A 144,179-nucleotide genomic window follows, 5' to 3' on the forward strand; every position below is an offset into this window, starting at 1 on the left:
TTGGGAAAAACATGTATGTATACTCAACTCCATGCATCTGTACATATAATAAACCCCCCAAACCTCTGGTATCTCCAGTTCCAATCTGACATCACAGGAATTCATTCTAGCCTTTCCCAACTTTTTTTTTTTTTTTTTTTTTTTTTTTTTTTTTTTTGGTAGTGCTGGGGATTGAACCCACTGAGCTATACCCCAAGCCCTTTTAATTTTTTATTTTTAGTCAGGGTCTTGTTAAGTTGCTGAGGCTGGCCTTAAATTTGATTCTCCAGTCCCAGATTCCCAAGTCACTGGGATTACAAATGTGTAACACCATGCCTGATTCAAACATTTCTTATTTGCAATTCTTCTTCATAACATTTTTGCTCAATCTTGGTATACACTGAAGGCAGTTTTAGATCTGTTAATGTATGACCTTTTACCAGAGTACAACTATTTGTGTTTAGTTCATTTTGTCTTCAGGCTTATATCATATAGTAGTTATACCATTTTTCCAGAGTTATGCATGTTGGTTTTCTTCCCTACCCTCTTCAGTGTGGTAATATTCCTTATTTGTAATATAGATTCATGAGTTACTTTGAATTTCATTTTGAGTTCCTGCACATCAAGATTAATTTTCATTTCATTCGGGGGTATGGAAAAAATGGTCATAGTTTGGTGTCACCTCCCCTTATCCCAACTACCCCATTCCCAATTTTTTCTTTCCACTGTACCTATCCTCTCTCTGTAGCTTCTGGCTTATTGGTTTTTTTGCACAGATGGAGTATCTACATGTTTATTTGCTTAAACTGTCTTATGAAGGATGGTAAACTGTAAATGATCTTGCACCTGGCTTTTCTCACTTAACAATAATATATCCTGGAAATCAAGACATCAGTTCATAGAGATCTTCCTCCTTTTTTTTTTTTTTTTTTTTTTTTGGTACCCAGTTTTGAACTCAGGGGCACTTAACCACTGTGCCACATCCCCAGACCTTTTTTTGTATTTTATTTAGAGACAGGGTCTCACTGAGTTGCTTAGTGCCTTGCTAAGTTGCTGAGGCTGGCTTTGAACTCATGATCCTCCTGCCTCAGCCTTCTAAGCTGCTGGGATTATAGGCATGCACCACCATACCTGGTGTCCTAAAACTTTTTTTTTTTTTTTTTTTTTAACAGTGTGCATAACTTCGTTGTGTGGATATATCTTGTTTGTCCAATCTCCTATGTTCAGACTTCTAGACAATTTTCAATATTTTACAATTACAACTAATGCTGCCAAAGAGTATCTTTGTGCAAGTGAGCTTCACACTGTGTAATGTCATCAGGGTAGAGTCCTAGAATTGCTGGGTCAGCAGTCAGTGTACATGTAATTTCATTAAATACTGCCGAATTCCCTTTCTGAAGGGTAGTTCCAATTTGCACTTCCAACAACACACAAGGGTGCCTCGCCAACAGAATGTAGCAATGTCACACTTTTACATTTCATCCAGTCTCACAGGTGAGGAATGACATCTCAGTTTAAATCTGCATTTTTCTTAATTATGTTTGAATTTCTAAAAAAAAAACCAATTATATTGTGTATATCTAACATGTAGAATATACTGCTATGGGATACATGTAGAGTAAAAAGGTTAGTATACTGAAGACAATTTAAATCCATGAGTTCACATTTTGTTTGAATTTTAAAAATCCATTTTAGGGACATTTTATCTCTTTTGTGCATGTCTGCTTATTTTTTCCATTTTCCTATCATATTTTTGATCCTTTGTCCTGCAATATTTAAGAGCAAGTCTTGTGATTTTGTAAAACAAATTGGCTCAGGGCTAGGATGTAGATCATTGACAGTGCACACTTAGTATGCTCAAGGCCCATGGTTTGCTCCTTAGCACTCTAAGAATAAATAAACAAGCCTGATTAATATTAATACATACACTGGCACTTTAAAGTTTCCTATCATCATTTCAACCAATGGCATATTAGATGATCTAATATAGGGCTGGGCTGTACATTAATTTGAAAACCGAAGCACATCTAAATTCTAAGAAACACAGATGTTACTTTATCTGTATAGCCAATTCTTTATTAGGAAACAGGGCTCTCTCTCTCTATATATATATATACACACACACACACACACACATATGTATATATATATTTTAAATATATATATTTAAATATATATATTGAATTCCACACTGTTAACCTCAGAAGTAAACTGACACAGCTTCACTATGAGGGAATAACTGAGTTCCACAGCCAGAAATAAATCATTTTTTTGAGTGATCAGACACATTTTGATACCTTTTATCTCCTTACCCTTTGACCCTTAGCAGATAAACAGGAACTGTTTTCCTATTAACAGGCTATTTTATTTGTGGTATTGGGGACTGAACCCAGGGTCTCATGTATGCTAGGAAAGCACTCTACCAAGAAGCTACATTTCTAGATCATTTTATTTTTTATTATAAGACAGGGTCTCACTAAATTGCCCAGGCTGGTCCTGAACTTGTGATCCTCCTGCCTCAGCCTGCTGAGTAGCTGGGATTACAGGCATGCACTAACAGGCTATCTTAGACTATTTTTAAAAACAAACTTAACTATGAAAGATTCAGTTCAGTTCCCACATGTCTCAAATTATGTATCAAATTATATGCCGTTCTTTCAAAAAATGGCTCTCCATTCAGCTTAAATTTAGAAGACACATGGTAACAATGTCTTTATGAAGATTGTAATTTTGAAATGTTACACAGTAAGATATTAAGTTATATTTAATTTTTCTGTGACTGATTTTCTAGCTGTATGTCCATATATGCTATAAAATTGATCACTGATCAATTAAAAAGCCAATTATAGTATGAAAAATAAAATTGCAGGTACCAATTGCAGGTACATTATTTGTGACTGGGGTAATAAAATGAGGAAGATTATTTTGAAGATTTTTTTTTTTTTTTTTGAGGTGCTGGGGATCGAACCCAGGGCCTTGTGCTTGCAAAGCAAGCACTCTACCGACTGAACTACCTCCCCATCCCATAAAATGAGGAAGAAATGGAAATAAGACAGTAACATTTCTTTGTCAATTAACATATAGGATTCACAACATATCCTTAGTAGAAGATGAGCTCTGTAGAGAAAGCAGTAATAAGCTATATAGAAAGCAGTCTATTAGTTGTCCCCACTGTCCCAGACCACGGCACATATGGTTGCTGTGACAGGAGTTGTATTTGAGGGCTTCATCTTTTCTTAAGGCATTCAAACACATGTGCTGGTTTGTTGTTGTTTAACAATTAATTTCTCTTATTACACTTGGCTTAGAAAAGAATTAGGGAGACAGTAAAACAAAACAAAGCAAACCTCCTGGAAAAGTTAATATTCACTGTTTTTTTGGTATGGAGCAGAACATGGCCTTTTCTTAACATTTTCTATTTATCACTAAAGAGTGATTAGTGAGTTCAGTGACTTTGTTATGACCACGTTGAGGGGGAAAAAAGTTCATAACAAAAATACTCATGAAACAAGATTTCATCTCACCCTGCTTTCAGCCCTCCAGGAGTGTGATAAAACAAAACTATGAAAGTGTTGGTGATTTCCCACAAGAGCAATGTCAAAGTTTTGACACAGTGTTGCTGAATCTTCAGGAAAGACCTGCAGAAGTGGAAGTCAGTGAGTAAATTGAAAATGGTTGTGACTTGCACACTTACAATCTCTTTGTGCCTTTTTACAGGCATAAATATTCTTTCATGCTAATTGAGTAAAGTACTAGCTTACATCATCAACAAAGATTTCAATAGAGTGAGAGAGTATTATCACACTGCAGTAAAATTTTTAAATAGGGTGGTAAACAGTCTGACCCTTTTTAAAAACATGCTTAAATACATGTACCAAATGGACCAAAAAAATACACTAAAAAAAAAAAAAAAAAAAAAAGATGTGGTCATAATAAAAAAAAGGAACACTTTTATACATAGGATTTTATTTTGCACTGCTATAACAATTTCATTATAGACCAAGGGAGAAAAAGAAAAAAAGGATAAAACCACCACACTGAGTAAATTACTAAAGCTTTTCTACTTTTAACAGGATTTTCCATCTGGTAGATTTATTGTCATATCCCCTTCAAAACAGACAAGATGCTTACCATATTTTAAAGATTACAGGTTGCCACTGAAAGAAAAATTTTACACAGTCACTGTACATCAAGGTTGAAAAACTGTCCTGCATGAAAAATATACTTAGAAATCATGTGAATAAAAGAAAAAGAAAACATTATTGTGTTTAAGGAAAGATTAAAGTCCTCATAATGTGCCATCTAAATGTGGATACTCATTCTTCTTGGAGTCAGATGTAGGGATTTCGTGCTTCTGCCCTTTCCACTCATTATATTGTGTTTTTAACCAACAGTATTCATTAAGGCAAACAAATCCTTTTCTGAAGAGGTCTTAAGGAAATTGTGGACAAATAGCAAACTTTTGGCATTAAAACAGGTTAACACATACATAGCCTTTAGTAATATACATTAAGCATATTTTTCTTGGACTAGTGACAAGAAAAGATGAACATGCTTGTTAACAATGTCAAAAAGTTTAAAATTCAGTGTCCAAGCAATTCCTAACAATGCTTCTGTAGCTTTAAGCTCTAAACAGTATAGAATTTATGCAAATGCATTAAAGAATTCAAGCTTGGCAAATTACACCCAAGCAAGTTATTAAACTATATATACAGAAAGTAAATGATAAATACAGAATTAAAAGAGTCCTTCTGTTTTTCCTTATAGTCTTGAAAATTGACAAACTTTCTGAGGACAGTTCTATAATATTAAACATTAGGTAACCACAGGTGTTGGGAAACCTAACTACACAAACCAATTTAAAATACTCAAGATGACTTTGTAGTGTTTAATACAATTCAGTTTGTAGTTAAGGGCACAAGACAACATTTAACAAAAATAATCACATCAATTGACCTAGAAATCAAATGCAAATAGATATGAATACAATCTCCAAAATCTGTCTTTTTAAGTGAACATGAACCATTTATTCAAAGTTATACAAGAATTTGAAGGATTAAAGTCTTCTGTGACACAAAGCCATTTCAAATAGTTTCATGTCTCAGCTGAGCAGGAGGAGAGAGGGTGAAAAGAGTGAGTAGCCCCATTTGGGCAGCTAGACAGTAAAAACAGACTCAACAGCAGCCTCCCCCGGCCTGCTGTCCTCCCTGATTGCCTGCGTGTGTTGCGTTAGTAGCAGCATGCTGAGGGCCAATTTTAATGCCATTTGCCTGAAATAAAAGAGAACAGAATAATAAATGCAAGCAGATCCAATCAGACAGTAGAGTTTTAGCTTTTTAAAAATTCGTTTAACTCTTAATGATACCATTTACCAAACAACTCTGAAAAAGCAGATTTTAGGGGCTGGGGAGATAGCTCAGTTGGTAGAGTGCTTGCCTCATAAGCACAAGGCCCTGGGTTCGATCCCCAGCACCCAAAAAAAAAAAAAAAAAAAAAAAAAAAAAAAAAAAAAGCAGGTTTTAGCAACAACTAAAATAGTATCTCTCAGGAGATGTTCCAATTTTTTAAAAAAAGATAACACTGGGAAAATATTTATGAAAATAATTATCATACTAGGTGCTGGGTATACAGAAATCAGATAATGCTGCTTTTCAGGGAATTCTCATAATGGAGAAATTGTTTAAAATAATTATTGCAAGGAATCTTTAAAAAACAAAAATATCCAAAGCCCCTGCTGTTCTAACACGACGTAAAATCTTTTCTCTAGACAGCATTTCTGTTCCATGTTGAATCAGCTGTACAGGCTAAGGGCATATGAGTGTTCTGTGTCATCAATAATTTCTATGATCCCCAAAGACATGGCAGGTTGCCAAGAACCCACACACAGAGTAGTTCTTTCATTCATCAAACTCACACTTATGTCTTAACCCTCACTCCCTCAAGTGGATTTTACCTAAAAATACAACACTCTGAGAAAAGTAATACAGTAGCTTCAGAAATTAAGCTCTTAAGGAAACTTTACGTCACAGTAAATCTCAGATTTATAGTGCTTGGCAGTTGTTCTGCAACAGTAGTAGCCTTGGGGTTTCTGGCACTAGCTCAGTATTGACAGCAGCTGATGTGGTTTCTTTTCGCTCTTTTGACTCCTCTTTAATAAAAAGCATGCCCTATGGCTCATTGGTTTTGCCCCCTCTGGGCTGGTAGCAACTTCTTGAGGAATCAAGGAGTCAGACTTGGCGTTAGGCCAAATAAATAGCACGGCCTGTTGGCTTCTGACAGCACATTACAATCAAAGCTGCATAAGGCACAGTAAAGCAGTCAGCTACTATATGAAATCAGACAGAAACAATGAACATGCCCTTTTAAATAGAGGCCCAATTACTGTTCAATTTATAGGGCATTAGTCTGTGAATGGTGTCACCTTTAAATTAGCTCAAGAAGTACTGCCATACAGGTTTAGAAGATAAGATTTAGAAACTCTATTATTCCCAATAAAAAGGAAAGAGAAATCAAGTCCTTTTCAGAAACCTTAGGCAAACTGCTGTTTTAGCAGAGGCTACTGAGGCAAATAATAAATTGTATCATTCATGTACAGACCAAGAGACACATATGAAATGGCTTCCTAAAATGCTTTTCTAACTGCAACTGGGGGAAGAACTGGGATTTTCCTCTTGGAAGCCAGAAGTCTTAGTATAGACAGGCATAAATATTTATGTAAATGTAAATAACATGCCCTATTCACATGAACACTTAAAAATAAGTAAGAATAAGCACAGGGTGCAGATTTAAGTCAAAATGATTATCAGTGAATGTTCTGAATTACATGCTTCAAAGCTTTAAGTTTCATCCTAATCACATTGATCAAAATGGGCTCAAAATTTTATAAATTACAAAAAAACCCCACTGATAATTGTCACATATATATTAATTTAGTCTTCTGAAAACATACTCTACTATACTGTAATTTCCAAATTGAAAATAATTTCCTTCTTTTATACCAGAAAAGAGAGAGCATCTTACATTAGGAGCACAGTACATGCATTTACACACCAGAATATTATTCCCCAAAGCAGATGACACCATATGGACATGTGGATAAAACTGGATTTTCTTTGCTGTTTGGGGGATTTATATTATTTTGCATTGCTTGCAATAAGTGGATAGGGCCACTTACTTTAATCCATTTACATAGATAAAGTGATGTTCTCTCTAGTAGAACATAAACACTGAACTATTGTACTACATATACCAGGTATTCATTTAGATGCTAGCTATTTATCATTGATTCATTTTAGGAATTAAAACGAATATAAGGGTTGGGTTGGGGTTGTGGCTCAGTGGTAGAACGCTTGCCTAGCATGTGTGAAGCACTGGGTTCGATTCTCAGCACCACATATAAATTAAAAATAAATAAATATCCATTGACAACTAAAAAATATTTAAAAACAAAACAAAACAGAACAATTATAAAACCATGAATCCAAATACTAAGTAAAAGTCAAAAAATTCTAAATTAATTTTAACCAGCAATATTTATATATATGTACCTCATTATTAATGTCAAAGACGCCTTCTTGGATTTTTTCATAAATTTCTTTTGCTGTATTAATAAATGCCTGAAATATAAAGATATTGGTTCATATTATTAAAAATCACAAAAGTAAAATAACATTATATAAAAAATCTAGAGAATACCACAACATTAGATTCATGAAAATCAACTGAGAAAATAAAGGACAAAAAAAAAAAAAAAAAAATCACATGGATCATCTCAATACATGCAGAAAAAGCATCTGACAAAATCCAACAACCTTTCATGATAAAAACATTCAACAAATTAGGAATAGTAGGGAACTTCCTCCACCCAATCAACACCACCCAAGAAAACCGACAGCTAATACACTCAATGGTGAAGAATGAAAGTTGGTCTCTTAAGATCAAGAGCAGAGCAAGGGTGTAGGCAAATCTGCCTCCATCAATGAATAAAAACAAAAATGCAGGCTACTGATATAATGGAACAGTACTGGCCATAAAAGGGAAAGAAGTAATGATTCATGTTACAAGGTGGATGAATCTTGAAAACATGAAAAGTGAAAGAAGGCAGACAAAATGCCACATATAATACAACTCTATTTATGTGAAACATCCAAAAACAGGCAAATCTACACAGTCTGAAAGCAGATTATTGGTTACCAGGGGCTAGGAAGTGGGAGAAGTGGAGAGTGACTGGTAATGAGTATGTGGTTTCTTTTTGGGGTGATGAAAATGTTCTAGAATTAGATTGTGGTAGATAGCACGATTTTGGGAGTAAACTAAAACCCACACTTTAAAAGTGTTAATTTTATGATGTATGAATTAGATCTCAAAAGAAAAAACCATGACCATGGGTGGCAGGGAGAATATCATAATTTGCAAAGAGTGCACATGAGAACAACGTATGTCAACTATGCAGGTAACCTGCATAATTCTCCTGTTGAAACTAGCTTACTTTTGGAGGATACTGTTCCACATAGGGCCCTTTTGGCCGTATATTACTTAATATATAGTTTAGGAGAGAAAGAATCAGGATACTTATGATAAAGAGAGATAAGGCAGTCAAAATCCTATACCATGTTGAATACAGTTTTGCCCTTTTCCCATGTAGTGTACTAAACTGACAGAAAATTAGAATACTGCAGAACAAATTAAGTCCATGAAATCAAATTTATCCATAAGCACTCTATATTTATGTAAAAATTAAGGTATTTTATTCAAATATTACCAATGCTACAAAAGATACATACAAATTTTGATAGATTCTAAAATATAAGATTTGAGACACAACAGACAATAGTACTAATCAATATTATAAATAAGGTCTTCTTCAATTAGCATTACATGAAAATTCATAAAACAAAGTCATTTTCCTGTACCACTGTCATGAACCTAATTCAAAATTTTAAAAGTAAACAAAGTTCATGGAGAGGAACAAATCCTATGTTTCATCTTTTCTACACTGGAAACATTTAACTGCTGAACTTGGGATCAGAGCTTTTGTTTTCTAATTAACAGGACTGATATGTTTTCACCTTTAAAGGCTTTACAGCTCCCCAGAGTAATCAATCTACTGCAGCTCAATTACTGCACCAAGCACACACCAGTCAGTGAAGGAGACTCGGAAGACTGCGGCAGGAGCACAGAGATATGAATATGCATAAACTCTATGTGGCAGATCGAATCATCACAGAGGGTCATGAGAATTTGCAGGAAAATAATGAGAAGAATTAATCACTGCAGATTCACAAGGCACTGAGGACGTGGTACGCTTTTCATGTGTGTGCTGGAGTTAAAGTGAAGGAGAAATTGGCTTTCAGCCAACTATGAATTGATTCACATTCTTCAAAATTGAAGTTCTTCCTATAAATAAGGAAAAATTTAACTTTATTTCCAAGAACACGTCAATTACTGTGCTGCCTTTAGAAAGTGGTCTAACTAAATACTGAAGTCAACAAATACATAAATTCACAGGATTGGAATTCCTTAGAGGGGTATCTACATATGTACATTTCACTGTGTCACTAAACAGAACTACAAGGTCCCATAAATGAGTTATAATGTTGAATAAATAAGCAATTTAATATTACAAAAGTCATGAGATGCCAATTTATGTAAATAAACTGCCTTTTGCCCATCTGTTGATGAATCACTTAAAATACTGGCTTAAGAAAGTTATGCCATATAAAATTTCCTAAGTCACTAATAATTTTATTGACTAAGTAGCATTTAATACTTTATTAAACACTTTTAAAGCAAAATTGTACCACATGGACTTAAGATGTATTAATTTCTTTAAACTGAACTATAACAAATGATTATATTTTTTTCACAATAATTTCTGTTATCAATAGAATAGTCTTTGGAAGCTACATTTATTCTGTCATTCAACTCTCTGATTATACATTAAAGACACTAAAATATTTTTTACACTCTTGGGTGTATCACAGAGAATACCATACAAATGGACTGCTTTATATACTATATGACAAAAAGTTAACATTTAATGTATTAACTGATTAATGACTAATTTTAGTGAGTCCTTAAGAGTGTGAAGCTCAACATGATAAATGTAGATTTTAGTACACCTGTTTTTAAAGTGTGTGGCTATGGACTGAAATCGCCGTTTCCAAACACAATGAGCAGTAATCAAATACTATATTAAGGCTTATTACAGATAAAACAAAAACTTCTAGAATAACAGCCTTGGTTAATTCAGATAAAATCTACCCATTGTAAAACATTTCAGTAAAGGTGAAAAATATACATCTATATAATGATAAAATGGCTGGTATTAAAAAATGATCATTTTACTCTATTCAGTATCAATCCTCATATTTTTCAAAGCACAGATGTTTTTAATCCATCCTTAGACCAATGTATTCTTTATGGACATATATAGTACATTTTAAGTATTGATTGGCAAAATAATTTAGGGCAGTACTAACTTTCTTCACACAATTAGTTTAATTTGAATGGCTGGGCTGTTCCCTTAAAATCACTTTATCTGTAGATATTTAGCATAATGTATTTTTGAATCTCTAGCATAATGCTCAAAATTAAAGTGGGTACTTAAAAGACCTTTGTTAAACTCAATTATCTTCAGCAAGGAAGTATCCACAGAGCAGAGTGGGCTTCCATAAAATGCTGGTTTCTTTTTCCTTATGCACACATGTGTAGGGGGAAAGTTCTTTTAAGACTTTACTAAAGAGCAAGCAATAGGCAAAACAAACAGGTTTTAGTACAGCAAAAAAATTTGCCAAGAAAATGATGTTAAATGACTACTACATTATTAGCACCATGAAATAGGTAATGTCTAGGCAGAGCCACAATTATGAAGTATAAAAAGATTTTCTTGTAGCCAACTGAAGTTAGAGATTATCTTGCTTCCCAGGCTGTGAGTGTGCCATCTCAGGATCTGAGGTCTGCCTCTCTCTTCATTTTACTACTCCTTCACCACACTTTGATTAATTGCCAGACAGTCCTTTACCATCATTCTCTTCATTAGTCATTAATTTTCTTGCCTTCTACTTCAGACACTAATCTTTCGACTCTTGGCCACAGTTATCTGAATGATACTGATGATACCTAAACTTGAGGCAAATTTTTAGGGACGTTAATCTAAACAAATATAACCACAAAACTCTAAATGTGCTATAATTCAAATATACAGCTAGCTAATGCACCTATTGATGTGTGTCTTAGGTCTCAATGATACTTACTGAAGGGTACCTATTAAGTTGTTACCACATATTCAGAACTTTGTTAGGTACTAAGGAATGTAGTTCTTCCTGTTGGTGAACTAAAATCAGTTAGAGGGGAGAATCCAGGCACAATGGCTCAAATCTCAGTTCAAGATAGAGGAAAAAGTTGGGTGAAGAGGCACATATCTGTAATTTTAGCAATTTAGGAGACTGAGGCAAAAGGATCGCAAGTTCGAGGCCAGCCTCGGCAACTTAGTGAGACCTGTCTCAAAATGAAAAATGAAAAGGGGCTGGGGATGTATCTCACTGGTTAAGCACCACTGGGTTCAATACAAGTACCCCCCCCCACAAAAAAAAAAAAAAAAAGGAAAAAGAAACTTTCTGCATTAACTAATAGAGGAATAATGTAGGACAGGGCTGAGGTATATTTCACTGTACACCACATAAGGCTTGTTGAGTGGGCTTTCAGTACTGACTAAAGAAAACAGAGGAAAGGGAAACACAACACTATTTTTAATAAGGTTTAACCAGTTTTTAAGGAAATACACAGAAAATAAATTTTAAGTTCCACTTATTTCCTTTATGCAACATGCTGCCATCTGGTGGCAAGATAAAAATTACAACATCTGTTAGGTAAGACTTCAAAATCACAAGTCAGAAAATTACCTTGGACAATTTTATTTAAATATTTTAAACACATGATTGAGAGAAGGTACCTTATAAAATAAGTTACTTTTTAGTTTTTAAATCAGGAAACATGATGCAACTGAAATGCTGTTTAATTTTTCTCAACTGCTAAAATAAATTAAAGGTGTCCATTTACCTAAACTAAAACTAACCACTATTTACCAGGTATTTATTAGGAGTTAGTCACCATACTAAGTGTTTTACATACCTTTTAATTATTTTGTAAAATAAATTCAAATTAGGTATGTAAGTACTGGAAAGTAATTTTTCTTTCAGGAAAATCTGTGGTTGTGGAATGAAATTATGCCTATAAAATCAGCAGAATGGCTAAGGGTGGGGCTCTGGAAAAGGTTCTCCAGAGTCAACTCCAGTGTCACTTCTTTTGAATTGCTTGGTACCTACTACTTCACTTTTCTATAAAATGAGGATGCTAAGAGTGCTACTTCATAGAACTGTTGGATTAATGTAAAGTACTGAAAACAGTGCTTGAAATGCAGTAAGTACTCAATGTATGTCAGTTCTCATCATGAATGTTTGGGTGATACAACATATGGGAGCAACATAAAAAAGGGTACAGGTGCTAAAAATGAATATGCCCCTAAAACAATGCACAGTAAAGGAGATAAAATTGATCAATGCTTTTTAGTCAAGTCAAATGTCTTGATTAAGTAAAACTAAGCATTAAAGAAGTGAACTACCAAAACATCATGTGTACAGTGAGCCCTAACAAAAAAGGTATATTGTGAAAAGACGTAAATATTATGTAAAGAATGGAAAGTCTGTGAAGACCAGCAAAGAATTATTATTAGGGAGCTTGGAGTACTTCAAGTTCTATGACTTTAAAATGTTCCGATTCTACTTGCTTTAGCTTCAGAGGAAGAGAAATCTTTCACCATTCAATACAATGGCTTTCATTCATTCATTCATTCATTCATTCTTTTTTTTTTTTTTAAATTTGGGTACCGTGGATTGAACTCAGGGGAACTCAACCACTGGGCCAATCCCGAGCCCTATTTTGTATTTTATTTGGTCTCACTAAGTGCTATGCTTAGCACCTTGCCATTCTGAGGCTGGCTTTGAACTTGCCATCCTCCTGCCTCTGTCTCCCAAGCTACTGGGATTATAGGCGTGTACCACAGCACCCTGTTCAATACAATGGCTTTCAAATCATATTTCAAACTGATTTTACTGGGACTACCCTTTGGGGATAAGGTAGGGAGGAGGGATAGCCCAGCAGAAGGAGAAGCTCTTCCTTCTTTCTCCCTTATTCTCCACAGTATCCCCAATTCCAATGTATAGCTGTTTTGTTTTTGTTTATTTCATATAGTTTCCTTGTGTTTCACTGAAAGAGGGCCACAAACATACTGAACTATAATAACTCTCATTTAATAAATGACTGAACTGCAGAAAAAGAAGTAAAATGCCTGAGATCACTTACAATTATAGCAGAAGCAGGATTAGAATCTAATAATCTTTTTATCACATTTATCCTTCCTTTATTAGGATCAATTATCATTAATACAAGACAAAGGAATTTTCATTTATGTCATAGCTTAAACTGAGCATAAAAAGCACATACATTCCACGTCCTTCAAAAACCTAGCTGGAAATTCTTTTGAATTTCTAGGATTATTTTTGGAAGTATAAACAATTTGTTATTATTTATGTTTCTACCTTCTTCCTTCCTTTTACAAAAATTAACATCACTGCTGACTACTTATTAGAAAAGAAAAGGAGGTGGCCTAAACAAATTTTGATCAACTTTAGCACGGGGCAGAGAGGTAGCTAAGTGGTACAGTGTGTGTTATTAGCACATGCAAGGCCCAAGGTTCAATCCACAGCAACCTCCACCTCCCCCAAAAAATCTTAGCAGAGGAATAAAGGGGTGGGGGGGAAGAATATGGAATTAAGATTCAAAAGGACTGGGGATTATAGTATTTAAGAATTTTCTGTTCCTATTTTCTGTCACAGATAACGTAAAGATATGTTTAATTCCTTAGTAACTGAGTTCTTCCATTCAGTAAACATTTGCCCAGTTTTTTATTTAAACCAGGCACTGGGGTAATCAGATAAATATGTGTATTTATTCAGGTAAATATGTGCACTATTAAAAGGGTGTGACAGAACAGGATATATGCCAATCTAAAATTGGAACACAGCAAGAAAACCTCCATTTGCTTAGAGAAGTAAAGAAGCATGACCATTCTGAGAAGGAAAGCCCTATGAGTGAAGACCTACAGGATAAGCAAGCTACTACTCACTTATTAGGAAAACTGAGAAGAGGAAAAATTGAGATTTTTAAGTTTAATTCTGTTAGAAGGTGGGGACAGGCTGGCATGTGAGCTGACTTTAGAGGTGGCCTTAAAAGTACTAAGGAATTCTGAAAAGATAAAAAGCAGGTGAGGGACAGAAACAGGATAGTTTGGAGGATGAACTGTAAGGGGACAAGACTAGCAATATGGAGACCAATGAGGAGTCTAGAACAAATATCAAGTAAGAAACAAAGCTTGATGAACTAAGATGGTGGTCACATAAATTGAAAGCAAGGATCAAATTTAGTATCTACTTTGAAGAAATATACAGGACTCAGTAAATGATAGGATAAAAATGGCAAGGTGCTTATGACTCCATTTTTGATTTAAGGGATTAAGACAGAAGGGTATACTATGAATTGAGGTATATTAAAAAGGAAGAAAATTAGGCTTTGAGGAGGAAACAAAAAATTTTAGATGAAATTTAATGCTTATGTCATCTACATGTGGGAAAGTGCTCATAGCTGGCAATCTATGTAATTGCATGCTTACATATGAATACACAATATAGGTATATGTGAAAAATAAGTATACAATATGCATGTCAGCTATCTTGGTTTAGAAGTATAGAAAGTGATCCACCTTTCAAAAGTTAGTGTTTGGATTATCTAAAAAGTTCCCAAGGGTGGGGGCCAGTTTAGAGGATGGGAAGCTGATGCATATGTGGAAGAAAGTAGTAAATTATCCTCAAGGGATGGTGGAAGCCTGATAAAACCAGGTCAGATTTCTGGTGTGAGGTCCTGTATGCCTTTGACAATAAGAACAGGGTTAGGGGGACAATAAAGCCTTCAATTTATAATCACATCCCAGCTATCTAAAAATACCTACTTCACCCCCTACAACAAAGCCCCAAACAGGCAAGACGACCTCTCAATGCATATTAAGTTTGAAGATTTCCAAGTGCTAGTACAGAACACAAGCACAAGCAAGGAACCTTGAAATTAGTCTTCTAGTTAGTAATGTCTCATTAAGTCATGTGTTCTCTCCAGACAAAGAAATTCATCTATCCTGTCAGTTTAGGTAGCTTGGCAGGTTAGTGCCATCTGTCTTAGGGTTAGCAGGCTATATTTTCAGCCATCGCTTTTCAGGATGTTTGAGCAGCTAAGCCAGCAATGTCCAGCCCTGACTTTTCAATAATTTATTTTTATTTATTCATTTTAAATTTCTATTACAATGAACTTTAAAGCTACTTGAGTTTTTAAAATTTAAATTACTTTAACTGATAAATAAAATGTAAAAATTATACATATTTATGGAGTACCATGTGATGTTTTGATAATCTTTACACTATATAACATTTAAATCAGGTTAAACATATCTATCTCCTCAAACATTTATCATATCTTTATGGGGAAAACATTCAAAATCATTTCTGATTTTCTTAACTATACAGTACATTAGTGTTATCTCTAGTTACTCTAATGTGTAATAGCACACAAGAACTTCTTACTCATATCTAAATGTAACTTCTCCCCCTGTTCCCATCATTACTACTCTCCTCAGCCTCTGTTTACTACCACCATTCTATTCTCAACTTTTATGAGATCAACTTTCTCATATTCCAGATGAGTAAGATCATGTCTGGCTTACTTCACTTAACATAATGATCTCTAGTTCCATCCATGTTGTTGCAAATGGTAGGACTTCAAGCTTTTTAATGACTAAATAGTATTTACACTGTGTATATGTACCACATTTTCTTTATCTATTCATTAGATGATGGACACTTAGGCTGCTTCCGTTATCTTAGTTACTGTGAATAGTGAACAATAAACATTAGAGTGAAGATTGTCTTCAATATACTGACTTCATTTCCTTTGTATTCATATCCAGTAAAGGGCTTGTCAAATTATATGGTAGTTTTAATTTTTTGAGGAACCTTCATGCTCCCAATTTTTTTTTTTTTTTTTGTACCAGTGATTGTACTTAGTGGCACTTTACCACTCTAAGCTTTAAGTTTCTCAACAGAAGGCTCTCAGAAATTAATATATTATTGTGAATTCCAGTTCTCTAGAAGAGGGGCAGAATTCTGTTTCTCCCAGATTCATTTGCCCATGGAATCCTATGCAAAAGTGGTCATTTTAATGAAAGCTACTCAGGAAGTATTAAATAATCTTCATTACTGTTATTTTCTACTATGTGGCATAATAAAAAGGGGAATGGATGTGAAACTGCAACATCTGGGTTTGTGTTCCTTGTGAAAACTGGGATAATACATATGAAAAAAATATTGAAAAGTACCCTACAAATAAATGAATGCCTTATTATTGTTAAGCATGTATAACATCCAAATACTATGTTTAAAAAAATCAGTAACAGGTACTGAAAATGTAAATAATGAATTCCAGTTTCCTGTCCTATAGGAATATGATATAAACAAGAAAATTCTGGTTGAAATTGGCTTTTTTATTTTGCTGATAATTAGGAGATGAACTCTATGAGGTACATTTACTATTACATTTATAGGTTCATTTCCTTGGTGAATAATCAAAAAGATAAATGATAATAGCATGTTTGGAGTCATCCCAAGTTGTATAGATCTGATTCAAATCCATTTCACAGGAGCAATGAACTCCATTATTATAACATGTAACTTGAAAATTATAACCTATAATTTGGAAATAAATATACTTACACCTAATACTTGAAACTATAGTAGTTTGCAAAAAGAATTTTCACAAGGGGACAAGTTTTCCATGTCTGTGTGTATATAATAAATCATTAAATGTGTGTGCACACACACACATATATTACTGTAACATATGATCCTCCTCCTTTCTTTTTTCTGTATGTGTATGTGTGTGTGTATGTGTGTGTGTGTATAGTGCTAAGAAATTCTTACCTTTATATCAAGGCAGACTAGGGTATCGTTTTGTTTTTATGCTCTTAGAAGGTAGCCTGAAAGTATTATCTTGGGTGCCATTTTAGAGTTAAGATCCTATTTCAAGATAGGTGGCACTCATTTAGGTAAGAGCTAAAACAGCTGGCACACCAAGGAGGCTATAGTTAAAAAAGAAAATATAAACAAGTCAATACTGCTGGTGGGTGCCTAAATTGGAAAGGAGAAGGTTAACAGTAGGGGCCAGAAAGAAAATGAACTTGGATCTAGGTATCAATATCACCAGTGCAGATACTTAAACAGTCCAGGGTACCCATTTTTCGATTCAGAAGTCATAGTCAGCCTACAGGGATGTCACTCTACAATAGGATGACTCAGGCTTTCTCCTACCCTTAGGTCATCACTGAAATGAAACATTTTTAATATCAAAATCATAGCATTATTCCTCCTATTGCTCAGTAAACAAAAAGAATTCTTATATATGCTATTTTACTTCCTTATATTTAATTGTATTTTATTATTCTAACTTAGTACTTTTCAAGCTCAATACTATTGATATTTTGGATCAGAAAATTCTCTACTGTGGAAACCAGTCTGCATGTCTCTCTAATACCATTTGGCTCCTTCTTCCCTTTGACAGACCCCTCATGAATGAAATCATTAAGCTGATTAATAGTAAACAGTGAGTCTATATAGAATAATTGTAAACCCATTTCCAGCAACAACAAATTTAATGCCAAAACAATGGTGTTGTCTTATACTGCAAATAAGCTAATCTCTTACACGGAAATTAAACTTCATGGTTTATACTTGTACTGCAGTAACTGAATCTTGATTAAAAATATTTACTACAGCATAATGTCAAAATGAAACAGGTCCAGGTCTAAACCATATCAATGTGCCATTTAGATTTAAACCTCAATTGGAAAAATCACATATCCTTAAAATTCTAAAATGAACACATAATCAGAGGGTTTGTTAATTAGAATACTATCTAACACCATTATCTTTAAATGACTTAATTTTTAAAAAAGGATTCTGAGATAATACATACATGGGGTTTACACGTCCCCTGTTCCCCTTTTAACATGGTGACAGGGATTGACTTAAAACAGTAGCTTCAACTTCACTGTAAGCCTGCTAAAATGCTTTAATACAGGGGATATAGAAAAATGTGCTAATGAGTAAGAACATATTGTCATAAAAATGTCCTTTAACTTACTGATGTACTTAACTGTGCTTAAAATCTGACAAGAAGATTAACTCTCTTATTTGTTAGGCATATGATAAACACTTATCTTCTGGCATGAAGGGACCTGGCTGTATAAATACTTGCTTTGTGCAGAAATGTGACATAGAGACTAGTGAAACAGTGATACCTAACAAAAATAATTTGAAAAATAAATTCTGTACTCTTTACAAATTCACAAATATATAATTTGATCTTTATAACCATTTTATATTTCCACATTAATATTTTATTGTGGTTGTGTTGATGCTTCTTCATTCTGAAATTTTATATTTTAAAATTTTAAATGGTTATTTCAAAGATTTCATTTAATTAAATCTGAATGTTTATTTTTTGACTACATTTTTATTTTGAGGTAAATGTAGGTTCATACATGGATATATGAAGTAATACAGAGATTTTGTGTGAACTCTATCTAATTATCCCCAAAGGTGAGGACTTAGAAAACTATAGTACATTGTGTTAAAACCAAATTTTTTTAAAAAAATTATTTTTTTGTTTTTAATTTTTATTTTTACAGACTGCATTTTGATTCATGGTACACAAACAGGTTACAACTTTTCATTTCTATGATTGTACATGATGGAGATTCACACCATTCATGTAATCATACATGTACATAGGGTAATGATGTCTGTCTCATTCCACTGTCTTTCCTTCCCTGCCCCCTAAAAACAAATTTCTAACAAAGTATACAAATCAATCCTATTGCCACAAGAATCTCTCATGTTGTCTTTTTATAACTCATCCACATCCCTCCCACTTAACACCCTCCTTAAACCTGGCAGTGACTAATCAGTTCTCCATATCTCTAATTTTATCATTTGAAGAAAATTATTTAGATGGAATCATACAGTATGTAATGTTGGGGAAATGACTTTAGTGAGTTTAGTTCTTTGGAGAGTCATCCAGGTTGTTGCATATATCAATAGTTTTTCATTTTATGTTGAGTAATGTTATTTCATGGTGTGGATGTGTCACCCTCTATCCAATCATTTAGTCACTGAAATGTTCTTCAAACTCAATATCTCTAGGTTGTTCCTAGTTTGGGGTTTTTATAATTAAAACTGCTATGAACATCCATGTAAGGGTTTTGTGTAAACCTAAGTCTTCATTACTCTAGAATGAGCGCCCAGGGTTGCAAATGCTAGGTCATATGGCAGCTGCATGTTTAGTATTTCAAGACACTTTCAAATTGTTTTCCAGAGTGGATGTATATTTTACATTCCCACTAGTGGTGTATGAGTGATCTAGTTTCTCCACAACCTCAGTAGCATTTGGTGCTTTTTGTTTTTTAAATATAAACTTGTTTTGATAGACATGTAGTGTTATCTTACTGAATTTTTTTCCTTCTTTTTTTTTTTTCCAATGCTGGGGATCAAACTTAGGGCCTCACCTGTGTTAGACAAGTGCACCATCACTAAGTTACACATCCAGCCCTCACTGAAGTTTTAATTTGCATTTTCTTTAATAGTGATGCTGAATATCTTTCAAGTGCTTATCTCCAATTGTATATGTTCTTTGATTAAATGTCTGCCCATGAATGGCAATTATCAAGAATACAAGTAACAATAAACATTGGTGAGAATGTGGGGAAAAGGTACACTTGCCCGCTGTTGGTGGGACCACTCTGGAAAGCAGTATGTAGATTCCTCAGAAAACTTGGAAAGGAATCACCATTTAACCCAGTTATCCCACTCCTTGGCATATACCCAAAGGACTTAAAATCAGCATACTACAGAGATACAGCCACATCAATGCTCATAGCACCTCAATTCACAACAGCTAAGCTATGGAACCAACCTAGGTGCACTTCAACAGATGAATGGATAAAGAAAATGTGATATATATATACCCAGTGGAATATTATTCAGCCATAAAGAAGAATGAAATTATGGCATTTGCCATAACTGGAAGACTATCATGCTGAGTGAAATAAGCCAATCCCAAAAAACCAAAGGCCAAATGTTCTCTCTGATATGCAGATACTGACTCACAATAGGTAGGGAGTTGGGGGAGGGAGAAGTGGAAGTTCACTGGATTGGACAGGGGAATGGGAATGGGAAATACAGTAGATTGAATTGGATATAACTTTCCCACATTCATATATGAATACAAGACCAGTGTAACTGCACATCATGTACAACCACAAGAATGGGAAGTTATACTCCATCTATGTATGATATGTCAAAATACATTCTACTATCAGGTATAACCAAAAAGAACAAACAAAAAAAGAGAAATGTCTGCCTACGTCTCTTGCTCCTTTCTAGTTGGATTGTTTGGTTTTCACTATTGCTTTTTTAAGAGTTTATTTTACTTTGAGATGGGGTTTCATTACGTTGCCTAGGTTGGCCCTGAACTGCTAGGCTCAAGTGATGCTCCCACCTCAGCTTCTGGAGTAGGAGGATTACAGGCATGTGCACCACACCCAGCTGAGGATTTTTATATTCTACACACTGCTCATTAGTTGGATATGTGACTCTCAAACGTTTTCTCCCCGTCTGTAGATTTGTCTTTTATCTACACAGTCTTTCACAGAGCACAAAATTTTGAAGGCCAATTTATTCAAGTTTTCCTTTTGTGAATCGTTCTTTTGGTAAAATGTTTACCTAGGTCCAGGTCCCAAAGATTTTCTATTTCTCCTCCCTAAAAGATAGTTTAATGTCTTTTGTTTTGTTTTTTGAGTGTAAAAGGGTAGTACTTATTCAAGTTGGGGAAAAAAACAAAAACAAAAACAAACTCTCCCAAGATAAGACAGGTTGCCCTGAAGTTTACATTGAACTTCATGATCCATTTTGAGTTAGTTTTTGTATAAGCTGAGAGAATTGGCTTGAGGCTTTCCTTTTTTTGGGGGGGTGGTTTGCAAATGGACATCTAATTGTTAGAGCACCATTTATTAAAAAGGCTACGCTCTTCCACTGAATTGCTTTTGTACCTTTGTTAAAATTATTTGTGTGTATCTATGAATGGATTTCTGGGCTATTTACTCTGTTCCATCGATATATGTCTATCTCTTCACCGATATCACATAGTACTGGTGACTATAGCTATGTAAAACTTATATAGAATTACTCATCTCATTTAATTCTTCTTTTTATAGGTTGTTTTAGTTATTCTAATCCTTCTGCCTTTCCAGACATTTTGTTATAATAGTGCCTACATCTACAAAATACATTACTGAGATTTTGACAGAATAATGTTAAATCTTTCTATCAGTTTGTTAAGAAGTGGCAGCTCTATAAGGTTGAGTATTCTAAACAATGAGCACACTACAGTGTATGTACTTAGCTCTTCTTTTACTTCCTTCATCAGTGTTTTGTAGTTTCCAGCATATATAACCTATAAATATCACTTTCAGATTTAGGTCTAAATATTTAATTACATTTTTGTTCAACTATAAATGGTGTTTTGATGTCTATGTTTTCACTGCTAGCATACAGAAATACAATTGATTTTTACCCATGTATCTTGTATCCTGCAGCCTTATTGAACTGCCTTATTAGTTCTAGGAGTTTTTTTTCCTTGTGAGTTCCTTGAGATTTTCTTCTGAGACAATCACATCATCCACAAGTATAGTTTTGTTTTTCCCTTTCTAAGCCTTTCGTTTCCTTTTTTTTTCATTACTGCACTAGTTCAAGTTTTCATCAACATGCTGAATAACAGTAAGAGCAGACACCCCTGCCTTGTTCCTGATTTAAATGGGCAAATTATACAGCCTTAAATAAGTAGAACATTAGTTCTAGATTTTGTGTGTGTGTGTGTGCTTTGTAACAAGTTCAGGAAGTCCTCCTTGATTTTAATTTTTGAGAGAGTTTTAAAATGTATGGGTGTTGAATTTATCAAATGCTTTTTCTGTATCAATTACTCATCTATGGCCACACCACCCTGAACCCACTGGATCTCACCTCAATCAACTGCTATGACCACTTGGTTTTTCTCCTTTTACCCTATTAAATGGTGAACTATCCTGATTAATTTTTGGACTATGCAAGCCTTACATGATGTATTTTCACTTTCATTCAGTTCAAAGTGTTTTTCTATTTTCTCTGAGACCTTCTCTTTGACTATAGATCAGAAGTGTATTTAGTTTCCGAGCATTTGTAGACTTTTCAGGTATCTGTTATTGATTTCTTTTTTAATTCCATTGTGATTGGAGAATACACTTTCTCTGACTTCAATACTTTTAAATACTGAGGTTTATTTTATGGCCCAGGGTGTGGTCTACTTTTGTACATGTTCTATGGAGGCACCTAAAAGAGTGAAGTTGCCCACCATAATTGTGGTTGTCTATTTCTCTCAATTCTATCAGGTTTTGCTTTCTAGATCTTATAGTTAGTGTCTGGTACATACATTTAGGATTTTTATGTCTTCCTGGTGAACTGGCTTATCATTATGCAGCATCCTACTCAGTCTCTGGTAATTTTCCTTTTCCTCTAAAATATGCTTTTTCTTTGGAAAAAAATATATAATACTTTTTCTGATAGTAATATAGTTGCTCCTTTTTTTTTAAAGATTGTTTTATTTATTTATTTTTATGTGGTACTAGGATGGAACCCAGTGCCTCACACAAGCTAGGTAAGTGCTCTGCCACTGAGTCACAGCTCCAGCTCCTGCTTTCTTTCTTTTGATCAATATTTGTACATCTTTTCCATCATTTTATTTTTAACCTATCTGTACTTTTGTATTTGAAGTAAGTTTCTTATAGATACCTTAGCTGAGTCTTGTTATTTAATCCTCTCTCAATCTGTTTTTGATTAGTAGATTTAGATCATTTACATCACATTTAATTAGAGATACATTTAGGCCACTTTCTTTCTTTCTTTTCCCTGTTTTCTTGTGGGTCAAATATTTATTAGAGTTCCAAGCTGATTTATCTTTTGTTTTTCAGTGTATAACTTTGGATAACTTCTAGAGTAGTAGCTCCTGGTAGCTACTGCCCTAGATACATACTTTACTAAAAAGTTTACCGGTATCATTTTACCAAATCAAATGAAATATAGAAATCTTACAAAGGATCCTTTGCATCCTTTGACCTCTATGATTTATAATATTCCCATCTATACTGTAACCAATTGGACAGCATTATAATTTTTGCTTCAACCATCAAATGTAATTTATAAGACTCAAACGAAGAAAAAAGTCTATTACGCTTGTCTATATTTTTGTTTACTGTGTCCTATCTTTCATTACAGTGTTCTAAGATATCTTTCTTTCATCATTTCATTTCCATTAGATAACTTTCCTGTAGCTATTCTTTTATGGTAGAACTGCTATTAAAAAATGTTTAGTTTTCCCTTTATGTGACAAGGACTTGATTTCTTTTTCATTCTGAAAGATTTTTTACAGTAGGCTTTCAAGGATTTTTTCTTTGTCTTTCACTTTCAGGATTGGACCATATAAAGGTTTGTCTGGTGTAGATTTATCTGGGTTCATCCTGTTTGAGGTTGACTTAGCTCCTTCAATCTGTAGGTGTCCAATTCTTTTTGCTAAAATTTAGAAGTTTCCAGCCATTATTTCAGAGAAATTTTTGAGTCATTCTTTCTCCTATTCTTCCAAGCCTCATGACACATCACATAAAAGCATGTTATAATTCCCAAAGTCCCTGAGACACTGTTCCCTGTCTTCCCTCCCCCAGTCTATTTTGTCTTTGAAGTTTAGGATCTTTGTTTACTTATTCTTTATTTTTTTGTGGTGCTGGGGATCACATCCAGGTTGCACATGCTAGGCCAGCACTCAGGACAGCACTGAGCCACACCTCCAGCCTGTCTCTGCTGTTCAGACTGGGTAGATTCTAATGTTTTATCATCCAGTTGCTACTACTTTCCTCTGCCACTGGGTTCAATCACTGAGCCAACTTTCTTTTTCTCTTTAAACTTTAATCATATATTTTTTAGTTCTAAAATTTCTATTTGATTCTTTTTATCATTATTTCCTGAGGAGGTTAGGTGATCTTGCCTTAGGTTTATTTGTACAAACAACACAGGAGGAGGACTCCAGCTCCATGTAGTTAATACCCTAAAGTCTCACTGGTATTTTTGTTCTTAAACTGGCCTTTACTATGAGGTTTTTGTGGGAGCCTGAGCACCACTGGTAGTCTAGGCCAGAGCTGAAACAGATCCCTGGCAATGCATGCAAGAATATTTTTCCCAGCCTTGGGGTGGGTGAAATAGGCAAGTTGATTAAGCTTGTAGGTGACAGCTTTTGGGACCCCAGAATTAACCTCCTTGAACTTTATGAAGGCCTTGCCAGCTTCAGCATGTGCATTTGTGGTCTTGTTGTTTGCTTACATCTTCTTCAGGTCTTTCTTTTGTGCTTCTTGGAAAAATGCATGTTTCTCAGGAACTTCGGGTCTGCCTCCTTAAGACATACGCATCTTTGTGATCAGGGTTTCTTAATGCTATTTCTGTGCCATTTTCCAGACTGGTTTTGTATGCAGTTCTCAAATTTGGCCATGTCTGCACCATAAACTGCTTCTTACATTTCTTTGGCTGAAACTTTCTATTTGTTGGCTGAAACTACTTTTCATTTGTCCCAGTATGTTCCTAATTGTTTGCTGAGGCATATTCATGATGGTTGCTTTAAAAATCATTAGATAATTTTGACATCTTTGTCATCTATTAGCATCTCTTTTTTCCCCTTTTTTCTTCATTTGAGATCTTCCTGACTCTGGTTATTTTCTAAAAGTTCTCTACTTTAACAAAATTCTGCTTTTCTGATCCTTTGGTCATAGTAAGGCTTTTTCTGACCTGTCGTCATTGGTTATTCCAGCTTGTCAGTCTTTCTAGCACCTATTTCTGAAGTATGAGATAAAAATAAAATCAATGCTGTGTGATTCCTCAAGTACCAGGTTCTATAGCAAGCCTGAATTTTCCACTTGTCTTTTAGAATCTTCCTGTATTTGTTTTATGTATGATGTCCAGGGTTTTAAATACACGCACTTAACAGGAGAAATAAGGAGAAATAAATCTACTCCATTTTCTCAGAAGCAGATGTCTTTTGGCTATTATTTTCATCTTTAATCAATTCCTAAATCATATTAAGAAATTTAAGGTTGATTCTACCCTATTTTAGAACTGTCCTCCATCTTCTTAAAATACTTTTTTAGATAAAACTGCATGAATGATAACATTCTGTAATGCTTATTTATGAACCCTTTAAAAATAAAATCATGACAGATTATTTCTTAAAATCATTGCTTTTGAGAGGCAAATTAATTTTTCACTCTAAATAAAATGATGTTCACTGATGAGTAAGACAAATTCCTGCCCATTAAACATGTATTTTATTTATTTATTTGTATTTTATTCAAAGACAGAATTGTTGTTGTAAGTGCTGACAAAATAGGCATGCAATATATTTCATTTAAATGTTCAGCCAAAGGGACAACAGTAATTTACCGATTACAAATAAAAATGTACTTTTACTTGTTAAATAAATGAATACAAAGGCATTAGAGACAGAATTAGAAATCTAGGATTATTTCCCATTAGTTGACGCCTTGTTATCTGACTTCATAGTGTGTTTTTTTTTTTTGGTTGTTAAAATGCAGGCAATTTTGTATTTATGGTTGTTAAAAATCAATAAGATGGGTGGGCATGGTGACACACACCTGTAATCCCAGCTGAGGTAGGAGGAGCACAAGTTCAATGCCAGCCTCAGCAAATTAGCGAGATCCTATCTCTAAATAAAATATAAAAAAGGGCTAGAGATGTGTCTTAGTGGTTAAGTGACTCTGGGTTCAATCCCTGGTACCAAAAAAGAAGAAGAAGAAGAAGAAGAAGCAGAAGAAGAAGAAGAAGAAATCAGTAAAAAAAGAAGAAAAAAAATCAGTAAGATGTATATTGTTAATAATCAATAAATTAAGGTATGTTTCAGATATACTGAACTCCTCTTCTCCTTCTGGTTCCTTTATGGTTTCAAATGTAACACATCTAACACATCAGAGCACCTCTCTGAAACAGGTAATTTTATGTCTGTTTGAAGTTGGACAAGAGTGGAATGGACTTTTCACTGGGTGTGCCATATGAAGTGAAACGTTACTCTTATGTGTTATCAAGTTGTAATTATTGTCAATAACAGAGGAACCTCATCAAATATACGTAAGTATAATATTTTATCAAAGAATTCTTCAGTGTATATACTAGTGTTATAGAATTACTATACTTAATTTCTGGGAGGCTGGGGATGTTGCTCAGTGGTGAAGCACTTGCCTAGCAAGCATAAGGCACTAGGTTCTATTCTAAGCACCACAAATAAATCAATAAATCTGGCTCCAATAAATCTGGCTCCAAGTATCACTGTAAATAAATATCCACTGACCGCTTACTATGTTGAAGACACATTGCTAGCTGTTGCTTAGGACCCTGTCCTCTGCTATCCTTAGAATGGTAAGATTCTTCTTTCAATTGTTGTCTACTTTTTGCAGCTGTTTCTATACACTGTTATCCAGGAGGAAATTAAGCATTATTTTGAGTAAATTACTCATTTTCTTAGCCTCTTTTCTTCTTTTAATAAGACTCAAGGATATAATTTAAGAGTTTGATGGAAGATGAATGTTAGAAGGCACTTTGAAAAGAAGAAATTTTTCTACTTTATTTAAGAACTATCAGAGACTAATAAACTGATAGAATAAACACCAAGAAATAAATGTTACCGTATATGAAACATTTCTATTAAGTGAAAAGATGATGAACACTTAAAAGGGCCTTTTATTTACCTCTTCTACATTGGAAGCAGTCTTAGCAGAAGTTTCCATGAAGATAAGTCCATGTTCTCGTGCAAAGGCTTCACCTTCTTCTTTTTTTACTTCTCTTCTAGATTCTAAATCACTAAACATGGGAGGAAAAGGGTCATGTTATTAAACAACATGGTACAAGGAGAGGCACCTGTGCCGAGTACACAGATGAGTTGCCATAAATGTGATGAAAATATATTATCTACCCAATTTCCTGAAGCTTTAGTAAAATCCAAAGTCATAAGGAAACATTAATTAGATTATTAACCTCAGTAGGTTTAATTCTCAGTTTTTTCTAAAAGCAAAAACACAGTGGGAAGGCTAAGAACAGACAGATAAAGTCTAAGCCAGAAATTCTAGATGAAATTTACATTACTCACTTTTATCATACTGAAATTGTATTGGGCAGGGGGGGAAATTAGCCCTTGTCTTGTGAGTATATTCTGTTGTAAAAGAACTTTACTATAATACAATATTTATTACTACTTTAGGATATAACACCCATGAAATTCCATATAGCCTTGACACACTCTTCTGTTGGATTTACTTCAGATTTTAAGATATAAAACCAATAAATACAGATGAATCATCTTGCATGTGCCTGTGCATCCCTGGAATCATCGTCTTCCTTTTTACTTAAAAGGTAACCACTGTTCTGAATTTGATGTCTTCATTCTCATGTATGTTTTATATTTATATTCATGTTTATAATCATAAATAGAAAATATTTTTTGCCTGTTTACAAAAATCCAGATGTAGCTACTATTCTACAACTTAATTCTTATTAGCATTATGTTTCTCAGATTTATACATTCAATACAGGTAGATCTAGTTTTCAAATTTTTTACAGTTGTACTATATTCTACTAAATGAACAAAACATTTTTATTTCCAGGAGACAATTTTAAATTGTTCATTATTACAATGAACACGTATACACACACACGTATAGAAAAATTGTGTGTATGTATGTGTACATGTACATGTGCCAAAGCCTTTCCAGGGTAATATTTTTCAAATAGTGTTATGACTCACTGAATTGTAAAATCACTTTAGTAGGTCATAGACAGAATTCCTTAAAAAGAAAAAAAAAATAAGAAAGAAAGAAACATAATAGAAAATATCAATGTATATAACCCATCGTTTCATGGAATTTTTGTTAAACATGTTAATTGCATACTAAATTTATATAGTAGATCATGATTTAAATGTATTTTCTTAAAGGAAAAAACAGAAACAAAAACAAAAATAAACCAAAAGTCATTGTACTTGAACATTATATAGTACCAAGCTGCTTTCTAAGACAATGGTCATATCCTCAGTTGCCCAGGCATAAAATCATATTGCTGTCTTTGACTTTGCATTCCCTATAACTCTCACATAAGTAGTTGTTTCCACTACTTATGTATCTACCTAAGTCATTTTTTAAGTTTTATGCCCTTTCTGTTTAGTGTTTATATTTATGATCCTTTTATTATAAAAAACTTTAATCTTTTAAAACTATTTTCTATTTCTTGTATAACCAATTTATAATGCCACAGTTAGAAAATTTGTGTCATCTGTCACTCTGACTAGGTCACTGCCCTTCTCAAATCCCTTCATTGGCTCCCTATTGCTTAATGCATTTACTTTAAAAAATGCTTATTCCTTGTTTTGATGTCTAGCCCACTTCACTCCATCCAATAATAATCACCTCATTTATTTCTCTGTTCTTTCTCATTCATTATACTATCACCTAAAGAAGGATCACTCATCTACAATCATCAGAAACATTTCTTGTATGTATACTATGTTGTTCCTTCACTATAAGCTCCTTGTGGTCATCAACCAAATTAAAGCCACCAGTAAGTTGCCACCTATCATATTTCGAGGCACAAGGAAAAAACTGGCAAGATTGAGGTATGAATAATCTTTTATTCTCCAAATATTCTCTTATTATTTCATATACTGAGTTTTGACACATGTACCTGTAAAACCACCAGCCCAAGTTTCTTATACTCCACTGTCATCAATCCCTTCTTTCCCCGGTCCCTCAGGCAACTAATGATCTGCTGCTACCGATAAGCCTGCATTTTCTAGGATTTTCTATAGTGTAGTCCTGCAGTATTTCTTTGTCTGTTTTTCACTGAGCATAATTATTTTGACATTTATCCATTCTGCTGCACATATCAATAGTTCATTCCTCTTTATTGCTGAGTTGTAGTCCATTGTAATGCTATAACACAATTTATTTATACAGCTGTTGATTCACATTCAGGTGTTTTCTAGTTTTTGGTCACTACAAGTAAAACTACTACAAATATATGTACAATTCCTTATGCAGACATGTGAAAATAAATTTATGTTGGGTAAACATCTAGGAGTACAGTGGCTAGGTATTATGTTGGATATATGTTTAATTACTTTTTTTAACTTTTTCTTTCTCTCTTTTTTCTTTTGTGATACTGGGGACTGAATACCACCCACTGAGCTATGTACCCAGCCTTTTAAATTTTATTTTGAAATAGGGCCTCACTAGGCTACCTAGGCTGGTCCCAAGCTTGTAATCTTCCAGTCTCAGCCTCCCAAGCAGCTGGAATTATATGTATGCACCACCATGCCTGGCTTTATGTTTAATTTCTAAAGAAACTATGAAGTTTTTGTATCTATTTTAGATTCCCATCAGCAGTAACTACTTTTATTTTTTCCATATTTTTATTGGTGTATTACAATTATATATAGTAGTGGGATTTATTGTTACATATGAGTACATGCACATAATGTAACAATATAATTTGGTCAATACCCTTCCTCAGTATTTCCCCTTTCTCTCTTCTCTTCCTCCACTTCGTCCCTTTCCTCTACTGATCTTCCTTTGATTTTCAAGAGACCACAATCTCTCTTTTTAAATTTTTCCTCTCTAGCTTCCACATGAGAAAAAGCACATTACTCTTGACTCTGAGTTTGGTCTATTACACGTAATAAACGTAACATAATGCTCTCAAGTTCTGTCCATTTTCCTGCTAATGATGTAATTTCATTTCTCGTTATTGTAGAATAAAACTACATTGTGTACACATACCAGATTTTCTGAGGGACATCTAGGCTGGTCCAATATTTGGCTATTGTGAATTATGCTGCTATAGACATGGGTATGTATGCATCACTACAGTATGATAACTTTAATTCTTCAGGATAAATACTGAGGAGTGGTATAGATGGGTCATGTGGTGGTTTCATTTCTATTCTTCTGAGTAATGTCTTGACTGAATTCCATATTGGTTGTACTAATTTATAATCCTACCTACAGTATAAAAAGTGTTCCTTTCCCTCATATCCTATCCAGCATTTATTACTGTTTGTATTCTTTAATTATTTAATTTTTTTGGTACCAACAATTGAACCCAGGAACACCAAACCGCTGAGACACATCCCTAGTCCTTTTTAATATTTTATTTAAAGACAGAGCCTTGCTGAGTTGCTCAGGCCCCCTCTAAGCTGCTAAAGCTGGCTTTGAACTTGTGATCCCTCCTGCCTCAGCTCCTGAGTCAGCCACGCTATTTGTATTCTTGATGGCTGCCATTCTAACTGGAGTAAGATGAAATCCCAGTGTAGTTTTGATTTGCATTTCCCTAATTGCTAAGTATGTTGAGTATTTTTTCATATATTTGTTGGCCATTTGTATTTCTTCATTTGAGAAGTGTCTGTTTACTTCATGTGCCCATTTGTTAATTGGGTTATTTGGCTTTTTTGCTTTTTTAATAACTTTATTTAATTTTGTATATGGTGCTAAGGATCAAACCCAGTGCCTCATGCATGCTAGGCAAGCACTCTACCACTGAGCCACAATGCCAGTCCTTATTTATTTTTTTGATGGCAAATTTTTTGAGTTCTTTATATATTCTGGATAATAATCCTGTCAGAAAAGTAGTTAGAAAAGATTTTATCTCGTTTTGTAGGTTTGTTCTCTAGTCCTAAATGTTTGCTTTGCCATGCAGAAGCTTTTTAAATAGATGCCATCCCATTTATGAATTCTTGGTATTATTTCCTGAGTTTTAGGAGGAAGTCAATGACTATGCCTATATGGTAAGTGTTGGCCCTATGTTTTCTTCTAGGATGTGTAAACTCTCTGGTCTAATTCCTAGGTCTCTGATTCATTTTCAGTTGACTATGTTCAGGCTGAGAGATAGAGATCTAGTCTCATTCTTCTACATAACCAGTTTTCCCAGTAGCATTTATTAATAAAGCAGTCTTTTCTCCAATGTTTCTGGCATCTCTGTCAAGGACCAGATGACTGTAGGTGGGTTTGCCGCTGTGTCTTCTGTTTCACTGGTCTATGTGTCTGTTTCTGTGACAGTATTATGCAGTTTTTGTTACTATAACTCTAGTATAATTTGAAACTGGGTATTGTGATTCCCTCAGCACTTTTTCTTTTGACTTAGTATTGCTTTGGTTATTCTGTATCTTTTATTCTTCTAAGTGAATTTTTTTAGAACTATCTTCTCTAGTTCTGTGAAGAATGTCATTGGTATTTTGATGGGAATTGCACTGACTCTGTATATTGCTTTTGATGAATGGCCATTTTAAGAATGTTAATTCTGCCTATCCACAAATATAGGAGGTTCCTGTATCTTCTAGTATTTTCTTCAATTGCTTTCATCAGCGTTCTATAGTTTTCATGGTAGAGGTCTTTCACCTAGTTGGCTGGACTTAATCCTAGTATATATTATTTTTTTCTTTTGAGGCTATGGTGAATGGGATTATTTTCCTGATTTCTTTCTCAGCAGATTCATTACTGGTATATAGGAAAACTACTGATTTTTCTACACTGGTTCTGTAACATGCTACTTTGCTGAGTTAGTCTATTAGTTCTTACAGTATCCTAGTAGAGCTTTCTGGATCTTCTAAGTATAGGACCATAACTGCAAACAGATGATCTGTCTTCTTCCTTTCCTATTTTTATCCCTTTTATTTCTTTCTCTTGCCTAATTGCTCTGGCTAGAATTTTTAGTATTACATTGAATAGGAGTGATGAGACATCTTGTATTGTTTCAAATTTTAAAGAAAATACTTTCATTTTTACTCTATTCATTATGATATCAGTTTTGGGTTTGGTGTATATAGCCTTTATGATGTTGAGGTAAGTTCTTTTTAGCCCTAGTTTTTTCAGTGTTTTTATCATGAATGGGTGGTGAATTATGTTGAAGGCTTTCTCTGCATCTGTTGAGATGACTGTGATTTGTTAATTAGCAGTATATCTTTACTTAAATGCCAATTCAAATCTTTTGCTTATTTAAAAAAACTGGATTATCTTATTAGTGAACTGTGAGAATATTCTAGATGAAAATATTCTGGGGCTGGGGTTGGGGCTCAGGAGTAGAGGGCCTGCCTAGCACATGTGAGGCACTGGGTTTGATCCTCAGCACCACATAAAAATAAAGGTATTTTGTTCATCTACAAGTAAAAAAATTTTAAAAATACTTTGTCAGATACATGTTTTGCAAATACTTTCTTTCAGTCTATAGTCTGCCTTTTCCTTTCTGTAACTTTTTTTTTTTTTTTTTTTTTTTTTTGAGTTATAGGGGATGGAACCCAGCGGGTGCTCTAACACTGAGCTATATTCCCAGCCCTTTTGATTTTGAGACAAGGTCCCACTAAATTGCCAGGGCTGGCCTTGAACTTGTGATCTTTCTGTCTCAGTCTCCCAAATAGCTGGGATTACACAAAGTGTGCCAGTACACTCAGTTTCATTTTTGTAACTATCTTAGAAAGCAAATGTTTAATTTTGAAGTGTAATTTATTTCTTATTTTTGCTTTTATAGTTCATGCTTTTTTTGGTCCCATTAAGAAATGTTTGCCAAAACTAGCTAATGTCATTAAGATTTTATGTTTTCTTTCAGAAATTTTAAAATAGTTTTAGCTCTTACACTTAGAACTGTAATTGAATTAAGTCTTGTATATGGTATAAGGAGAGGGTTGGGTTCAATTTTTTTTTTGCAATTAACCTGTTTGAGCACCCTTTAATGAAAGATTACCCTTTCCCTTTTTAAAAAACTAAAAATTTTTAAGATAAAGATTCTTCTCAAATTTATCTAAAGATGGACTGTAATTCTGGTCCATCCTGCACACTTTTAAGATAAATTAAATTAGCACTTTTGTCAAAAAATTAAATTTACCATATATGTATGGATTTATTCTTTAGAACTTCTTACACTGTTCTACTGTTCTATTCTATCTATTGTGTTATATTTTGGATTTTTTTTTTTTTTTTTTTAGTTGTAGATGCAATTGCTTTTTTCAAAATTTTTTTTTTTTTGATGTTGGGGATTGAACCCAGGACATTGTGCATACAAGGCAAGCACAAGCACTCTTCCAACTGAGCTATATCCCCAATCCTGTTTTTCTTTAATTTTTATGTGGTGCTGAGAACTGAACCCAGTGATTTACACATGTCAGGTAAGTGTTCTACCATGAGCTACAACCCCAGTCCCATATATTTTGGATCTTAAATGTCCCCCAAAAGCTTATGTGTTGATTGCCTGGTAGCCAGCTGATGGTGCTATTAGGAGGTGGTAGAATTTTTAGGAGGTGGGGCATAGTTGGAAGTTTAGACAAGTCATTGGGGGTGTGCCCTTGAAGGAGATACTAGGACCCCAGTCTCTACTTTCTTGTTTCCCAGCTTCCATGAGTTCTCCTGCCATGTGCTTCTACCATGATATATGGACTTGACCAAAGCCCAAAAGCAATGAAGGCAAGTGACCACGGACTGAAACCTCTGAAACCGTAAGTCAAAATAAATACCACTTTTCCTCCTTTTATTTTACTTTTCTTAGGAAAGCTAACTTAACCCATAATGCCATTACCAGACTAAAGTGATTATAGTAGCTTCATAATAAATCTTGAAATCAGTATTGGTGAAACTGGTAATTCCTCCAATGTTGTTCCTCTTTCTCAACGCTGTTTTGGCTAGCTTATGGCTTTTGCAGTTTTGCATAAATTTGAAAATTAGCTTGTCAATATCCAGTTCCCCTCAAAAAGGTGTGAGGGATGGACCAGAATTACAGTCCATCTTTAGATAAATTTGAGAAGAATCTTTATCTTAAAAATTTTTAGTTTTTTAAGCTGGGCCTGGTGGCACATGACTGTAATATAAATAGCAGCAACCTGGGAAGCTGAGGCAGGAGGATCACCAAGTTTAAAGCCTGCCTCAGCAACTTACCTAGGTCCTAAGCAATTTGGTGAGACCTTCTCTCAGAATAAAAAATAAAAAGGGCTCTGGTGATATTGCTCATGGGTAAAGTGCCCATAGGTTCAATCCTCAGTACCAAAAAAAGAAAAAAGAAAAAAAGAAAAAGGAAATTTAATTTTCTAATCTATGGATGATACACTATTCCATTTACTTAAGTCTGTTCACAATAGCACTATATTATCTTTTCCTTTTAGAACCTGAAAGACTAGAGAGATGTCACCCTTTCATTCCTAATACTGGTGATGTATATCTTTTTTCCTGATCGTTATCTATTTTATTTATTATCTTAAGAACTAGCTTTTAGTTTCACTGGTTTTCTTTTTAGCATTCCTTTCTTTGCTTACCTTGAGTTTAATTGTTCTTATCTCTCTAGTTTCTTAAGGTAGAAGTTTAGATTGTTGATTGATACTTTTTCCTCTCATATGAATTCAGTGTTATAATCTTCCTCTAATTACTGTATTAACTGTATCACACACATTTTAAAAGATTGTAGAGTTAACTTGTGGAAAACAGGTAACAATAAAAATAATCACTATCCAGAGAAATGTAGACTGTGCCCTGTGGAATACAATTATCACTTTGTAAGTAAGTTTCTTTCCTCACATTTTTGTATTCATCTTTAAATAAATTTCAGCATTCCTTATTTGACTATAAATGTGTGGTATTTAAAGAGTTCTCTCTTGAACCAGTTATAAATTCTTATTAGTTTCTTCATTAACCAATGAGATTACAAACTTTGATATGTGTTCATTATCATGAGTCATGATTCTATCTTTCTAAACACAGAATCTTTTAACAATATGTATTTTATAAACCAAAGGAATTCATGAATTGTGTCTAGCATTCTAAAAACATTAATTTTGTTACCACTATAAATATGTACTAAAATTAGTAAAAATTTACCATACTCTTGGAAATTTTATGGAAACTGAGGCCAAGCAACTATGTTTTCTCATCTACAATCATTTTAAGCCTAACATGTAAGCATGTTTACTGCAGATAATGCTCTAAGTAAAATAAGATTTTAAAAAATTAGGATGATACTAATATAGGGTTAAGGAGGTAAGCTTAAAAAGTACTAATGTAACATTTTCTTATTAAGACGTTTTAGAACTTTAGAAAGATACCCGATTAATTGTATTGTATTAATTCTATAATGCACATTAAGTCATGAAAAGGAAATATTTTTCCGAGTTAGAACAATTTGGATAATACTTAATAGTCACCCATTCCCTCCAAAAAAACCAATGGATTTTATTTAAATTAGAAACCAGATAAAACTCCTTCAGATTAATGATAATTTTCAACAGAGCTACTTATCTGTATTTTAAAAGCCAAAAGAAATACCCTACAATTTCCAAAATTTTAAAATTTAAGAAGTCAGTTACTTACATTTAGATAAATGTACAAGAAAAGGAGTCACATGAACAGTAATCTGTAGTGTCCATCATTAATGCAAAGTAACCTCTAATTTAATCCTTTTACCTTTTATTTCCAATAAGCATAATGACCATGTTGGAATTGGAATGCTGGCGGGCATCTTCTAACCAGGTTGTCAAGTGGTTGAACGTATCTCTCCTAAACAGAAAGAATAATTTGATTATGCTTTCAAAGTATTGCCCTTAGTGGTACACAATGATAACCATTTTTAGCCAAATCCCCTTAGTAATGGGAAACAGTTTGCAAGTACAGAATTTTTGAGTTTAGAGTTCACCGATTATATTTCAGTCTAGAAATTAAATATAATCACACTTGAGAAAATTCCAACAAATAAATAATCTTATCAAGATTATTTCTTATTTAAATAAGAAAAAGAATTTTGCTGCAGATTCTGTAGTAAATTTCAGTTTGATTCAAGACAAACAGTTTTAATGGTGAGCCAGGGCATAAAGACGAAGCTGTAGTTTTATCAGTGCAACCATACTTTTTAGAAATAATCTCTGCACTGACCACTGAATTAAACTGACAAGTACTCACCTTGTAATATCATACACTAGTAAAGCTCCTGCTGCACCTCTGTAATATGACCTTGTGATGGAACGAAAGGACTCCTGTCCTGCCTGTGATAAAAGAAAAAAAAAAAAAAAAATGGAAGTTTCCTTTAAAACTCTGTCCTCTACATTTTCATATCACTCATACAGAAAATATGGGAAGAGGAGCATAAAAGGAGAAACAAAATCTTCAACAGTTTTTGGAACAAGTCAATATCACTATTGCTCAAGTCACTGGGATGCACATACAGACTTCCTGCAACCCTTGGTGTTGCCACCAGAAAAAAGACCCCTAGCCTTTTTTGGCAATCCCTGACAACCCAATTTACTGAATGGTTTCACAATACATGAATCATTATTAGAGCACAGAATGGATTCCTAGCAACTAAGCTCTGAAGACAAATTTGAAAGGAAGCAAATAACCCAGAGCCTCACATTTGAATTCAATAACCCATTCCCTGGGGCAGCTGTTGACACTAGAATAAATAAAGCCCATTGTAAATAAATGATGAATGACATCTTTACGCCCACCATCTGCTGGTGTAAAGGTTGTTGGAAGGCCAAGGATGTAGATTTTATCAGTTATATCATAAATGGCATCGAGCTTTCAACAGTCATAAGATGGAATTCTTTGAGCAATCATTTTATTATGAAAAACAGAAAATGGTTCTGAATTTAATTTATATAATTTTTTCTTCCACACTTAATCAATTTTCTCTGCATTTGATATACAATGCTTGTCAAAAGGCAATAGGATTTAAAGTCATCTTTATATCCACTTGTGAAACAGATACCAGAGGTTAAATAAAATTAGGTAATTTCTCTAACTCATGGTACTAGCATTCTGCTTTTTAAGAAAGGCTGAAGAGGGTCATGACTATTGCTTCTGAGTTTAAAACTGAAAGAGTCTTTCTTAATTAATTTTAAGAGTTCTTAAAATTTTAATCATTTCTACCTTTAAGGAAAAATAAGCATTTAAGTAAACAAAAAGCCAGTTTTAACAATTTTTGTACTTAAAATCTGCTATTTGAAAAATATTATTTTAAATGTTGAGTTCTAATGTTCCAAGGTAAATATAAAGCCTCCCACCCTCATAATGTACAGGAACAAGCTCATAATCTGCCCTGTTTTAACCCTTACTACTCTGTAATACCTTGCTTTTGTGGGCTTTCCCTCTCCTTATATTCCCTCTCCCCAATGCCACCACCCTCAGTGCCCATCAATGGGTGTGGCACACAGATGGCATTCACAGCCTGCTAAATGAAAGAGTAAGTCCTAATTTCTTAAGTCACGTGCACAAAATGGTCAGTACTCCATTCTACCTAAATCAGCAGACATGCTAAGATTCAATGCAAATAACTTCTTCTATGTAGAAACTGACAATTAGATCCTCTCTTGGTAACCAATTCTAGCACTTAGAATCGGTTCTTATGCTCGTGAGTAAGAAAAAAAGGTGCAAAAATAGCCAACTCATTCTACTTAGACTAAAAAACCATATGGTATTAAGGAGCATGAAATTAATTTATATATATATATAATTGAGTATTTATATATATATATATACATACACACACATATATAAATCCAACTTCAAAATAAAAATGTAAATAATAGGAGAATTCCTTCTTTAATGGGAAAACTAAGAACTAGATCTTTAAGTGATTCATTTTATTGTGAATCATATATATGAAGAAAGGATTCTGTGGCAAACCAAACAAAATGTGTATTTTACGAGTTCAATATAAAAATCATGTTTAGAGAGCTTGTGTTTATACTTCAATTAAGATACTGTAAAACAGTAAAAGGGAAAATAAACTTGGGAAAAGGAGAAAAACAAACTTCTATAAAACATCCTGTTCTTCCTGAATTGTTCTGCAGAGAACAAACAACATGTTCCAATATGAAAATAACTTATACAATATACTACTTTACACTAAGTTCACTGAATATGGATTTTGCCCATTAATACAAAATCAGACAAAACCTCACAAGCAAATAAAAAACCACATATTGCAATCAAAGACTATGAATTTAGGTATGCATCTTAAAATCCATTATTAGTTTGTAATAAATGAAGATTTGTTTTCAAAAGTTTCCTAATTTTTGAGACCTGACCATTACATACTCTGGCCTGGTACTTGATAAGGGCATTAGCAGCCTTGAAATAAATCTGGTAATAAATGGTAAATTAACTGTTACACAAACTAACTACATAATCCAAAAGTTAACTATTTTGATCATATTAGACTTAAATAATCTAATTTTTAAAAAGTAGTTTCACACCTGCCTAAACTGATTGAAAAATAATGTTAATTTAGGAAAATAGGTGTTATGTTTGATCCTCTTTACTATTAAGTATTGGTTAAGAGGGATTTTAGAAGCTTGAAACCAAACAGGACAGAATTCTCTGTAGTAAGGAATTCCTGATGGTAGCTCAGGGTACAAAAGAAAAATGCATTTAATGAAACAGGAATGACTAAGTGAACAGCACCAAAAACAAATAAACCTGAGCTATGGGTAGTCAGAATGGTCAATGTGCTTCTCTCAACTCACAAGGTTGTCTGACTTCTTAAAATAAAAATCAGCAACATACCCAGATATACAAAAATGTTGAGCAGAGCAAATCCGCTTCAAGAGATAACAGGCATACTCACTTACTCATTTTTAGTGATGCATTAAAAGCAGAATCATGAAACATTTGTGCAAAAGGAGTCTTACAGAGCTTCATTTTCCATTTAAACACTGCTAAATCAAATAAACTTGCTCATTCATGCTGTTTAAAAGAATTACTTCCAATAGTCATATAAAGATTCCTCCAAACTGGTGTTTCCATGTGTCTGGGTCTTTCTGTATCCAAATTTTCTAATAACTAGGCTGGCAATTAGTACTATCTTAGCTCCTTCTCCTCCATATCTCCACAAAACATGACTTTACACATTATGCTATTGCTCAAAAATCTAAGTAACTTGAGTTAAAGTTGTAAGCTCAAGAATCTGATTTCACTTGTCTCTAAAGAATTTTTTTCTTATTCACTAAATGCTTGTTCATATAATTTCTTCCTTCAGAGATTTTACCTACAGCATGAATATTCCTGCTTTTTTGTTTCTCCTTAACTCTCGGCCTCAAAAACTCTTTTCCTTCCACCTACCAATTTCTATTTCCTTAGAGGACCAGTTCAACCTCCTAAACTTTTCACAAAGCTAGAAGTTTGTCTACCATAGTCCATAGTTCTTTTCTCAAAAATCCAAAAGCACTCTCATGTGGTCTTTTAGTCTTAATATCATTGATTAGATAAAATGAATATGCTGCTCAAATGCATCCCTTTGCAGTTCTCCTGGAGGGCCTAAATCAGAGTATGAAGTGTATTTACAGTAGGCACCAAAATGTTACTTGACTGATACCAAAGAGTCAATAAAAGTTAGAAAATTAAGATTTGTGAGAATCATAGTAATATTTCTTACTTTCATTGTTAGTCATTTATCTAAAAACTCTAGTTATGTAGATTAGACAAGACTCAAAAAGGAAAAAAAAATTCTAAGTAGCCAAATAGGTTGTCCAGTGATTAAGCATTATGTTTCAGGAACTTCACTAAACAGACTATCTTAAAATTTAGACCTAAAATTAGGGAATTGCTATCACTGAGGTGAAAAATTTTGAAATCTATATGCATGAACAAACTTTTGTTTTGGATGACCATTAGATTTGAGACTCAAACTGATTTTTACTATTCCTCAGTGTTCACAGCAAGGATGGTAAGAAAACCAACCTAGACTATTTTATTCTGAGCCCTTACAGGGGTCTGAATCAAATCCTGAAGTTGGAAATATCTAGAAAGAATAACACAAATTGAATGTTTTTTTTTAGAAATATAGGATATTTACTTTGGGGGAAAAAAAACTTAAAAGAGGATACAATCTCCAACTATGGATTTTAAAAATATTGCCATATAAGAGAAACTGGAGGCCACAGGTGGGAGGTAATCATTAGAGTAGAAGGAAATGTCTAAAGTAGTTTCCTGTTCCCATGGTTGTTAAAGAAAAGGTTGATGAATGACTGAAAGGAGGAAAAACAGTAGGACTTCTAAGTTTCTCAATGGAGGTGTGATGGGAACAGCAATGAGACAGAAGGTGAAGTAGGACTATTTTCCAGCCTTGAGTTCTAGGTGCCTTCCCTGGCCCTACTGCACTCTGGATATCCATCCTTACTGATATATAGTAACAAAATAATATTTTGTTTTAAAATAATAAGTCAAATGTATAATCTGACATGATTTTCAAAATAACAACAAAAATACACAAAAAAGCTGTGATTCATTAAGAAGGAATTTTGTTATGCAAGTTTCTACATAACTCTGACAATACTCTCTTATTTGATGGGCAATATATTTGTAAATCTAAAAAAACTATATTCATAGGGAAACTGAACAGACATATGTACTTAACTAAAACACCCAAGCTACAAATTTTGATGGGGAGAGATTTATTTGGGTATTGCTGGGAAGGCAAGAATGATAAATGACAAAAGATGAGTAAGAGTAGAATGGGGGGGTAACGTCTGGCTAGAGTTAATAGGGAGAACAGACTTTTTTTGCCCTTCTTCCAACAAACAATGAACAGGAAGTAGGTTCAACTTATGTTTCTTCATTGACTTGAAATAGATACATGGCTTTGACTTCTGATTTAAATTTAAAAAATGTCACTCATCAGAGGGCGGAAAGGAGAAGGCACTGATAAGACTCATCATTGCCTCCAGCTGTGAAACTGACTGATGGCCTCAGGTCTCCGAGTTCTCTGCTGGCAGCTATTCTTGCTATTTGCAAAAAAAGAACGGCGAAAAGAAGAAAACAAACAAAATAAAGGCAGAAAGAAAAGATGATGAATTTGAAACTTGTTCAAGGAAAACTCTTAATTAAAATTTTTTCAGGAAGTGAAAATGGATATACAACAAATGACAAACATCCTAATATCCTACAACTTGGCCATAGGTGAGGATGAACTAAAACATAACATTTGGCTAATACTGCCAAGAGAACTCTAGGATGATTCTGAAAATGTCCTTGGTTAGGAACAGACATGATTCTCACTACTAAAAATATAACAGTCTATACAAATGTATAGAAGCACTGCTAAACCTGGTTATCAGGAAACCCTGTTTCACTAAGATAAAAACTAAATGTGAGACCAACCTTAATCATGATTATATTTGTGGCAAAGTTTTAGAAGTTGGGTATAAAAGAAAAGAAAACCAATGAAATTAAGAGAACATTCTATAAGACAAAGTCTCAAGAAACAACTTTCCAAAAAAGTTAACAATTCTTTTTTGAAACAGTCCTTAAAATCTGCAACAGGTCACTGGTTATTAAAGTCCTATCCTTTGCATTCTAGGAAACCTGAATTTCTTTTACAGGGTGGTTTTGAGTCTTCAGAAGTACCAAGTCTCTCTCTTTTAGACATAGAGGAAGAAAATTAGCCTTCTGACCCCACCCCTGGCAAAATGAGGTTTTTATTCTATTTTCCTCTCATAAATGCAAAAGCAATTATTTTAAATTTCTTCTGAAAGAGCTCCACCATTCAAGAAAATTCACTCATAAACTGAAAGAAAAAAATTTTAAAAGCTCCTATCAAAAGAAGGTGTGACGAGTGAACCTACAAAACAGACAACTGGGAATGAATGGTCTACTCAAATTTCCAAAAACAAAGAAAAAGAATTAAGGGAACACTTTAAGTACAGAACAGTGAAATAAATTAGAATGAACTACAGACAACAGGCGGTTTTGTCTAAAAGTTAACACTGATATATTAACCTTTCCTTTTTGAAGCTATGTACTTTGGTAAAAGATATCTCCTAAACACATCCAAAAATCGTGCAAGTTGCTTAGACAAAATAAAATTATATACTTAATTCAGTAAAATTTACTAAACACTGTTATTTGTTACTGAGCTAAGACCACAAGATGCAAAGCTGAACAAGATATAGTTAGTCTCTTCTCTCATGATGCTTACTCTGATGATGAATATGTGAACAATAAAAATAAGATGATAATGGGATCAGAGCTATAATAAAATATGCATAATTATGGGAAAAATAAGTTATTACTATGGGGGTTAGAAAGGCTTTAGTAAAAATTGACACCTGAACTAATTTTAAATAGAAAAAGGAAAAGAGGCATTGCAAGCAAAGCAAGTATTTATGTATTTAATGTATGAAAAATGTGTTTATTAGGAGTAACAAATAACCTGGTTCACACTATCACCTTGAATGAATGTTTGTTACACAATGTTATAAGCAACCTAGTTTATGTAATCAGTTCTGGGGAAAAAAAATTTTTTTAAACACATAAGTGGAAAATACTTCCTTTTGGTTGGTGATTATAATTTCATACCTTTTAGAAAGAAAAGACTGTATTTTATTTTCTCTTTTCCATGCAGTTTTGAAATTAAGTAGTTTTAGAGAATGTAAATCAAAAGTGTTTTGAGGTGCTGTATGCTCAGGGAGGAAACCCTTAAGAAATAGTAAAGTATGAATGAATCTTCACTGAAGAGCAGGTCAGAAAGCACAAGACCCCTGAATCTAATGGATAACTTTTAGAGAATGACAGAGATGCAGGGTTTACCACTAAGGGCCAACTGTGGGATATATAGCATGTATCAGGAAACCTAGGTCCCCCCCAACAGCTTTCAGCACCTTGATTAGTCTTGGGAATCCTGACTGAGACTAGATATTCTCATGATTTATTCCTTCAATAGCTACTATCTGTGACAAGTCAGTCTAATATGTGTGTAGTTGATATAATTTCCATAAAAAAGTTTCAGTGTTCAACCTAACAGGTAATAAGTTTATTATAGTTATTTTTAAATGTATTAGGGGCTGGAGGTATAGATTAGTGGTAGAGTACCAGACGAGCATGCATGAAGCCCTGGGTTTGATTTCTAGTACTGAAAAAACAAACAAACAAACAAAAAAAACCACCAAAAAACAATTTCCCAGTTTTGATTTTTAATATGGTTAATAATGATAGCAGTAAGCCACATAATCTAAAGCTCTTCGGGGTCCTTATTAAGTATAAAGGATTCTGAAACCAAAAGTTTGAAAACTGCTGTCTTAGGACATCCCTTGAATAAAATATAGTAACTTCATTTTTAAGCATCTAAGATGGGGAATAGTGAAAACAGTCACTCAAATTTATTTTTCTATATTCTGTAGTTTAGATGAGATACCACCATTAAAAACTATACAGCACGGCATGTGCTAGGTGCTCAATGAACAGTGGTAAATGATAGAATTAGGTTACTGGATTAGGACAAGATGGTTTCAAGTGGTTGGAACTAAATCAAACAAAAGAAATTAGTAAGTTGTCAGGATAAGCTGCACTATGGAACTGATATTTTATTTTACTACATATGTATACTTTAGACATACTAATTATTTTTCTTAAAAGTACAGTTTCTAGAGCACTTTCATTTAGGTTTCACTTCATTTAGCATGTACTCAGGCTCACTAAACTCCCAACACCTGCTGGCCTACGTGCTAAAATCACTGCATAAGAGAAATTAGTTTTCTTTATCATATTGTTTCATAGCTATAGAATTTTGCTATCAAAAAAACAACAAGCAAAAAACATTAAACAAAACAAGCGTACAATGTATTTTTGTAAAAAAACTTTATTGAGGTCATACAATGTACTTTTAAAATACTCACCGTATCCCATATCTGAAGTTTTATCTGTTTTCCATCAATTGTTATCATTCGAGCACCAAACTCTACACCTAAATAGAGCAGAAAATGATTTGTTAAATAAACTAGTTGAAATACATTTTGCATTCAAAGATTAAAATGTTGAATTCTAATTTCCAGAATATGCTATGCTCTGTGAAAGATAAACTTTTAACAAATAATCTGCTATCCTTAGAAAATACAGACAAAGAGGTGCTTCTAAGACATAAACTAAGGGCAATTAAAATATGAAGTTGGTGAATTCTGACATAGTCAATATCAAGAAACCAATTGTGGCCTTCATGTTTCAAATACTCAGTAACAAAAACAACTTAAGCAATTCAGTTGTGATGTGTATGCCTGTAATCCCAGCAATTCATGAGACTGAGGCAGGAGGATTCCAAGTTTGAGATCAGCTTTAACAACTTAGCAAGGCCCTAAGCAACTTGTAAGACCCTGTTTCAAAATTTAAAAAATAAGTAAATAAAAAGGGCTGGAGATGTAGCTCAGTGGGTTCAATCCCTAGTAGGAAAACACAAAAACAAAAAAGGGTAATTTAAGAGCCATAAATTGAGTAATAAATAGTAAGTATTAAAATTTCTCAAGAAGTACACTAACACTGAATAAAAACCATTCTAAAAAGGATAAATTCCAACATAACATAATCTTGATTCCCAGAATGGGTAATAAACGAGGAAAAAAATATCCAAATCTGTTCACTAGATAAAATCACTGTTTAAACATATTTCTAGACAGTTCTAGTGAATACAGACATATAGAAATGAGTACACAATTTCACATGAATTATATACATATAAATGCTATTCTGTAACTTGCTTTTTGTTAAGTAATATATCAGAGACTTTATTCTCTAACACAATCATCTTTGCAAGTCAATAAAAACAAACTATACCATTATTTTTGCTATCTGCACAATATTCTCCTTTGTATGCAGATAATTTACTGAATTGATGCTCCACTGCTACAAATTTGTTGTTTCCTTGTTTTCATTAACTAATGAATGATAAAATGAACTTTCTGTATACGTTTTTCAACTTACTATAATTCCAGGCAAATACAGGAAGAAGAACTGTAGGTAAAAGGGAATACAAAATTTCTGTTTACAAATTTACTCCTTTGCCTTTTTTACTATTTATCATCTCTTTGGAAAATATCCAAACATTATCATTTCTTTGGAAAATATCAAAACAGGAGAAAATGGAATAATTTTATATTAGCAAACAGATGGGAAGACAACTCTGAGAGTAGTCTACCACTTACACCAAATCACCAGTGCCTGGAATATATTCTATCAGTATTTAGATCAGAGTCAAGGTGGAAAGACAGACATAGTCCCCAGAAACCAGATGTCAGTTATCCTGGCTGAAAAATAGCTTCTAGTTTAACAGGAAAGAGGATACTGCCTGTGTCAGAATTTCATTTCAGTATCATCTATATAACTCCTTCAACTGTGATTCAGAGAGAGAGAAAATTAATGACATAAAGTTTAATGTTGGTTTTCACTCTATATTTTAATACTTATTTCATCGTACAGGCACAGTCAATACCAAGAAATTAATGGTGACATTCATGTTTCTCAAGCTCAGAAATATAGGAAACCTAGAGAAAAGAGACTTAGGAATCATGATGTACTAGTATAAAAACCATTACTATTTATATACGTACACGCCTATTTCATTTATATGTGTGCGTGTATGTGTATATACATGAAATAAAATCTAAGTTCTGTGCCACAGGGTGGTGACATTCACTAAACCACGCCCACCAATGACATGACTAACTGTGGTACACATTTTTTAAAAAGAGCCAGCATTTAAAAGGAACGTACTAAAGCACAAAATTCTACCTATCAGCAAGTTATTTTACAGAGTAGAAATGTTTTCATGAAACTATTGTTTGTATTCACAAACTAGATGGAGAGAAATTATATTTCTTTTTCCACTATATGGGGAAGCTGGCTTTTAAGCATAATCAAAAAACATCTACATTATCCACTGGGATATAAGACTTCTTCAGTCTTATGTCAGATTTGACCAAAAACCAACTATGAATTAGAAACAAACACACGAATGCTCCGGATACGAAAGCAAGGCAAGAGAGGCTAGCAGATGCTTCCTCTGTGGAACTGACAACTTGAGGAGAGGGATAACGATAATGAGACTGGATATACTCTAGCAGAAAAAAGGCTAACAAGTGCTGCTCCTACAGGACTGTTGTTGCAGTCCTGCTTCCTGGTCTTTGAGAGGCTTTGGTTCTGTCTATTCCCAATCCCAATCTCCACTTTCCTCAAACGTCTACACCCAACTCCAGATAATCTGATATATTCCCTTATACTAAGCCTTGGTATGTCTATCTCTTTATTCAAAGTGTAGATAGAGGCTGGTAAAACTTTAGGTCTTTATACAAAGATTCTGCCTCTAAACTTGTCATATGAAAATCAAGAAGCAGAGAACAGTTAAAAGGCTACTACAGTATTTAGGCATAAGGTACACAGTGATAGTAGTAAAACAAAATACATGAAAAACCATGACTTGCTTTCTTACCAAATGCAACAGAAACAGGTTTTGGTTTCAGCATCAGAAACAACACTTTCCCACTTAACCTCATAACTAGGTCCTGGATAGGTCTCAACTTTACAATCTATGTGGCAAAATAAAATACTAAAATCTAATGTGCCCTCAAAGTCTCAGAAACAAATACAAATAGCAAAACCTTATTTCTTTTCTGGATTATTAAAAATTGTGTCTTTTTTCCGCCTTAAGTGTATATATGGTTGAGAATTCCACTTAGAAATATTTCCTTATCTTTTTTTGTGGGCTAAACTATCATCCCCTATGCTGCTGAGACACTTGCATTTTCAATTAATAGCCAATTTGGATGGTAGAGAAATTATCTGTGGAGTCAAGGTGAAGACCTCACTTACATGACATTGTCAGGGACTGATACTTATTCTAAAAAATAGGTTATAGGTTCCAACTTTCTAGAACAAAATGCTCTAAAGTAAGAATACATTGTCTCCAAATCATTATCATCCTTACACAGTAATTAAACCATTTACTGATGAGCACTCACAATTGATACTTATTACATGTTTAAAGAACAAGAAGGTATAATATAGTTCTATAGGAAAGCAGAGAGAGAAGGGATTGGAAATAAAGTACAGTTGTCAGGCAATACTAAAGGTTCACTTGAAGTTAGTGTCCAAGAAATTAAAATGAGACTAGTTAGCATGGTCCTCAGTTTTTTCCCATCATTTATAGTCCTACACATACAGGCATGGAATGGAAATTGGAGTTAACCTATTGGTTAGTCACAGAATACAAAGAAGCAAGAGGATTGAGAGATAGATATTATTTTAATGACATTAGAATTGAAGCTTGGTAAGCTGGGAAGTAAGAAGATGGTTAGAGTGAAAAGATGGTAGGATCAACAGACTACAGATTCATGGAATTAGGAACAAAAGGAAGAAAGTTGGAAGGATGAGAGAGAAAATCAAATAAATAGAAGTACTGAAGTGAAATTCTGGAATGGTTCCTGATATTGGTAATGACAATGTCCTAGTTATGACTATGAGAGTGCATAGCTAAGGTAGGGTGGAAACAAATCACTGGAGGAAGCCAGGCACAGTGGCACATGCCTGTAATCCCAGAGGCTTGGAAGGTTGAAGCAGGAGGATCATGAATTCAGAGTCAGCCCCAGGAACTCAGTGAGGCCCTAAGCAACTAAGTGAGACCATGTCTCTAAATAAAATATAAAAAGGGTTGGGGATGTGGCTTGGTGGGTAAATACCGCTGGGTTCAAGCCCCAGCACCAATAAACAAACAAACAAAAAGGTCACTGGAGGAGAGGTAGTAAAGAAACGAAGAGGCCAGGATGTGTGTGGGTGTGAGATCATATGTGGGTATAAGGCAAATGATATAGAATGTTTTTCTAGCTGCATGATTAGTATTTAAGTCATTGCTTCAGTGCTTCTCAAACTTTAATGTTCATATCAATCACTTGGAGATCCTGTTAAAATGTGGATTATGATTCAGTAGATTCTTTTGATTTTGCTTGTTTGGTTTTTTTTTTTTTTTTTCTTTTTTTTGGGGGGGGGGCAGGGGGTGAGCCCTGGGGACTATGTGAGCTAGGCAAGTGCCCTATTGCTGAGTTATGTCCCCATATCCTCAGCAGATTCTTAAACAAGCTCCCATATATCGATGTGGTTGGTCCAGGGCTCTAGCATGGACTTTAAATATTATTGTGTACATAAAGTTATTTGTAAACTTTGATGTAAAGGCAAGTGTGTAGCAATCAAGATATTGTCTTATGCCTATCTTAGCAAACATTTTTATATTCCTTTTGAAATTATGTGCTAATGATTTTATGTTATAAATTGCCATTATATGTTTCTAAAAATGTTAAGGAGGGCATGTGTAGAAGCAGTAACAGTAATTAACAATACTCACTGCTTCTGGCCCATATGTAGCTTGACTGATTGAATGGCTGTAACTGAATGCACTGAATTTACTGTATTTAACTCTATGTAAGCTGTAATGGCAGGAAGAGATCATAAGAACGGTCAGTCTTTGCTTTATAAAAACAGTCTTCAGTGGAAAAAGCATAATTGTCAATGTCAATAATGAACTGCAAACATCTCTTACTATTTTGAGAAATAAATAGCTGTTTGCTTCACAGAAATTTATGAATTTGAAAGAAAGTATCATTAACCTCAAATATTCTGAAATTCTGATTACGTTCATTTTATAGGATCTGAAATTAAATTTTAGTTAAAAAAGGTGTTCATGGGTGGCTAACATCTTTATAATAATAGACTCTTGCTAGAGTCAGCTGCCCACTGACTCTAGCAAACTGCCATCCATCCAAACTGCCACTCATCGCTACCAATTTGGTAACCAGGTTGTACAAAGTACAGGCCGAGATGACAAAACAAGGAACAAATTGAAGTAATGAACTCTCTTTCCCAGAGAACATGGAAATGAGTTTAAAATACTCTCTGTCCTCCTGAATGGGATATGAACTTCAGAGCTACTGATAATAACTCTTTCTCACCATGGAGACCAGGAAACCAAAAACATTGCTTAATAGGAAGAAAGAAAAATGAAGTAGGTATGAGAAAATGACAGAAGAATGTGAAAAAGAGAAAATTTCTTATCTTTCCTCCTTAAGAGCTATAAAAGCTCTGGTAGGCTGCTCCCCTCCCTCAGTTTCTGTGGGACATTTAAATATTTAAATATTATTTGGCTTAAGGTGAGATACTGATATTTACAAACTTTTTGAAGAGTTAGAGAGGTGGCAAAAGGTATGTAAGTCAGGGTCTAACCAGAAAAACAGCAATTACACTTAAGCAATTACACTTCCTGCCCTAACAGGAAGCTGCTACCATCCCTAGGCAGGGAGGATGCAGGGAGAAACTAGGGTTATCAAAGTGTAGGAACCAGACTACTTGGGCTTGCCAGGCAGGCAGGGGCGGAGCTAGAGTTAACGGAGAACATACAGTCAACCCAGGCTGAGAGAAAAGCAGAATAAGATCCTTGGCTTCTCTTTTCCTTTAGTCTTCTATTTCCCAGTGTCTGCCATCAGTAAACCTAGAGTGAAGCCAGCTGGCAATTATATGAGTTACAGTTTTCCAAACAACTCTTTGATCTGCTCCCTCATCTCTCTTTACAAGTGTAGCCTATGCCAATTTCAGACAGCATGCTCGGATCTGTTCCCTCCATTGGGTGTGCCAAAACAACTTAGAAACTTATATGTAAGATTCAATAAAAAGGAAGAACACATTTATGTAGTACTCTAATTTTTAAAAACCAAAAAAAAAAAAAAAGAAAAAAAAAAAAAGGTTAATTGTCTTAGGATTGGGGCATGCCTAAAATTAGCTACCAAGGTTTCAAACCTATTGAACAAAGAGCAGATCAGATACAAAAATGAGCTCACAAAAGCTAAACAAAATCCTAAGGCTAGTATAAAACACTATTTTACCTATCATCACTGCATATACTTGAAATTATCAAATTTAAAATAGATTATGGATAAAATTCTTATTAATAGGAGTTACTAATGAAAGTATCAATATATCCACCGACTGCATGTGATTTGGTTGAAACTATTCACTGACCTAACAATCTGATTGCTTTAGTTAGCTATTTCGCTGCTGTAATTTAAAAGACCCGACCAGAACAACTGTAGAGGAAAATTTATTTTGAGGGCTCATGGGTTTTCAGAGGTCTTAGTCCATAGAAGGCTGGCTTCAACCTCAGGACTCCAGGTGAGGCAGAACATCATGGAGGAAGAGTGTGGCAGAGAGAAGCAGCTCACATGTTGTTCAGGAAGCAGAGAGAGAGAAGTTTCCACTTGCCAGATACAAATATATACCCCAAAGCCATGATCCCAGTGCCCACCTCCTCCAGCTACACCCTATCAGAGGATTAATTCACTGTTTGGGTTAGGACTCTCACAAGCCAATCATCTTCTCTGAACCTTCTTGCATTGTCTCACATGAGAGCTTTTGGGGGACATTGCACATCTAAACCATAACACTGATCAAAAAGCTGTATCTTCGATTTGGTATTGTGGAAATATGTAGGACACGAAAATCAATATGCAAGAAATGAAAACTTAAAATCTATAGAAAATAGGCTGTGATTAAAGATTCATTAAGCAAGCAGTTATTAAAGAATAACTAGGTTTCCAATTTCCCTTTTTCTTCATATGTGACTAATTCTTATTAGTTAATAGTAAGCTGTAGAATAGTCAGCCAGTTAGATTCCTTAGTTTTCAGGATATAAATATAATTTTTGAACAAATAAGAATCCCAAATTCCACCAGAAAACTTTTAGATCTCATAAGTGAATTCAGTAAAGTAGCGGGATATAAGATCAATGCACATAAATCTAAGGCATTTTTATACATAAGCAATGAATCTTTGGAAAGAGAAATCAGGAAAACTACCCCATTCACAATAGCTTCGAAAAAAATAAAATACTTGGGAATCAATCTCACAAAAGAGATGAAAGACCTCTACAATGAGAACTACAGAACACTAAAGAAAGAAATTAAAGAAAACCTTAGAAGATGGAAAGATCTCCCATGTTCTTGGATAGGAAGAATTAATATTGTCAAAATGGCCATACTACCAAAAGTGCTATACAGATTCAATGCAATTCCAATTAAAATCCCAATGATGTACCTTACAGAAATAGAGCAAGCAATTATGAAATTCATCTGGAAGAATAAAAAACCCAGAATAGCTAAAGCAATCCTTGGCAGAAAGAGTGAAGCAGGGGGTATCGCAATACCAGATCTTCAACTCTACTACAAAGCAATATTAACAAAAACGGCATGGTATTGGTACCAAAATAGAAAGGTGGATCAATGGTACAGAATAGAGGACATGGACACAAACCCAAATAAATACAATTTTCTCATACTAGACAAAGGGGCCAAAAATATGCAATGGAGAAAAGATAGCCTCTTCAACAAATGGTGCTGGGAGAATTGGAAATTCATATGCAACAGAATGAAACTAAACCCATATCTCTCACCATGCACAAAACTAAACTCAAAATGGATTAAGGACCTCGGAATCAGACCAGAGACCTTGCATCTTATAGAAGAAAAAGTAGGTCCAGAGCTTCAACATGTCGGCTTAGGACCAGACTTCCTCAACAGGACTCCCATAGCACAAGAAATAAAAGCAAGAATTAATAACTGGGATAGGTTCAAACTAAAAAGCTTTCTCTCAGCAAAGGAAACTATCAGCAATGTGAAGAAAGAGCCTACAGAGTGGGAGAAAATCTTTGCCAATCATACTTCAGATAGAGCACTAATCTCCAGAATCTATAAAGAACTCAAAAAACTCTACACTAAGAATGCAAATAATCCAATTGACAAATGGGCTAAGGAAATGAATAGATACTTCACAGAAGAAGATCTACAAGCAATCAACAAACATATGGAAAAATGTTCAACATCTCTAGTAATAAGAGAAATGAAAATCAAAACCACCCTAAGATTCCATCTCACCCCAATTAGAATGGTGATTATCAAGAATACAAGCAACAACAGGTGTTGGCGAGGATGTGGGGAGAAAGGTACACTCATACATTGCTGGTGGGGCTGCAAATTAGTGCAGCCACTCTGGAAAGCAGTGTGGAGACTCCTTAGAAAACTTGGAATGGAACCACCATTTGATCCAGCTATCCCACTCCTTGGCCTATACCCAAAGGACTTAAAATCAGCATATTACAGAGATACAGCCACATCAATGTTCATAGCTGCTCAGTTCACAATAGCCAGATTGTGGAACCAACCTAGATGTCCTTCAATTGATGAATGGATAAAGAAACTGTGGTATATATATACAATGGAATATTACTCAGCCATAAAGAATAATAAAATTATGGCATTTGCAGGCAAATGGATGAAACTGGAGAATATCATGCTAAGCGAGATAAGCCAATCTCAAAAAACCAAAGGATGAATGATATCGCTAATAAGTGGATGATGACACATAATGGGGGGTGGGAGGGGTTAGTGTTAGGGTTAGAGTTAGGGTTAGGGAGGGGGGCAAGAATGGAGGAAGGAAGGACTGTATAGAGGGAAAAGAGGGTTGGGAGGAGTGGGGGGAAGGGGAAAAAAATAACAGAATGAATCAAACAACATTACCCTATGTAAATTTATGATTACACAAATGGTATGCCTTTACGCCATGTACAAACAGAGAAAGAACATGTATCCCATTTGTTTACAATAAAAAAAAAAAAAAAAAAAAAAAAAAGAATCCCAAAGTGTCTGACAACCTAAAATTTGGAGGACAAAGTGAGAAATGAAGTAGTGAAGTGGCTTGACCAAACAGTGGCAATTTAGCAAACTGATTCAGTTTCTGCTCCTATCATGATGCTATACTGCCCCTCAATTATTTCATTATTAAATACAATTCAAATCTTAATTATCAATATCTTCTGCATTGTTTGTACAAAGTCGAGTAATACGGATTTTTACTTCACATATTTCTTAAATAGTGATGGAAACTAAATTGCCCAAGAAACTTAGTTTCAGCTGGGTGCAGTGGCACATGCCTGTAATCCCAGTGATTTGGGAGGCTGAGGTAGGAGCTCTCAAGTTCAAAGCCAGTCCCAGCAATTTAGAGAGGTCTTAAACAACTTAATAAGACTGTCTTTAAATAAAACATAAAAAGGGTTGGGGATGTGGTTCAGTGGTTAAGTGTCCCTGGGTTCAATCCCAGGTACCAAAAAAAAAAAAAAAAAAAAAAAAATCTAGTAGAATGGACCCTCTTACATGTTACACTTAAACTATTTTAAACTTTTAATGCTTATCTCTTTTATAAAACTTACCAATAGTGAGGTCATGCACTGGCTGAAACCTTTTGTCTGTGAACTGTAGCAATAAGCATGATTTACCAACACCTGGAAATTAAAAAAAAAAATTAACAGACAAAACTCACAGAAATTGAGTAATCTTTACAAAAGCTCATGGAAAGTGGCAGCAAGGGTTTCTGGATGCAGTGAACAATTTACCATGATTTCTCAGTACTCTAAATTTTCAAATGCCCTTTTTGCCCTTTCTAACTCATTCAACATTTCAATATAAAAGAAAGATACGGCAGCTAAACTTTCAGAAGACAACTAGGTCCTTCTAGTAGACTCTACCATAGTACCACTCAGTAGAGTTTTCATGTATTTTTGTTTTTTTCTTCATCAGTGAAAATATTTAAAGCACACTAATTTCCTATATTAGTTTATCATATGCCCAAATACACAAGCCAATAGTAAATATTTGAGATCTACTTTTCTGGGAAAAGTTGCTTGTTCTGATTTCTTGCTAAGTCATTTCATGATCAACTGTAATCCGAATTGCATTCCTTCATTCTACTAAAACTGACTTCATTAAGGTCATGAATAACTTCTACATTCCCAAATTCAAAGGAAAATTTTCTATATTCATCCTACTTGTCCTTTAAAAAAAACAAAACAAAACTGGACATTGAACATCACATCTTCTTCCTACTCATTTTCAGATTCTTTAAGAAACATTTCCTCATCCTCACACTATACTAAGTCTGTTTAAGTGACAGCATCCTGAACTTCTATCAAACATGAAAGACAGTCCTCATTCAGTCTTTAATGAATGCTTAGTATACACTGCACTAGGGACTTGGAAGATACAGTAGTGTAGAAAACTGACATGATTCCTATATATGGAATTTATAATCTACCTTAAGTGGAGCAATTACATAAAATGAACACCTAAATACATAGATGAATTATAATCTGAAATAATTACAATGATTATTGCAACTTTAAAGAAAGAATAAGGTGACATTAGAAAAAGTGATGAAAAAGACTTGAAGCAATAGAAAACGTATTTCTGAAGAAGTGACAAACCAGACTGTTCAACTTCTTCTAGATTATGAATTCAATGAGAAAAGGACCTGAGAATATCCTGTCATTGGTTGCCTTTACCTTATGGCACTGGGAAGGCATTTCATAATTTTGCTGAATGACTGGCTTTAATGTCAAACACTATTAAGATTGCCTAAATATCGAGCAACAAATCAAAGATACCTTCTCTAAATATACCATTTTGTTTTAGGAAATGATTTATTTGTTAAGTTTTATGAATATTTTAGTATTCTAGTTAACTGAAAATAAATTGGAGTTTTAAAATATGTGATCTTGGAGAGTTATCTTCTCTTTCTTATATTACAGAAAGTCCAAAGTCAAACTCACTTTATCCAATTTTTAACTTTCAATAGTCTTCAGGTGTAGGATAGAAGACCAATTTTTCTAAGTTAAAGACTAGTACCAGGTATACAAAAGAAATTTGCTCTATGCATAAAAACTATGACTATGGGAAAATCATCTTAATTTTTCCATATGGTATAAAACTGTATTCAGAAATTATAGGTTTTATTGAGGAACCTCAAGAATCATCTTAAGAGACAGAAGAGTCTGAAAACCCTTTCCTCCTTTACAATAAGATACATACCACTTTAATAAGACCACGTTTATTCTAAGTGCTGGTGAAATATAGAAAATGCTTATTCTCTGCTCCCTCGCTTTTAAGACTATATTCTTTCCTTAGGTAAACATTTATTTTTCAATATAGAGAATATTTACACAAGTGTCATTATAGTGATTCTCAAGTCTTCTTGATTACAAATCTATAGATTATTTGATAGGGTTAGTTATAGGGATAGCTTATCTTAGTCAGCATTACTGACTTAATCTTTTGTGTGTACACTTGTTTACAAATAGGGTGTATAACTCACACCCCACAATGCTTTTCCAAATTGTTAAGTCAAATAGCCAGCCAGCCTTTTTTCTTAGTCTTCATCATCTCTGACCCATAAGTAGGATGTATTTGTGCTCATAATCAAATCTATGAAATTTATTAGTCTACAATCTCCTTGAGAATTATCTCTTGCTTTGTCAGGTTATAATTACCTCCTTTATTGTCTTCATTCTATAACAACTACTTCTCTTCTTCCATGCAATCTTGTATTAAATACTGGAGGGTTTCTATACTTCTCCACCATTGTTTACACCTTCCAATCCACCCCACCTTTTTAAACCAAGAGGACCAATCTAGTCCTGAAGCCTCAACTTACTTCTATAAAATTAGTCAGTGATTATCAAACCCATCTCTACTGCCACCATACTAAATGTTATTCTATTTATTTCCAACTGACTATGGAACATTTCCACTTTAATTCCTTCAGGCCTAAAACACACACTTCCAAAACCTAATTCATTCTTTTTCATTCTTTTCCCTACCATCCTTTCCAACCAATCCCCGGTTCAACTCAACCAAGACAAGAGAACAAAATGCAACTTCTCCAGGATTTCCTAATCTCCAGAATGGAGTCCTAATGGATCATACTAATGGGAAATGCAAAATCATCTTAATTCCTCCTCTTCCTTCATTCACTGATCTCATCAATTCTCTCTGAAATATCTTCATGAATACCCTTCTCTCTTCTTAATCCTTGCCGCTATAATCAATTAGACATCCAAGTGCAAAGCTGGCTAGACAATTGGCTAGGAGTGTTCATTTCAGGAAGGATGAAGACAAAAATTCAAGACTTGTCAGAATAAGATGGTATAAAAAAACCACAGGATGAGAAGAATCAGCAAAAAATAAGAGTAGACAAAGCACATGTTTGTTTTCTAATCACAGAATCAAGAAGAAAGATAACAAAATGTTTTTGAGTTAAGGCTGACATATTTCAAAATCCTTTCTTTTTAAAATGACGAAGGCCTGGATTTAAATCTTTACAAAAACCTCCCAGAAAGAATCTCTTTTTTCATTCATTCATTCATTTTGTAAAGCTAGGAATGTAGGGCCTGCACATGCTAAGCAAGGCTCTACCACTAAGCTTCATCTCCAGCTCTAGAAATCTCTTTTAAACGGTTATTTTTACATTTCTGTTAGTCATTTTCTAAATAGAATGGAAAATTAAAGAAAAAGCAACTATCCTAGTTTTCTTTTTTTTTTTTTCTTTTAAAAAAATATTTATGCTGGGATCTCTGATAAAACTAAATTTGGCATATGTTGGGGGTGTTGTCTCCTATCACATTTTATACCACAACATTCAAAGCCTTTGTACATCCTCTCTCCACAAACAGATTTTCACACTTGGCTTTTCACCATCACAGATGCCTTCCCTTACCATTTCATGTGAAGTACCTCCCACTGCAAATTGCTTTCTAGTTCTCAGTTTTCACCAGAAAAACCTCAAACTGATGCTCAGGACTCATACCTCTAGAGATTCTAATGGAACCATCAGTACAGTAGCGGATAAAAAGCACTACCTGGGTGACCTTGTATAAACCAGTAGGCCTTTGTTGTTTCTTTTTCTTTTTGGTACTGGGGACTGATCTCAGGGGTGCTTTACTACTGAATTACATTCCTAGATTCTTTTATTTTTGAGGGGGTCTTGCTAAGTTACTGAGGCTTATCTCCAGTTGTGATCATCCTGCCTATGCTTCCCAAGGTGCTGGGGTTACAGGCATACAATACTGCTAACTGGTTCTTTTTTTATTTTAGAATTTTACTTTATTTGCTCTTTTCAGATATACATGACAATAGAATATATTTTGGCATATTATACATACATGGAGTATAATTTATTCTAATTAGGATCCTATTATTGTGGTTGTACATGATGTGGAGTTACCCTGGTCTTGTATGCAAATACAAGGATAGGAAAGTCATGACGGATTAATTCTATTGTCCTTCCTATATCTCTCCTCCCTCCCTTTTCTTCATTCTCATTTGTCTATTCCAATGGATTTCTATTCTTCCCCTCCTCCCTTGTTGTGGATTAGCATCCACATATCAGAGAGAACATTCGGCATTTGTTTTTTTGGGACTGACTTATTTCACTTAGCATGATATTCTCCAATTCCATTCATTTACTGACTGTATCATTCTTAAAGGGAAATTAAGAACAATATCTACATCACAGAATTGTGAGAATTAAATCAGTTAACATATGGAAAGCACTTAGAACACACAGGAACAAGTACCTCAAAATTTACTGGTATTATTATTCCATTTAAATGAAAAGGAAAAATTCATCATGGATTTTTTTCAACTTTTCACTTCTTTACCCCAAGCTTTCTCTAGATGCCCATGTAATCTATCCTTTCCTTACTTCCTACAGAAGTATCCCTTTAATATTCAAAACTAGATTTCAACCCTTTCTGCCAGTTGTGAAATCTAACATTTTTGTGCATCTTTACTACTTCCCTCTTTATCAAATCCTTTCCTCTCCCATGCTCAAAACACACCAACTTCCTTGCTAAGGCTGGCTTCAAACTTGTGATCCTCCTGCCTCAGGCTTCCATTCCAAGTAGCTAGGATTACAGTTGTGTGCCACCAAGCCAGTTCAAATGCCTGTTTTTATCTATTTTATAAACAAAGATTCTTGAAGGCAAGATCTGTATTTTACTTTTCATCCTTCAAAATAACCAGAATGATCCCTTCTGCTAGTATTCATGGAATATTTATTTTATGGAAAAAAAAAAAACATGTGTAAAATACAATTTTTAAGATCTTGTGTGGGTATCATGGATGCCATTTCCTCTCTTCAATCAATATAAACTAATTACAGTGTTGCTGTTCAAGTTTTCACCATGAGGTCACCTTTTCTTTTCCTTTTATTCAGGGACAAAGTCACTGTCTCTCTATAGGACAGTATTGTAAGAGCTGAGTAGCTAAATATCAAGTGAGTGCCTAACAATTACATGCAGTGCACATTAAAAATGCAGATTCCTGAAGCCCACTCCAGAGATTCAGTAGGTCTCTGGTGGGATTCAAGGATCTAAGCAATAAGTCCACCAATGAATTTTAGGCAAGGGATCCTTCTACTCCAATTAACACTGGAGTAAACGCTAAGTATTGTAATGAAGTTTATTTTCCTTGTCCTAAAATAACTTCCATCAATTTCAAGATTCCTAAAAATTGGTGATGGCCTTCTATCTACAGACACAAGCCAAACAGCTTTCATATAAAAAAAAAAATGAAAAGTATGAGGGCCAATTGCTAACTACTTAAGAAAAATTTTATACACTATTCATCCTGATAAAAGAGGGAAGGAAGAAAAAAAGAAGGAAACAAAAATCCTGTGAATGAACAAACCTATCTTAGAGATTAAAAATAATCCATTGTAGAACTCTTGAGTTTTAAATTCATATCAAAGAACTGACAAAATTCAAACACAAACCATAAAGAGATGTGGTAAATCTGATTTAAGTATTACAGTTTATTTTGCAAAAAGACAAATTTTATTTTTCTTTGTGCTAATATTACAAAGGGAGAAACATGAAAAGACAAAGCCTGACCTCTGAAATTAGAAAATTAACACACTCAGCATGATAGGTTATAAAGACAGACTTTGCAGTTGCTATGCCAATGCTCATATCCATTGGGATTATTTCATAACCTGTGACCTCAGTCAAATTAGTTATAGAAACAACTCTAGTTCCACATCTATAAAACAAGAAAAAGCAGAATTCCTATGTCAAACAATGTAAGGTTCAAATGATAAAATGTGAAAGTATTTTGAAAATTTAAAAATTTAATGAATATTAGTGAGAATTTGAGATGAACACAGCTAAAAAAGCAAAATCTCTAATCAAACTCATCTGACCCAGTGTCAAAAATTTGGGAGGGGTGGGGGGGAAGGGGAAAAAAAATAATGAATCAAACATCATTGTCCTATGTAAACGTATGATTACACAAATGGTATGCCTTGACTCCATGTACAAATAGAGAAACAACATGTATCCCATTTGTATACAATAATAATAAAAATTAAAAAAAAATGAATTGAAGAAAACATCCATAATAGACTGCTTTCCTTTTAAAAAAGATTTCAGAATTGTCTTCATGCTGTTGAACATAATGTCATCCCCATACTTCTAAAAGAGCACTTGCTTTCATTTATTTTATTATTTATTTATTTTTATTTTTTTTTAGATGTTAATAGACTTTTATTTTATTCATTAATTTATATGTGGTGCTGGGAATCGAACCCTGCACCTCACACATGCTAGGCAAGTGCTCTGCCACTGGGCCACAATATCAGCCCAAACCCTTCATATTTTAACCACCTAACTGCTCTGGTGGCTGACTGTAAACAGTTGAATAATAAGTTCCCAGAAGAGATATGTCAAAATCTTAACCCCAGAACCTGTAATGTGATCTTATTTGAAAAAAGGATCTTTGCAAATACAATTAAGGATCTCAGGATAAGCTTATCCTGAGATTTAGGTGGAGCCTAATAATGATAGGTAACCTTAGAGTGAAGAGGTGGAGACATGGAAGAAAGCCACATGAAGACAGAGATGTAGATCCCAGCAAGGATTCTCCCTGGAGTCTTAAGAGGGAGGGAGCAAACCCTGCTGACCTAAATTTCAGACTTTTGAATTCCAGAATGGTAAGAGAAAGAATTGCTTAGTTTACACCAGATTTGTGATAAGTTGTTTTAATATCCCTAGGAAACTAATACACTAAAAGTCATTTTACATTTATTTCTCTGTCTCCTTAGACTTTTACACTGTTGGTGTTCTAGTCCTGCTGACTCTGCCTATAATTCCTTATGCTATCAATAACATGATGCAAACAGAAGAAATACTGAGTGGAGGGAAAGGAAATAGGAATATAGAGCCTTTATTTACTTGAGAAACCTGTCAGTGAAAACTAGGAGGGAAGGGGAAGAGACAGTTGTTCAAAAGATACTGAATGAATGTGGTAGGCTGAGAGTGTAGCTATGCTTGTCCAGCATGTGTAAGGTCCTGGGTTTGACCTCAGTACCCCTCCTTCCTGCCACACACAAAGCAAAAACGAGCTCAGAATGTGTGTGTCTGTTATGTTCCAGGCACTAAATTTAGTGATAGGAACAAAGAAATAAAAGAAAATTCCAAAGATACTTTTCAATGCCAAGGGAAAGGTAGCTTTAAGAATCTAAGGCACTTACCCCTCAGAACTGGAAAGTATAGAAACAAGTATGCTGACCAGGCTGGATGAGTTGCTACAGAATCAATTAAAAAAGGAAATAAGATGATATGGAAAACTGACTCTCTTCCCCCAATGCATATCATCTACTATTTCTCTTTCTTTTATAATATTAAAGTTCCCCCAATATTAAAACACTTCTCTGGATGTGATCAAAGTAAAGCAGATAACCTCACCGGAAAACCCATGTTCCCTTATACCAGAATTCCTTACACACTGGGCCTTTGCACATATTTAATGTTCTTTCTCCAATAACCAGTGAGTGTTGTCTACTCATCTCTAATATGTAACTCAACTGCTATATTCACCAGGAAACTTTTCATAACACACACTTCCTTTCACAAAATGAGTTAAGTGTTCTTCTGATTTGTAAATATGGAGATTTTTGTGGTTGAGTATATAAAACAATTAATTGTCTGGTTTCAGTGGTGAAACAGTATTTACTGTCAAGGCTGACAGGTTTCTGTGATTACTTTCTCACCCTGGGTGTGGAAAAGACTCTAGGAACTTAAATCTAGATCCGTACTCTGGCCAACAGATGAAAATTCAGGCCTCTCTGAAGGATAAAACTGACCTTAAAAGTAGGTTTTTTACAGAGTTGCAAGCACATTATGTATTCAGCAACTCTTTACTGAGCATCTAAATGGAAATAGAATCATGAGAGAAGACCTGGTAGTTCATTTAATCTCCTGTACTCCATGGAATCTTTTTGCCTTTAATTCTTTTCCAAATTTTTTTTCCTTAGTTTTTATCTCCAGGATTCTATCCAGGATACCATATTATATTTGGTTGTCTTGTTTCCTTTGGTTCCTCTTGAGCATGGCAGTTTTCTTAGACTCCTTGATGACCTTGACAGTTTTAAGGAGTACTCCTTAGCTTTTCTGTAGCATGATTCTGTGTTGGCATTTTCTCTTTTTTTAAAATGGGGGTTATGGTGTTTGGGAGGAAGACCAGAGAGACAAAAGTGTCATTTTTATCGTATCATATCAAGGGTACATACCTCAATTGACTGATCACTGATGAAGTTAACCTTCATCACTTGGTTGAGGTAGTTCATCAGGTTTCTCTACTATAAAGAATCATCTCCCCGCCCCCCAATGCTGTGCTCTTTGGAAGGAAGTTACCAGGTGCAGCCCACACCTGGCAAGTTGCTCTCAAAGTTTTAACCTTTGTATTTCTTCTGACTTACTTTTTTTTGTATGATGTCATTTTTCACCTCTGTATCTGATCTTCAGCCCTTTCATACTAGTATGTTGTGTATGCATTATTTTATTTAAAAAATAAATTTAAAAGTCTGTATTGAGGTGTCTTTAGAAATGAAAAGTACCTAAGAATTACTGTTATGGTTGGGATTTGAGGTGTTCCCCCAAAAGCTCATGTGAGACAATGCAAAGCTCAGAGGAGAAATGATTTGGTTATGAAAGTCTTAACCCAATCAGTGAATTAATCCCCCTGAAGGGATTAAATGAGTGGTAACTGAAGGTGGGAAGCGTGTGGCTAGAGTAGGTGGATATGGGGAGGTGCCTTTGGGGTATTTATTTTGTATCCGGTGAGTAGAGTCTGTCTCTGCTTCCTGATCATCATGTGAGCTGCTTTCTCCTCTGCCACACTCTTCTACCTTGATGTTCTGCCTCACTTTGAGCCTCAAGGAAGGGAGCCAGCTGTCACCATCTAGATTTGTGAAATACTCTATGGCTGTCTATGGAACAGCCTTAGTCCCTAAATAAAACACTTCTTCCTCTACAATTGTTCTGGTCAGATCTTTTAGTCACAGAAGCAAAAAGTCAAATAAAACAATTACCTTTATATTTAACTCTTTTTCACTCTCTATAACATCCTTCAGTGTTAATTCCAATTCTTATCTGCATCCCATTTTTCATTTTCACTACCATAACCTTAGATAAATAAGTTCTTAACTACCTCTCATCTTGACCAGTATAATAACTATATTCCATCTTTCTAATCTATCTTACATATGACTATAGATGAGGAATAGATGAGAAAAGATAGAAGAATTACTGTTAATGTCTATCTCTGCTGTTATATTACAATATAAATAAACAGTCATGTACCATATAAGGACATGTCAATTAGTGAAGGACTGCACATAGGATGGTGGTCCCATAAAATTGTAAGTTAAAAAAATTCCTATTGCTTTGTGACACTGTAGCTGTCATAATACCACAGCTACCATAATGGTGTAGTGCAATGAATAACTCACCTGTTTTGTGATAATGCTGGTATAAACAAACCTGACTGCACTGGCAGATATAGAAAAAGTATAGCACATACAATTATGTATAGCATATAACACTGGACAGTGATAATCTGATAACAACTATGTTACAAGTTTATTTGCTACACTTTTTATCACTGTTTTAGAGTAAACTTGTTCTACTTATCTTTAAAAAAGCTAATGTAAAATAGTCTTAGGTAGGCTTTTCAGAAAGAATTCCAAAAGTAGTAATTTTTAATCAAAGAATATGACAGCTCTGTGTTACTGCCCCTGAAGAACTGGCATTGGGACAAGATGTGGAGGTAAAAGAGAAACCAACAATTCAGACCAAGTGAAAGCATAGGCTGGTATATTTGTGTGTGTGTGTTATATTTTAACAAAAAGTTTAAAAAGTTAAAAAAAATTAAATAGAAGAAAGCTAATAGAGTAAGGATAAAAAGAATATTTTCTGCACAGCTATACAATGTTTTGGAAATTTAAGACAAGTACTCTTATAAAAAGAGTTTAAAAGGTTTAAAAAACTGAAGTTTATAAAGCAAAATAGTAAGTTAACATTAATATATCACTTAAATTTTTTTTATAAATGTAGTATAGACAAAATGTAGAGTGTTTATGAAATCTACAATAGTGTAATGTCCTAGGTCTTCACATTTACTCACCATTTACCTAGACCACTTTCAGTCCTGCAAGTACCATTTTTTATATTAAAAAAAATTTTTTTTTGTTCTAGATGGATACAATACCTTTAATTAATTAATTTATTTATTAACTTAGAGGAGGAGGAAAGGTTTATTGGGGGCTCATGATTTCAGAAGTCTCAGTCCACAGTCAGCTCTATTGCTCTGGGCCTGAGGTGAGGCAGAGCATGATGGTGGAGGAGAGCAGCTCAGAGCATGGCACCAGAAAGCAGAGAGAGACTACTCTGCTTTTATTATTATTTTTATGTGGCACTGAACCCAGTGCCTCACACGTGCCGTGCTAGGTTAGCACACTACCACTGAGCCACAACCCCAGTCCCACCATTTATTTTTTTATACCATACTTTTACTGTACTTTTTCTGGTTAGATATGTTTAGCTACATAAAATGCTTAGCATTGTGTCACAACTTCCTACAGTATTCAGTATAATAACATTCTGCACCGGTCTGCAGCCTAGGAGCAATCAGCTGTACCATCTAGGTTTGTGAAGTACCCTACAATGTTCACATAACAATGCATCACCTAGTGATGCATTACTCAGAATGTATGCCAATCATTAAACAGAATTCTAGTCAATGAATTCTACTATCTGAAGAATGAAATTCAAATTCTACCTTAACGGATAATGACACGTACCTACAACATGTTTAATAGATTCATCTTTCCAGCCTTATTTCCCATAACTGACAGTGTCCTGACAGTGTCTGTGTTTCTTCCTATTTTAATTTAATTTCTTTGCCGCTGGTACTTGTCTACTTTCCATTTTTCTTTTCTCTGTCTCATTTTTTATTTTTGATTTTGATTTTGGGGGTTGAGGATCGAACCTAGCTTGTTGCAGAAGCATAAACTACCACTGAGCCCCGCTCCCATATCTTATCCATTTTCTAAGAACTCGCTCAAATGCTATCTTACTCTACAGCTTTCTACGGAGGAGGAAAGGCATTTCCTACCATGAGAAATGGCAAGTTTTTTTTTTTTTCTTCCCTCCAGAACCTCACTCAGGACACTTTTCATATTCTACCAGCACTGCCAGATTTTAGTCCTTAAGGATAGGTACATATCTAACTTCTAAAAAAATCTGTCACAGTAGTATCTAGTCCTGTGTTTTACATTTGCTGAACTTTTTACCTTTTGTACTTCAAAGTACACCACCAACTTAAGAGATGACAAATATTTAATGGACTAGATTTGAATCCTGTTTGTGATGCTGAAAGAAAAAGTTGTTTCAGTTCTCTAGGCCACATTTGTTTGTAGAATGGTTATCAAACCACCTAACTTATTTGTTAGCTGTTGTGAGAAATGAGAGAAAGCATAAAAAGAATAAACAGAAAACAAGTCTGTATTTTTTGCTTCTCTAATATGTAGGCTGACATTTTATCTACTAAGGTCATATTATTCTATATATACTTTATTAAGCATTTACACATGTATTTTTATTGTCAGTTTACACACCTAGCTTCCTTCCTTAGGAATAGTGACCCTCACTTTTTCAAAGTTAAAAAACTAATTTGTACAGATGACTGGCTTAGAAAGCAGCTATTCAGTGAGTATTGAAATAATATATCTCACAGTCACCAAAAAGACACACACACACACTTCTGGTACCAGGACTGAACCCAGGGGCGCTCAACCACTGAGCCACATCCCCAGCCATTTTTTATTTTCAGATAGGGTCTCACTAAGTTGCTTTGGGTCTCGTTTAGTTGCTTAGGGCCTCATTTAGTTGCAGAGCTCACTCTGAACTTGTGATTCTCCTGCCTCAGTCTCCCAGGCCACTGGGATAACAGGCATTTGCCACCACACCTGGCTCTAGTCTATATTTAAAAAAACCCATTAACGTCTCAAAAAACGTGATACAATAGTGGATTTTTCAGATAGGGAAATATGCTAGTGAATTAAAATATGACTGTGCTAAATTAGAATTGCATCTCTGACATCATCTGTCCCTTAAGAGTGATTATCCTTTGACAAAGTCAACTCTCATGAGTACACTAGTGTACCATTTCTCAATTGACTGCTTCAGAGGTCCAAATCCACCTTCACTGCTTTGTTAGTGAGACTGGAACATCCCTTAAAGGAGGGACAAATGAGCTAAAGCAGCACTTGGTGCCTATATATGGCCAACTGTCCCAATCACTCCCTCAGCTGCCTCTGCTGGAGTTCCCAGACACGGCACCATTTCCCCCAGCATGCAGGTGGCAGTTTTCCAGTCTGTCTCAGTCCCTCAGTAAACTTCTGTGCCATCGAGTGGACATCAGCCATGCCACCTCAATGAGGTCTGAATGCCAGATGTTTTCCTTCCTTCCATGCTCTGCCTAGTTTCAGAGGTAGTGGCCAGCCGCTCCATTACCTGTTGTTAAAATATTCTTTGGAGTTCTCTCCAACTTTTAGCTAATTCCACCCACAACTCTAATCCCTTGCTATAGTTAAGAATTTTTTATATTAGTTTTGTTAAATCTGGTATAATTAATACATCTTTCAGTAAGAAAAGTCAATTCTAATTTGTAAAGTTGAAGTAGAGTTGTGAATATAGGTAAAGTTTTCTTTGGAAGACCTGATTTGTCTTTAAGTGCAACATTTTTATAAATACAAACTTTAATAATGTAAATCTTAAAAAAAAAATTACAAAATAAAAAGGATTTGCTAATTTTCTTAGGGAGTAGTTAAGTGCAAGTAAGATAACAAAGTATAGCCAAAATAGCATCCCTATTCTTTTTTTTTCCCCAACTCATGGAACATCCCCAACTATTTTTAATGATAGAATCAGGACTAGAAGACTCAACTATACCTACCTCTCAAAATCTGAGAATGTCAGTTTGTTAGAATCAGTGAGGTTTTTAAAATAGTATTTTTTAAAATAGTAAGTGTAACCAGTTAAGACATGAAATTAATTTACTGGATTATAACTAGTATTTAAAAAGTACTACAACAAATAGCAAATATTAGACTTTAACCCACAAGGTTAGAAGTACTATTTGGAAATATATATAATATACATATATTATACGCACACATATAAAATACACATACATGTATACATAGGTATATATATATAACCTTGTACATAAATATGAACTCTGGGTGGCAGTGTAAAATATACCTTTATTCTATGGCTTGTAGAAAACAGTTCTGGTGATAACTGTGTAAGTATCTAACTGAATTCATATTCAATGAAAAATCTCATTTGTGGTATTTTTTGGCTAACATACATCATACAATAAATCAACTGTTAGAAATCTAGAATGTTTCTATTCTCTTTTCATTAATGTTTATGAAGACAGGTATCAAAGAAAAAACATAACTGAATAATTTGTTGGCAATTTAATATAAATAAGAGGCAAAGCTGAAACTCAGAACTAACCTTTTTTCTAAATCATATTTTCCTCCATTATACCACTAAACCTCCTCAAATACGTATTTTTCAAATACATATTTCTTTTTTGCAAAATATTTCTAACTAAAAACAAAAAAAAAAGTCAAAGCTCACTTTCCAGGTGCTAGTGGCAATACTAAGGGGGAAAAAAGGAATATTCAAAGAGAAATGACAAGGCAAAATTTAATGAAGGAAGGTTTATAAAAAGAATATTTCCATGATGCTGACTTTATCCCAAATAATAATGTTCTGGTTAGATCATCTAAATAAGTCAGGTATTTTAGCACTTTAATTTGACCATTTTCTCAAACTTTTCACAAAGATCGTAAATAAGAACTCTAGCATCTTAGAAATACATTTCACTAAAGTAGTTTGGAGAGAATACTTTTTCATGATGCTAAGGAAGGAAGGTATTTAGATGTTAAAGTATAAAATAAATTATTATGTAATAAATCTATTGTACATGATCTCTAAGTTGTATATTATGATATGAATGGTCTGTATTAAAATTAAAGGCTATAAGCAAAGAGATATTTTATGCAACTGACAGATTAATAAAAGCCAAAGGAATAATATTAACAGTGACAAAATGAAACTGCTAAATTAACAGACAAGGTCATCAGTTAATATACACAATTAATGCTAAGGTTAGACTTCTGAATTTAAGTACATGAAATACGTGCCGAGCTAAAATTAAAATTCTTTTAAAATCTATATTCTTAAGGTTATCTGGCAGTGTGTATCAAAAGGCAAATGTAAATACCACTTGACCCAGAAATTTGACTTCTTCACAAATGCAGAAGAATGCTCATAGTAGCACCCTTTATAACAATGTTCATCAAAAGGTGTAGGTGGGGGCTGGGGTTGTGGCTCAGTGGTAGAGCATTCGCCTAGCACACATGAGGCCCTGGGTTTGATCCTCAGCACCACATAAAAATAAAATAAAGGTATTGTGTCCACCTACAACTAAAACAAAATATTAAAAAAATATTAAAAAAATATTTAAAAAATAGGTGGACATTTGTTGTTTCTGGCAATTTAGCAGAGTACTTTCTTTTAAATCCCTGGCAGCTAAGGCAGAGACATTTAACCTCGGCTAAGCCAATCAGATGATCCTGTCCAAAACCTGGAATCTTGAGGAAGAAGTGTTGTAATACCAGTCAATCAAGAGATAATTCATGGTGGCTATAGTAGAGATAAAGTCTAGTTAATGAGTCCAGCAGGACACACCCAACATCTTCTTAAGCAGGATATAACAACACCAGGAATTTGGCTATGTCTTGTCTTCCTTGGTTTTACCCATGTTCAAATTTAATTCTATTGACTTTCTACCAATTTTGTGAACCGGTCAATCTTTTCAAAAAAACATTCTGTTTAAGTTAACCAGAGATGGTTTCTATTGTTGGTTACCACAGATCTAGGCTAACAGAGTCAGAAACTAATTAAATCAATTACAATTCAGCTATTACAGTTTTAAAAAATTAGATTTATATGTGGTGATATGGAAGGACACCCAAGACTTATTCTAAAGTGAAAAATATATATATATAAAGGTATGGAAAGGTACTAATTGTACAATTCTATTGGTGGGACTGGGACAGACAGACAGATAACAGCACACATATGTGCACTCATAACCACCCCCAGGTTTATAGATGCATAGAAAATTTCTGGAAGGATATATAAGCTACTGTTTACTGTGCTTACACATGTAAAGAATAATGAGGGACTTTAAAAAGATGTAAGTTTTTCAAACATCTATTATAGTTGATCTCTTTTAGGTTGTGGTAGCTCAGAAATGCAATTCTAGCTACTTAGAAGGCTGAGGCAGGAGGATCACAAGTTCAAGGTCAGCTTCAACAACTAAGCAAGATGGTCTCAAAACAAAATATAAAAAGGGCAGGCCAGGTGTGGTGGCATGCATGCCTGTAATCCCAGCAGCTTGGGAAGCTGAGGCAGGAGAATGGTGAGTTAAAAGCAAGCCTCAGCAAAAGTGAGGCACTGAGAAACGAGGTGAGACCCTGTCTCTAAATGAAATACAAAACAGGGCCAGGGATGTGGCTCAGTCAGTGGTAGAGTCCCCCTGAGTTCAATCCCTGATACCAAATAAATAAATAAATAAATAAATAAATAAATAAATAGGGTGGGGGGTGTAGCTTAGTGGTAAAGCACCCCTAGGTTCAATCCCTAATGCCTCAAAAAACAAAACAAAAACCCCTATTTTAACACCAACACTATGTAAACAATACTTTTACTGACCTCATCCAACTACCTCAGTAGGACCTGTCATTTAAAGAGCCAGCAACACTTCTATGTGATCCAAAATGGTTATATTATTAACTACTGGTCTACTAAGAAAATTACAAGGAAGTCCAAAAGTAAACTAATGCACTGTCAAGTAGATTTTGATTTCCCATTTTCCTCAAAAAGTCTCTGACGACTTTTTACTTTTTAATAAAATGAAGGCTGAAAATTCACATATTCACACTTACATCTTCATTTTGACTGGAAATTCACCAACAAAAGAAACTTAAAGTCAGAAAGGATGAGAGAAGAGGTCAAGAAGGGATTGAGGGTGGTTTAAATGGCCAAAGAAGCTCATTAATTGCCATATAAAGTCTTGGTAAAGGGTATAAATTTACCCCAATTAGAAAATGGTGAATAAGCCTTCTTCTTTGAAGCTGTCTGGAGGATAAAACCAACCCTTTAGCTTATGTCACACAATGCTCTTCATATGATACCAAGATTCCTTTAGTCTTTACACCCATGTCCCTCTAACTTTCTTACCCTGACAAAAATACTACCATATTTTGTGTAACATTCCTGGTATAAAGTAAGTGTGAGGAGCTCAGTTCATTTCTCACATAACTAATAGGAGCAAAAACACAAACTAGTTCTATAGGATTATTAGGTGGGGAATTATTCAAACAAGGTACACTAAGTCTGAACGTTTCATTTATAAATTGGGATTAATGACTTCCTATTAGAATTACTTTGAGAACACACATCCATGCCACAAAACAGTACTCAGCATACAAAAGGTGTTCAATCAGTGTTTAGTGAAAATCTAAATCTGTTATGAGTCATTCATCCAGTTAGAAAAAAATCCTCTCCATGTTCCTGCAGTACTTTGCACATACACCTATTACATTTATTTGTAATTATTGTGGCAAACTGGTCTCCCCTTTAGGGTTAGGTAGTCTTGTTCATTTCACTAACTAGCACAGGGACTACCTACAATAGTATCTTAAATTACTTTTAAAAGAAGGGGTAAAAAAGCCAATCCCAACTTTCTACAATTTGTACACAATTTCCATCATTTAAGCCCTAATATGTATTAGTCAAACCCTGCCTGAATAGCTCCAGTAGAAACCAACTTACCACTTACAAACTCTTTCCATATCCATTTCTCTTCTACTCATGGTCTTGGTACTACTCAAGAAAAGTCTAAACCATCTTCTATGACAGTCACTCAATATTTAAAAGTCATTATAATTCTCCTTTAAAGTGTTTCAGTGATTCAAATATTCCTGAAATGTCACAGTTGAACATGGTGTGGTGGTACATGCCTGCATTCCAGTTATCTGGAAGTACGAGGCAGGAGGGTCAAAAGTTTGAGGCCAGTATGAACAACTTAGCAAGACCTTGTTACAAAATTTTTTAAAAAATAAAATAAAAAGGTTAGCGGAGGTAGCTCAGTAGAGTGCCGCTGGATCCAATCTCTAAAACCACAAAAATAAAACAAAACATCACAGTTGATACACGTGTCATATTATCCTTGGTCTCCTAAGCACAGACTCCAATTTATAGAAGTCTCTAAAATGAGGTTTTCCATAACTGACCTGCAGTCAGGCCTGAAAGGGCAGAACTATTATCTGCCTTATTGATACATTATACTTTCATTGACCTAGCATCCTATTTATTCATTTATTGGTTTTATTACTAGTCTGACTCATATGAATCAAGTCATGTAAAACTTAAAGTTTTTAAACATGTGCTGCTGTTTAACCAGGGGACCTCAATCTTGCATTGGTATAGTAACTATTTTAAAAGTAAATACAGGGCTTCAATTTAATTTTTATTTAATTTCATTTTGCTAAGTTTAGCCAATCATTCTAGTTATCAAGGTCATTTTAGATTCTGTTATAATTCACATTACACACTAGCTTTTCAACCACTGTGAATTTTACCCAAAATGTTGCCAATGTTAAATTGTTAAAAGAAAAATCCATAACTCCTTGTAGTAGCATGTACCCTCAATCTTAGGTACTTGAACAGTCCTTTATTTACAGTTTTTCAATCAATTAAAAGTCCATTCAGCCATGAAACCAACAGAAGTTCTATACCTAATAACAAAGAAAAATGTTAACAAATACCTTTACTTGTAGGATTGGTAAATCAACTCACCAAGCATACAATAATTATTGTTTCAATTTGTAATTGATAACTCATTTTGCTGTTTATTGATTTTTCTATCAAGTTCAGTTTTGAGCACTAGTGATTTGGGACATGTTTACTCTTAACACTAAACTAGTAAAGCTTTATTCAAAAAGATAAGTACTGATGAGCCAGGCTCAGTAGTGGACAACTGTAGTCTTGGCTACTCAGGAGACTGAGGCAGGATATTCACAAGTTTAAGGTCAGACTTGGCTACTTTGTGAGACTCAGTGTCAAAATAAAAAAAGAGCTGGGGAATGTAGCTCAGTGGTAGAGCACCCCTATGGGTTCAATTCCCAGTACTATCAAAAATAAAATAAAATAAAGAGATAAGCATTGATCAATAGATTCATTTATACCAAAAACTTCTGTAGATCTATCTACAAAGCTGACTTTTTCCAAAGGGGCTTAAAAATTGAGAGAAATCACTGAAGTGGTATCACAAGAACAGCAAGAGTGGACATAGAAGAAATCAAGGCAGAAGATGAATACTGGTCATATCATTCCTGAAGACCTCCTTTTTGACAGTCTTTAAAAAAAATAGTACCTTCTTTTTGACAGTCTTTTCAATCTCAAGTGGTTCATGAGGACATCTGTATCAAAGAGCTGCCATTTTGTGGTTGCTACATAATCCTATTCCTTCCTTCAACTCAAGCAATTTACTGTTTGAAGTCAACAGAGTGAACAGCTTTTTCCATAGGCAAGACCTGACCCTTAATTTTAGGAAGCACAACCGAAAAAATTATCTCTAACATGTTATTAATACAACACTTTGCAGCTTACAAGGCACCTGCACATACTGTTTACATTTACGCTCACAAAAATCCTGTGAATTAGATAAGCCAGGTATTACTACTAGCTTTTCTAGATAGAAAAAAGATGAAGTCTGAACTTGACCAAAGATATAAGTAAGTAGCAGAACTACCACACTAATCGAGACATTCTAATTACAAATATTAGACTATTGGAAAATTTATAAGAGTGCTATCTAAGCTAAAATAACCAGAGAGGACTTAGAATAATATATTATTTGACTTCTAGATGCAAAGCAGTTATTGCTAAGAATGGGTAAATGTAAAAGGGAGAGTCACCCATCAATTTTAATAATGCTGGAAGCAGCAGAGCAAGCATGAATAAACTACTTACAATGACATATCAACTATTAATAAATAAAGAAAACCAATAACTGACATTTGAATTTCAAAGACAGCTATAAAGTTACTGGGGGAAATGAGATCTTGAGTTTTGGTGATAGCCCTATAGAGTACACTAGACAGGAATTATACCAATTTTCAAACAGAAAACTTGGGAATTTAATTAATTGTATGATTCCAAAATCCATTAGATTCTTTTCTACTACATCCTAAAAAAGGTGACATTATACATCTTGGTAAGTGTGACTACCATATTGTTTCTCATGTGGGACATGTACTTGCCTCCACTCCATGGTGAGTGGGCATACCTCTGATCTATGCCATGATCCCTGCTCATTTGACTGATTGTAGAAACAAATATATATTCAATAATTACAATATATAATAGCATTAAATTCTCCCTTTACAATACAGAATCTTACACTGAATTTTAAAAAAAATAGCAATGAGTTGCAAAGAAAACCATAGGCCCTAAAAACCAAAAGGTGACACAGTCAGAATCAGAATGAGAGTCAACTGATTAGTACTTTAGAGACTTAGATCAGTTGGTAAAGCTGAAGATGTACATGCCTTCTACCCACAATTCCACTGTAAGGTATATTTCTAGAACTATATATAGCACATTCCTCAAAAAGAAAGCACAAGAAGAATCTATGTACTATTTTCTTTTATAACAAAAAGCAAACAACCCTAAAGTTACTACAAGTGAAGAAATAGGGAAAATTGTGGTATAGCAAATAACAGAACAAAATTAAAATTTAGCCAATCAGTGTTGGGGATGTAACTTTGGTAGCGTGCTTGCTTAGCATGCCAAGACCCTGAGTTCAATCCCCAGTACTGGGGGAGGGAGGTGGTGGTAATTAAACCAATCAAGCAATTAATATCAATGAAACAGAGCAAACTACATTAATACAATACATAAGTCCCTCAAAATATTGCTAAACAAAAAAGTTTCAGAGAAAAGTCAAGAAATATTCTGTTAATATGGATTTGGAAAAAATACAAAAAGGTACTATATATTGTTATTGACACTTTCATATATAGCAACTATTTGAAAACTTACACAGGAATAATAAACATTAAATTCAGGTTATCTGTAGGAAAGAGAGGTGAAGGGTATATAAGTGGTCTCCACTATAGCAGTAATGTTTATTTTCTAAACCAAATTGATCAAAAGGGAAGAAAAAAAAAGTACACACAAATATGAACCAAAAGTTAATATTCAAAATTAATATCATACTAAGTAACAAGCTAAGGGAAACAATGACAAAGGAACAAATGAGTAAGATGTAGGGTTTCCAGATCCTATACATGCCTTACAAATTAGTCCCCAAATTTATGGGAGGGGACCAATTTGACAGAATTACAAGGAAAACCCATTGTCAAAATGGATTCTTACATTTGATCTTAGCCAAAAGGTCAAGTGATATAATGGGAAAATTTTAACATCTCTTGCCAAAACTAAAAAGTAGACAAATGACTATATAGAAGATTGATACATACCAACAGCTGATCTAATGGACATATACCAGCTAATCTAATGGACCTTAAGCCACCACACACAAAGTATTCTTTTGAAGCACATATGGAACATGTACAAAAACTGACCAAATACTCAGCTACAAAATTATTTTTAAATACTGAACAAATTGGTTGGGGATATGGCGTTGTAGTAGAGTGCTTGCTTAGCAAGCAGGAAGGCCCTGGTTCAATCGCCAGCACCACACAGAAAACAAAACGAAATAAAAGAAAACTGAAGAATCAATACTTATGGTCTATATTCTCTGATCTTAATAAAGTCAGAATTCAGTAATGAAAAGATTAGAAAAACAGAAAGAAACATGCTAAAAAACCCAAACACACATTTCTAAATTATCTCAAGGTTCAAGAGAGAAGCCATAAGAGAAAAACAAAGATTTCAGAGTAGCCAAAAGCCTAAGATGTGTTTACACAGTATTGAAGTTTGAATTCTGAATGTCCCTGCAAGGTTCACTTATTGAAGGACTGGTTACCAATGCAACATGTCAGTGGTGCGGGTTTCAGGGAAGTGACTGAATGATGAGGGCTCTGATCGCATCAACTGATTAACCCATTGATGGATTCACAATTGAATGGACTACTGGGAGGTGGTGGAAAATGCAAGAAGTATGGCCGTATTTAAGGAAGTAGGTCACTGGGGGCTACCCTGGAAGGGTATGTCTTACTTCTGGCCCCTTCTGTCCATGTGCTTTCTCCTTGTTTGCTTCCTGACCACTGTAAGATGAACAACTCTACTCCTCCACATGATTCCATCAACATAGGCCCAGAAACACTGTGGTCACATGACCATGAACAGAAACCTCTGAAACTGTGAGCCAAAATATACCTTTCCTCCTTTAAGATGACTTTCTCTAGTATTTGTCACAGTGATGGAAAGCTAATGCAGTTTTTCTTGGATTCATATAAACCTCCTTTAAATTTGTATTACAATTTCTTTTCTAAGCTGGGGGTTTCTGTTCCTTGCAAACAAATAGATCCTAGAACAAAATCGTGAATCTTTATAAATCACCAGTGGTCTCAGATGGTCATAAACATTAAGCTAAGCAAAGCTGCTATAAATATATAAACCTCAGATAAATTGAATCTTGATAAACTATTTCAATAATGTAAAGAACCTTCCATAAAATAATCTAGATACGAAGGAATATGGTAGGCATAAGAAAATACCAACATCAACTTGAAAAGAAACAGAGTCAAGGATAGCAGACTCCTTAAAGTACCAGAACATCACAAATGAGCAAGATTAGCAGACGTACACGTGTGTGTATGTGTGTGTGAGATCAACATATTAGAGCATACAAAGAGGACAAAATAAATTATTTTTGCTTTGATCAACATTACTCAGACACTACAGCATTGGTCAAATTTGGATTTGGTTTTCAAAGGCATATGGGGAAATTATAGAAATATTCAAGGAAGCAGGATAAAAAGTAAATATGAAATAGTAACCATTTCTTATTCAACTCACTGTTAAGCATCTAATCTCATTTATTCAGTCTTGTTTTATAGACAAAGACACCAGACTCAGGAAGGTTGCCCATGTCCCATGGGTGAAAAAAGGTTTAAGATTTATACAAGGTAGTTCTCTGTTTTGTAAAAGTAGAGGTCCTGCCTAAGTAAAGGCAACTGAGGAACTATGTACTTCCATAGCAACTGAGCAGACCAAACAATTAGCAGGCCAACAGAAGAGGTCTCATATGAAATTTGTAGGAATCAAGAACTATGTATGATATGGAGAGAGAGAGCATGGATTTTGGAGTCAGAAAGAGATGGGTTCAAATTCCAGCTTAGTCAATAACTAGCTGCATGATAAAACTATTGGTCTCCTTTTCCTCACCTAAAAAATGAGTCTTCACTGACTTTACTGTTCAGATTCAATGAGTTACAACACTAGAGAAAATGCCCTATAAAACTTATATCAGAAGTACATACAGGCACATATTTTTAAAAAAATGGATATTGTAAGTAGGGTAAAATATCAGGGCTGTCTCCTTGCACTGCTTAGCATTAAACATAGGGCCCACTTCAAAGAGGTGTGCACAACTTCATATTACACACTTCAGCTAATAATGTCCCTTCTGATTTACCATACTATTTCTCTCATTTTCTCCTTAGCCTCTACTGTAAGCTGAATAATGCCCTCCAAAAGATGTCCATACCCTAGTTACTGGAACTTATGAATGTTACCCTATAAAGTAAAATTGCAGATGTGATTAGAACTGGAACTAGAGATGGAGAGATTATCCAGGTGAGCCCAATCTAATCACATGAGTTCTTAAAAGTGAAGAACATTTCCTAGATTAACAAGATGAGATGACCCAAGAAGAATCAGAAAGATGTGACACAGGATACAGCTTACTGTTGCTGCCTTTGAAGGTGGAGAAAGAGACCAAAAAATGTGGGTATGTGGGTGAGCTCTAAATGCTAAAGCCCTCAGATGACAGCTAGCAAGGAAAAATGAATGGCAGCTCTATAACAACATGGAAACTAAATTCTGCCAACAACCTGAATGAGCAACAACTCTCCAGAAAGAGAATCCAGTCTTCCTGAAATCTTTATTTTAGTTTGGTGAGACATATTGGACTTCTGACCGACAGAATCCTAAGTCAAATTTGTATTGTTTGAATTTTTAATTTTCTGGAAGTTTGTTATGGTAGCAATAGAAAACACATATATCCTTTTTCTACCATTTTTATTTTAAAGATTATAAATTTTTATACATATACCCTTAAATCCTTTTTGGAAACAAGCAGGAATAGACCGGTCAATGCATTCAGCCTACTCAGCAGAGCCTACCTAACACAAATTCATCACACACTGAAGCACAAGCTCTGTGCCAGGCATCATCCCGTCTTCAAGGAGTTGGCTACAACATGCACCCACCAATATTCATTTTTCTCCATCAGCTTTGGCCATAAACACAGTAATTGTCAGCAACACCTGAAAACGTTTTGAAGAGCACTGAAGAAAGCTAAAGTTTCATCATAGCTTTGAAAAGTAGAAACTAAGAGGTGGCAGGAGAGAGAGCTAAAAGGAGAACAGAGTGAGGTCATCCCATAGTTAAGGGCATGGCCCTCAGAAGAGACAGCACTAGGTCTTTGTTTTAATTTTTCTTACCAAAAATAATTGGCTCCACACAACATCCTCGGTTTCTTCATCTACAAAAACAGTAAACTTAAAAATGTATAGAAGGATTAAAAGATAATAAGCCTGGGCTGGGGCTGTAGCTCAGTGGTAGAGTGCTTGCCTAGCACGGGTAAGGTACTGAGTTCGATCCTCAGCACCACATTAAAAAAAACAAAACAAAACAAAAAAAACTAACAACAAAAAATAAATAAGTAAAATAAAGGTTAGATTCTTTAAAGAAAAACCATAATAAGCCTTTAACATGGTGTAGGACCTATAAAATCCTTCACATGAAAGATTCCTCATGGGAATATACTTTCAAGACACTGTGAATAGCTAATGTGATAGAGAATTCCATATTAATCCAGTATGAATATACCTTAGGGATTACTAAAATGAAATTTTAGTAATGGAATTAAAAAGGAGTAATTACCTGGGTACAGCAGAGGAGGGTATTTAGCATCTTTTTTTTTTGCCAGACATCTTTTACTTACGAATGGAGAAAAACAACTAACATCCAGAGTATTTTAAAACTTGCAAATAAATAAGGCTGATGAAATTAAGTGAGAAAGTTTCATATAGAAAACTAAAAAGGAAGGAGAGAAAGGAGGCCCCCATGTGGCTGTATCCTTTGTAGCAAAGGACACAACCTTGAAGAAACAGGATGAAAAAGAATAAAAAGCAGGGCCAAGAGAGAGGAAAAGAGCTGAGTTGGTAAAATTAGAGTCTGTTCAAAGAAAACAGCAAAATTACTGGCTACTGTTAAGAAGAGACCTAGAGATAAAATGGGGCTGGGAGCAGACACTGGGAGAGATAAAAAAGAAAATTAATTTCACAGTAAAGAGGAACTGGAGTGGGACAAAAAGGATAAGAACACTCTACAAGGAAGAGGGACATTATTTGTCTAAAGATCTCACTCCTTCCTTCCCTTTCACACTCTGTATTCAATGAAATAGCTCATGCTATGGTTCTAGTTTTAACTTCCCAATCTCTACCTTTTTTAAAAAAAGCACCAATACCTTATGTAATGTGGCTTAAAACTTAAAAGAACTGTGAGGAACCCCACAATATAGAAAGCCCCATTTCACCAATACCAACTTTCCCAGTGTAAACATACAATTCTATTCTCCTCTCCAGAAATAACTGTTAAATGTATATAGAGTTTGGGATGTTTTCTACATATTTACATGGTATATATAAAAAGCCATAGTTTTTTAAAAAATATAAATGAAACAATTACTGTGTTTATGGCCAAAGCTGATGGAGAAAAGTGAATATTGATGGGTGCATGTTGCAGCCAACTCCTTGAAGACCTTACATTTTTATTACTTGCTTTCTCCCTCTCATTCATTACGTCCTTCCTCTCTTTTTTTTTGGTACCAGGGCTTGAACTCAGGGGTGCTTGACCACTGAGCCATATCCCCATTTTCTTTTATTTTGAGACAGGGTCTCACTAATTCCTGAAGCGGGCTTTGAACTCATGATCCTCCTGCCTCAGTCTCCTAAGCTGCTGGAATTACAGGTGTGCACCACCAAGCATGACTTCTCATTCACTTCTTAATTCAACAGTGGCAAAGCACTCTCACCTTCCTAACATTTTAACCAACAGTCCCTGACTTCTGCATTTGACACTGGTTATCTCCTTCTCTGGGATCTGAATCCTTTGTGAATTCTGTATTCTGTACTAAGTCTTTCTTCCTCTTTGATTCCTCCTTCTTAGTCTCTTTTCCTGAAAATGCTCCCCACCATCACTTCTACACTTTCTCCTCTGTCAATATTCACTATGAATGACCATCAGGTACTTTGCTCTATCAGGGCAACTCTGTCAGATCCCTGTATGTCAATGGTTTTTCCTGTATACCAAAATCTCCAAAATAGTTTTCAAAAAATAAAGAAGAGTTTGCATTTTCTTGTATGATATATATATAATTTCACTTTAACTACTCAAACCATGTTATAATCAGCAAGCACTGATGCTAAAGCAGGAGGATGGGGATAAGCAGGGAAGAAAGTTTGGGATTAACTTTACTAATGAGTGGAAGCTCACTAATAAATATGTGTATGTTATGAGAATTTTTGCTTCCCTACAAAACCTCCCAATTTCAATAGTTCAAATCATGAACTCTTAGATAATGAGAATTTCATTTTGTAATTAACTCCAAATCTTTAACCTAGGTTATGCTCTTGAGCTGCAAACATGTACTTTCCCTGAGATACAGACATTCCCTCTTGCCCATATGGCAAATCCATGCTCATCATTCTAATTTCAGCTCAGACATCACCTCTGCAGTAATGCCTTGCAACAACTCCCCTGAGGGCATGCAAATTTATTAAAAAAAAAAAAAATCACTGAATGGCCTGCCTTTATATTTAAGATAAAGTCAAAAGCTGTCCTAACAAAAGGATTATTTAAAATGCAAGTGGTAGTAGAAAGAAAGAAGAGAAAGGAAAGAATATAATTCAACAGAGATGGAGTTTGCTACTATCTTAAAAAAAAAAAAAAAGTACTGATTAAAGAATAACAGAACGTTTGAATAGGAATTGGCCAGGTGACAAGGTTTTGACATAATGTTTCTTCTCTCTCTCTCTCTGAGATGGAACAAGAAGGGGCATTTCTGATGAAGGACACAACTTGGTTTGCAACTCAGAGCTTAGATGAGATGCCTGGTTAGTGATGAGATTAAAATGGTAGACAGATGCCAAAATTTCAGGAAAAACAAATTATGGGTTTATTACAATTTTTCTCTTGATAATTACCTGCTTATAATACTAGGCCAGGCTTGCTAAAAGACTCTTTCCACTTTATATCTAGATTTAAATGACACATTTTGCTAAATGATTTTCAGTAACAAGACATTACCTATACAAATAAAAGCTACATTTTAACTGCATTTAGCCTTACTGTAAGAAAACAGTTCAACAGTCTCATAATATAGAAGTGTTAAAAGCTTCTTCCATAAAAGAGGGAATCCTGAAAAGGAAAAATGTGCATGGTTCCTTTCTCTTGAGACATCTAAGCACTTTCACATTTATCCTCATTGTATAACACATACGACTAAGAGGAAGAAAGGCTAAGAATGATTTGTTTTAAAGGTTAGGAAAAGTGAGAGACAAGAAAATTAGTGATTTTCTTCATTCTAAGTTGCATGTTTTTCATATTACGACTTTTTTAAAAATCAAGATGGATCTCAAACTTGATTTAATGTCATCTTTTTGGGGGTAAGGTTACATTATAACTATGAGTATAATTTGCATTAAGGAAATGGCAAAGGATTTGGGACAAAGTAATAAGCAAGAAAGTGCCATACTAGAGCTAAAAAAATTCTGTAGTTATTAATGTATACTAACAGGAATACAGTCCACTGACTGTTTGGCTTCTTGTTTATTAATTTAATTAAATATACAGGGCCTACTTAATACTAAGCTCTTCCCTGAAACAGAGCCATATGAAAACCTTTTTTACCCTCAAGAAATACATAATCACATAGAGATGCCTACACAATTACCCATAAAACAAAACAGACTGGAATTAACATCAGAAGAATGATACAAGAAATATAAATAGAGAAAAGCAGCAGTCACTTCCAGTTAAGACATCAGGAAAATCTTGGCATATAGTAAGAGCTCAATATATGTTGACTGAGATCTTACAGAAGAGCTGGGTGAGACTTTCAAGGACTGACAGAATTTCTCAAGAAGAATGTGTGACAGAAGGCACTCCAAGCAGAGGGATCAGCAGGGCCTGGGGAAAATCCCAGCAATCAGTCGCTGGCTCTCACTGGTAAGGCGGGGAATTCAGGGAAAGAAAGCTAGAAAAGTAAATAGGAACTAAAATATGGAATTTATTGAAGATCAAACTAAAAAACCATGAGGGAGCAAACAAGTTGCCTCCTGACACCTGACACATTTCAGGAAGATTTAACTGACAAGTGAACTATACTGGTGAAATAAGAGTGGGGATAAAGTGCTACTCTACACAGTCTAGGGTCGAATATTCAGTGCCTGAACCAGGTCCTAACAGCAGCAATGTTGAAAGAGGTATGTATTCCCTTTGAACTGCATAGGGAATTTTTGGATGACTATACATTTCATGAGGGTGGGAGCACAAACTTGTTAATATTGTAGCCTCACTTCTCCCTGCTCAATACTTTATTTACCCATAGTAGGTCCTCAATAAAAAGACAAAATGCTGGGACTGGGGCTGTGTAGTAGGGAATTTGCCTCACATGGAGGAGGTTCTCCTGGGTTGGATCCCCAGCACCGCCACCAAAAAAAAAAAAAAAAACTGAAAAGAAAGGTAATCTGCAAATTGAATATTCACTATTGCTGAGACAACCAAGTGGTCATAGCCACTCTATCACTCTTCTATTTCTCAATCCTACTCATATTATAGTTAATTTGACACCTCCCCAATCTCTTTTTTTTTTTTACAGTCTAAGTTGTTTTAGAACTCTCCTTTCTTCTCCCCTTCCAAATATACCACGTTTTGTTACCAAACATTTTGAAAACACTGCTTTTACCCAGGATTTTACATAGAAAACCATCCAGTTTCCATACACATACAACCCTCCCACCCCAAAATGCTGAAAAAACACATTTACAGCAGAAAGTTTTTCTCTTAGGCAGTAAACGATAAGCTTCCATAGTTACTTATAGAACCTGCTACATCATTAGTGCAACCACAAGCTGCTGCTTACATTTCCAAAGTTGTGCAAAGGGTTCAAAGTTGTGCAAGAGTCACCACTGAAATCAGACTCTGGTATATTAATAGTTATAACACCTGAACAAGTCTTATGTTTATTATTAGATTCAAAGTAATGCCATAATCGCAGGTATTAAAAATATTTTATGAGTTTGCTTATTTATCTGTGACATATACTACGATGTTATTTTAATTGAGAATAACTGATTTTTTTTTCCTTGTTTCTAATGGACATGAGGTCACTGAAAATTAGCAGTTGTGACCCAGGACTTGACACCACTGAAATAGTGTCCCCAGCATAAACACACACACACTCCTAGAGCACTGATCGGCCTTGCATTACTATCAAATGAAAAAACCCGTTTCCACGTGGCAAAAGTAGCCAGAACTCTTTGGTGATTTAATGACCCAGGAAGGGATTACCCAGTGTCTGTTCATGTGATGTGACTTATTCTGACTTGGGGGTTAAGGGTGGTAAAAAATAATGTTTTTAAAACAGGTTTTCTTCTCTTTTTCTCAGCTGGCTGTCCCACACCAAGGAAGCGCCTTGTCCAGGCCTTGGTGGGGTGGGTGCGTGCAGGTCGGAGAAGGTGGGACTAGTCAGAAAAATCAAGACCAGTGTCACATCACCTTCTGCTTTCTTCTGCCTCCCTCTTTAGCTCGGGGGCCAGAAGAGACCCAAGAAAAGAGGCCCTGGGGATCGGGTGCAGTGATATGAGTCGGCTCGGTGCTGGGCCGCACTGCTGTCACACTGTCTCCCGACCCGGCGTCGCAAACGGCCGCCGTGGCCCTCGGCTGCAGGGCTGGCCGGGCGGGGGCCGCGGACCGGGCCTGGCCAGGCCGCGGCCGCTCCAGTGCCCACGTCACCAGCTCCAGCACTGCGGAAATGGAGCGGCGCGGCCGAGAGGGAGGTGCCGGGTGGAGTCTGCGCCCGCGACGCCGCAAGGCGCCGTTTGCCCCTCTGCCCCGGCCCTAAGGCCGCAGACACCCGCCGGCCGCGCCTGAGGCCCTCACCTGTGTCGCCGATGATGATGTACTTGAAGAGATAGGCGTACGCCATGGCCGCGGCCGCTCGGTGCCAGGGCACACGGCTCCTCCTCCTGCTACTGCTCCTCCTCCGCGCCCCTCACCCCGGCGCCGCTGCCTCGAAACACCAGGCCCCGCCCGCTGTCGCCGCCGTGGCCGTCAGCCGCTGGGAGTGAGGGGCCGAAAGGAAGCGGGACAAACTGACACCCGCGAAGCCGAGTGAGACAGCGCCCGGCTGAGCCCAGCCGAACAATAACAGCCGCCTCGGCGCCTCCGCCCCGCCTCCGCGCCGACCCGGAAGTGCTGCAGCCGCCGGCGCCGCCGGAGGAAAGAGGAGGAGCTCTGCACGCCGGCCGCGCCCCGCCGGCCGGAGCCCCGCCCAGCCCCGCCGGAGCCCCGCCCCGCGCCGAGCCAGCCGCGCCCCGTACGCCGGGTCCCCTGCGACCCCGAACGGGGTGAGGCGGATTCCTGTTGTTCTGGCACGTTTGAGCTGGCTGCTACGGCGGCCGGGAGACGCTGGGGCTGGGGATCCGGGGTGTGGGGGGCGGGGTCCGGTTCCGTGGTCGTTCGCGGGCGGGCGCCTAGCCTTCTGCCCTTCGGTGAGGCGCGGGCACGTGGTGGGAAGGCGGGGTTGGCGTTCGGTTCAGGGCCCTGCCTTGGTATGGTGAAAAGTATTTAAAATGTGGGAGCCCCCGGCAATACGGTGAGGGACCATGGTATTTCCTTTTGTGGGCCTTGACAGTAGTAATCGAAGTATTTTTTTTTAAGTTGGAAACTGTAGATATTGAAGTAAATCGTACATCCTTTGCGTGAAATACTACGCTACTCTCAATTTTAAAAAATAAACCTGACACGCGAAAACAAAGCAACTCTTGCGTATAAATATATGAAGTACCTAACATTTTAAAGCATATATATATATTTGATATAAAGTATATCTTATTTTATATAAATATGGGTGTTTTCCTTTTTGCTTTTGTTTTTGCAGTGCTCAGTATTTAACCCAGGGCTGCTTTACTCCGGAGAGCTAGGCAAGCACTCTACCACTGAGCTACATATCCAGCCAATTTTTTGTTTTACCATGTGTAAAAGAATAACAGGAATGCACTTAAATGACCATATGTGCTTAATAAATTTTGGGGAAAATTTGATACTAAGGAAGGCGATGAGCATAGGGAGAAAATTATACTTTTCATTGAATTATTTTGTGCAGTTTAATTCTTTTTGCAGCATTTATGAATTACCTGCTGAAAACTGTTAAAGGAAAAAGCAAAGTGACATTTATTCATTCACCTAATGTATGGAATGCACACAGTTTCTTGCACTGCTAGGCATAGCAATTAGAGACACATCTTGTAAGAAGCACAGGTTTAGGGGCTAGGGGTGTAGCTTAGTGGTAGAACCCTTGCCTAGCACGCCCAAGGTCCTTAGTTAGACCGCCAACACAGCCAAAATGAGGACAGGGGTTGGAAGGGTTGGGGGGAAAACAAGTTTGGGTTAAGTGACAAGAAAGGTTACCAGAAAAGGTTACCACGAGTAGATTGTATTTGAATTATTCATTCAGAAATATGAATAATAAGTAAGAGTTCATCAAATGGACAAACATATGGGGAAAACAACCAAAGTTTGAGCATGAAGAACAGAATATGCAAAGATTTATGAATCCATTCAGGAAATTTCAAGTTGCATAAAGAAGTTAATTTACTAAAATATCTAAAGTTGCATAAAGAAGCTAATTTACTAATATATCTGGCAATGAAAGGAAAATCATTGCTGGGGGACAAGTGACTGGAATTTAGTGGTCCTGGTTCTTGTTACCTACTATACTCCTTTCCCTTTGTGGATCTCTCCTTAACTGATCTCAGTGATTACTACCATGACACCACCTTATTGAGGTGACTATGATTGATTCCTGCATGGTTTGGATGGCCTTGCTGAGTGTGAACTCACAAGGTTTTCTGGAATATTTGGAAGGGAATTTATTAAGATTCAGTGATAGGACACAGTAATTTGTATTTTTTTTTTTTTAAGTTTGTGGGACTGTGAATTGAACCCAGGGCCTACTGTATGCCATATGAGTGCTGTACCCCTAAGCTGCATCTCCATCTCTTTTTCAAAGTACTTTATTTTTTTAATTTGAGACACAATCTTGCTAAGGTACCCAGGCTGGCCTCAAACTTAGTTCCTCCTGCTTTCGGCATCCAAATAGCCAGGCAGCACACAAGCATTTGACATGAAAAGTTAACCTGAATTGCTTAATCAGGTTCATTTGTCTTTAGATTGCAGCAGTGAGGGTTTCTTTTCAAGAACTCCAGGTTCCATAAGCTTTTTTTCCCTTCTTTCTTGAGTAGCTTCACCCAAGTCTTTCCTGGATAGTGGATAAAATACTCAAGTCCTTATTCTCAGAGGCATGGCCTTTACCACCACAGCCATAACAGAATAACTCCCGGGATGTTACATAAGCCTACCATCTTTAGGAATCGGGAACGTTCCTCTACCATTCAAGGAAATATCTTGCTGGAGAAGTCTCTTGTGCCAGGTCATTAACATGGCCTTGCATATGCCATGTTAATATGCATATAGAATTTTATCTAGTAGGCACAAGGGAAAATGTGAAGGAAAAGAAAGCCAAAATAGATTATATGTAATTGTTTGGGTATCAAGTATCCCCCAAAGATTCACATATTGAAGACTTGGTCTGAAGCAATGTTCAGAGGTGGGTTTTAGGGAAGTGATTGGGTCATGAAAACTCTGTTCTCATCAGTGGATTAATCCCTTGATATTAATCTTTCATCAGTCCTGAATGGACTGGAAGGTAGTAGAAACTATAGGCTGATGGGCATGGTTGGAGGAAGTGGTCACTTTGGGTGTGCCCTTCAGGAACTATATCTTGCCATTCGCTCTTTCCTCTCTCTCTGCTTCCCAGCTGCCATGAAGTGAACAGCTTTGCTCTGCCTTACCTCAGGCCCAAAGCAATGGAACTGAATGACCATGGACAGAACCTCTGAAAGCATGACCAAAATAAATCTTTCCTAATTTGTTTTTCTCAGGTATTTATCACAGTGATAAAAAGTTGACCAATACATAATAGATATTCAATGTAAAGAAAAGAACTCAGGAAGCCTGGCTTCTGGCATTGGCCCTAATCATTGACCTCTTAGCACTTAGGTGTAATGCTAAAGTTCATTTCTTAAAAGGACTATACCAAGTCTGAAGTTCTTTAATTTTATGTCTATCCAACCTCCAGATCTAAAGTCACCTGCAAAGAAGGTAATAATCCTTCCCTTGTGAAAATGCTAGGGCATCAAATGTCTATTTTTACCACACAGAACCAAAATGCATTATTTATTTGTGTTTAGGAACCAAAATGGTCATTTACAGCAAAGAATGGAGAGTAAGGACTTGATTTTAAAATCTTTCCCTGAGCCTCAGTTTTCTTATCTGGAAAATATGGATTATAACTCCCTTGCAAAGTCAGTTTAGTATCAGATAAAATGATGTGTGGGCTGAGGTGTACCTTGGTGGTAAACCTAGCATGTATAAGGTCCTTGATTTGATCCCCAGGACCACAAAAATAAAAACCAAACAACAAGAACAAAAAGCTTTGAGGGAGGAAGGGTCTAATCATTATATAATGGCCATATTTTAGGTCTTTTTTTCAAACGTAAGTATTTTGCAGTATTTTCGCTAAACTTACAAGCTTGCTTTCATGTACAACCAGAGAAACAACAGATGTACCCCATTTATGTACAACGAATCAAAATAAATAAAAATAAAAAAATAAAAAAGCATACTCTTTCTTAAATCTTCTTTGAAACAATACAGGATATAAGTAAAAACCACATCAAAGTCATTTAAAATATTTTATTTAACCCATAAAATCCAAACATTTTTCAAGAAAAATTTCCTCCTAAAGTGACAGAAGTAAACCCCTTTTCTGAAGTGGTACTATACTTCCCAGAATTTTTCAATCAATTTGATTTTCAGATAGTTTCACTGTGTGTGAATTCTAATAATCCCATCTCAGACTTAGATCATATGGTCAGAAGGTCATACCTGTGAAATTTAAAGATTGTTAAGACTACATTTTTCAATGTGTCCTTATTCAAGTTCTCCATGACATTTTGAAGTATACTATTAGAATTTAGCATTTTCTGCTCCTAATTAAACTTGTGTGTTTTCATTTTTTCTGTTTGATTACTCTCAGATTGTGGGAAAGGGAGGGATGGTTGAGATGGTAGAAAGATTTGGAAGACTGCAATTTTGAGTTTCTTACCTTGGCTTCCATAGTTCCTTAGCCAGCCCTCCTAAAATGGTATGCAAAATGATGTGTGTATTTGCATATGTGCAATTTTATGGGAGACAGGCAGAGATCCATGACCCAGAAATAATTAAGAACCGCTTTTTTCAGCCATTTCTAAACACCATGACAGACTATTTTTTCAGCAAACATATATAAGCTCAGTACCAGTTTTAGAAGAAGAATTAGAATCAAATCCTGACTTTCATCTTATCAGTTGAGTGATCTTGGATAAATTACTAATTCTCCAAACCTTAGTTTCCCCATGAAATTACATATTTAATGTGTTTAGCACAATGTCAAACACAGTAGATAACGAACATTAAAGTCATTCTTCCTTCCCTTCATCTCTTCCCCTTCCCTGTATTCCAACCAGTCCCAATAAGAACTGTAAGAATTAAATAAGCCCAATATGGACCCTTTTTAAAGGAGAGAAGGGTCTTATTGTGCTAAGTCATGAGAAGCTTTGGCCTGATGAAGACTATAGAAGAAGTACTATATTATTTTAGAGGGAGGAGTTTTGTTCTGGGAAACGAAGGTAGGTTTTACAAAGCGAGTGTCAACTGAGCTAAGCCTTCAAGGTTCAGCTTTTATAGTTTTTTAGCTTTTATAGTTATTGCTTTAACTAGTCCTTCCAAATACATTATTACTCTTCTTGCCCTTTGTTTTTCTCATCTACCTGATCTGCCATTTTTAATGTAGTTGGGCAACATTCTTAGTGTTCCCGTTGACTTCTCTTTTTGTGATCTATTTCTGCCCCTTCTATTCCATTCTGTTCTTCCTTCAAAAATTTACTTGAACAATCAAAAATTAATGCTACCAAATTCACTTTCAGCCAAACACAGTGGTGCACACTTATAATCCCAGTTTACTTGGGAGGCTGAAGCAGAAGGATCATATGTTTCAGGCTGGCCTGGGCAACTTAGTATACTGATCCTATCTCAAAATAAAATAAAAGAACTAGAGATATAACCCAATGGGATAGCACTTGCCTGATACATGTGAGACCTGGGTTCATTCCCCAGTTCTTACTTAGTCAGTGTGTATGTGTGGATGAGAGAAGAAACTTTCTTTAATATGTAGGGTATTCTTTTTACCATTGAGCTGACCATAGTAAAGAAGGGACTAACATAGATGCTTGGATCAGAGGACTAATTAATACTGGAATAAAAATAAGCTCATTTTATAAAATAGTGTTTTAAAATACAACTGTATAAAATATTTTGAATATCTTATTTAAAAACTAAAGTGAGTTAAAAACTGGAATAGTGAAACTATTTTGGGGTTAAATCTTTAAGATTTGCCTTGTATTTATTTATTTATTTATTTATTTATTTATTTTACAGTGTTGGGGATTGAACCTAGGGCCCTGTGCTTGTAAGGCAGGCACTTTACCCACTGAGCTATCTTCCCAGCCCCTGCCTTATATTTTTAACCGAGACATGCTCTAGAGAAAGGCCCAATATTGGGTTCCATGAAGCCTAAATTAATGTCTTTTTTTCCTTGCCACTAGCTGACCTTGAGGAGCTCCTCTTCAAATTTTTGATCATCTGTTCAATAAACATAATAATTCTGGTTGTTTACATAATAGAAATACTAGAGAGAGAGATGCAAGGACACTCTGAAAAGTACGTTATTTCTAGGAGAAATCATATGTACTAAATTGCAGGTATATGATTGTGTTAGTTTTTTGTTGCTTTGACTAAAATACCTGTCAAGAACAACTTGGGGAAAAGGTTATTTTGGCTTATGGTTTCAGAGATTCATTTCATAGTCAGCAAACTCCATTGGTCTAGGCCCAGGTTGAGGCAGATCATCCTGGTGAAAGGGCATGCTGGAGCTCATGCCATCCAGAAAGCAGAGCAAGAGATTGAGGAGCCAGGGACAAAATATAATCCACAAGGGCATGCCACCCCCACCCAACCCCACCAGTGACCTACTTCCTTCAGCCACGTCCCACCTGCCTGCAGTTACTACCCAGTAATATATTCAAATTATTAACCCACCAAATGGATCAATCCACTGATTAGGTTAACACTCTTGTAACATGATCTAATCATTTCAATTCTGAATTTCTTTGTTGTCTCACACATGAGTTATTAGGGGACACCACAAATCTAAACCATGATGATGATTCTCTATACATGTGTCCAAATGTATTAAAGACTGACTACTGAATGGCAATTATCAAGAATACAAGCAACAATAAGTGTTGGTGAGTATGTGGGAAAAAAGGTACACTCCATACATTGCTGGTGGGACTGCAAATCAGTGCAACCATTATGGAAAGTATTATGGAGATTCTTCAGAAAACTTCAAATGGAACCATAATAACCACAATTTGACCCAGCTATTCCACTCCTTGGTTTATACCCAAAGGATTTAAAATCAGCATACTGCAGTGACGCAGCCATGTCAATGTTTATAGCAGCTCAATTCACAATAGCTAAGCTATGGAACCAACCTAGGTACCTTTCAATAGATGAAAGGATAAAGAAAATTTAGTTTATATACACAAGGGAATATCACACACCCATGAAGAAGAATGAAATTATGACATTTGCAGATAAATGAATGGAGCTGAAGAATATCATGCTAAGGGAAATAAGCCAATCCCCAAAAACCAAAGGCCAAATGTTTTCTCTGATATGCAGATGCTAATTCACAATAATAGGGAAAAACAGTGGTACTTTGGCTTAGGCAGAGGGGAGTGAAGGGAAGGGAGGGTGTATGGGAGTAGGAAGAATAGAATGACTCAGACATTATCAACCTATGTGCATATATGATTACATGACCAGTGTAATTCTACATCATGTACAACCAGAAGAATGAGAAGTTATACTCCACTTATGTATGATGTGTTAAAATGCATTCTACTGTCATGTATAACTAATTGGAACAAGAAAAAAAAAGATTACTACAGAATCATATATCAGTAATATTTTATTTCCCAAATTGTTGATTTTTTTTTTTTTTTTTTTTTTTTTGGCAATGGAGACCAGACCTTGCAATTATTTCAAACCCTACTCTCCAGTTAACTTTTTTATTTTATTTTATTTATTTATTTTTTGTGCTGGAAATTGAACCCAGGGTCTTGCTAAGCATGCATTCTACCACTGAGCTACAGCCCTAGCCCTCCATTATCTTTAATGTGTTCTATGACTTGTGTTGACTGGCAGGAATTCTTCACTTTGGAAAATGTGGGATTGGAATGTATTCTTCTAACCTGAAGAAAAGAGGAGTCTATTTTTCCAAATTTACTTTCTAAAAAGTAAGTGTTTTTGCAGGCTGACAGGGGGATCACTTGTGCTCAGGAGTTCAAGATCAGCCTGTGTAACACAATGAAACCTCATCTCAAAAAAAGTTGTTATTAAAATAATTAAATATGTTCTTATAAATGTAAAATTATATTTAAGGACTCACATTTAAAAATTGAGTTGAGGTCTGGTTTGTGCCAGGAATCAATGCTGATCTACTTCTCTTTAAAGAAATCTCACTTTAAGAAATTTCTCACTTTAAGGACTCTGGAGATCAAGTCTCAAGAATATCTACAAATTGAGCATGTGGTGGTATACACCTGTAATCCAAGCTCCACAGGAAACTGAGGCAGGACGATTGTGAGACACCTGTCTTGAAATAAAAAATGACTGGGGTTGAAGAACATCTTTACTTTTTAAATTGGTATTTTAATTTTCTTCACATTGCATTTGATACAAATTTTAATACAAAAATATGTTTTAGAAAGAGTAGATTGTTCAGCATTGACATAAGTATACTTTTTGTTATTTTCTTCTTTAGAAAAATTAGTTACAGGGAAAAACCCCTCTAGTACTAGATTCTTCTTCTGTACATTCATTGAATGCATTTCTGAAGCTGCTTCTTTTACATCAGACATGAAATCCAAACATTAAAGGTAAGATATTCTGATATGAACCCTAAGGTAAGCTATTTTGCCTTTTTAAAAAATAACAGATTGTAAGAGATCCAAGATGGCGGACTAGAGGAAGGCTGCATTCCTTGTCGCTCCGTAACTCCAGTTTCAAGCAGGGGATATCTGTTTCTTGATTGCTCACTGTCAGGCGCCTATCATCCACCATTTGCCTGCCTCTCGCCTGTCCATCGCCTGCCTTACACCTATCCATCACCCAACGCACAAGGTTCAACTCCCGATCATCTGACAACAGTCAGCAAACTGATCGCCAACCGCCAGTGGAGCACCAGCTGCCTGCTGTTGCCTGGAAGTTCACTGTTACAGTACCTGCAGGTTTGATTACACATAACTGCTGCCATTTTGAGACAACAGCCAGGCCCCGTAGGACCTCTGCCAGATTGAACCCCATCTCCAGGATCCCTCAGTCCCACCTATCACTCCCTGCCTCTGGGGCCTTCACATCGACTGACTGCTCCCTGCTGCCAGGACCCCCAGACAAACTGACTGTGCCCTATCACCGGGACCCCAGACTGACTGATTGCAACTGGCTTCCAGGATCCCACAACCACACCAAATACACCTGACCTCCAGGACCCCTGCCTGACCAACCGCATCCTGCCTCCAAGACCTCTTGCTGACCCTGAGCTGTAGCTCCTCATTTGCCAACACATTTCGAAGCCAGAGCGGCCATCTTGGATAATCCTAGAAGCCGAAGCTCCAATTTCTAGTTGGGGAAAATCCCATCCTGAGACGCCTGCTGGAGACTTGAAGCTCATTGTCAGGTACCTCTCATGCATCAGGCTACTGAACTCTGGGAGGTTTCATTACTATATGACTGTTATACTGTAGATTTTCTTTTTTCTCCTTATTGAAAAAATTTAAGTTTTTATTTCTTTACTTTTCTTGCTCTCTTTTCCTTTTGTTTACCTGTTCCCTCAGAGTCTCTTTCTCCCTTTTTTGCATGCTAACATCCAATTTCTTTTGATTACACTCTCACCCTTTCTATTATCTAGAACTTCTGTATATTCTTTTCTTATCCCATTAACAGCCACATTCTACATTCCTCTGCATCCTCTTTGTCCTCCATTAGAAACTGCAGATCTTATTGCAAATCTGTTTGTTTTACTGAAGATAATATTTGAACTCATTCTGTTTATTATGACAATTTTGTTATTGTCCTCATAGGGGCTATTTGGTCTAGGATTGCATAGTGTTTGAATTGGGCACTGCTAATATTGATCTGCCCTTAAAGAAAGGTTTTTGGAAACCTATAGGGCCACTATAAGCCTATGGGAGAAATCTGCAATACCCCAGATCTGCACTGCTAAAGGGGAAGATACATGAACAACATGAAAAAACAAGGGAAGAAAATGATCCAAACAAATCTAGATTCTACATTAATAGAATCCAATGACAGTATGTTAGAAGAAATGTCAGAAAAGGATTTCAGATTATCCATGATTAAGATGATTTGTGATGCAAAGGATGAGATAAGAGAGCAAATGCAGGCAATGAATGATAATACCAATAAGCTGAAAGAGCAACTGCAGGAAGCAAAAGATAATTTCAACAAAGAGATAGATATTCTCAAAAAAAAAAATCAAACAGAAATCCCTGAAATGAAGGAAACAATAAACCAAATAAAAAACTCAATAGAAAGCATCACCAAAAGACTAGACCACTTGGAAGACAGAACCTCAGACAATGAAGACAAAATATTTAATCTTGAAAATAAAGTTCCCCAAACAGAGAAGATGGTAAGAAATCATGAACAGAATCTCCAAGAACTATGGGACATCATGAAAAGACCAAATTTAAGAATTATTGGGATTGAGGAAGGCACAGAGATACAAACCAAAGGAATGAACAACCTATTCAATGAAATAATATCATAAAATTTCCCAGACCTGAAGAATGAAATGGAAAATCAAATACAAGAGGCTTACAGAACACCAAATGCACAAAATCACAACAGATCCACACCAAGGCACATTATAATGAAATGCCTAACATTCAAAATAAAGGTTGAATTTGAAGGTTTTTTTGAAGGTTGCGAGTGAAAAGCATCAGATTACATATAGGGGGAGACCAATTCAGATAGCAACCGACTTCTCAACCCAGACTCTAAAAGCTAGAAGGGCCTGGAACAACATATTTCAAGCTCTGAAAGAACATGATTGCAACAAAGAATCCTATACCCAGCAAAACTAACCATCAGATTTGAAGATAAAATAAAATCCTTCCATGATAAACAAAAGTTAAAAGAATTTACAAATAGAAAGCCTGCGCTACAGAATGTTCTCAACAAAATATTCCATGAGGAGGAAATGAAAAACAACAATGGAGGTCAGCAAAGAGAGGAACTACCTTAGAGAAAAACCATTCAAAGGAGAAACCAAGCCAACTTAAAAACCAAAAATAAGCCAAATGACTGGGAATACAAATCATATCTCAATAATAACCCTGAATGTTAATGGCCCAATCTCATCAATCAAAAGACATAAACTGGCAGAATGGATTAAAAAGAAAGACCCAACAATATGCTGTCTGCAAGAGACTCATCTCATAGAAAAAGACATCCACAGACTAAAGGTGAAAGGAGGGGAAAAAACCTACCACACACATGGACTCAGTAAAAAAGCGGGGGTTTCCATCCTTAAATCAGATAAAGTGGACTTCAAGCCAAAATTAGAAGGGATAAAGAAGGACATTTCATACTGCTTAAGGGAACCATAAATCAGGAAGACATAATGATAGTAAATATTTATGCCCCAAACAATGGTGCATCCCTGTACATCAAACGAATCCTTCTCAATTTCAGGAATCACATAGACCACAACACAATAATTCTGGGTGACTTTAATGCACCGCTATCACCACTAGCTAGATCTTCCAAACAAAAACCTACCAAAGAAACCATAGAACTCAATAACACAACCAATAACCTAGACTTAACAGACATACATAAAATATTCCATCCATCAATGAGTGGATTCACTTTCTTCTCAGCAGCACATGGAACCTTCTCAAAAATAGACCATATGTTATGCCACAAAGCAGCCCTTAGTAAATGCAAAAAAAGAAATACTGCCTTGTGTTCTATCAGATCATAATGGACTGAGAATAGAAATCAATGACAAAATAAAAAACAGAAATTACTTCAAGACCTGGAGACTAAATAATATGCTATTGAATGAAGCATGGATAACAAAAAACATCAGGGAGGAGATAAAATTCTTAGAGGTCAATGAGAATGATGATACAACATATCAAAATCTCTGGGACACTATGAAAGTGGTACTAAAAGGAAAATTCATTGCATGGAGTGCATTCCAGAAAAGAATGAAAAGTCAACAACAAAATGACCTAACATTACAGCTCAAAGCCCAAGAAAAAGAAGAACAGAATAACAGCAAAAGTAGTAGAAGACAGGAAATAATTAAAATCAGAGCTGAAATCAATGAAATTGAAACAAAAGAAACAATTCAAAAAATTGACAAAACAAAAAGTTGGTTCTTTGAGAAAGTAAACAAAATAGACAAACCCTTAGCCACACTAACAAAGAGAAGGTGAGAGAAAACTCAAATTACTAAAATTCGTGATGAAAAAGGAAATATCACTACAGACACCACTGAGATACAGAACATAATGAGAAGCTACTTTGAAAATCTGTATTCCAACAAAATAGAAACTACCAAAGACATTGACAAATTTCTAGAGACATATGCTCCTCCCAAACTGAACCAGGAGGACATACACAATTTAAACAGATCAATATCAAGCAATGAAATAGAAGAAGCCATTAAAAATCTACCATCCCAGAAAAGGCCAGGACCAGATGGATTCTCAGCCGAGTTCTACAAGACCTTCAAAGAAGAACTCATTCCAATACTTCTCAAAGTATTCCAGGAAATAGAAAAGGAGGGTACCCTACCAAACTCATTCTGTGAATCTTATATCACCCTCATACCCAAACCAGGCAAAGACACATCAAGGAAAGAAAATTTTAGACCAATATCCTTGATGAATATAGATTCAAAGATCTTTAACAAAATATTGGCAAACCGTATCCAAAAACATATTAAGAAAATTGTGCACCTCGATCAAGTGGGGTTCATCCCTGGAATGCAAGGATGGTTTAACATCCGTACAACAATAAACATAATCCATCGTGTCAATAGACTTAAGGATAAGAATCATATGGTTATTTCAATTGACGCAGAAAAAACGTTCAACAAAATACAACACCCCTTTATGCTTAAAACACTAGAAAAAATAGGGATAGTAGGAACATACCTGAATATTGTAAAGGCTATTTAGGCTAAGCCCATGGCCAACATCATTCTTAATGGAGAAAAACTGAAACCATTCTCTTTAAAAAAAAGAGGGATGTCCTCTTTCACCACTTCTATTCAACATTGTCCTTAAAACTCTAGCCAGAGCAATTAGGGAGATCAAAGAAATTAAAGGGATAGAAATAGGAAAAGAGGAACTTAAGCTGTCACTATTTGCTGCTGACATGATTCTATATTTAGAGGATCCAAAAACCTCCTCCAGAAAACTTCTAGGCCTCATCAATGAATTCAGCAAAATAGCAGGCTATAAAATCAACACACATAAATCTAAAGCATTTTTATATGCAAGTGACGAAACAACTGAAAGGGAAATGAGGAAAACAACTCCATTTGCAATAGCCTCAAAAAAAAAATAAATAAAATACTTTGGAATCAATCTAACCAAAGAGGTAAAAGATCTCTACAATGAAAACTACAAAACATTGAAGACCTTAGAAGATGGAAAGATCTCCCATGTTCTTGCATAGGCAGAATTAATATTGTCAAAATGGCCATACTACCAAAAAGTGCTATACAGATTCAATGCAATTCCAATTAAAATCCCAATGATGTACCTTACAGAAATAGAGCAAGCAACCATGAAATTCATCTGGAAGAATAAGAAGTCCAGAATAGCTAAAGCAATCCTTAGCAGGAAGAATGAAACAGCGGGTATTGCAATACCAGAACTTCAACTATACTACAAAGCAATAGTAACAAAAACAGCATGGTATTGGCACCAAAATAGACAGGTAGATCAATGGTACAGAATAGAAGACATGGACACAAACCCAAATAAATACAATTTTCTCATACTAGACAAAGGGGCCAAAAATATGCAATGGAGAAAAGATAGCCTCTTCAACAAATGGTGCTGGGAGAATTGGAAATCCATATGCAGCAGAATGAAACTAAACCCCTATCTCTCACCCTGCACAAAAATCAACTCACAATGGATCAAGGACCTTGAAATCAGACCAGAGACCCTGCATCTTATAGAAGAAAAAGTAGGTCCAAATCTTCAAGTTGTTGGCTTAGGATCAGACTTCCTTAACAGGACTCCCATAGCATAAGAAATAAAAGCAAGAATCAATAACTGGGATAGATTCAAACTAAATAGTTTTTTCTCAGCAAAGGAAACTATCAGCAATGCGAAGAGAGAGCCTACAGAGTGGAAGAATATCTTTTCCACTCATACTTCAGATAGAGCACTAATTTCCAGAATATATAAAGAACTCAAAAAACTCTACATGAAGAATACAAATAACCCAATCAACACATGGGCTAAGGATATGAACAGACACTTCACAGAAGAAGATCTACAAGCAATCAACAAACATATGAAAAAATGTTCATCATCTTTGGTAGTAAGAGAAATGCAAATCAAAACTACACTAAGATTCCATCTCACCCCAATTAGAATGGCGATTATCAAAAATAAAAACAACAATAGGTGTTGGAGAGGATGTGGGGAAAGGGTACACTCATACATTGCTGGTGGGGCTGCAAATTAGTGCAGTCTGGAAAGCAGTGTGGAGATTCTTTAGAAAACTTGGAATGGAACCACCATTTGATCCAGCTATCCCACTCCTTGGCCTATACCCAAAGGACTTAAAATCAGCATACTACAGAGATACAGCCACATCAATGTTCATAGCTGCTCAATTCACAATAGCTAGACTATGGAAACAACCTAGATGTCCTTCATTCAATTGATGAATGGATAAAGAAACTGTGGTATATATATATATATATATATATATATATATATACACACAATGGAATATTACTCAGTTATAAAGAATAATAAAATTATGGCATTTGCAGGCAAATGGATGAAATTGGAGAATATCATGCTAAGTGAGATAAGCCAATCTCAAAAATCCAAAGGACGAATGATCTCGCTGATAAGTGGATGATGACACATAATGGGGGGTGGAAGAAGGGCAAGAATGGAGGAAGGAGGGACTGTATAGAGGGAAAAGAGGGGTGGGAGGAGTGGGGGGGAAGGAGAAAATAATAGAATGAATCAAACACCATTACCCTATGTAAATGTATGATTATGCAAATGGTATGCTGTTACTCCATGTACAAACAGAAACAACATGTATCCCATTTATTTACAATAAAAATAAATTTAAAAAATTTTTTAAAAAATAAAAGGACTGGGGATATAACTCAGTGGTGAAATACCCCAGGTTCAATCCCAATACCAAAAAGGTAATAAAAATATATTTTCAGAAAAAAGAATAACAGATTGTGGTTATCAAATTACTAATTGAAATACCAAACTGAATTATTTATCTTTTCTTCCCTGGACATAAGCAGACGTATGGGAAAAATACATGAGTGGGAGTTGAGGGGTGGGAGAGAGAGATTGTGTGTGTGTGTGTGTGTGTGAGAGAGAGAGAGAGAGTGTGTCAAGAACATGTTTTATTATAAATGATCCAGGACATGGAATATTGAAAGTGGGCTTAGTTTATAGGCATCCTTCAAGTAAAGAAACTTTAAAAAATTTTTAAACTCACCAAGTCACCTAATCACAAACTATTGAAGGATTAATTTAATGTAACCATATGTTATGATTTAGATGTGAGGTGCCCCCAAAAAACTCATTGTGAGATAATTTAAGAAGGTTCAGAGGAGAAATGATTGGGTTAAAAGAGACTTAACCTAATCAGAGAATTAATCCTTGGATGGGATTAATTGGGTGGTAACTGAATTGCAGCAAGGGTGTGGCTAGAGCAAGTGGACATTGGGGGGTGTGCCTTTGGGGTATACATTTTGTATCTGGTGAACGGAGTCCTTCTTTCTGCTTCCTGATCATCAAGTAGTCTGTTTCCCTCCACCATACTATTCCATGATCTACCTGACCTTGAGGAATGGAGCTGGCTGTCTGTGGACTGAGGTCTCTGAAACCATGAGCCCCCAAATAAACTTTTCCTCCTCTAATTGTGCTTGCCAGGTCTTTTAGTCACAGAGTGAAAAATCTGACTAAAATACATACAAGAAAGAATATTTGAGACCTGATATTCATATGTCTGGTGCTAAGCATGTGGAAAGAGATTTATTCTGAAGTTAATAAGGCTGAAGCTCAGGTCCCCTCCTTTGCATGAACTTCTTTCAAGGCACACATGATTAATTTTATTTTTTAAAATAAAAATTGAAAAATAAGATTTTTAAACCTTGCTCATTTAATTTTGATGTCTCTCATTTGAACTTCTAATCAAATACTGTTTCCCTTGTGTTTGGAGATCTTTTAAAAGGTAATGATGAAGGAAGGGTCAAACTGGGGGTACATGTAATTTTATAGGATGTATGTACTTGGTCACTTTTGTCTATAGTTTGTTTATTGTGAGGAGCTGCCAGGGTAGAAATGGATTCTAGGAATACAGCAATCTCTACTGTGCTGATTCACAGCACCTTATGATGGAGTCATATCTTAATATAAGGAAGTCCTACTGGATTAGTTTTATATCACTAAATAAAAAATTACCACATATTTAGCAACTAAAACCAATACCCATTATTATCTCACAGTTCTTAGGGTGGAAGTCTGAATGTGGTGTGGCTGGGTTTTCTATTCAGGATCTCACAAAGTTCACCGCCATCTCATGTGCAGTTCAGAGTCTTTTCCCAATATCACATATTGTGGTAAGACTCAGTTTCTCACTGATAGTTCCTTGCTATCAAGGCTGTTAGTAGGAGCTACTCTTAGCAACTAGAGGTCACTTGCATTCCTTGGCACATGGCTTATTCCATCTTCAAAGCTAGAATAGGGAATCTCCCTCATTTTTAATTCTTATTGCTAAGAAACTGTCAAGAAGGGTGTGTCTTTTAAAAAGGCCTCAGCTGATTAATCTGGTCCACCCACCTGAGATAATCTCCCCATTTTAAGATCTACTGATTTGGAAAATTACTTTCCTCTTACAAAATTCCTTTATAGCACTGGGTGTGGTGGCTCATGACTGTGATTCCAGCTACTTAAGGAGGCTGAGGCAGGATTGCAAGTTAGATGCCAGCCTTGGCAATTTAGCCAGGACCCTCAGCAGCTTAGCAAGACCCTGTCTCAAATTTTAAATTACTTCTGGGTTCAGTGCTCAATACCAGACAAAAAAACATAACAAAATCCCTTTATAGCAGTGCCTAAGTATCGATTGACTAAGCAACTGGGAGAAAGTGTATATAAACCAGAGGATAGGGACCTTGGGAGTCATCTTAGATTTTTGCCTGCCACAACTGCAGTGTCCAGCACTAAATATATGGTTTAGTAGAAATTCTACCTTCTCATAAGGGATTTCAACTCAAAATATGTATTTTCAAAGATTGGGAAGAAAATTCAAACACAAATGAAATGAAAATTTATTCAAAAATTCACATAGCTCAAATATACCAGTTTAACCACAATGTTTCTATTAAAGCTAATGATTTAAAGACTCCTAATGTAAAGACCTATAGATTTTGGCCTGAGGATGTAGCTCAGTGATAAAGTGCTTACCTGGTGTGCTCAAAGCCCTGTGATAGACCCCAGCAGCACAAAAAACAAAACCCAAAACCCTAGACACTTTTTTAATAGAAACAAAGAGCTCAAAAAATTAACAGAATATGCAATAAAAGAAATAAAGATGATTGATATAATTAACACAAATTACCCTGTTATACAGAATTAAATTATAAAAGGTTTTTGCAGAGCACACTAAAAACAGTAGTTCATTTAAAGGAAGAAATAAAATTTGAAAATTAATAATCATGTTAATCAGCTGTCACTGTGATAAAATATCCCCCCCGCCCCCCCCGAAAAAAAAAGTTAAAGAAGAGTTTTTTTTTTTTTTTTTTTTTTTTTTTGGCTGATGGTTTCAGAGGTTTCAGACCATAGTTGCTTGACCCTATTGCTGTGGACCTGTGATGAAGCAGAACATCAGGGCAGGGAACATGTGGTGGAGCAAAGCTACTCACCTCCTGGTGACCAGGAAGCACAATGGCAGGGAGAGAGAGAGAGAGAGCCCACTTGAATGCATGAGAAAAAGAGCAAGAGTGAGAGTGAAAGAGTGCAAGCAAGTTCTAGGACAAAAGAAAAGAAAAGGCTAAGGTAGGAGGATCACAAGTTTAAAGGCAGCCTCAGCAATTAAGCAAGACCTTGTCTCAAAATAAAACATTTTTAAAAAGGGCTGGGGATATGGCACAATGGTTAAGCACCTCTGGTTCAATCCTCAGTACAAACAAACAAAAACAAAAAACCTTCAAAGGCACACCCCCAGTAACTACCTTCTCCAACTAGGCCCCACCCCCTAAAGTTTTCACCACTTCCCCATAGCACCCCCAGCTGGAGACCAAGCCTTCAACACATGAGTCTTTGGGGACATTCCAGGTCCAAAGTATAACAATAATAAATAGTCTCAGTGCTTTTCTTGGACTCAGGAAAGGAACACTTACCCTGATTCCTGCACTTTAGTGGCACCTTGTCCATTTTAAATTCCAAAACACAAAAACACAGCTGTCTTTCTGAATCCATGAGATTTGGTTCCAGGACTTGAGGATACCAAAATCTGCAGATACACAAGTCCCTTATATAAAATGGCATAGCAGTTGCATGTAGCTTATGCAAACTTTTTATTTGTTTTTTCGGTACCAGGGATTGAACTCAGGGCCCTGTACATGGTAATCATGGTATGCAATTCCTGAGTTACATCTCAACCTTTTTTTTTTAATTTGAGAAAGGCTTTTGCTGAGTTACCCAGGCTGATCTCAAACTTGTGATCCTCTTGCCTCATTTGTCAATTTGCTGGTATTATAGGCATGTACCACCACGGCCAGCTATACTTTGAATTATCTCTAGATTGTGTTTTGTACCTAATATAATGTCAATTCTATGAAAATAGTTGTTACACTGTATAGTTTACAGAATAATGACAAGGAAAATTGTATATTCGTGTTCAATACAGATACAACTTTTATCCCCAGTATTTTTGGTTCTTTGTTGGTTGAATCTACAGAGGCTAAACACTTGGATATGGAAGGTCAACTGTTTTTTTTCTTTTTGATCTCATGGCCATACGAGACTGGATGAGAGCAAGAAACAATGACTTAGGAGCCAGAAAAAGAGGAGCTGCTTCTATTTCAGGTTGTCCCTCCCCCACAAATCACCAGGCAGGTGTCTAGGCAAATTAGGCACTTGATACTTGCTCTTTTCTTTCTTACTTTTGCTTGGCTGATATCTTTTTGGGAGGTGAACTTCTACAAGGGTGAATTTTCTTGTGAAGCAAGAGGGAAGGTGTTCACCCACCCTAGTTCCATGAGGAATTTAATCAAGTCACTTCCTTCTGGCATGTGGTTATATACACCACCCCCAAATCCAGTTTGTTGGCAGATTGTGCATGGAAAGACTGGGAAGGAGAAAAATCAATCATAATTTCTAGCTTTTTTTTTCTGATAAGCATAATGCATTTAATTGAGGTGAGAAGACCAGAATATGGGAAAGAGGGAGTGAATGGAAGATTCGTTTTGGAACAGAATTGAGATGCCACTAGATGTGCACTATGGTTTGAATGACCCTTCCAAAATTCATGTTGAAATTTAATCACCATTTTAACAGGCGAGAGGTGGGGCCTTTAAGAGGTGATTCTGCCCTTCTGGATGGATTAAGGTTGCTACTGTGGGAGTGGTTTAGGTGTGTGTGTTATAAATTCTGTCCCACCCCCACCATCTTGCATATTTACACTCTCTCTTCTCTTGTGAGATGCCATGTCATGCCCTTGGACTTACCAGCCTCTAGAACCATGAACCAAATAAATGCTTATTATTTATAATTTACTCTTGATATTCTCTAATAGCAGTAGCAAGTGGACTAAAACAACATCCAAGTGGAAGTATCAAATACACAATTGGACATTTGAATAGGGAACTAGGGGCGAGTTGACTGAACTAGAGATATATAACCATATATATCATATAGCTCATATTACTATGGGGGCCAAGTGTCTAACAGACATTTGCAGCTCTATGTTTATGTCTTCTACCTATTTATCTATTGAATGTCTGACAATTCTTAAAATTCCTTGTATGTTTAACACAATTTAAAATGTGTAACTGCTGGACATGACTCACACCCATAATCCCACTTACTCTAGAGGCTGAGTCCAGCCAGGGAACTTAGTGAGATCCTGTCTCAAATTAAAAAATAAAATAGGTTGGGATGTAGTTCAGCACTTGACTAGCATGCATGAGGCCCTGGGTTCATTCCCCAGAACTGAAATAGGAATGAATAAAAATAAAATGTATAACAAATCAAATCATCTTCACAATAAACTTGATACATGGTTTTAAAAAAATCTTTATTTTATAGAGAAAGAGATTGAGGCTAAAGAGGTTAAATAATTTCTCATGTCATGACAGCTAGTAAATGGCAGTGCTGGGCACTGGATCTTTGGGTCTAATGAGAGTTCTGACCTCCAAAGACAAATTTATAAGTTATCAGCATATAACAACAAAGAAAAACATATTTGTCCTCCATAAAGAAATGATGTACACTTCATGTTCACAAAGAAGGGATATATTAAATCTCTCAAGAACTCATAGGATGGTAGATGGAGTAAATCAGGCTTAAAGACTTGATTTCTCTGCACATCAAGAGTGAATCTACCTTTCAGGAATGGACTCATACCCTAGTTTATGAGTTTGCTTTTTAAAAGCAGAAGGTCAAATTGCAATGAGAAATCACTGCCCAATAGACAGGGATATGCGAAATCCATGAAACTAGGCTTTTTTTTTTTTTTTTTTAATCTTAGAGAATAAAGTGTATAGAATATTTAGTGACCTTAAACGAGAAGTCATTCATGTCACTCTTGGGATGATCTTCCTAGCGAAGAAAATCTCGGAAGCCCAGAGTCTTTAATCATCTCACTTGCCCTCTCATTTTAGCAATCAAAACCACACCCCTTTATCTAACCTCACCTGTATGATATTTCTGTTTCAGCCTCTGAAGACATTTGTTATCCGGGTCCAATGGTTTTACCCAATTCCAAACATTTGAATAGAAAATACCAGTGTGTGTGTGTGTGTGTGTGTGTGTGTGTGTGTTTTACTGGGAATTGAATCCAGGACCTTACTCATACTAGTCAAATGCTCTACTATTGAGCTACACTTGCAGCCTGATAATACTAGTTTTTATCTTTAAGATCTTCCTTTTTTGAGGTTCTACATCTGACTCCATTTCTGATGGGAAGTCACTTTAGATGCCTTAACAAACTCAGTGAAATTATCATCAAGTTCTAGCCTCAGGGTTCAATCTCGATCTTTAGTTACTCTCATAACTTTATTTTACAGTCTACTAAGCCCCCAGCTTCATTAATTATTGGCTATACAACCTAGCCACACCACATAGTCCATCTGTGCCTTGGTTTCTTAATCTTTTTCTTTATTTTTTTTAAAGAGTCGACTCTTTTTTCCTGATACTTTTATTTTTATTTATTTTTATGTGGTGCTGAGGCTTGAACCCAGTGCCTCACATATGCTAGGACAAGCACTCTACCACTGAGCCACAACCCCAGCTCTCTTAATCTTAAAATGAGGAAAATAATACCAAATTTATAGGATTACTGGCTCTTAGGTGAACTGCCATTATAAAACCCAATGACTATAATGTCAATCGTGGAGCGCCATCCATGGCCAACAAGTAAAACCAGGCTTGGTTGATCTATGAGATACGGAAATCTGGCTCTCAGGAATTGGCAATTATGAGAAATTGTTCCAGATTTCCTGGAGTATGGGGTTTCCGTGCAGATTGGTTCACCGCCAGAATTTGTAGGCCCTAGACATGCCAATGACCCGCTGAAGCAAAATGACTTGCTTAACTCCACCCCATCCTGTTCTCACGCAAGAAGCTTCTCCCTCCCCCTTTGATCTGTACCGCTATAAATAGCGAGAACGTGGGTTCCTCCATTTTGTTAGAGCCAGACCCTTTAGCTTGGCTCAACCTGTTTCCTCCCAAATCCGAACATAATTGTTTCCTGTGTTTTTATCCTGTTAAATAAATTTCTCAGCGATTGATTCACAGCCAGTCCATCCCTCTGACAGGAACTCTTTCCCTCACCCATGCGGGAAGTGCAGTGAGAGTCAATCACATATGATTTTTGAGAATTATAGAAAGGGAATGGGGAAGGCACTGGGACTCATAGCATGAGCTTCAAACCGAATTGAGAAGCAGTAATCTGAGAGATTTAAAAAAATTAGGCAGTAGGGCAGGAACATTATTAGGTGTGTTTTATTTTATTTAAGAATTTATTGTCAAAGGACAAAATTACAACAATTTAGTTACAAGATCTTAACTGGGTTTATTTTTTTGTTCTAGAACTGGGCAACACTTTATTCCATAATACAGAGAAGCTCTCCAATGAGCAGAGCAGAAGTTGGTTTTATAGATAGAAAAAGAATTGAAGATAGATACAATCAACCAACCAAACAAAAACCCCAAGAAGGGAACTGGCCATTTAAAGTTACTTTCCTTGCAAAGCAAACCAGAAGGTAGAACAGTAGAAAAATAACTAATTAACTACATTTTTTTTTTTTTTTTTTTTTGTATAAGGATTAAAGCAGAAAGAACTTCCTTAATATGCTGATTGAAAGTGGCCTTTTTGGGAAATTTAGCTGTTGTCTTTCTAATTCCATCTTCTGAGATAGTCAGATAATCAGTTTAATTTTAGGCTGATGACTAGAATTTAAGTGACTTTACTTAGATTTTCAGACTTGTCTGTTGGAGTTATGTGCAGGAACTTAGGCCTAAAGAATTTCCTCCTTATAATTTTTATTTAATACCATGCATTTGAGGGCAGTAGTGCAGACAAAAGAATTTTTGAAGGAGTAACTGGTTAACATATTTAGCTGAAAGATTAGACTTCATGAACATGAAAATGCTTATCGGGTTTAACATTTAGGACATAACTGGTGGTGAAATTTGGATTTCCAATGAGAGAACAGTAGCTTGAGTACTAATTTGAGGGGAGGTACAGATGTTCCAAAGTGGAGAAGCAGACTAAGATGATATTTTTTACTTTTTTGTTTATTTTTTTGTTTTTTGGGGTACAAAGGATTGAACTCAGGGGCACTGAACCATTGAGCTACATCCTCAGTCTTTTTTATTTTTTTATTTTGAGACAGGGTTTCACTGTATTGTTGAGGATCTCACTAAATTACTGAGGCTGGCCTCAAACTTGTGATCCTCCTGCTTCAGTTTCCCAAGTCACTGGGATCTCAGGTGTACACCAGTGCAACTGGTCATGATGTCACTTTTGAGGAGTTTGGTTGTGGAGGGCATAAAGAGGGAAGTACCTTAGACAAGGCATGTTAGTCTGAGGAAGGACTGGTTATGCAGGGAAGAGGTCTGGAGCTATGTATGTAATTTGGGAAAAGGGCAATAAAAAGGGAGAAGCTGGAGAATCAAGACATAGCTGAAATACATGAGGCTGAGAGAACTCTGAGGAGGTAGGAGGAGGTGGGACCAAGATATTGAACAAAAGAAGCCACCCTGGCCCAGAAAAGAAATGTCTTCTACTGAGGAGGAAGCAATATGGAAGATCTATACAGAAAAAATATTAGAGAGCAGAAAATTTGAAAAGTTTTGAAACCGAAATCTATACCTTCATCTGCATCTTTGGAACCACTGGCCCAAATGGGCATATCCTCTACTCTAGACAGAGACAGTAGGGAGTAAGAGCCTAAAGAGAGGATTACATCAGGTAGAATATTTGTCTTGATTAATAATGGAAAACCCAAAGTTGTGGATTTATTATTTAACTCTAAGTGGCTTCAAGAATGCAGGTGACTTACTGGTTCATTCAACTGAAAAGTTGGATAGAGGGGTGGGAGGTCGGTGGCACCATAACTGTCTTTCTAAGAGCTGTTTTGGCTTCACCGTCAGGGTGGCAGTGACATTGCTGAGGAATTCCAGGTCTTGACATCATATGTGAAAACTTCCAGGGCTAAGAAGCTGTTTCATTTAGGTGTGCTTTCTCTAGAGTTCCTAAATTTTGTGCACAGAACTCTCTAGCAAATCTTCCCTTACATCTCATTGACCAAACTACTTTCCCTAGCCACTCCTCCAGGCAGGGAAGCTTCCTTTGGTGGTTGGCTTACCAAGTGCCAGGGAAATTCCTGAACCCATCACTGGCAGGAGGCACAACTGTGGACCAACTGTTCTCAAACAGAACTCTAGCACACAGGTATGCAGTGGGCATTTTGAATTGTTAGAATGATTGCAAGTGGAGGTCATGGTTGCTAAATTTCCTAAGATGCAGGGAATGACTCTGCAGGGCAAAGGACTGGGCAGCCCCATATGCCGGTTGCACCTGGTGCTAAGAAATACTGCTGTAGAAAAGAGACGCACCCTTGAATGAGCTCACTGGTTTCATGGAAAGATATCAATGTCTGAACAAAAGTATAGAGAGAGGGAAAGCTGGTGCAGGGAAGGCAGCCAACCCCAGCTACTAGAGAGATCATAGTCTTTGGAGCAGAGAGCCTGGGATTTAAATTTTGGCTCTGCTACTTTCAAACTGTATGATTTGGGCAAGTTAATGAACCTTTGAAAGCCTTACTTTCTTTAGTAAGTTAAAAAAAAAAAAAGGAATAATAATATCCACTCATGAGATTACTGAGAGATTAATGGATAAAAGAGTCTGAAATATCCTGACCTGTGGTAGGGGCTCAATGTCTGTTGATTTCCTTTCTTCCTGCTCTTATGTATTAGTTTATGGTGTAGCCACTTGATAGAACCTGAAAGGATCAGTACCTTGGCATTTCCAACAAATGTTTTTTTGAGGTGCTAATATCTTCTAATGAGGGCATGCGCCATCATTTAAACCATTAGATTAGGAACATTCCAGATGGTTCCAGCACAATGTGTTCATGTCACAGATGGCTCATAATAGCAAGTCTGTATAAATAAGCAAGAATAGACTTACCAGTTTTAGCTCTGGGCTTTCATTTCTTTCTTAAATATACTATTACTGTATCAAATAAATAAAATATGTATGCCTACATGTTTGCCTTTCTATATGTTTCATAGGAAAGATTCACAAGAAAATGACCCTTATTTATCTTTTAAAGGCATCTTTTGCCCTTTAAACACAGGTCTTTGTGGATACTGCTCTGGAAGTTAACCCATTATTTTCTTTCAGATTCCATGCAAATCATTGATTTCTCTGGAAAGGCTGCTCCACCTTTCCAGACTATATTGTTTCTCTTGTCTTTATTCTCATAGCCTTGTATTATTGTTATCTATTGATATGTTACAAACCACTTCAATGGTTTAAATACTAATAGGGTTATTATTTCTCATGATTGCTTTGGTTGATCAGGGGTTGACTGGCGTGCTGATCACATGGCTGATATATCTTGCTGGTTTCCTACTGCAACTCAGTGAGACTGTGGGCCAGGGTCCTTGGTTGTGTTTCATATGCACCCCTGTATGTGATTGCTTGGTTTCCCCCCACAGAATGGCAACTGGATGCTAAGGAACTGCATCCCAAGAGGCCTAATCAAACTTTTGCCAACACACATTTATAATGTATCAGTGATGGAAGTTAATTTCTATGGCCAAACCCAGTGTCAACATGGAAGGAGATTACTGAAGGACAAAATACCAGGAGGCATGTTTCACCGGGTGCCGTCAAGTCTACCGCATCTAGTGAACCTTTCCTTCATAGCACTCATCATTATTTGCAACTACATATTTGTCATATTTGTATTATTATTTTTTCTCTTTCTTAACTCTATCATCTATGAAAACAAAGAACTTGTTGCTTTTTCTGCTAATCATTGTAGAACAAAACCTCAGATGCAATATAAACATTTTGAAGATAGCTAAATGACTGAGAAATAAACAGTAGGTGCCATTATGCAGGGCTTGCAAAAGGAATTGGTCCCAAACTGGTCTGGCCAGTGTTAGTAGATCATCCACCTCTTCACTATTTACAAGAGAGTTGCAGGAATGTGGTGCTCTTTCTCCCAACATGGGGGAAGGGACTGAGCTTCCCTCTCCCCTGGAATGAGAGAGATTTCAAAACCAACCTGGAGACCTTAACATGTGACCCTGGAATTTTGGTTCACCATCACTTCAGAGAGGGAAGGCAGAGATTGAATTTAATCATGTGGTCAATGATTCAATCAACCATTCCTTTATAATGGAATCCCAATAAAATCTCTGGACACTAAGGCTTTGTAGGAGCTTTTAGGTTGGTCAGCACATTGATGTGCTGAATGTGTTGTTTTAGTTAGCTTTTTTGCTGCTGTGACTTAATAACCTAAGCAAAACAACTGTAGAGGAGGAAGAGTGTATTAAGGGCTTATGGTTTCAGAGGATAGAAGTCCAGCACCATTTCTTGGGGCTCCAGGTGAGGCTGAATATCACGGCAGAAGAGTGTGGCAGAGGGAGGAAGCTCACATCATGATCGAGAAACAGAGAGATAGTCCACTCACCAGATACAAACATATACCCAAAGCCACACCCAACCACTTCAGTTATCACTCAGTTAATTTCTATCAGGGGATTAATTCACTGATTGGATCAAGACTCTTACAACCCAATAATTTCTCCTCTGAATCTTCTTGCATTGTCTCACATGTGAACTTTTGGGAGACACCTCACATCCTCAAACCAGAACATGGGTGTTGTGTCCTGACTGTACCAGGGAGGGCACTGAGACTCCGTGTTTTCTCCCAGCTCTTACTCCCCCTATGTGTACTTACTTTACAATAAGACTATGATTGCTATATTTACAATCATAGTCTATGAGTGACTATGAGTTCTGTGAGTTATTTTAGCAAATTATCAAACCTGAGGGGATTCAGAGAATCCTTGAATTTCTATCTGGCCCATCAGAAGTGTGGAGGGCAGAGGGATCCCCCTCCCAGAAAAAAAAAATTGTGGTAGGGACCTAAAGTGCAAGTCATCTTGGGGAGGACTTAGTCCTTATCCTGGAGGTCTGTGCCAACTCTGGATAGTTAGTATCAGAAATGAATTATACTACATTCAGTTGATGTTACTCTAGTTGGGGTTAAAATCAAATACTACTTAATTAATCATCAAAATTTTAGTTGTTTAAAATAATTAAGTTGATTTCTCATAGTTCTGTAGGTTGACCGGGCTTAGCAGATCAGCTCTTACCTGCAGTGTGCTATGCAGGTATAGCGAGATGGCAGCTAAAGCCTGGGCAGGTGCTGTTAGGGTCTGAATGGCTGGAGCTGTCAGGAATGGCTAGGCATCTCTCTCTTTTCATAACTCTCCTGGACTTTTTCATACCATGATGATATCAGAGTAGTCATACTTCTTGTGTGGTGTCTGTCTTCTCTGTGACTGAGCTTTCAAAGAGGTCATAAGCAGAAGCTGCTGGGCTCTTAAGGTTCAGTCCTGAAAGTGAAGCATAGCATCACATCTCCTGTGTTTCACTGGACAGCACAGTCATAAAACCTACTCAGCCTTATGAGGAAGGGGGGTAGAACCCAACTTATTAATGGAAGGAGTTAAAAATAAATTGTGCCTATCTTTAATTTGCCTCATAGGTTCTCTTTGGCATTTTAGACCTATCGTCATAAACAATCTGACATCATGATGTCTGGTTTTCTGTTTATCTCTGACTGTTCTTGATTAGTCTTCTTCAAAGATACTATGGGTTGAATGTTTTTGTCCTCCCAAAAATTCATTTTGAAACTTTGCTCCCTGCCCCAATGCAATAGTGTTAGAAAGTGGGACCTAATGGGAGGCGTTCAGGTCGTGAGGACTCCATGCTCGTGAATGGATTAATGCTGCTACAACAGGAGCTTGCAGAAGTGGATTTTCTCTCTTCTGTTCTACCATTTGAGAGCAAAGATATTATCCTTTGCTGGTCTTTCCACCTTCCAAGAGGTGAGAACACAGCAAGAAGCTCCTCACCAGATGCTGGCATCTTGATCTTGGACTTCTGAGCCTCCAGAACTGTTGATAAATAGAGTTATGTTCCTTATAAATTATCTAGCCTGCGGTATGCTGTAATAGAAGCACAAAATGGGCAGAAACAAATGGAACCTTCTTTCTCCCTGTACTCAGCCACAACCTCTTCTTTCCTTTTCTCCTCTTTACTCCTTTACCTCTGATGATTATAACTACTCTTATGACTTCATTCACCACCTTTAGGTTGATGATCCTCCTAGTCTCTAAAGGTGGTTACTCTACTCTCTTGACTTCCAGCCAAGGACATTTTACAATACTTGTGGAATGCAACCAAACAGGCTTTGTGTCTTTGTAAGATCCCACCCACCCAAACACAGAGTTGTGAGTTTTGACTTGAAGTTGGTTGAATCTTCCTTGTATTACTGTCCTGTGATTCCCCTGCTTCCACACAACTGTGCCCTCATTCTTGGCAACCTCCATATTTCTAGGATGACCTAGTCATAGGACCCAAAAGAGTCCAAAAGTTGTGGGAAGGCTGATTGGCTACATGAACAAGAATGATTTACAAGAAATTTAAAATACATTTACTGTTTAACCTGCACTTAGTAATTTCCAGGTCACTCAGCTGTAAGAAGCATTGACATGGTTTGTGTGTTTCTACTAATTATACTTTGTCATAATTGCATTTTATGGTTAAGAAATGAATAACTTGTTGGCTGAGGATGTAGCTTAGTGGTAGAGCACTTGCCTATCATGTGTGATGCCCGAGTTTAATTCCCAGCACTGAAAAAAATAAGAAAGTTAGAAAAAAGAAAGAAAAAATGCACAACTCCATTGGTCAATTTGTGATTCACAGCACTCATTCCTATTTTTTTTTAAGTCCAGCTGGATCCTTTCTCATAGAATATGCTGACATGAAATTTAACAGTAAAAATTAAAACTGGAAGTTGTCCCTGTAAACATACTTAAGAACAGATACATATTTAAACAACCGTTTGCTTTTAAAAGAGAAGAAATAGACTATGAGCATTGTTTAAATAAATCTTAATCTGGTTATATTTATACTTGAGTTCTGTTGATAGGTCATTTCTATATTTTATCACTCGTTAACTCTAAGATGCAAACATTAATGTTTTGCAATGGACTATCAATGTAGTTTCTTTCCTATAAGTGGTCTGAATCTGGGGCTAATTTAGCAATCAGACCCCTGTATAAGTATCCACATTTTATGGATGCACCACAATTTGGCACCCTCAGTGTGATGCCATCATCAGTGAGACTCAACAGACATAAGGCAGTGTTCTCAGCACTGTAGAGGATATAAAGATGCTTAAGGAGTTAAGATCACAGAGGAGACAGAATTACTCTGCTCTGTAATAACTGAGTGTGTAGCTACATAAGTGTGAAAGAGGTATAGGTAGAGTGGTAGAGTGCAGGGGAATTAAAGCTTGCTTCTCCATTTGAAGAGAGGGAGAGAGATGGGAAAACATTCCAGATCAAGGGAACTAAGCAGAGGCATGGAGCAAGAGAGTTCAGGCTGTGGTTGGGAATGAATAAGCCCTGTGCTAGATAAAACTGAGTGTACCAGTGTACGTGGGCGGCACCAAGGAAAAAGACTGAACAAAACCATGTGGCAGGTCCTGGACCCTTCTTTCAGAGAGGCATGAGTCATAGAGGCTTTTGAGCATAATTGGGATTCGTTCCAACACTGTTCTGACAGTGTCTCTCAGGGAGTACTATGTCACTATTTGATTGCTTAGTCCTCTTGTCTCACTTTTTTCTGATGGAAAAGACTTATTTAAAAAAAAACCAAAAAAACAGAGCAGAATCCTCTATCCTTGACTGTGTCCCCTTCTATTAAGTTTCTCCCTAAGTAGCCAAGTCCTTCAGAACATACTAAAATCTCTGTCTCTAATCCTCCCACTTTAGATATGTTCTTTAAAAACTCTTGACTTGAGGGTGGGGGTGTAACTCAGTGGCAGAGGTTTATCATATTCAGGGCCCTGGATTCAATCCCCAGTACCAAAAACAAAACAAAACAAACAAAAAAAACAAACCCTAACTCCTCCAATATTAAGAAAAATCTACTTTAGAAAAATTACATGAGATAATTATGCAGTTATTTTCATTTTTATTTAAATTTTAGAGACAGGGTCTCTCTATATTGCCCAAGCTGGTCTTAAACTCCTTGAACTGCTGCCTCAGCCTTCCAAGTAGCTGGGACACAGGTGCATACCACCATGCCTAACAATATACATATTTAGTAAAGAAAATTTAGACAATACATAGGAGCAAAAGTATAAAGTTAAAATTCACCCACAGTCTTCTGTCTCAAAGGAAATTATAGTTGAATTCCTTTGTGTGTGTATTTCTGTATTATCTGTTTGTTTATGAAAATGAACACAATAATTTTATAATGTGCTTTCATCACTTATTAATACTGCATGACCACTATTCCATGTTGTTAAGTATTTTTCTACAACTTCAATTTTTATATTGGATTTACTGAGGTATAATTTATATGAAATAAAACTCACCTTTTTTGTTTTGTTTTGTTTTTTTGAGACATAATCTCCCTATGTTACTCAAGCTGGTTCTCAACCTCCTGGGCTCAAAAGATCTTACTGCCTCATTTCCAAGTAAAAACTTGCCTTTTTAAAGTGCTCATTCCACAGATGGTTTATCTACTCATCAAAGATGGACATTTGAATTCTTTCCAGTTTTTGGTGATTATTAATGAAGTTACTATAAGTATTTATGTACAGGTCTTTATATGGACCTACATTTTCATTTCTTTTGGATAACTTCCTAGCAGTGAGATTGCTAGGTCATATGGTGTCTGTTTAACTTTAAAAAAAATTGCCAAACTGTTTTCCAAAGTATGCTACCATTTTACATTCCATGGTAATGTAGGAGAACTTCATTTACCCTGCATCTTCACCAGTTTTAAAAAAAAAATCCATTTTAGTAGGTGGGAAGTGAATCTCATAAGGGTTGTAATTTGTATTTCCCTATGCTATCAGTATCTCTTCTGTGATGAAATGCCTATTTAAATCACTTGCCCATTTTGGGTGGAGGAGGGAGAAGTGGCAGTGGCATTTATTTTATTCTTATTTTATAATGGTATTAATAGACTTGGGAGGGGTGAATCCAGGTTTGGAGAGGACAATACAATTTGGAGAATTCTCCTTAAGGAAAGGAGTATAAAAATCACTTATAAAAACTTGTAAGGGCCTCTCCTAGAGAACTGAAGGAGTCCATGAAGTGAGGGACTCAAAGCTTAATTTTCATTAGTTTCTAATGAAACTAATCAGGAAATCTTCCCTGGATACAACATAACTGATAACTCAATATCTTATTATTGTTCATTTAAGTTGTTTCTTTCTCTTAAATAAAATTTTGTTTTTGCCATTAAACCCATATTCAGATAGTCTATAGTTAAATCTTGGTGCATATATATATATATATATATATATATATATATATATATATATTTTTTTTTTTTTTTTTTTTTTTCATTTCCTTGGCATAGTCTTCTAGAAGTAGAGTAGGTAGCTCAGGGAGTATGAGCATTTTAAAAACTTTGATAGAAAAATTCATACTATTAATGATTCTAGTAGTTTACACACAACCCTTCAGTTCTTTTTTTTTTTTTTTTTATTGTGAACAAATGGGATACATGTTCTTTCTCTGTTTGTACATAGAGTAAGGCATACCATTTGTGTAATCATACGTTTACATAGGGTGATGTTGGTTGATTCATTCTGTTATTTTTTCCCCTTCCCCCCACCCCTCCCATCCATCTTTTCCCTCTATACAGTCCTTCCTTCCCCCATTCTTGCCCCCCTCCCTAACCCTCACTCTAACCCTAAAACTAACCCCTCCCATGCCCCATTATGTATCATCATCCACTTATCAGCGAGATCATTCTTCCTTTGGTTTTTTGAGATTGGTTTATCTCACTTAGCATGATATTCTCCAATTTCGTCCATTTGCTTGCAAATGCCATAATTTTATCATTCTTTATGACTGAGTAATATTCCATTGTATATATATGCCACAGTTTCTTTATCCATTCATCAACTGAAGGGCATCTAGGTTGGTTCCACAATCTGGCTATGGTGAATTGAGCAGCAATGAACATTGATGTGGCTGTATCTCTGTAGTATGCTGATTTTAAGTCCTTTGGGTATAGGCCAAGGAGTGGGATAGCTGGGTCAAATGGTAGTTCCATTCCAAGTTTTTTAAGGAATCTCCATACTGCCTTCCAGAGTGGTTGCACTAATTTGCAACCCCACCAGCAATGTATGAGTGTACCTTTTTCCCCACATCCTCACCAACACCTGTTGTTGCTTGTGTTCTTGATAATCGCCATTCTGATTGGGGTGAGATGGAATCTTAGGGTGGTTTTGATTTGCATTTCTTTTATTACTAGAGATGTTGAACATTTTTCCATATGTTTGTTGATTGTTTGTAGGTCTTCTTCTGTGAAGTGTCTGTTCATTTCCTTAGACCATTTGTCGATTGGATTATTTGTAGTCTTGGTGTTGAGTTTTTTGAGTTCTTTATAGATTCTGGAGATTAGTGCTCTATCTGAAGTATGAGTGGCAAAGATTTTCTCCCACTCTGTAGGCTCTTTCTTCACATTGCTGATAGTTTCCTTTGCTGAGAGAAAGCTTTTTAGTTTGAATCTATCCCAGTTGTTGATTCTTGCTTTTATTTCTTGTGCTATGGGAGTCCTGTTGAGAAAGTCTGGTCCTAAGCCGACATGTTGAAGATCTGGACCTACTTTTTCTTCTATAATCTTCAGGGTCTCTGGTCTGATTCCGAGGTCCTTAATCCATTTTGAGTTTAGTTTCATGCACAGTGAGAGATATGGGTTTATTTTCATTTTGTTGCATATGGATTTCCAATTTTCCCAGCACCATTTATTGAAGAGGCTATCTTTTCTCCATTGCATATATTTGGACCCTTTGTCTAGTATGAGGAAATTATATTTGTTTGGGTTTGTGTCCGTGTCCTCTATTCTGTACCATTGATCTACCTGTCTATTTTGGTACCAATACCATGCTGTTTTTGTTACTATTGCTTTGTAGTACAGTTGAAGTTCAGGTATTGCAATACCCCCTGCTTCATTTTTCCTGCGAAGGATTGCTTTAGCAATTCTGGGTTTCTTATTCTTCCAGATGAATTTCATGATTGCTTGTTCTACTTCTGTAAGGTACATCATTGGGATTTTAATTGGAATTGCATTGAATCTGTATAGCACTTTTGGTAGTATGGCCATTTTGACAATATTAATTCTGCCTATCCAGGAACATGGGAGATCTTTCCATCTTCTAAGGTGTTCCTTAATTTCTTTCTTTAGTGTTCTGTAGTTCTCATTGTAGAGGTCTTTCACCTCTTTTGTGAGATTGATTCCCAAGTATTTTATTTTTTTCGAGGCTATTGTGAATGGAGTAGTTTTCCTAACTTCTCTTTCTGAAGATTCATCACTTATGTATAAAAATGCATTGGATTTATGAGCATTGATCTTGTATCCTGCTACTTTACTGAATTCACTTATGAGATCTAAGAGTTTTCTGGTGGAATTTCCTGGTTCCTCTAAGTATATAATCATATCATCAGCAAATAGGGATAGTTTGAGTTCTTCTTTTCCTATTCATATCCCTTTAATTTCTTTGGTCTGTCTAATTGCTCTGGCTAGAGTTTCAAGGACGATATTGAATAGGAGTGGTGAGAGAGGGCATCCCTGCCTTGTTCCAGATTTTAGGGGGAATGCTTTCAGTTTTTCACCATTAAGAATAATATTAGCCATGGGATTAGCATAGATGGACTTTACAATGTTAAGGAATGTTCCCACTATCCCTATTTTTTCTAGTGTTTTGAGCATGAAGGGGTGCTGTATTTTATCAAATGCTTTTTCTGCATCTATTGAAATAATCATGTGATTCTTGACTTTAAGTCTGTTGATATGGTGAATTACATTTATTGATTTCCTGATGTTGAATCAACCTTGCATCCCTGGGATGAAACCCACTTGATCATGATGCACTATCTTTTTAATACATTTTTGTATGCGATTTGCTAAAATTTTGTTGAGAATTTTTGAGTCGATGTTCATTAAGGATATTGGTCTGAAATTTTCTTTCCTCGATGTGTCTCTGTCTGGTTTAGGTATCAGGGTGATATTGGCTTCGTAGAATGAGTTTGGGAGGGTTCCCTCCTCTTCTATTTTACGGAATACTTTGAGAAGTATTGGAATGATCTCTTCTTTAAAGGTTTTGTAGAACTCGGCTGAGAACCCATCAGGTCCTGGACTTTTCTTTGTTGGTAGGCTTTTGATGACTTCTTCTATTTCATTACTTGAAATTGGTCTATTTAAATTGTGTATGTCCTCCTCGTTTAGTTTAGGCAATTCATAGGTCTCTAGAAACTTGTTGATATCTTCGAAATTTTCTATTTTGTTGGAATATAGATTTTCAAAATAGCTTCTAATTATGTTTTGTATTTCAATCGTGTCTGTTGTGATATTTCCTTGTTCATTCCGAATTTTGGTGATTTGGGTTTTCTCTCGTCTTCTCTTTGTTAGTGTGGCTAAAGGTTTATCAATTTTGTTTATTTTTTCGAAGAACCAACTATTTATTTTGTCAATTTTTTGTATTGTTTCTTTCGTTTCAATTTCGTTGATTTCAGCTCTGAGTTTAACTATTTCCTGTCTTCTACTACTTTTGGTGTTGGTCTGTTCTTCTTTTTCTAGGGCTTTGAGCTGTAGTGTTAGGTCATTTATTTGTTGAGTTTTACTTCTTTCATTAAATGCGCTCCATGAAATAAATTTTCCTCTAAGTACCGCTTTCATAGTGTCCCAGAGATTTTGATACGATGTTTCTTTGTTCTCGTTTACCTCTAAGAATTTTTTAATTTCCTTCCTAATATCTTCTGTTATCCATTCCTCATATAATAGCATATTGTTTAATCTCCAGGTGTTGGAGTAATTTCTGTTTTTTACTCTTTCATTTATTTCTAGTTTCAATCCATTATGGTCTGATAAAATACAAGGAAGTGTCTCTATCTTCTTGTATTTGCTAACATTAGCTTTGTGGCATAATATATGGTCTATTTTAGAGAAGGATCCATGTGCTGCTGAGAAGAAAGTGTATTCACTCTTCGTTGGATGGTATATTCTATAAATGTCTGTTAAGTCTAAATTATTGATTGTGTTATTGAGATCTATGGTTTCTTTGTTCAATTTTTGTTTGGAAGATCTGTCCAGTGATGAGAGAGGCGTGTTAAAATCACCTAGTATTATTGTATTGTGGTCTATTTGGTTTCTGAGATTGAGAAGGATTTGTTTGACATACATGGGTCAGCCACTGTTTGGGGCATAGATATTTATGATTGTTATGTCTTGCTGATTTATGGTTCCCTTAAGCATTATGAAATGTCCTTCTTTATCCCTTCTGATTAACTTTGGCTTGAAGTCCACTTTATCTGAAATGAGGATGGATACCCCCGCTTTTTTGCTGGGTCCATGTGCATGGTAAGTTTTTTCCCATCCTTTCACCTTTAGTCTATGGTATCTCTTTCTAAGAGATGAGTCTCTTGCAGGCAACATATTGTTGGATCTTTCTTTTTTATCCAATCTGCCAGTCTATGTCTTTTGATTGATGAATTCAGGCCGTTAATATTCAGGGTTATTATTGAGATATGATTTGTATTCCCGGTCATTTGACTCATTTTATTCATTTATTTGCTTATTTTTGACACAACTTGGTTCCTCTTTATTTGAGAGTTCCTTTAGGATGTCTCCTCCCTTTGCTGATTTGCTTCTTTGTTTTTCATATCTTCCTCATGGAATATTTTGCTGAGAATGTTCTGTAATGCTGGCTTTCTTTTTGTATATTCTTTTAGCTTTTGTTTATCATGGAAGGATTTTATTTCATCGTCAAATCTGAAGGTAAGTTTTGCTGGGTATAAGATTCTTGGTTGGCATCCATTTTCTTTTAGGGCTTGAAAAATGTTATTCCAGGCCCTTCTAGCTTTTAGGGTCTGGATTGAAAAATCTGCTGATATCCGTATTGGCTTCCCCCTGAATGTAATTTGGTTCTTTTCTCTCACAGCCTTTAAGATTCTGTCTTTATTTTGTATGTTAGGTATTTTCATTATAAAGTGCCTTGGTGTGGGTCTGTTGTAATTTTGTGTATTTGGAGTCCTGTAAGCCTCTTGAACTTGATTTTCCATTTTGTTCTTCAGATTTGGGAAATTTTCTGAAATTATCTCATTGAATAGGTTGTTCATTCCTTTGGTTTGTTTCTCTAAGCCTTCCTCAATCCCAATAATTCTCAAATTTGGCCTTTTCATGATATCCCATAGTTCTTGGAGATTCTGTTCATGATTTCTTACCATCTTCTCTGTTTGTTCGACTTTGTTTTCGAGGTTAAATATTTTGTCTTCAATATCTGAGGTTCTGTCTTCCAGGTGTTCTATCCTATTGGTTGTGCTTTCTATGGAGTTCTTAATTTGGTTTATTGTTTCCTTCATTTCAAGGATTTCTGTTTGGTTTTGTTTTCAATATCTCTAACTCTTTATTGAAATGGTCTTTTGCTTCCTGTATTTGCTCTTTTAACTGTCTATTGGTGTGTTCATTCAATGCCTGCATTTGCTCTTTCATTTCATCGTTTGCTTCCCTTATCATGTTGATTATGTACATTCTGAACTCCCTTTCTGACATTTCTTCTGCCATGCTGTCATTGGATTTTATTGATATAACATCCAGATTTGTTTGAGGCATTTTCTTCCCTTGTTTTCTCATATTGTTCAGGTATCAGTGGACTGCAGAGATGTTGCAGATTTCCTCTATTGACTTATAATGTCCCTGAAGATTGCTAGTGTATCCCCTCTTATCCTTCAGTAGCCTGAAGTCTTAGAGGAAGTTGATACTTCGGTGTTCCCCTAGGTAGCTGCCTCTCTAGGGGTGGTGGTCTTCAGGTGGGGTATATTCCCTGCTAGAGGGCAGAGGTGCCTCTACTTGTTGACCAATGGTCATCCAAAGGGGAACTAGACTGCCGGCTGAGGCAATGCCTGTTTGGGCCTGTGTCTCTGGTTTTCCCGTCTTTGTGGGAAAACCTCACTCAGCGGGGAAGACCCACCCGGTGGGGAGGTCTCGCTAGTCCGTTCCTCTCCTAGAGGTTCCCCTCAGTCCACAACTACCGCCTGGGCAGGGCAGCCTTCCCAAGCAACGTTTCCAGGGGCCTGGACCTACCTCCTGGGCTTGGGAGCCCTGCCCTTTGCAGACGAGTCTCCTTAGGTGGCCCCTCCTCAGAGAAGCTGCCCGAAGTCCTGGAACCTTCGCTCCACCCCTCAGCTGGTCTCTGTGTAGCTCTCCTGGGCCTGGGAGCCTCACCCTTCGTAGACGAGTCTCCTTAGGTTGTCCCTTCTTAGAGAAGCTGCCCGAAGTCCTGGAACCTTCACTTCGCCCCTCAGCTTGTCTCTGTGTAGTTCATTCAAGAAAAGGTGCCTAGTTCCCTGGACCAGACCTTGCTATGCACCTAATCGCCTGGCTATGCGACCCGCCCTCTGACCAGTCACTTGGAGCCTCGTACATATGTTCCAAGCCCCAGTGACCCGTCGCTCGTCTCTTCCTCCAGGCAGCCACCCGGTGCTCTGTGTGGGCGCTTGGAGACCAAGCCACTCACTGCGTACCTCCACCTCCTCTGGGCAGTCCCCTCCCCGTTGCTCAGGCAGTTGCTGGATCCAAACAACTCGCCGCCCCACTCTTTCTCTGGCAGCCGCTGGAGCCCTGGCAGATCGCTTCAAAACCAAGCGGTGTGTCGCACAACCTCCTTTGCAAAGTTCCCCGCTTTCTGAGTTCACTGCTCCAGCGGGGGAGGTGTGTCTTGCCGCCTGGGCAGGGCAGCCTTCGCAGGCAACGTTCCCAGGGGCCCGGACCTCCCTCCTGGGCTTGGGAGCCTCACCCTTCGCAGACGAGTCTCCTTAGGTTAGAGAATCTGCCCGCGGTCCTGGAAACTTCAATCCGCCATTTTTCGCTCCGCTTCGCTGTCCAACCCTTCAGTTCTCACCAACTCTCATTATAATTTCTGCTTTTATTTTGTAATGCTTTCATCTCCATTTGATTTGGGTCAAATTTATATCCACATTATGTCACTGAAACTGTTTGATACATCACCAAAGACATGTTTTTCAAATCCAGTGACTTCTCTTTACTTTCCATCTTCTTGATTTCTCTGTCATTTAATATTGTGGACTTGTCTATTATTTTTTTGGAGGGGTTCTTCCTTGACCCCATCTACAACTCTCCTGGGGTTGCTATCATCTCCCTTCTTGCCCTCCTGCCCTGGTCACCTCTTGTTTTGCTCAGCCCTTCAGTGCCGTTGCCCCTTAAAGTTCTTTCCTGAGCATCATCTTTTCTTTTTCTTCTCCTCTCACCTGTGCTGGCTAATTTTATGTGCTGACTGGGCCACATCACATACTGCTCTACTTTCATTTAATGCTTCCTCCCTGTATATAGACTTTGGCCAAACCAAGCTGTTTGTGGTTACTTAGATACAGTAGGCTGTTGTCAGTATATTCATGATGTAACAGAGTCCCTGTAAAATTAAAGTCCCCAGTCTCCCAAATTTCCTAAGTTGGTTTTCTGCAACTGAACTTCCTCATGCTAAGAATGGAAACAAAGAAACTGAAAGGGTAGGAAAATTCGGATTGTAACATACTCTCTGGCTAGCACTGCTTAGCAAAATCTACATGTGCATATTTCTTACCCTTTGTCCCACCGTACCCCCTTTCTTCTTCTAAAAACTGTTTGTGTCCCTGAACCTCCCCAAAGATAGAAATTTGACAGAAAAGATCTCCAATTCGTTTTCCTCAGGGTTGGCTTTGAATAAACCTGTTTTCTTCCACCACCTCTGTCTCCTGAATTTCATGACTGAGCAGCCAACATCAGAACCTACAGTTCTGATAACAATGATTCTGTCACATTGAATGTATTTTCTGCCACCCTCACACCAAATGATCACTCAGTGATCATTTATTCATCTTTCAAGACTCAAAATTCAATCTGGTAACAAGTATTTTATGATGTACCCAGGTAAAATCAATTTTTTTCCCTACTTACTTTGATCATAGCATCTGCAACACTTTATGTACATCTCTGGCATGTAAATAATAGCAAATAATTCCTTACTAGATTAGAAATTAATTTTTCTTCAGTACCCAGCACAGAGTCATACACACACAAACAAATTTTTTTTTTTTTTTTTTGTCACTGTGCTCAAAATACCTGACAAGAACAACTTAAAGAACGAAAAGTTTATTTGGGGCTCATGGCATCAGAGGTTTCAGTTCATGGTTGGCCTGTTCCGTTCCATTGCTCTGGGCCAGAGGTAATGCAGAGCATCGTGGAAGAGGGCATGGCAGAGGAAAACCATTCTGTAAATGGTCTTTAGGAAGCATACAGAGCAAGGAAGGAACCGGGGAAAAAACACAATCCCCAAGGGCATGCCCCCAGTGACCCACCTCCTTTATCCATGCTCTACCTGCCCACAGTTACCACCTAGTACTGTAATCCTTTCAAATTATCGATTCATCAAATAGACTAAGCTACTGACTGAGTTTTGGCATTCATAATCTAATCATGAGTTTTGGGAGGATGCCTCATATTCAAATCATAACAATTTATTATCAATATTTCATCTTTTTTTTTTTTTTTGCGGTACTGGGGATCGAACTCGGCCTTAAGCTTGCAAGGCAAGCACTCTACCAGCTGAGCTATCTCCCCAGCCCTCAATATTTCATCTTACAACAATCTGGATTGTGCTGCTGTCAAAAAGCTTGGAATACTAAGACAGCTAAATCTGAGTAATCCGTACTGCAAAATTAATACAAATCTCTGTCCCACTAATCTGGAACATAAAGAAGGAGAAAACTTGTATTAACAGAAATCAGGGAGTGATGTCTAGCCAAGGTTAAGAAGGGAATCCTTGTCTCTCACACAACTGCCTCCACACACATGTATATGCTAATAAGGCTGTCTTGGCATTGATGGTGGTTCTTGGGTTTTCTGAATCCATTCTTGACTTTAAAGGAGAAAGTTGTTTCTTTCACTCAACCAGTGGGAAAAGCATGTGAAAAGGAAGAATGGGATTCTCAGTTAATCTTTAATTCCTGTTTCTTAGATGGCACAATTTCCTGAAAGGTTAGAGAATTGTTACTTCTTGAAGAAGGTCAGAATGTACCCCTTTTCCTTGAAGGGGTCTTACTCTTTAGGCTTGGATATTCCATAATAGTGACAATAATGATGGCAATGACAATAATATCATAGTAGCAAACATGGCAGCAGCCACTGTTATAGTAGATAAGAGTGCTTTCTGGATGCTCTGCTAACCATTTTGCAGACATTACCTCACTGAATACTCACGGTAGCCCTATTTGGTAGATGTTTTTATTATCTTCATTTTACAGGTAAGTAAACAGTCTCAGAGAGATTTAGAAACTTGCCTAAAGCCATGCAGCCAGCAAGTAACAGAGCTGAGGAATGAACCCAGATTCCTCTTATCTAAGAGACTCCAAACTCCTTTAGTCTAATTTTCTCTGTGTCTCTGGAACTATCCTGATTATACAGCATGTATAGTAAGATGGACGTTGATAAATTTACATTCCTTGAATTCAAATTTTGAGTCCATCGAGTGAATTTATATGCAAAATCATGTACAATGATTAAAAAATAAAAAACCTGAAAATACACTTCCTGGATTTTTCTGATTTAAAGAAAGAAAAAAAATACTAGGGGCTGTGTGTGTAGTTCAGTGGTAGAGCATAGCGTGCTCACAGGCCTGTGTTCACTCAGAAACCCAAACCAAAAACCAATCAATCAACAAACAATACCTACTTAGGTTGGAAACCTTTGTCCTAAGCAAGAACACATTCTAAGTAATGATGAAGCCTTGGGTTCACAGGTCTGTGAGTCATCTGGTGAGTCGATTTTCACCTCTAATGTACAATCCATTCCCAAACACTTCATTAGTTGGAGATTAATGCATAAATTCTTAAGTCTTTCAGATTGCTCACTATATGTCTTACTGGCTCATCAGATGAGAATTTATCTCTAGTTCTGATGATAACTGCTTCAAATATATTAAATTTCTGGAGATGTTCATTATCCCACTCCTACAAGTTGATGTCGTCTAAGCCTTATCTCCTATTTCTTGTCTTTTTCTTGTGCTTCAGTGATCTATCTTTGCCACCCTGCATGAATCATGAGCCAGGACTAACCTAGAAGGTGAAGGGAGACTTTTTTTTTTTCTTGGAAGGTGGTGCTGGGAATTGAACCCAGGGCCTTGTGCTTATGAGGCAAGCACTCTACCAACTGAGCTATCTCTCCAGCCCTGGAAGACATTCTTAACTTTTACCTTGTGTGACTGTTTCAACACTGACTTAAGGGATCAACTCTTCTATCTGTACCTCTATGCTGTGAGGATTCCTGATTGATCTGTTGAAATTGGAAGGTCTGGGAAATACAGGCATTAGATGGGTAGTAGAAAAAAATTAAGTTAATTCTCTGCCTAAACATCACATCAATCAAGAGAGAGAATTCAGCCAGACAATGTGGGTGAACCTGTAAGCCCTTTGGGTTGGCTATTACTTCCAACCTTGGGAGTCGTAAACACTTGCAGGTTGCAGACACTCTCTGCTCATCTTTATCTCCTTGAAATTGGTATTCTGGTTCCAGATAGCTGCCATCCATGGCTGACTCAGAATTCCCACATAATATAACCACAACATTTGCCCTCAAGCTGAACCCTACCAGAACTTTGGCACTTGTGGTAAAAAGCACAACACTTTCCTCAAGTCAGCTTTGTAATTTTAACTAAAACCCTTTACTGACTAGGTGAGTCAGTAATTTATTATTTTGAATAATGAAATCATCTTTTAAAGTGGTGTACACTTTGTATTTTGGGAACCTGAGGTTAAGCTTTGCCGCTCTATTACTTGTGTGTTCCCATGGTGATCTGCGATGTATGTGACCTTGGTTCCCCATAAGGAATAAGGGGTTTGTGACCCACCCAGCAGGGACTCCTGAGTTCAGCCAACCCTTTGTTGTAGGCCTCTTCAGAATGACTTCAGTTGAAAGCTGCCTTTCCTGAGGTCTTCCGCCCAGTTCAAGGTAGTGTACATCTGCTAATGATACCAGGTTGTAAGGGCCAATTTTCTTGCCCAACTTGGAACATTGTAGCTCAAGACGCATAACACAGCTTCTCAAATTTGTGTAACAAGATAGAGGAACACGTATGTGGCATTAAGGGTGAGGTTGTGACTTTTATTTTTAAATCCTCAGAATTCTGAATGTTAGAACAAGCTACGCAAGAAAAAGTTTCTTACAGATTTTAACTGTTTAGAAGCACCTTTTGTTTTACTGTATAATAATGGCTCGTGTATTTATTAGGAATCTTGGATGCAAGTAATCTTGGAGTCACAGAAATGGGACTCCAGTTAAATTTAGGAAAAGGAGCACATAATTGGTAAGAAGGGGGACTCAGATGATGACATTTATACATAATCTCTCTCTGGCCTTTCCCTCTGCTTTTCCCAGCATTGGCTCCATCTCAGGCAGCCTCTCCCTTGTAGGAGGCTGGTGGATGACTGCTAATTACTTCAAGCTTATGTTATATTTTTTTCCAGCAATGTCAGGAGGGAGTTTGGGGGAAAAAAGAGTATTCCCTTCCCATTATTTCAAAAGAAAGTTGTAGAATTGAACCTTGACTTTAATTGCACTCTCTACGTCTCTGTCCCCAAACCTATTTAGTTTCCAGAGAACTATCATGCTCTGATTTGATGTTGAGTAGGCCAGGCTCCCTCCTGAACTAAGATAGTGGAGTCAAGTGCATGTGAACCATTTGAATCGAATCCAGAATATTGTAATTTCTGAAAGATAATTGGGAGTGTTGTCACTGGAAGAAGGTTGACAACTGGGTAGGTCTCAGACAACAATACCTAGTACAAACTGCAGAACAAGAGTTAGGAAACCAACCACCATTTATTTTAAAGTTTATTTATATTTCATCTAGTTCAAGGCATACATTGATTGATTTTGGCAAAGAGGATAAAAAACGTAAAACAGTTAAAAAAATTTAAAAAATAAAAATTGCCACTCAAAAACAACAGAACTATGTTGAAAATTGGGTTCTAAGGTTCAAGGCAGCTAAAGTAAAGATGATAGTATAGTTAAGTAATTCAAGGGGCTAATAATATAAAAATGAAGAATTTACTTAGTGGAGAACAACGTTTTCTGGCTCTGAAGTCTGGGGGGAAAAAAACCCGCCCTCCGTCATAGTGTATGATATTACAGCAAAATGGATGTCTTGGATTGAGTGCTGGAGTCAAAGACGATATTTCCTGCACCAATGATTTAGTGAGGAGGAAATTCTCAGGAGAAGCTAGAAAGAAGCACAATGGAGCAGAAAAAGAATCCTCCCAAAGATGGTTTTAGCAGTGAAGGCAACTTGTTCCCGCAATGGGCTCTAGAGTCTGAAAAGCATTCTGAGGTTGTCCTGTCTTGAGGCAGGGAAGCTGGGATTTTGTACCTTTATTCACTAGAGTGGGACAAGGTATATCATCTCCTACTCACCTCCAGATGAGGAGGTTCTGGTCAAGAAAGCCATTTTCTGGAGAAGGGTATAGCTCTGAGCTTTTATCAGCTGACATGCACAACAGCTATGGGTGGGCAGAAAGGTCTTTACCCTCGCCTGGTTAAGAGTTGTAGGTTTTTTAGAATGAACAACATCCCACTGATTTTCCTAATGAACACAGAAGGAGAATAACTGCTTCTCGAAGGGTCTCTAGATGAGGCAGGGAGCATAGACATCACAGTTCAACAAAAGTGACTCTATTGAGTAAGTACCAAGATGGTGTATAAATCTTAGTGGAGACCTAATTTAACATAAATTAGAATATCTAAGAAATGGATGAACTGATTACCATTTAGAGGAGTTTCCTCCTATACTAAATATTTTCTCAACTTTTAGTAAGGAAGTCAGTTATTGGTCAAAAACTTCAGTTGCATATGTTCAACAACACAGACAAGTATAAATATATGGGATTTGCAATAAAGCCATAAGAATTTATTTGTAAGTCGTTTCTATGTCATTTACTTTGTGCCAGGCACTGGTCTAGGTGCTTTATAAATAAACTCATCTAATCATCAAAATAATTTTGTGGGGAATTTGGTTATATTCTCATTTCACAAATGAGGAAATTGAGGCACAGAGTTTAAGTAAATAGCTCAAGGTACATAATAATAAATGGCTCAGGCTATTGACTAAATAAGGTGAAATCTAATTCACTCTTAATGCTTAATTGGGAGTAGAGTCAATTAAATTTTGTTTTCAGTTCTATTTCAAACCCATCAGAATCAAGTGGAATACTCAGAGACTTCAGAGAATACTGAAGCCACAGTCTACAACAAATAGAGCTAAATTTGTTGATTAGTATGGTTTTGTTCATCTTTGTGATTTTGTATTGTGCTGGCAGTCAAGTAATGAGAGGTCACAGATAAACTCAAAGTGCAATTAGAACAAATTTAGAAGAAAGTTTTTTGAGTTATAGAGCCATAGGAGAGTTTCATGAAAGTTACGGATTTTCTTCCCAGAAAAAATGATATAAAAATTATATAAAAAAGATATAGGGGTTTCAAGATGGCGGACTAGAGGGCAGCTGCATTATCATGTTACTCCAGGACGCAGGATTCAAAAGAGGAGATAGTGAGAGACTTGGGACCAACTCAAAGCCGCCGGGTGAGTCTTTCCCGTTGGGGAGGCGTACCGGATGGGGCGGTAGCCCCGGAACGCAGGGAACTTTGTGAAGTAGAGTTGCTCGGCGAGACGCCCCTCCCCCCACTGGAGCGATATACACGGACCACTGGGAACATTGTAGAGGTGGCTCCTCAGCACGATGCTTGGACTTGGAGCAACCACTGGGGCTCTGGGCAACTGCCTGAGGAGGAGCTGCGTGGTGAGCTGTTTAGACTCAGAGTGACTGCTTCTGAACACCGGGGGGTTGCCCGGAGGAAGAGGAGGAACGTGGTGGGTCGCTTGGTCTAGGAGTGACTGCATCAGAGCCACAGGCAGTTGCCAGAGGAGGAGTTGCGTGGTGAGCTGTTTAGACTCAGAACCACTGCTTCTGAACACCGGGGGGTTGCCCGGAGGAAGAGGAGGAACGTGGTGGGTCGCTTGGTCTAGGAGTGACTGCATCAGAGCCACAGGCAGTTGCCAGAGGAGGAGTTGCGTGGTGAGCTGTTTAGACTCAGAACCACCGCTTCTGAACACCGGGGGGGCTGCCCGGAGGAAGAGGAGGAACGTGGTGGGTCGCTTGGTCTAGGAGTGACTGCATCAGAGCTACAGGCGGTTGCCACAGGAGGAGGCGAGTGGTGAGTTGCTTGGTCTCCGAACATCCGGGGGGCTACCCCGAGGAGGAGGAGGAACAGGGTGGGTCACTTGGACTCAGAGTGACTGCCTAGGGCTATGGGCGGTTGGCGGGAGGAGGAGACGCGAAGTGAGTTGCTTGGACTCCTAGTGACTGCGTCGGAACACCAGGCGACTGTCCGGAGGAAGAGGTGTGTGGCGGGTCTCTGGGTCTCGGAGCTATTGTACGGGGCTCCAGGTGGTGACTCAGAGGAGGGGCCGCATAGCCAGGCGATTAGGTGCAGAGCAGAGTCCTAGGACCTAGGCAGCTTCTTGGTGGAAGAGCCGCACAGAGACACGCCTGGGGCGGAGCGAAGTTTCCAGGACTGTGGGCAGATTCTCTGAGGAGAGGCAGCCTAAGGAGACTCGTCTGCGAAGGGTGAGGCTCCCAGGCCCAGGAGGTAAGTCCGGGCCCCTGGGAACTTTGCAGAGGAAGGCAGCCCAGCCCAGGCGGTAGTTGTAGATTGAGGGGAACCTCTAGGAGGGGAACTTGACCAGCGAGACCTCCCCACTGGGTGAGTCTTCCCTGCCGGGTGAGGTTTTCCCACAAGGACGGTAAAACCAGAGACACAGGCACAAACAGGCCTTGCCTCAGCCCGCAGCCTAGTTCCCCTTTGGATGACCATTGGTCAACAAGTGGAGGCATCTCTGCCCACTAGCAGGGAATATACCCCACCTGAGGGTCACCACCCCTAGAGAGGCAGCTTCCTTGTGGAGCACCGCATTATCAACTTTCTTCCAAGACTTCAGGCTACTGAAGGCTAAGAGGGATATACTAGAAATCTTCAGGGACATTATAAGTCAATAGAGGAAATCTGCAATATCTTAATGACCCACCAATTCCTCAACAATATGAGAAAACAAGGGAAGAAAATGCCCCAAACAAATCTAGATGTTACATCAATAAAATCCAACAACAGCATGGCAGAAGAAATGACAGAAAGGGAGTTCAGAATGTACATAATTAAAATGATCAGGGAAGCAAATGATGAGATGAAAGAGCAAATGCAGGCATTGAATGATGAGATGAAAGAGCAAATGTAGGCATTGAATGATAGCACCAATTGACAGTTAAAAGAGCAAATACAGGAAGCAAAAGATCATTTCAATAAAGAGTTAGAGACATTGAAAAAAAACCAAACAGAAATCCTTGAAATGACAGAAACAATAAACCAAATTAAGAAATCCATAGAAAGCACAACCAATAGGATAGAACACCTAGAAGACAGAACCTCAGATATTGAAGACAAAATATTTAACCTTGAAAACAAAGTTGAACAAACAGAGAAGATGGTAAGAAATCATGAACAGAATCTCCAAAAACTATGGGACATCATGAAAAGGCCAAATTTGAGAATTATTGGGATTGAGGAAGGCTTAGAGAAACAAACCAAAGGAATGAACAATCTATTCAATGAAATAATATCAGAAAATTTCCCAAATCTGAAGAATGAAATGGAAAATCAAGTTCAAGAGGCTTATAGGACTCCAAATACACAAAATTACAACAGACCCACACCAAGGCACATTATAATGAAAATACCTAACATACAAAATAAAGACAGAATTTTAAAGGCTGTGAGAGAAAAGAACCAAATTACATTCAGGGGGAAAGCAGTACGGATATCAGCAGATTTTTCAATCCAGACCCTAAAAGCTAGAAGGGCCTGGAACAACATTTTTCAAGCTCTGAAAGAAAATAGATGCCAACCAAGAATCTTATACCCAGCAAAACTTTACCTTCAAATTTGACGATAAAATAAAATCATTCCATGATAAACAAGAGCTAAAAGAATTTACAAAAAGAAAGCCAGCATTACAGAACATTCTCAGCAAAATATTCCATGAGGAAGAGATAAAAAACAAAGAAGCAAATCAGCGAAGGGAGGAACTATCCTAAAGGAATTGTCAAATAAAGGAGGAACCTAGTCGTGTCAAAAAATAAAAGAATTTAAAAAATGAGCCAAGTGACCGGGAATAAAAAACATATCTCAATAATAACCCTGAATATTAATGGCCTGAACTCATCAATCAAAAGACATAGACTGGCAGATTGGATTAAAAAGAAAGATCCAACAATATGTGGCCTGCAAGAGACTCACCTCATAGAAAGAGATACCCATAGACTAAAGGTGAAAGGATGGGGAAAAACATACCATGCACATGGACTCAGCAAAAAACCTGGGGTATCCATCCTCATTTCAGATAATGTGGACTTCAAGCCAAAGTTAGTCAGAAGGGATAAAGAAGGACATTTCATACTGCTAAGGGAAGCATAAATCAGCAAGATATAACAATCATAAATATCTATGCCCCAAACAGTGGCTCATCCATGTATGTCAAACAAATCCTTCTCAATTTCAGAAACCAAATAGACCATAACACAATAATACTAGGTGATTTTAACATGCCTCTCTCACCACTGGACAGATCTTCCAAACAAAAATTGAACAAAGAAACCATAGATCTCAATAACACAATCGATAATTTAGACTTAACAGACATTTATAGAATATACCATACAACCAAGAGCGAATACACTTTCTTCTTAGCAGCACATGGATCCTTCTCCAAAATAGAGCATATATTATTCCACAAAGTTAATGTCAGCAAATACAAGAAGATAGAGACACTACCTTGTATTCTATCAGATCATAATGGATTTAAATTAGAAATAAATGAAAGAGTGAAAAACAGAAACTATTCCAACACCTGGAGATTAAACAATATGCTATTATATGATGAATGGATAACAGAAGATATTAGGAAGGAAATTAAAAAATTCTTAGATGTAAATGAGAACAAAGAAACATCATATCAAAATCTCTGGGACACTCTGAAAGCAGTTCTTAGAGGAAAATTTATTTCAGGGAGCACATTCAATAAAAGAAGTAAAACTCAACAAATAAATGACCTAACACTACAGCTCAAAGCCCGAGAAAAAGAACATACCAACACCAAAAGTAGTAGAAGACAGGAAATAGTTAAACTCAGAGCTGAAATCAACGAAACTGAAACAAAAGAAACAATACAAAAAATTGACAAAATAAATAGTTGGTTCTTTGAAAAAATAAGCAAAATTGATAAACCCTTAGCCACACTAACAAAGAGAAGACGAGAGAAAACCCAAATCACTAAAATTCGGAACGAACAGGAAATATCACAACAGACACGAGTGAAATACAAAACATAATTAGAAGCTATTTTGAAAATCTATACTCCAACAAAATAGAAAATTTCAAAGACATCAACAGGTTTCTAGAGACATATGAATTGCCTAAACTGAACGAGGAGGACATACACAATTTAAATAGACCAATTTCAAGTAATGAAATAGAAGAAGTCATCAAAAGCCTACCAACAAAGAAAAGTCCAAGACCAGATGGGTTCTCAGCCGAGTTCTACAAAACCTTTAAAGAAGAGCTCATTCCAATACTTCTCAAAGTATTCCGTAAAATAGAAGAGGAGGGAACCCTCCCAAACTCATTCTATGAAGTCAATATTACCCTGATACCTAAACCAGACAGAGACACATCAAGGAAAGAAAATTTCAGACCAATATTCTTAATGAACATTGACGCAAAAATTCTCAACAAAATTTTAGCAAATCGCATACAAAAATGTATTAAAAAGATAGTGCACCATGATCAAGTGGGTTTCATCCCAGGGATGCAAGGTTGGTTCAACATCAGGAAATCAATAAATGTAATTCACCATATCAATAGACTTAAAGTTAAGAATCACATGATTATTTCAATAGATGCAGAAAAAGCATTTGATAAAATACAGCACCCCTTCATGCTCAAAACACTAGAAAAAATAGGGATAGTGGGAACATTCCTTAACATTGTAAAGACCATCTGTGCTAAGCCCATGGCTAATATCATTCTTAATGGTGAAAAACTGAAAGCATTCCCCCTAAAAACGGGAACAAGGCAGGGATGCCCTCTTTCACCACTTCTATTCAACATCGTCCTTGAAACTCTAGCCAGAGCAATTAGACAGACCAAAGAAATTAAAGGGATACGAATAGGAAAAGAAGAACTCAAACTATCCCTATTTGCTGATGATATGATTATATACTTAGAGGAACCAGGTAACTCCACCAGAAAACTTTTATATCTCATAAGTGAATTCAGTAAAGTAGTGGGATATAAGATCAATGCTCATAAATCTAATGCATTTTTATACATAAGTGATGAATCTTTCGAAAGAAAAATTAGGAAAACTACGCCATTCACGATAGCTTCGAAAAAAGCAAAATACTTGGGAATCAATCTCACAAAAGAGGTGAAAGACCTCTACAATGAGAACTACAGAACACTAAAGAAAGAAATTAAAGAAAACCTTAGAAGATGGAAAGATCTCCCATGTTCTTGGATAGGCAGAATTAATATTGTCAAAATGGTCATACTACCTAAAGTGCTATACAGATTCAATGCAATTCCAATTAAAATCCCAATGATGTACCTTACAGAAATAGAGCAAGCAATTATGAAATTCATCTGGAAGAATAAAAAACCCAGAATAGCTAAAGCAGTCCTTGCAGAAAGAGTGAAGCATGGGGTCTTATAATACCAGATCTTCAACTCTACTACAAAGCAATAGTAACAAAAACGGCATGGTATTGGTACCAAAATAGAAAGGTGGATCAATGGTACAGAATAGAGGACATGGACACAAACCCAAATAAATACAATTTTCTCATACTAGACAAAGGGTCCAAAAATATGCAATGGAGAAAAGATAGCCTCTTCAACAAATGGTGCTGGGAGAATTGGAAATCCATATGCAACAGAATGAAACTGAACCCATATCTCTCACCATGCACGAAACTCAACTCAAAATGGATTAAGGACCTCGGAATCAGTCCAGAGACCTTGCATCTTATAGAAGAAAAAGTAGGTCCAGAGGTTCAACATGTCGGCTTAGGACCAGACTTCCTCAACAGGACTCCCATAGCACAAGAAATAAAAGCAAGAATCAATAACTGGGATAGATTCAAACTAAAAAGCTTTCTCTCAGCAAAAGAAACTATCAGCAATGCGAAGAAAGAACCTACAGAGTGGGAGAAAATCTTTGCCACTCATACTTCAGATAGAGCACTAATCTCCAGAATCTATAAAGAACTCAAAAAACTCTACACCAAGAATGCAAATAATCCAATCGACAAATGGGCTAAGGAAATGAATAGACACTTCACAGAAGAAGATCTACAAGCAATCAACAAACATGGAAAAATGTTCAACATCTCTAGTAATAAGAGAAATGCAAATCAAAACCACCCTAAGATTCCATCTCACCCCAATTAGAATGGCGATTATCAAGAATACAAGCAACAACAGGTGTTGGCGAGGATGTGGGGAGAAAGGTACACTCATACATTGCTGGTGGGGCTGCAAATTAGTGCAGCCACTCTGGAAAGCAGTGTGGAGACTCCTTAGAAAACTTGGAATGGAACCACCATTTGACCCAGCTATCCCACTCCTTGGCCTATACCCAAAGGACTTAAAATCAGCATATTACAGAGATACAGCCACAGCAATGTTCATAGGTGCTCAGTTCACAATAGCCAGACTGTGGAACTAACCTAGATGTCCTTCAATTGACGAATGGATAAAGAAACTGTGGTATATATATACAATGGACTATTACTCCGCCATAAAGAATGATAAAATTATGGCATTTGCAGGCAAATGGATGAAACTGGAGAATATCATGCTAAGTGAGATAAGCCAATCTCAAAAACCAAAGGACAAATGATATCGCTATTAAGTGGATGATGACACATAATGGGGGGTGGGAGGGGTTAGTGTTAGGGTTAGAGTTAGGGTTAGGGAGGGGGGCAAGAATGGAGGAAGGAAGGACTGTATAGAGGGAAAAGAGGGGTGGGAGGGGTGGGGGGAAGGGAAAAAATAACAGAATGAATCAAACCACATTACCCTATGTAAATTTATGATTACACAAATGGTATGCCTTGACTCCATGTACAAACAGAGAAACAACATGTATCCCATTTGTTTATAATAAAAAAAAAAGATATAAAAATGACTTTTCCCATATAGTTTCAAGGGGTTTCATGATCACCTTGAAGCCTCTGGGATTTTTGGAAGAGATTGTAAAATTAAATTATTAGCTGTTAGTGAGCTTGAGGACTTCTCAAACAATATAAGATGTAGGTGACAATCAGAAGACTCATGAAACTTGCATGTGTTTTCAGCGAATGCATAATGCTTTGAACTAGTGGGACTTTCTGAGATCATATGTGATATTGGTCCTTTGCTCATTCTCAGAGGAATAGATAATGATACACCAATCTATCTTTCTTTACTATATTTCAAGCCTCCTGGTGTGAGGGACAAATGTTGCTCATCTTTGTAGCCTCTATAAGTGTTTTATCAGTATACCTCCCAGAATAGGTGATTTGGAAGGGAGTAGATGTAGACCTTTTGAAATGGGGGAATATTTGAATGCACCAAAGTGCAAAAATGTTCCTTTACCAAGTAATACATGAAGCAAATATTGCTGACTTTCACTCCCTTATCCCATTTTCAATCCTTGCTCTGTTCCATTGAAAGTGGTATCTGTTATGCCTGATTCTTGGTAAGTAAAAATATTCTAAGAATTAAACGTTTGACTTCCATGAAAACAACTGCATCAAGATCAACAGAAGAGCATGTACTCTTTTTTACACAGGAGTTGGCGATATCAGTTCTTTAGATGTTCCAGTTTTTTGAGTTGTTCTCCAACGCTCAAACGAACTTAGTACCTCAGATTTCCCACTCTGAAGGTATAAATCATGGTGGTCAGGGAAATGGTTAAAGAGAGCTGAGTGTGGTGGCACAGGATTGTAATCCCAGCTACTCAGAAGGCTGAAGCAGCAGGATCTCAAGTTCAAGGCCAGCCTGGGCAATTATTTAGCTAGACCAAGACCATGTCTCAAAAGAGCTGGGGATGGAGTTCAGTAGGAACTGAGCTCGCATGCAGAAGGCCCTGGATTTAATCACCAGCACTACAAAAGCAAAGCAAAACAAAACAAAACAAAATTGTAAAACAAAACAAACAAAACAAAATGAAGGGTTAAACAGCAACACGCCAGGCAGTTGGGTAAGTTTCAGTTGTAATTGGAGGAGATAATTACAATGTAAAGTACTATTACTAATACTACAATTGTTTACTGAAAATTTATTGTGAACCAAGAGATTTCATCATTATCTCATTTAGTTTTCTCAGTAAGAGAAACAGCACAGAGGATATTTAACTTTATTAGAAACTTTCATTTCTTCAGTGATTGTATTATTTAACATTTCCATCAATAATGAGTAAGAATTCTAGTCCTTGCATAACTTAGTCAACCCTGGACATTATCAATATTTTTAATTTTAGTATTTCTGGTGAACATACAGTGGTATGTTGTGGTGATTTTAATTTGCTCTTCCCTATTCACTAATGTTGACCACTTTTTCCTATGCTTATTGACCATTCAGATATCTTCTCTTGGCAGTATGTGTTCTAGATCTTTGCACTTTATTTTATTGGTTGGGTATTTTATTTTCCTTGACTTGTAGGAGTTCTTTACATATTCTGCATATGAGTCTGTCTGTCTGTCTGTCTGTCTGTCTGTCTATACATATGTTATGGTTTGGATATGAGGTGTCCCCCAAAAGTTCACATGTGAGAAAATGCAAGAAGGTTCAGAGGAGCAATGATTGGGTTGTGAGTGTCTTAACCCAATCAGTGAATTAATCTCCTAATAGGGATAAACTGAGTGTTAACTGAAGTGGTAGGGTGTGGCTGGAGATGGGAACTGGGGGCATGACTTTGGTGTATATATCTGGAGAGTGGAGTCTCTCTCTCTACTTTCTGATTGTGATGTGAGCTGCTTGCCTTTGCTATGCTCTTCCTTCATGATGCCTTACGTCAAGTCCCGAGGAATGGATGCAACCTTCTATAAACTTAAGACCTCTGAAACCACAAGCCCTCAAATAAACTTTTCCTCCTTTAAAATTGTTCTGGTGAGATAATTTAGTCATAACCGTGAAAAAAACTGACTAAAACAATATATCTTTATCTCTGTATACATATGAAATAATTTTGCCCTATCAGTCTTAGCTTGGGGGTGCTACAGCAAATTAACATAGACTGGGCTGGAAGATGGGAAGTTCAAGTTCATGATATCAGCAGATTTAGTTCCTAGGGAGGGTCTTCATCCTGGCTTGTAAACAGCTGCCTTTTCCATTGTGTATTCATATGAACTTTCCTATATATCTGCAATGAAAGAAAGAGAGAGAGATAACACCCATTTCTCTTCTGCTTCTTTTGTGGCTACTGACCTAACAATGAAGGCACCACTCTCATGAATTCGTTGAAATCTACTTCCCAAAGGACCCACTTCCAAATATCACATTGGAGTTTGGGTTTTCAGTGTGCAAATTTTGAAGGAACATTTAGTCCATAACATATGAAGCTTGCCATTTCATTTTCTTACTGGTATTTTGATAAGAAATACCTGTTACCTCCACCATATTGGGAATTGAAACAAGGGCCTCACACATGGCAACACATGCTAGGCAAGTACTCTATCACTGAGCTATATCACCATTTTCTTTTATTTTGAGGCAGGGTCTAACTAAGTTGCCCAGGCTGTGCTAGAACTTGTGATTCTCCCACTTTAGCCTCCTGAGTAGCTGGGATTATGATGAGAAGTTTTAGAATTTGATGAAATCCCATGTGTGATTTTTTTCCTTATATGGCAAGTATCTTTGCATCTCTCTCTCTCCATACCACCAGTCCCTGCCAGCCATTAATTTACTTTCTCTCCCTATGGTTTCACCTTTTTCAGATATTTTGTATAATTAGAACTTTGTAATCTGTGGCATTTAGTGTCTAGCTTTTTTCACTTAGTATAAAACCCTCATGGTTAGTCCATGTGGTAGTGTACATTAGCACTTACTCCCTTTTTATGGTTATATGATTGTTCATTATTTGGGTATGCCACATTTTGTTTATCTATTCATCAATTGATAGATTGAGTTGTTTCTACTTTTAGACTATTATGAATAATACTATAATGAAAAATTATGTGTAAGTTTTTGTGTGGATATGGATTTTCAACTTTCTTGGGTATGTATCTGTGGGTGCAATTGTTATATCAAGTGGTAACTTATGTTTAACTTTGTGAGGAATTGCCAAGCTGTTTTCCAAAGTAAATGCATCCATTTTAAATTCCCACAAACAATTTGTCCAGATTCTCTCCAATACTAATTGTTTGTCATTTTGATTGTAGCCATTCTAGTGGGAGTATCATATTTATTTTTAAATTTATATTCCGCTAATAACTAATGATGTTGAATAACTATTAATGTGTTTGTTGGCCTTTGTATGTCTCCTTTGGAAAAATCTTTATTCAAATAATTTGCCCATATTTTATATTGGGTTATTTTGTCTTTTTTATTATTGGGTTGTAAGAGTCCTTTTTATATTCTTGATACTATTCCCTTAAAAGATATATAACTTGCAAACACTTTTTTTTCATTCCTGTGGGTTATCTTTACCCTTTCTTTTTGGTTATCTTTACACTTTCTTTTCTTTTTTGCAGTACTGGGGATTGAATTTAGGGCCTTGTACATGCTAGGCAGGTCCTCTACCATTGAGCTACACCGCCCCCCTTTTTAAATTTTTATTTTGAGACAGGGTCTTGCTAAGTTGCCAGGCTGGCCTCAAACTTACAATCCTCCTGCCTCAACCTCTGGAGATGCTGAGATTATAGGCATGGGCTACTTCCTCAACAATGTTCTCTGAAGCACAAAATAGTTCAACAATGTTCAATTGTCTTTTTTTGTTGTTGTTGTTAGTTTTTCTTTATGTGTTTTGAAGTTATCTGTGATTAGGTACACACTTGTTGAAATTGTTATGTACTTTTATTATTATTTGACTTTCTTTGTTCCTAAACACTCTCCTTTGACCTTAATTCTACCTTAATATTAAAATATCCACTCATTCTTTCGACTAATGTTAACGTGGCTGATTATTCCTGTTTTGGTTTCCTGAAGATAATGTACCTTCTTTTTGCTATATGGTTTTGAGATTTGTTCTTTATCTTCAATTCTCATTGATTTAACTGTGATCTGTATAGATGTAGTTTGCTTTTTGGTTTGTTAATTATCCTAATTTGGTTTAATGAATTTATTGGACTTTAGGGAGATGTTGAATTAATATTGGAAACATTTCAACTACTATCTGCTTAGATATTTTTTCTTTTTCATTGCTTCTATACTGTCATTCTGTCTCTGCAGTTACATATGTGTTAGACTCTTTGATACTGTCTCATAAACCTTTAAGACTGCTCTTTTAAATTTAATATATTTTGCTCATTTGTTCAGTTTGGGTAATTTCTAATGATATATTGTTTCCATTGATACTTCTGCTGTCAAACCTGTATAATGAAGTTTTCAATTCAGATATTTTATTTTTCAGTGCTGGATATATATTTAGTTGCTTTTCAAAGTTTTCACCCATCACTTGAAATTCTGTTATTTTGTCCACTATAATAGTTATTTTAAAGTTTTTGTTTGCTAATTCCCATACCTGGCTAAACTGTGGGTCTGCTTCTACTTAGGTTTTTTCTCTCTTGATGATGGTTTATGTTTTCCTGCATGTCTCATAATATTTTATTATGTGCCACATAATATGCATAAAAAATAGGTGCTAATGTAGTTCATATTATAAAATATGGAGGGTAGCCTCTTTCTTCTTTTAGATTTAGGGTACAAGGTTATTCTCTATAACTTAAGCAGGAATTTAGCTAGGTTGGGGAGATATAGCCATTTTGGTTAGTTTTTGTTTACCTCTAGTTTCTGTTAACTTGAGGATAACATGCTGACTCTGTAACCTTTGGAATAAAGTGTGGCAAGGCTACGAGATTTCTCTCTGTTTTCCAGCTTAGTCCTTGGCCTCCAATACCACAATTTACTCAAAGTCTAGTGTAAGAGAATTGGGTAGTTAAGAAGATAAATATGAATCTTGTGATTCTAATCCATCATAGTATTACACATGACCATGCAGATTTACCTTTGTTTTCCTTATCTCAGCAGTCCTCCCCACACCACCACACTGGCTGCCTCCTGTATTCTTCCATGCCTAGACTAGAAAATTGTACCTGAGGATAAAATCATCTGCTCTTTGCTCATCTAGGAGTGGTCATCCTCCTCTAGAATTTTGCTATTTTATACTTGGTTGCATTCAGTTTTTCAATAGTGTGAAGGAAAATATGTGGATTATTATTTGTTATTTTCTTATAGTTTTAGTGGGAATTGTATCCTTTCCCTGCCTTTCTTCTGATTTAACTGGAAGCAGAAAGCAAGATGAGGAGATGAGCACTGTATTATTATTTCATATTTTTTAAAAAACATTATAATGGTTGATTAGATTTGTCAACTTGATTGGTTTGAGAGATACTGATAATTAAGAAGCTTCTGGGTATGTCAATGAGGGCGTGTCTAGGAATGATTGGAATGTGGGATAGGAACTGAAGTGGAGCCCCTCCCTAAGCATGGGCAGCACCACCCAATAGGATGGAGTAAAAGCTGGAAGAACAAGGAAGCAGATGCAGGTGCATGCTCAGCTCTTCTTGAACAGGTTCTTGATCACTGCTTCAATCATCTGAGGATATCTGACCCTCGTTTCTTCACTCTTCCAAAGAGGACTCTGCCAGTGATTCTCTAGGGAGTTTCCAGAAGCCTTGGTCTTAGACTAGGGTAGCACTGTTGATCCCTCTTGTTCTGGGGCTTCCACTTCTTGGACTGCGTGGCTACTGGTTCTCCCAGCTCTCTAACTGCAGTCGGCCATTTTGGACTATCCAGCTTCTTGTCGTGTAAGCCAATCTAATAAATTCCCTTTTTATAATCATACTTCCTGTTAATTCTGTTCCTCTACAGAACCCTAATACACTTAGTAATATCTCTGAAGTTATTATTCTTTCCATGGCAAACTAAAGTTTTGGGCCAAATCTATGTGATCCTAAATCGCTGGCACTTCAACAGTAGAGTATAGAACACATCCATAGATAAAAGCATTTTTGCATATTCAGAATGGTCTTTTAGACTATGAGGAATCTGCAAAATAATTTCCAGGTCTTAAAAACCAGAGTATCAAGGCTCTTTCCACAGGGTGATCCAAGATGGCAGACTAGAGGGTGACTGCATCTGCTGTTGCTCCAGAACCCAGGATTCAAGAAGGGGAGGCATTGAGAGACTCAGACTAAAATAGAGCCACGGAGTGAGTCTCCCCCACCGGGTGAAGCTTGGCCTGGGCGGTAGGCCTGGATAGGGGGTGTTTATCAGAGCAGGGCAGGGCAGCTAGATTCTTCCCCCTCCGGCCTGCAGGCAGCTTCAGGGACCAGGACAGGGCATCCAGGAACTTCCCCAAGCAGCCCTGCTCACTCTGGCGGCAGCCTCCTTTCACGGCCAGCTTCTCGGAGCAGACCGCCCAGTAAGAGCCTTTCCGCACAGAGCCAGCTCCAAGCCCTGGAACCAATAGCGGGCTAGGGGCAGCTTTCTTCAGAAGCACTGCATTATCAGGTTCCTCCAAGACTTCAGGCTACTGAAGAATGGGAGGTGATATACTGGAAATCTACGGGGACACTATAAGGCAATAGAGGAAATCTGCAATATCTCAGAGTCCCACTGACATCTGACCAATATGAGAAAAAAAGGGAAGAAAATGTACCAAAAAACCTAGATAATATATCAATAAAACCCAATGACAGCACAGCAGAAGAAATGTCAGAAAGGGAGTTCAGAATGTACATAATTAAAACAATCAGGGAAGCAAACGAGGAGATGAAAAAGCAAATGCAGACATTGAAGGAGGAGATGAAAGAGCAAATGCAGGCATTAAATGATCGCACCAATCAACAGTTAAAAGCCCAAATACGGGAAGCAAGAGATCATTTCAATAAAGAGTTAGAGACACTGAAAAAAAAAAAAACAAAAAAAAACAGAAATCCTTGAAATGAAGGAAACAATAAACCAAGTTAGAAATTCCATAGAAAGCATAACCAATAGGTTAGAACACCTGGAAGACAGAACCTCAGACATTGAAGTCAAAATATTTTTTTTTTATTGTAAACAAATGGGATACATGTTGTTTTTCTGTTTGTACATGGAGTCAAGGCATACCATTTGTGTAATCATAAATTTACATAGGGTAATGTGGTTTGATTCATTCTGTAATTTTTTCCCTTCCCCCCCACCCCTCCCACCCCTCTTTTCCCTCTACACAGTCCTTCCTTCCTCCATTCTTGCCCCCCTCCCTAACCCTAACTCTAACCCTAACACTAACCCCTCCCACCCCCCATTATGTATCATCATCCACTTAATAGCAATATCATTCGTCCTTTGGTTTTTTGAGATTGGCTTATCTCACTTAGCATGATATTCTCCAGTTTCATCCATTTGCCTGCAAATGCCATAATTTTATCATTCTTTATGGCTGAGTAATATTCCATTGTATATATATACCACATTTTCTTTATACATTCGTCAATTGAAGGACATCTAGATTGGTTCCACAATCTGGCTATTGTGAACTGAGCAGCTATGAACATTGATGTGGCTGTATCTCTGTAATATGCTGATTTTAAGTCCTTTGGGTATAGGCCAAGGAGTGGGATAGCTGGGTCAAATGGTGGTTCCATTCCAAGTTTTCTAAGGAGTCTCCACACTGCTTTCCAGAGTGGCTGCACTAATTTGCAGCCCCACCAGCAATGTATGAGTGTACCTTTCTCCCCACATCCTCGCCAACACCTGTTGTTGCTTGTATTCTTGATAATCGCCATTCTGATTGGGGTGAGATGGAATCTTAGGGTGGTTTTGATTTGCATTTCTCTTATTACTAGAGATGTTGAACATTTTTCCATGTTTGTTGATTGCTTGTAGATCTTCTTCTGTGAAGTGTCTATTCATTTCCTTAGCCCATTTGTCGATTGGATTATTTGCATTCTTGGTGTAGAGTTTTTTGAGTTCTTTATAGATTCTGGAGATTAGTGCTCTATCTGAAGTATGAGTGGCAAAGATTTTCTCCCACTCTGTAGGTTCTTTCTTCGCATTGCTGATAGTTTCTTTTGCTGAGAGAAAGCTTTTTAGTTTGAATCTATCCCAGTTATTGATTCTTGCTTTTATTTCTTGTGCTATGGGAGTCCTGTTGAGGAAGTCTGGTCCTAAGCCGACATGTTGAACCTCTGGACCTACTTTTTCTTCTATAAGATGCAAGGTCTCTGGACTGATTCCGAGGTCCTTAATCCATTTTGAGTTGAGTTTCGTGCATGGTGAGAGATATGGGTTCAGTTTCATTCTGTTGCATATGGATTTCCAATTCTCCCCAGCACCATTTGTTGAAGAGGCTATCTTTTCTCCATTGCATATTTTTGGACCCTTTGTCTAGTATGAGAAAATTGTATTTATTTGGGTTTGTGTCCATGTCCTCTATTCTGTACCATTGATCCACCTGTCTATTTTGGTACCAATACCATGCCGTTTTTGTTACTATTGCTTTGTAGTAGAGTTGAAGATCTGGTATTGCAATACCCCCTGCTTCACTCTTTCTACTGAGGATTGCTTTAGCTATTCTGGGTTTTTTATTCTTCCAGATGAATTTCATAATTGCTTGCTCTATTTCTGTAAGGTACATCATTGGGATTTTAATTGGAATTGCATTGAATCTGTATAGCACTTTAGGTAGTATGACCATTTTGACAATATTAATTCTTCCTATCCGAGAACATGGGAGATCTTTCCATCTTCTAAGGTTTTCTTTAATTTCTTTCTTTAGTGTTCTGTAGTTCTCATTGTAGAGGTCTTTCACCTCTTTTGTGAGATTGATTCCCTAGTATTTTATTTTTTTCGAAGCTATTGTGAATGGGGTAGTTTTCCTAATTTCTCTTTCTGAAGATTCATCGCTTATGTATAAAAATGCCTTACATTTATGTGCATTGATCTTATATCCCGCTACTTTACTGAATTCACTTATGAGATCTAAAAGTTTTCTGGTGGAATTTCCTGGTTCCTCTAAGTATACAATGATATCATCAGCAAATAGGGATAGTTTGAGTTCTTCTTTTCCTATTCGTATCCCTTTAATTTCTTTGGTCTTTCTAATTGCTCTGGCAAAGCTAATGTCAGCAAATACAAGAAGATAGAGACAATACCTTATATTCTATCAGATCATAATGGATTGAAGTTAGAAATAAATGAAAGAGTAAAAAACAGAAACTATTCCAATACCTGGAGATTAAACAATATGCTATTATATGATGATTGGATAACAGAAGATATTAGGAAGGAAATTAAAAAATTCTTAGAGGTAAATGAGAACAAAGAAACATCATATCAAAATCTCTGGGACGCTATGAAAGCAGTACTTAGAGGAAAATTTATTTCATGGAGCGCATTTAATAAAAGAAGTAAAACTCAACAAATAAACGACCTAACACTACAGCTCAAAGCCCTAGAAAAAGAAGAACAGACCAACATCAAAAGTAGTAGAAGACAGGAAATAGTTAAACTCAGAGCTGAAATCAATGAAATTGAAACAAAAGAAACAATACAAAAATTGACAAAATAAATAGTTGGTTCTTTGAAAAAATAAACAAAATTGATAAACCTTTAGCCACACTAACAAAGAGAAGAAAACCCAAATCACTAAAATTCAGAATGAACAAGGAAATATCACAACAGACACGACTGAAATACAAAACATAATTAGAAGCTATTTTGAAAATCTATACTCCAACAAAATAGAAAATTTGAAGACATCAACAGGTTTCTAGAGACATGAATTGCCTAAACTGAACGATGAGGACATACACAATTTAAATAGACCAATTTCAAGTAATGAAATAGAAGAAGTCATCAAAAGCCTACCAACAAAGAAAAGTCCAGGACCAGATGGGTTCTCAGCCGAGTTCTACAAAACCTTTAAAGAAGAGCTCATTCCAATACTTCTCAAAGTATTCCGTAAAATAGAAGAGGAGGGAACCCTCCCAAACTCATTCTATGAAGCCAATATTACCCTGATACCTAAACCAGACAGAGACACATTGAGGAAAGGAAATTTCAGACCAATATTCTTAATGAACATTGACGCAAAAATTCTCAACAAAATTTTAGCAAATTGCATACAAAAACATATTAAAAAGATAGTGCACCACGATCAAGTGGATTTTATCCCAGGGATGCAAGGTTGTTTCAACATCAGGAAATCAATAAATGACATTCACCATATCAACAGACTTAAATTTAAGAATCACATGATTATTTCAATAGATGCAGAAAAAGCATTTGATAAAATACAGCACCCCTTCATGCTCAAAACACTAGAAAAAATTGGGGTAGTGTGAACAT

The 144,179-nt window shown here is 36.4% G+C and overlaps 1 protein-coding gene and 2 non-coding genes across 3 annotated transcripts; 1 reads left to right on the plus strand and 2 right to left on the minus strand.

The window, feature by feature from the left end:
* Positions 1-3,925: 3,925 nt before the first annotated feature.
* Positions 3,926-83,132, minus strand: Rab2a (RAB2A, member RAS oncogene family). Its single transcript, XM_047550675.1, has 8 exons — positions 82,815-83,132; positions 53,346-53,417; positions 43,957-44,024; positions 36,245-36,327; positions 35,753-35,845; positions 27,023-27,134; positions 7,527-7,595; positions 3,926-5,249 (listed from the first exon to the last, which is right to left on the minus strand). Exons 1-8 carry the CDS (start codon positions 82,858-82,860, stop codon positions 5,154-5,156), a joined length of 639 nt encoding a protein of 212 aa, XP_047406631.1. The 5' UTR covers positions 82,861-83,132; the 3' UTR covers positions 3,926-5,153.
* On the plus strand, positions 5,375-5,458 carry Trnam-cau (transfer RNA methionine (anticodon CAU)). The gene has a single exon. It is a non-coding gene; the product is annotated as a tRNA-Met (tRNA).
* Positions 83,133-123,627: 40,495 nt separating the features above from the next.
* On the minus strand, positions 123,628-123,704 carry Trnam-cau (transfer RNA methionine (anticodon CAU)). Its single transcript has one exon. It is a non-coding gene; the product is annotated as a tRNA-Met (tRNA).
* Positions 123,705-144,179: the final 20,475 nt, after the last annotated feature.

This window comes from Sciurus carolinensis, chromosome 1 (genome assembly GCF_902686445.1).
Source record: "Sciurus carolinensis chromosome 1, mSciCar1.2, whole genome shotgun sequence".
Lineage (NCBI taxonomy): Eukaryota > Metazoa > Chordata > Mammalia > Rodentia > Sciuridae > Sciurus > Sciurus carolinensis.

What these genes read in the sequence shown, in the direction of transcription:
- Rab2a (XM_047550675.1), bottom strand. Translation starts at nt 82,860, where the DNA reads ATGGCGTACGCCTATCTCTTCAAGTACATCATCATCGGCGACACAG. An exon ending in CATCATCATCGGCGACACAG is followed by an intron (nt 53,418 to 82,814) that starts GTGAGGGCCTCA and finishes TTTAATTTCCAG; the next exon opens with GTGTTGGTAAATCATGCTTA. An exon ending in CTAGTGTATGATATTACAAG is followed by an intron (nt 35,846 to 36,244) that starts GTGAGTACTTGT and finishes CTTTCTGTTTAG; the next exon opens with GAGAGATACGTTCAACCACT.